The sequence below is a fragment of the Pogona vitticeps genome, chromosome 1, assembly GCF_051106095.1.
Source record: "Pogona vitticeps strain Pit_001003342236 chromosome 1, PviZW2.1, whole genome shotgun sequence".
In the NCBI taxonomy this organism is placed as follows: Eukaryota; Metazoa; Chordata; class Lepidosauria; order Squamata; family Agamidae; genus Pogona; species Pogona vitticeps.
Genome location: NC_135783.1, coordinates 297,174,244 through 297,318,422, shown reverse-complemented (window position 1 = coordinate 297,318,422; position 144,179 = coordinate 297,174,244). Strand labels below are relative to the sequence as shown.

General features: G+C 42.3%; 2 protein-coding genes across 4 annotated transcripts in view; both read left to right on the top strand.

The window, feature by feature from the left end:
• LOC110076385 (deubiquitinase DESI2) overlaps positions 1 to 41,644 on the top strand; it is a 71,230-nt gene extending 29,586 nt beyond the window's left edge. Inside the window, exons 2-5 of the mRNA XM_078390757.1 lie at positions 22,506 to 22,578; positions 26,115 to 26,208; positions 27,743 to 27,884; positions 40,682 to 41,644. Coding sequence (XP_078246883.1) covers positions 22,506 to 22,578; positions 26,115 to 26,208; positions 27,743 to 27,884; positions 40,682 to 40,924 — 552 coding nt within the window. The 3' untranslated portion in view covers positions 40,925 to 41,644. The remainder of the gene's footprint in view (positions 1 to 22,505; positions 22,579 to 26,114; positions 26,209 to 27,742; positions 27,885 to 40,681) is intronic.
• Positions 41,645 to 53,977: 12,333 nt separating this feature from the next.
• On the top strand, positions 53,978 to 138,954 carry COX16 (cytochrome c oxidase assembly factor COX16). Of its 3 annotated transcripts, none has more exons than XM_078390762.1 (5): positions 53,978 to 54,190; positions 92,165 to 92,242; positions 106,370 to 106,536; positions 118,902 to 118,964; positions 138,717 to 138,954. In XM_078390762.1, exons 1-4 carry the CDS (start codon positions 54,119 to 54,121, stop codon positions 118,939 to 118,941), a joined length of 357 nt encoding a protein of 118 aa, XP_078246888.1. In that variant the 5' UTR covers positions 53,978 to 54,118; the 3' UTR covers positions 118,942 to 118,964; positions 138,717 to 138,954. The 3 variants fall into 3 exon arrangements, with proteins under 3 accessions (XP_078246888.1, XP_078246897.1, XP_020644122.1); XM_078390771.1 differs by having other exon boundaries at positions 53,984 to 54,190; positions 106,472 to 106,536; XM_020788463.3 differs by lacking the exon at positions 106,370 to 106,536 and having other exon boundaries at positions 53,987 to 54,190.
• Positions 138,955 to 144,179: the final 5,225 nt, after the last annotated feature.

Sequence of the window (144,179 nt, the reverse complement as noted above, 5' to 3'; positions counted from 1 at the left end):
AGCTGTGCGGTTCTGTGCCAGTTGCAGTCGCTGGACCGTCTTCAAAGGCTGCCCCACGTATAGTGCATTGCAGTAGTGCAGCCTGGTTGTTACCAGTGCATGTATGATTGTTGCCAGGCTCTGCTCATCCAGGTAAGGGCAAAGTTGATATATTCTCTGCAGCTGCAAGAAGGCACCCCTGGACACCGAGTCCACCTGGGCTTCCAAGGTCAGACCCGGGTCAAGGAGCACCCCCAAGCTGCGGACCCTGTCCTTTAGGGGGAGTGTAATAAATTATGACATAAGTCCGGAGCACTAGACACAACCATAGGCTCTGTGTCAACAGTGGAGTCCAACTCTTTGTGAATCTGAGCAATTTTTCCCTCAAAGTGTGTAACAAATTTGTTACAGTGAGCCACTGAGCAGGCCAGGACCGCCACTGAACCATTAGGCTGAAGAAGGTCCCGGGCCACTTGAAATATCTCTGCTGGACGACACGCCAAAGAAAAAATATGACTGGAAAAATTCTGGAGTTTCGCCAGCCGTATCGTCACAGAGTAGGCCCGAGAATGGGCTCTAAGCTGTGTTTGGTCATAGCCGCAACAATATTTCCTCCATTTGTGCTCAAGCCATCTCCCCAACTGCTTCATAGCCAGAAGCTCCTCTGTGAACCATGGAGCCATATAGGCTCTGTGGGCAGGGAGAAGGTGCCTAGGTGTGATCGTGTCAATCGCCTGGGCCATCTACTTGTACCATAAAGTGACCTGGCCTTCAACAGGAGCCCCAACCATATCAGCTGGAAACTCCCCTAGACCATTCTTCCAAGGCTGGTAAATTGAGTACCCAGCTCGGGGGGCGGGGGGCGCTGCATGTGTAGCCTGCACAATTAAATTGTAAACTGCCCAGAGAGAGCTATAAACACTATGGAGCAGTATATAAGTGCACATTATGGTTTTTTGGCTTATTCTCACTTCTTTACTATTGGTACAACTGCACAAATGGAAGAAAGGAAGAGAGAGAGAGAGAGAGATCTGCACTTTTGTTTGAATAGATTATTTAACAGATAGTGGTCATCATTTCATATTGCTTTACAAATTGATATGACAATTCAGAACAATCATTCTAATCTACTAGGCAGCATGCAGGACTTGGAGCGGAATGATGAAATTCAGATCTCACTATGAATGTGGATGGGATTCATATTCATCTAATTTTTTCTTTATGAGGGCAGGGAACTTGCAGTTCTCCAGATGTTATTTACTTCAGCTTCCGGAAGTGCTTAATAACATCAAATGATAAGGACGTATGAGAATTGTAGTTCAAGACATGGAGGACCAAAGATATGTCCCATTCTTATTCTACATGTGGATGATCTAGGCAAGTATGTAAAGCCAAAATGGAACAAAAACGGCCGGTTACAGATTAATCGGTTTTCAATGCATTATAGGTCAATGGAGCCTCGACCTACAGACTTTTCGACCGGCAGCCACCGTTCCAATATGGATTAATTCCGTAAGTCGAGGGTCCACTGTACTTTTTATTTAGAAACTTGCCATAAATTGGAACTCAAGGATCAAAGCCTAAAAACTAGGTATCAAACCCTAAATATTTACAAATGAAGTTATCATCATCATGATCTTGAGCAGCCGGTGTGAATCAGGGACTGATTAAGCCTGAGTCTAATGAGCAAAACCTGGCATCAATGGTACTCTTTGATCTACATTTTAACTCTTCACCACTTTTTTATCCAAATACTTTATAGCGGTGAGTGATTTATAACTCAGAATTGTTTAGGGGTTTGGCGTTTGCAGATGAAGATTAAGGAGTTGCTGAGTTAGTAGGGTTTTCCTCCAAGTTAGCTTGTGTAGTATTAGAAACTAGAAAGGTTACTTTTTTGAACTGGAGCCCCTCCGAATTCCCCAGCACCATGGAGCAGCTTTGCTAGCTGAGAGATTCTGCATTTATAGTCCAAATCGATATGTTTTTCAAAGCTCTGTTTAGGACTAGGTTCTTAGAAAGATAACAAAGAGTGCAAATGTAGGTCATAAATGATATTTCAGATATGTCCCTTGAAAGCTCTGTATGGATTTAAATGCTTGTTCTACACTTGTAAAAGGCTTGCAGGTATTAATGTTTCCGCCTTGGGTTTCTCAAGGAAATTAAACTTCCTTGAAACAATGAATGGGAAGTGAACGAAAGTTAGAAAATGGTCTGTGTGTGGTTAAGCTAGAGTGGGTGGGAGGGGAGCTTTCTCTCCTGCCACCCCATTGGACAGGTCACAAAGCCAGCATTCCTGCCCCAGGGAACCTCAGGGCTAATAAAAGAGAAAGATGGGGAAGCTTCCACACTGCAATAGGCCACATGTGGTGAGAGGGCAGCAGAAACAAAGGCTAGAGACCGGTGCGTGGGCCAGTTTCTAGGGCAAGCTGTTTTTTCCGTAGGAACAAAAGGAGCCCCCTTTCGAGAGAGAGCTTTGCTGCAAAAGGGAATTCAGCAGAAGCACCACAGAGAAGCGAGAAAGGCATACGCTGTTCAGGTTCAGCAGAGTCAAACAGCAAGACGTGGGTGCAAGTATATACTTGCAGCATTGCCCCAGTCAGAAGCCTGAGGCTGACTTGGAGGGTTTGAAAATGACAGGCTGAGTGACAGCCTCCAATTACCTCTGAAGGAGATTTTAGAGGACAGGTCCTTTGCACACACACTCATCTCAAAGAGTCAGGAATCCCGTGGGAATCCAGGAATGCTAGGTCTGAATTAACATTAAGGTTGACAAGCTTGCTGCAGTATAGTGTGCCTGGGGGAACCCCGATCTGCCCCAGCTGCTGAAAAAACTGGAGCTAAGCAAGAGGGAACAAGGAAGCTGGTGATGGGGAGGATGGCAAATGTTGTCATAGTCCCTAAAGTGTCAGTCCCAGGGTTTTGACCCTACAAGGCCTCCCTCCGCGCCCCCCCCACCCCCAGGCCACTGCAAATGTGGCCCTTATATGCATGGAGCAATCTGGAAAACCAGCACGGGGCAGGAGCAGGACAGAAATGTATGTATGCATGAGAATCGCCGATGGATTTCCCCCCTTAGGGAAATATATGTAAATTATCCAGCTATTTTTACATAACAGGAAATGATTCTGTCCTTCGGTAGGAAGGGTTATTATGCAATAACATTATGTTTTCTGTCCTCCAGTGGAGAGGGGGAGTGTGCTGTCTTTGTTTTATCCAGATAATACATAATTAATGTATGAAATTGCTGCCTCCGGATGTGATGATGAGCAGTGGACAGCCTAAAGCTCTTTAAAAGGGTGAATGAAATGGGGTGGGCTTTGCTGGCGAAGGCTGTGTAAACACCTTAAAAACTGGTGAACAAAATAAGCAACATTTCATGGAGGGTGTACAGTGGCTGTTTGCATTCCATCTGCCCATTCCATTGGGCAGATGGAATGGCCTTCCTTAGGCATCAGTGCTTAGATCACATTAAAGGACAACAAATTGTTGGTTAACATATTTTACTGTTACTGTCACTGATGAAGAGATCAGAAATGGGAAAACTGCTTATTTGGACTGTTATTCCAAGTCTGTCACAGCTTCTTGGTCGCTGCGATGCTGGATGTGTGGTGTTGGGAGTTCTGGTCAAAAAAAAAAAGAGCAATGTTCCCCCCCCCCTTGTCTGGAAGAGATCCTTGTGATATTTTTCTGTCACATGTGCCAGAATAACTTGACTGGTTCTAAGTACTATGCAGATAGTGCATTAGGTCAATCAAGAGCGGTTTTCTTATAGTCAGCAAAATGACCTGGGTGGTTCTTGATTGTTTTGTCATTATAGATATATTTAATCTCCTGGCCACTGAAAAACAGCAGCAGGCAAACTCGTTGTTGCCTTCATTGTGTTTTGCTTTGGGACTTCCAGCTGGTATCATTGCAACTGTGCGAGACACAGTGATGACTAGATGGAGCTTTGGTTTCATCCAGCACAGCTGTTTTTAAGCTCTTTGGAACACTGGTTTTACAGGGCTTAGCAAAGGAAATGAGAGTGTGCCAGAATTTCAGGTGCAATATTTTGCTTGCCAACTTAGTAGATGACAGAGAAACAGACAGTATTTTTTTCCTTAAGAGTATCTGTGTAATGTAGTGCAAGGTGATGCAATGCAGTTTATTAAAATCACATAATATATTTGGAAACTATTGTACATTCCAAGTACCTGTATTTTTCCAGCATACATCTTTAATTCAAAATTAGGGATGTGCAGTTGCACCAAAATTCAGATTTGGAATTTGGATTCCGAATTAAATCCCTTTGCATTCGGTATTCATGATTTTTGTAAAAAATGGCATTTGTGGGTATCTGGAACTCCATGACAGTCAATATGAGTACTATATAATCATTATTTTTCCCTTAAAAAAAGAAAGAAGCAAAATGTTTTTTCAAGGATTCCTAGAGACTGAGTAACCTCTGTAACCTTTCTAGTGATTGTGCCAAACAAAAAAGAGTACACACCAATACCCAGCAGTGCCTTAGGAAATGAATGTAATGGGCATAGCAGCTGATTGAACCCTGAACAGTGAGAATGCCGGGAGGAAATGCCAGGAACATCAGGGAAGCAGAGGACAAATCGCAGTAGGGAGTGGGCAAAGACCCCGGGCAGGTTGGTCGGGCAAACTGGAGCACCAGATCGCTTCTGGTGGGTGGGACATGTGCCAGGAGCATGGGGCACAGCACGAGTGAGTGAGTGAGTGAGTGAGTGAGTGAGTGAGTGAGTGAGTGAGTGAGTGAGTGAGTGAGTGAGTGAGTGAGCACAATCTTCTAGCAGCAGTTGGAAGAATGAGAGAGTCAGAAGGAGGGGGCAGCAGAGTGAAGCATGGCATATCTAGTACTGTGAGCAGAATGTGCTCTCTTAAAGGGGACTCTTCAGGGAAGTCCAGTAATGGTAGGTTGACCTTAAGGAAAATATTTTTTCCCACAGAGCCAGGTTCCAAATGTGAGACATCTGGACTGACAATGTCCCCTGCCTGAGAGAGCACTTTGTCACTAGGCGCACTATCCCATGTTGGGCATCTGCTGGAACAGTGGTCTCCAACCTTGCGCCTCCAGATGTTCTTGGACTTCAACTCCCAGAAATCCTGGCCACCAGAGGTGGTGGTGAAGGCTTCTGGGAGCTGTAGTCCAAGAACATCTGGAGGCCCGAGGTTGGGGACCACTGTGCTGGAAGACTTAGAGGATTGGTGTACTGCATAACCAGAGCCTCCCCAGATCCTCTCATATCATCACCTCCGTTCAACCACTTCTTCCCCTACCCACAAAATCTGAACCTTGAAATCAAGGAGGAAAGAGCTGTGGATGTTTCCATGGGGAGAAGGATCGGGTTCCAAGACCAGATCTCTCCCTCTGAGGCTGGAGATCTACCTCCAACTGTTAAAAAGAGAGAGAGAGAGAGAGAGAGAGAGAGAGAGAGAGAGAGAGAGAGATCCAACCAATCAAAAGCTTCCCAGGACACCATCTCTGACCAAAAGGCAAAAGGTTGTACTGCTAGGATGGCTTTTTTGATTTTGTCAGGTAACTGATAACAATGAAGCTTCAGTGGGGGAGGGTATCTTAGTGAAAAAAGTATTCATCTTGAAGGAAGCTAGCTGTGAAATGCACAGATGAAAAGGACATTGAGAGAGCATGACATCTCTCTGGATGTGATTTTTTTCTATCCAGTTTGACCATCAGTCTGAATATATGTATAGTCTTCTACCGCACATGGACAATTTTAAGAAATAAAAACTTTTTATTAGCATGCTCTAAAACATTTCTCTCAATCGTACGACCATAGAACTCAATGTAGTGTTTGCAATCATACATTAATTCTTAATTTTGCTGTTTCTGACTAGGGGTTTGGCAGTCATTCTGGCAAGATCTGAAATATGCTTTGAAGGGCAAACCAAAGAGTTTTGTGATACTTTTGAGATCTAATGAACTGTGGCATGAACGTACTATACAGATGTCTGTTTCTCCACCTGCAGTGAACAGAATCAACTTTCCAGGCAACACTGCCTTTGATGGAGAAAGCTCTGATCTACAAAAAAGTTCATGTCACAGTACATTTGCTAAGTTGTCAAGGGGGTACTGGGCTCTGGGAAATATTTTGGACCAGATTAACATAGTTATTTGTCTCTCAAAGCAAGTGAACTTCATTTTATGTGGATGTCAACACAAAACCTTGAGTATCAAAGGCACAGTGATGTCTGGAAAGCTGATCAAATTCTATATTCATTGAGTCCATCCTTATGGTCAATGCAGGAATCCAAATCAAAATATAAGACAAAAGAGAAATATATAATAGTCTTTTCTCATGTTTGATCTCTGATTATTTAATTACACCTGACAGCTTATTTAGCCAGTCTTCACAATCATCAAGTGATGAGCTGGAAGGTGTGTTTATATGCATGTATACACAGAGAGGGCCTATCCTCACCCTAGCGCCCTGTTTGACCCCTTCTCCCCTTCCTTCCCTCCCTCCCTCCCTCCCTCTTCATCCTGGTACTCATATTGTTTAATCCAAGAAGCACAAATCCTCAAATCCCCCATCCAGCATTTAACAATAATAGTTACATGCCATCACATCAATTCTGACTTACTGTGAGGCTTTGCAGAGTTTTGCAGGTATAGATTACTCAGAATTGGCTTATCAGTCTTTTCTTCTTGGGGCACCCTGGAACTGTGTAAGTTGGCCAAGGCTACACAGGCTGTCTCTTATCCTGGAAGACGGTGAGAAACTGAATTCCCGATCTTCAGTCTCTGCAGCCAGATACAAGTCACTGAGCTGTCCACCTAGCTTAAAAAGGTAAAGGTTCCCCTTGATATTTTTAGTCCAGTCGTGTCTGACTCTAGGGGGCAGTGCTCATCCCGTTTTTCAAGCCATAGAGCCAGCGCTTGTCCGAAGACAGTTTCTGCTGTCACGTGGCCAGCGTGACTAGGGAACGCCGTTTTACCTTCCCACCGAGATGGTACCTATTTATCTACTCGCATTTACATGCTTTCGAACTGCTAGGTTGGCGAGGAGCTGGGACAAAGCGATGGCAGCTCACTCCGCATGTGGATTCAATCTTACGACTGCTGGTCTTCTGACCCTGCAGCACAGGCTTCTGTGGTTTAGCCTGCAGCGCCACCATGTCCCTGTCCACCTAGCTTAGGTCCCAGTTAATGAAGATTTGAAATCACCCCATCTATAAAACTACTGCATAATTCAAAACATGTAATTTCTAAATCCAGTCTTTAAAATGATGTGCCAAATGATTCGCTATACAATATAAAATAATTGGCCTACCTCTCAGGGCCTTCACAGTGATTTGTATTGTGTTGATTAGGTTTTTTTTTAAAAAAAGTCAGACCATCCCAAACCTAATTGGCCATCCAAATTTGGCAAAAAAAACCAAAAACAAAAACAATTCAGCTGTTTTCATGATGTACAGTAGCAAACAGACAAGACAGAAACTTATATAATTTGTATGGATAGATTTACCTATGTCATGGAGATAGAGCCATAATACTTAACTATGTGAAGAGGCTTTTCTGTATACTTTCACATACCAAATTTAATTCCAGTTCCACATGAAGTTTGCTCAACCTCATAGTCCACATGAAACATTATAGACCATTTGTTTAAATCTGAAGCCATGCTTCAGATACAGATACAATTCTATGCAATTCTAGTCATTATTTCTATTTTAGTGAGAGAACTCTATGGGTCTTCAAGAGAAACAATGGACACCACTAAAATTCTTATATGAAAGGCACAGAAGCAGGAGAAAGCACTTAATGTGTCTAAAGGAGTGCAATTGGTCATTAGATTCACTGTTAACATTTCCATATGCATTTTCTCCCAGCTGGTAATGGGTTTAAATACTCTATAAATGTATACTTAAACTAAAGTATTAGTGGCATGTGCTGCAAAGTAATTGCAAGTCACAAGAGAACACCTTGAAGGGGTTTATTTATATATTGTACAAGAGTAGCAGGAGTGTGTAATTTACATCATTTGCTTCTACCTTTTATTGTATTATAGGGAAAGGGATTGCCTCTCCCTTGTTTTACCTCTTCTTTCCATTAGCACCTGCCTCCAACTTTCCTTATTTGATCTAAGAAAGCATGTCTGTAAACGGAATGAACTTTCCTTGCAGATATAGTTTCCTGGATCAGGAACTGGTAATTTCAACCAGGTGCTGAATGTGGATCTTCTCTTACCTCACTGCATTGCTTTCAAAGGCATGAACAACTCGAGGTTCAAACTATGCAAAATAGAAAGCATGTCATTAGGATCAAGAACTCTGTAAATGCTAAAAGTTTTCTGATTGTCATAACATGAGCTTGTTTACATCCAATGACTTGCAAATTCACTTCCTTTCTTTTGTGCTTGGTCATTGGCATCAGAATGGCTGATGGTCGGATTCCAAAATATCTCCTGTATGGAGAATTAGTGCAGGGAAATTGCCCCAGAGGGAGACCACAGCTGAGATACAAGGATATCTGCAAGTGGGATCTGAAGGCCTTAGGAATGGACCTCAACAGATGGGAAACCCCCGACATCTGAGTGTTCAGCCTGGAGGCAGGCAGTGCATCATGGTCTCTCCCAACTTGAAGAGACCCTTGTCCAGCAGGCTGAGGCAAAGAGGCAGTCCCGAAATCAGCAAAATCAGGGAGCTGGACAGGGGACAGATTGGATTTGTCTTCAGCATGGAAGGGATTGTCACTCTCGAATTGGCCTTCTCAGCCACACTAGACGCGGTTCCAAGTCCTCCATACAGACCATGTTACCATAGTCTCTTGAGACTGAAGGATGCCTAATCTAAAATTGGCATAGACTTCATTTGCAAGGCAGATTGCTCAGACATGAATTTCACTGGAACTGCTATCACCTTCTAATGATATGCTATATGTAATGTATGTGGCTCAAACTTAGTTGGTACATTTGTCATGTCATTAAAAGTGGAGCTCCTCTAACAAGATAAAAGATACCTGATTGCTTTAGCTAGAGTTAGAACACATTGCAAATTAAATTGCTTTTGTTTTGTGATTCATTACAAGTTTCATTTGTAAATCTGATTGTGCTTTGAAGGAATTGCATGCCTAGAAGGGAAACACTGTAAACAGGAAATGTGGATTTTCCTTAACATAAAATTTGACCCTTCTCAGATGAATGGATGAATTTGGATCTCAAAAGATCCAAACAACTGTATAATTTATTTATTTATTTATTTATTTAATTTATATCCCGCCTATCTAGTCAGCTCAGGACCACTCTAGGCGGCTAACAATACACAAGTGATAAAAATAAACATATATAAACAGCATAAATAAAACCTTACACAGATAGGAAAGTAATTAAGAAAGAAAGAAAGGGACATCAAGGATTGTCTGGTGGGAAGGCCTGCCGAAACATCCATGTCTTCAGTAGGTTCTTAAAGATACCCAGCGAGGGAGCTCTGCGGATCCCAGGAGGTAGATTATTCCAGAGGCGAGGAGCCACCGCCGAGAAGGCCCGATTTCTTGTCTTCTCTTTCCGGGCCTCCCTCGGCGTTAGGCTCCTCAGCCTCACCTCCTGGCTTGCACGAGTGACACGGGTAGATCTTGGTGGGAGTAGGCGTTCCGCCAGATATCGAGGCCCTAAACCGTTTAGGGCTTTATACGTAAGCATTAACACTTTGAAGTCAATGCGGAATCGGATGGGCAGCCAATGCAATGCGGCCAGAGTGGGCGAAATATGTTGGAATTTTTTCACTCCACTAAGTAATCTGGCCGCCGCATTCTGCACCACCTGCAGTTTCCGCAGCAGCCTCAAAGGAAGCCCCACGTAGAGCGCATTACAGTGGTCTAATCTTGAGATTACGAGTGCATGCACCAAGGTAGTGAGCGCCCCAACATTGAGATACGACCGCAGCTGGGCTATCCACCTAAGATGAAAGAAGGCGGTGTGGACCACCGACGCCACCTGTGAATCCATGGTGAGCGCCGGGTCCAGATGGATCCCCAAGCTGCGGACCCCATCCCTGACAGGCAGAGTCACCCCCCAAATGAGAGGGAGTTTCCCAAATCGCCAACTGTGGGAGGACCCACCCTCAGTACCTCCGTCTTGTGCGGGTTCAGCCTCAGCCCGTTCTCCTGCATCCATTTCAGTACGGTCTCCAGGCAACGCTGAAGGGACAGAACGGCATCTCCTGCAGTTGGCAAAAAGGAGATGTAGAGCTGAGTGTCATCCGCATACTGATGGCACAAGGCTCCACACCCCCTGATGACCCCACCCAGCGGCCTCATATAGATGTTAAATAGCATTGGGGAGATGATCGACCCCTGTGGAACCCCACAATTGAGGCTCCACGGGGCCGAGACTCTCTCCCCAAGCTGCACTCTCTGGGGATGGTCCTCCAAGAAGGAACAGAGCCAGGCCAGTGCCAGACCACCTGTTCCCAACTCGGAGAGCCTCCCCAGGAGGATACAGTGGGCAATGGTATCAAAGGCCACTGAGATATCGAGGAGGACCAGCAGAGACACTTTGCCCCTGTCGGCCTCCCTCAGTAGGTCATCACACAGGGTGACCAATGCTGTTTCAGTACCATGGCGCGGCCTGAAGCCCGACTGAAATGGATCCAAGGCATCTGTTTCATCCAGGAGCGCCTGAAGCTGGTCGGCCACCACCCTCTCAACCACCTTGAGAGGTGCATACATTTTATGTATGCAGTATATTTTAAAATATTTTAAAAGCTGTATGTTCACAGAATTGCATATTCTTTATTAAAGGGGAGGGGGAAGGCAAGTGAAAAAAATCCTGCAAGTAAGTAGTTACTAATATTTATGTCCTTTTCCTGCTATATCCAAAGCTATAACTACATTATATTGTAATTGTAACTGAATGGAAGCTGGATTGCCATCTTGAGTTTGATGAGTGAAGATCAAAAAGTGGATTTGTTTGGAAGAGCTGGCTGGTAATAAGCTGGACTATATAATGAACTGGGGACGTGGTGGCGCTGTGGGTTAAACCGCAGAAGCCTCTGTGCTGCAAGGTCAGAAGACCAACAGTCATAAGATCGAATCCACGCAATGGAATGAGCGCCGGTTGCTTGTCCCAGCCCCTACCAACTTAGCAGTTCGAAAGCATGTAAATGCGAGTAGATAAACAGGTACCACCTCGGTGGGAAGGTAGCGATGTTCCATGTCCAGTCGCGCTGGCCACGTGACCACAGAAACTGTCTACACACAAATGCTGGCTCTATGGTTGGAAACAGGGATGAGCACCGCCCCCTAGAGTTGGACACAACTGAACTAAATGTCGAAGGGAACCTTTACCTTTACCTTTACCTTATATAATGAACTGACAATGGAAGTCACTTCTGATCTGATGCAAACTTGAACAACAAAGCTACATATGCAACCGAAACAGGAAAAAGTGCAGGATTTTGTGGAACCTTAAAAACCCAGCACGTTTTATTTGGTGTAAGCTCTTGCGGACTGTCACTCAGTTTTTCAGATTTATTGGGCAGTGTTTTGCTGTTTTTATGATCCTCTAATCAGCCATTCTCAGCAGAGGCTGTAAGGTCCTCTGGGAGGCTTTGGTGCATTTAAAGGGGGCCACAGACTGGAAACAATTCTTCACGCACCATCTTATAAGGATTGTTATGCAAACTTACACAATCCTGATCCGGCCTATATTTCTCTTATAATGTATTTATTGCTGTGGCCAAAAAGAAGGTTGAGAATGGGTGGCCTAAAACATGTCAGTGTTTCCAAATCTACTTCCCTCCTGACTGTTCACCTGGAGTTCTCACCATCCTCAGTCAATAGGTTTCTAGCTGGGATGATGTGAGCAATACTCTAAACAGATCTGAGAAGCACCAGGCTGGAGATGGCGGCTCTTTACAATAAATAGTTCTTCAACTGTTGCTTCCTCTCCCTGGCCATCTCATTGTTGTGATAATCCCTTATATGTACAACATTTGGCCAGTAATATGATGATTTCTGATCACTGACTGCTGTTTTCAACAAATACTTCTCATGGTGAGAAGTAAATCACTGGATTTTGTCAATAACTTCCCACCGTTGCTTAGTGAACCACACAAATTCCATATTGTTTTCTCAGAGCAAGTGTGGCTGTCTGGAGGGTGTCAGTTTAACTGCTTTGAAGTTCTTGGATAATGGCAAGATTTGCCAATGAGCTATTCAGATAATCTGAAATTTATTTTTTCCCCCATTTTGCGATTTTACCTTGACTTCTGCTAGATTTAAAACTTATGCGCACATGCACACAGAAGCCCAAGAGATGTAAATAAATTAATTTGTAAGCTCTAAACCAATTCTATCTGGATTAAGTGTAGGTTTGTTCCCTGTTATATTCCTAATGTAAACTGGTGCTAGTGAAAGATAAAAGGCTAAATCGATGTTACTGGAGACACTAAAGTGGTAGAAGAAAGGGAACAATTGAGAAGCCTCTCATTCAATTTAGCTCATAGCTGAGGAAGCAGGGAGCTTCATTTCTTTGACTGTGGGAAATAACTGGGATGCCCAGGTGGTAGCTTTGCATCATGCCTGTAAAATCAATACGTGAAGAGTGGAAGTATGTTGGCCCAGAGAGGACATTAGACTCCCACTTCGTTGCACACAGGAGCTCTCCACATGACATTTTGTTGCTGATCCCACGTCCCTGTAATCATCCTTACCTCTTGTTTAGAAAATAAAATGTTATTGCCAGGTTGGTGGGTTTCCCTTTCTTTACCTTTTTAGAATCACAAGTAAGATTTTAAAAAAAGATTAGAAAAATGCACTTTTTTCAAATCATCTTCTTCCTTTCCCCTGTCCTGTGATTTCATTTTCCACAACAGGATTAATGCAATCCTAGATGCTAATGGTGGAACTATGCCCCCCCAACCCCACTTCCCCACCCTGAGGTGGCTCATTGAATTGGTGTGGTACAAACTCTCCTAATGATTTCAGCTGCTTTCCAGCCTTGATGTCTTGAATGGATTTTCCTATTCTTGCATGGATTACCTATCTGTCTGCAGCTACATTTGCATTCTTAAACATGTCCTGATGAATAAACACATGAATCTTTTCAAAGTGACAGATGGCATTTTAAACAAATTAAACCAACATTTCCATCTGTAAATACATCCATAAATCCTGGCTATAGGAAAATTTTTTCCTTCAGGCTCCAAACCCTGCTCAAGTGGACTCCAGAAGAGAGGTAGCCCAAGGAATTTTGCTGCCTGAGACAGAGCAGCAACAGGTGCTCTGCCTTCTTCAACCCCTCTTCCAATTTAATATGCTTAAGTACCCAGGGATGGCTAAGTAATTTTCATAACTGAAGCAGAAAAGTCCCTCAAGCGCCTCTCCCTGGGAGTAAAACAAATTGCAATAATAAAAATGTACCTATGCTGCCCCTTTGTGATCCTCAAATCACAGCTGCTTGCCTGTTTTACTTAAAAGTAAAGCCAGTCAAGCAGTGGGTCATGTGTTTCTGAACTATATCACTTCAACCTTGGCTGAACTCTTACCAGGACACAGTCAAGAGAAATAGCTCATCAATGTGTAACTAAAGGAATACATTTATCAATATCTTTGGCCTCAAAATGGGAAGGGGGCTTATGTAGGAGATGACAAAACATTTCCCCAAACTACCACCCACTCACTCATATACACACCTACCTTGCTTATCCACTGCCCTCATCTATTTCAAAGGCCTTGCGTTAATGGTGCTTCTTAAAAATACTGCAGCGGGTGGACACCTTTTGTTCCCGCCAGCACTCCTTGCAGGCAGGGCAGGAAGTGTTGCTGTCACTCTAGTCAGCTTTGTGTCACTGTCCGTTCCTTCCCATTAAGAGAAACGTATGATGATGAGGGAGACAGTTCTGTTCAGTTGTCCAAGGCTGCGGGTGGCTTTAATGTGCTCTCACATTACAAACAAGCATGTCTTTTAGTTGAAATGCCTTACTTTCACCTTTCCCACAACATATGAAAACAAGGTGATACATAAACAAATTACAACAAACATGTTACAGGAGAAAAATAAATATATCAAATATATCAAAATATTTTGAAACATACAGATATTTCTTGCATAGTACAGAAAAGGTAATTGTGAGGAAGGAATTCCATGAGCAGAACCGGTGGAAGCTAGAACTATTTCCCCTGGTGGCTCCAGTGTCAGTGGGGCAAAGCATCTGTTCTGGGATCTAGTCAAAACTACACAAGACCTATCCAAAGTGCAGAATCCTATCCTCCAAACATGTTTATCACCTTGGATAGTTCCTTTTAAAGTACAAGCTGGAACAGATTCACTGGCCCACTAATAAGAGAGCCACCAAACTCCACTAAATGGGGAGCCACCACCAAGAAGACCTTCTCTCACACACACTGCCACTTACCTTCCCTGATGACACAACACTACATGTCAATAGAAAGGGCTCCAGTTATACTTCCTCCGTGATGCGATAGCTTTCTTGTATATGTCAGTACATGAAACCCATCTACCTTGAGTAGTACACAGTCTACAAGTAATTTTAATCTCTCAGAAATCTGGACTGTAGAGATCACATTTCAGGAACATAATATAGAATCTTCCTACAAACCTGTCTACAGCTTGACATGCTTGAAATGATAATTGCTAGTCAGAGTGTCACATATTCCCTATTTCTAGCTGGCAAGTGACATGTCCCCTGTAACAATGGCTGACAGCAGCTCTTGCATTTACCTTTCATGTCACTACGTGCCTGTAAATATGAATAAACCTGGCGATATAGATGCAGTTGTAGAGAGAAAGCTGAAGGAGGGCAAACACTAGGGAGGAAAGGATGGTTTAAGGTCAAAGGCAGACACTCTTCAGCTGTATATTTTTTAAAAATAAGAAACACTTCAGTGAAAAAAATTATAGTGGGGGAGAATGGGGGAAAGACTGGGCTGAACACAGTTTTCCCACACACAGTTTCGCCCCATTCAGAATTGCCTCCCAGTCTGCTTTTCCTGCATGGACCCCCAGATGCATGCTTTCACTCCTCTTATCTGCTTCTGTTTCTTTCCCAAATCTGCTTTTCATTATAAAAATCTACCAGGGTTTTATGACAGGGTTTTTTGCACATGATCTGTTGCTTTCCCCACAAGAATTGTGCACTGGGACAAAGCAGCTCTCTCTGTCTTGGGAAGAGACATGTGTGCCCATAGCAGACAGCTTGTGCGTCTCCCTAGGGGCATGCATGAATTCTCCTTTGTACAAGCCCCTCATGCACTGCCATGAATCTGGTTCTAATTACCATCACAGAGAGTACACCCAGAAGCACTATGATTATTCACAGGGTGATTAATTCAGACCAGTTATATTTCTTTGGATGACAAGGAGCATGCCGACTGTTAGCACTCAAGCTTAGCCTTGGCTTCTAGCCTGCTGAAGTGTAATGCCATTGGGAGGTGTTGATGAGCATGCTAGGTCCAAAGCTGTAATATGAGCAATCACACTGGGCCCAGAATCTTTGCTACTGGTTAAGATACAGTTATTGTGTAGTGAATCTAAAACTATTGGAAGCATTGGGGGGAGGGGGAAACATTCCAGTCCATATTTTATTTTAAGTCTTCATGACATCCACTGACCACTAAAATGACATGGATCAAACTAGAAGATATAGATAGTCCATCATTAGCAGCAGAAAAATCTTTAAAGTTATCAGTTTCTTACAGTATGAGTTTTACACATCTGCTTTCGCTGCAAATTAGCTTGCTTTCATTTTTGTGAAGTAAAGCTTCTGGGATTCATATCAGTTTGATCAGCCCAGCAACAAAGATCTGGGGGAACTGCATCACTGGAAGGTGCTATTGTCTAGCTTGACCCCCGAATGCAAAACCATTTTGTTGTGCTCCAGATCCACACTTGTTTTGCAAAATCTTCAATATGAAACGCAGCTATGTTTTTGGAAGGTTTCAGACAACGTGGTTGAATAGTTCCCACATCCCCTGCTCAATTTCAAGCTATCCTGCATAGCTTCATTGAAGGCAGAGCGGAGACTCAGACTACCAGGAGGTTCTGCCACATGAATTGTTCCCTTTGTCTCAGAGTGACTGAATGAGATCGGAAGATAGCTTAAAGTGGGTCATTTTTCTTTCAAAATCTCTCCACCCTGCTTTTCCACTTGGTTTAGGGTGGGAGGTGAATTTATCTTCCTGGAGGCAAGAAAGCAGCAGAATACACTTGGGAGAGAAAGGGTTACGGAGGTTTGGAAGGTGGTAAAAAAAAATCAAATATTCTCTGTGCTTCTTCCAGTTCACTTGATCACTCTCTGTAGTAGTAATCAGCTCCCCCAGAGATGTACTGAGGAGTGTTCCAAAGAACTGAGAGGTGTTTGTACCATTTAGTCATGCATACTCCTGCATTGTTCCTCCAGTTCTCTGGGGACTGGGTAAAGGGAGGATAAAGTGGCATGTCTGGATTCTTCTGTTCTGTTTTCAGCTTCCCTGCTGAACTTCAAAAGAATGTCTTGCAACTGGGACAGAGAACAGCCAGACTCGCTTCTCCCCCTACTCACGCTGCATGACCTTGCTATGTGACCAGTGTGAGAAATGCTGCTGCCTATCTCCATTCAGGCTACTGTTGGCAGTTCTCCCACTTGTCCTTGGATTATCCTTTAGCCAGACAACACTGAGTAATACAGCATCCTAGACACTAACATTCTTTCACTGTGATAAGAGGTGGATTTGTGAGGGTGTGAGGGACATGGTGGCGCTGCGGGTTAAACCGCAGAAGCCTGTGCTGCAGGGTCAGAAGACCAGTAGTCATAATATCGAATCCACGCGACGGAGTGAGCGCCCGTCGCTTGTCCCAGCTCCTCGCCAACCTAGCAGTTCGAAAGCATGCAAATGCAAGTAGATAAATAGGGACCACCTCGGTGGGAAGGCAACAGCGTTCTGTGTCTAAGTCACACTGGCCATGTGACCACGGAAGATTGTCTTTGGACAAAACGCTGGCTCTATGGCTTGTAAACGGGGATGAGCACCGCCCCCTAGAGTCGAACACGACTGGACAAAAATTGTCAAGGGGAACTTTTACCTTTAGCTTTACCAAGCTCTGTTTTACTTCACTCCTGGCACTCAGTTTGTTCATGGCAAGCAGGGCCTTCCCACTAAAGTTTTTGAGTTCACAGAAAGTATTTATTGGCAGAAATCCTGTTTTGCACCTATGCCTGTGTAAGTCAAAATTATACAAGCGATAGGGAAAATTGTGCCAAAGGTGGAAGTGATATTCATGGAGGGGTTCCACTGACGTGTTTGAAACAGTTGTGCTGAAAATGACACCATCACTTGTGCAATCATTTATTTATTTATTTATTTATTTATTTATTTATTTATTTATTTATTTATTTATTTATTTATTTACTTATTTACTTATTTACTTATTTACTTATTTATTTATTTATTTACTTATTTACTTATTTACTTATTTATTTATTTATTTATTTATATCCCACCTATCTAGTCAATTACGACCACTCTAGGCGGCTGTATGATATAGTTCTGCAGGGCATCATAACATACTGTGACACAATAGCCCTCACCTGTTTTTGAACTGTGCTGCAAAGTTGCTTCTGACTGATGGTAATCCTAATGCCGGTTTTCCAAGTACAGGAATACTCAACAAGTAGTTTACCACTGTGACCCTCCAGCAGCAAAGCAGGGGTTTGAATTCAAATCTTTTGAATCCGTCTGACACTATACCCAATGTACTACACTGGCTCTCTAGTTCTTATCTTTTTTTTTTTTTTAAAGTCCTCACAGGTTTTCTTATTCTTTCATGGGAACTGTAGCAGAATAGGCCTGTTCCAAGATGGGGAAACAACATGTCAATTAGCATCTTCTTCACAAGGGGATAGTACCACTTTGGGTTAGTCAGAAGTTTGTTTCATTTAGATCCTTACTGAAATTAATGTGACTTCCCACGGTAGGAAGGTAATGGTGTTCCTTGTCTAGTCACGCTGGCCATGTGACCATGGAAACTGTCTAAGTCAAACGCTGGCTCTATGGCTTGGAAACGGGGATGAGCATCGCGCCCTAGAGTCGGACGCGACTGGACTAAATGTCAAGGGGAATCTTTACCTTTACCTTAAGTTAGTCATAAGTAACTTCTCACCAGAACTCTGGAATTTTTTTAAGCAATTGGTTAGAGCTATCGGCCTAAGACACCCTCCCAAAGTCATTGGCCAAACTCCTGTTGGATAGCTATGCAAACAGTATACTTAAGGGGTGGGGGAATTGCATCAGAGATCACTGCAGACATTATTAGCTGTATGCTGAGTTGCATGACTCCATATGCAAAGTAGCCATGTCTATGGTGACTTCTTAATTTGGGGCATTTTGCCTCCAAAAGCAGTGTCATTTGTGTTAATGCTGGCATAACCAGGCAAGAGGATTTTGGCCATTATGTTCCCTTTCCTTAATAAGCAATGGCAGCACTGGCAGGCGGGGGGTGGAGGGGGAATCTATCACCTGGTTGCTTGGCAATCTGAAGTCTGGAGCAAGTTCTCATCAGCTCCATGAGTCAGCAGAGGATTTAAAATCAGAGTCTTTCTGGCACTTGTTGCCGCCGCTGCTGCCAATGAACATGATGTCACAGCAGCTATAAAATATGTCCCATTAAACTTTCTCTTGTGTTGCCTTGAGGGTTGAATGGTCCATTCCAGTGCTATAGTTCAGTGACTCTATGGCTGGAATCTCATGTATGGCTGTGTAAAGTTTGAGAGTCCCCTGGACTGGAAAGAGAACAAACCTATCCATTTTGAAGGAAATCAGCCCTGAGTGCTCACTGGAAGGACAGATCCTGAAGCTGAGGCTCCAGTACTTTGGCCATCTCATGAGAAGAAAAGACTCCTTGGAAAAAAACTTGATGTTAGTAAAGTGTGAGGGCAAGAGGGGAAGGGGACGACCAAGGATGAGATGGCTGGACAGTGTCACCGAAGCAACCAACATGAATTTGGCCCAGCTCTGGGAGGCAGTGGAAGATAGGAGGGCCTGGCGTGCTCTGGTCCATGAGGTCACGAAGAGTCGGGCACGACTAAACGACTAAACAACAACAACAAAGTTTTATAGGTGTAACTTTGCTGGGTATTATGCCCAGGCAATGCAGATTACACAATCTGCACAACCAAGTGCATTATTCCATTTGAACTGACTGTCCTAAATGCTAGCAGACATGCTTGATGTATAACCCTTCCAATTAGGCACTATTACAGCTATCATGGATATTATGTGGAGTTATGCCCATGAAGCTATGCAGCAAGATTCCAGCCTACAGTTTTGATTCAAGAAGAAGCAGAAAAAGCTCTTTAAGGCTAAAGCCCTAAGCATTTCCAGACCGAAATCCCAGTGAAATCAATGGGAAATTATTTATAGATAAGGACTGTTTTGGGATTTCCTCCCCCAATTTAAAATTTCTTTTCCTTTCCTTTGGGACATCTTCAAATCCTGAGCTTTATCCAGGTCCTGCAGCTACCTTCCTCTTGTGCATAGGTGTTGTCAGTTTGTCTGCATAGGTCATGGATGGCTCTTGGAGTTTACACCTCAGTGAGAGAGACACTGATGTTCCCTGTAGCTTATCAAGATATGAGGCAAGTCAGCCAGTCCACTAATGGTAGCATCTCCTTCTGTGTGTATGTTTACAAGTTTGTGTTTGCATATGCAATATAATTGATTTTATATACTGGACCTGTATGCAGTGACGTGCTGTGTGCCTGGTGATAAGTAAAAATGATATCTTGTGCCAGAGGTTATGCCCAATGCCTTTCTTTTGCTGAACTGCAGCCTGAAGTGTGCAAAGTTCAGATCACAAAAAGCCTGCCTAATGAGGGACATATTGGGATTAGTAGGAAAGAGGTGACAGATGGACTAGAGACCAAAGTGGCTCAGGTCATATGCCAGCCTTTCCCCTAAAATGGAAGCATTAATTTCCCAGCCAGACCAAGGACATTAAGGGAGCTTTCTGGCAAGGGAGCAGATGTGTAAAGCAGAGGAAAATTGCTGGCGAGGCATTTTGGACGTAGGGGCTTATGCTGTTCGGGCTGAGACGTCCTCCTTCTAGTCACCTCTGGGATTCCTAGGTTGAATAAGAAGGCAACTCTGCTTTATTTTATATGGCACTGTAGTGTTCATTCAAAATGTGTCTCCAGCTACTTAGAGAGCTAATAGGCTTGGCAGAATCATCAATAATGCAAGTCAAAAAGCAAGGCAAGTGGATTAAGTATATCCATTAGAACACATTGGTTGATACTAGAAAATATCAGGACCACCCAGAGGCAGGTGGGTATATAAAATCCATATGGAAGAAAACTCCTACAGATGGTGACAATAACGCAGAGGGATTTATTAAGAAAAAATACAGCGACAACAACAACAACAACAAAACAACCTTTGCTGATTAGCTGAGAGAAGCAAAAGATATATATGGACGAACGCATTTGTATCGAAGCAATATTAATTCCCTTAATGCAGGCACTTAAACGCAGAAAATGAATTCAATATCTTGATAATTGTTTTTAAAAGCAAGTTTCTACACCTTTTTAAGGCTGCAAAGAGAGGCTTTGAGAGTGTGACGGAAATACCTCAGGACTCTTATAAGCCATTTGAAGGACAGAACAGCCTCTCAAGGGCTCCGGTGCTTGTCTGGATCCCCTTCACATCTACTACATGCTATAAACAACCTTAGAGGAAAGCCCTTCAACCCCCTTCACTGTGTTCTTTGTGGTTCTAACACTGGGTCTGAAGAAGGAAGGAATCCTGCTCTCATGTAGGTTCTAGGCACCAGCAAGAATTTAGATTTGTTTTTCATGTGGGCAGGAACCTGTCTTTTCCCATTATAGTGCTGTAACTGTGAAAAACATGGCAATGCAGGTAGGCAGGACTAGGAGCTTCTCTCTCAGTGTGTCCACAGTGCTGGGCCGAATAACTCCTCAGTGGCACGATCGACAATTGAAAGTAGGAACCAGTCTGGAAGCTAGATAAGAACTTTATTATTTTTGTGAAGTATGTTCTGCCTTTGCCCCACCCAAAACTGTGATTCAAAACATCTAATTTAAAAGCGGTACAAATAAAAACATAAAAGATTACAATAAAACCATAACTAAACATATTATAATTTTAAAAAATAATTTCAAAATGAATTGGCAAAAAGGGACAATAATGACTCATTAAAATCCCATTCTCAGCTAGCGGTGAAATACTCCAATAAAAATGTCTGTGCTATCACAATGAAAACAGGGAAGAGGCCAGCCTAGCTTCTCCATGGGAGGCCATTCCTCATCTTCGGACCTGCCATCAAGAAAGCTGTCTCCCACACATCTCAATGTGTCTCTAAAGCTGAGTTAGCTGAGAAAAGCGCTTGCCCTGATAATCTTAGAAGTCAGCCAGGCTCCTGTGGGAGAATTTATGGAACACTGGAGTCTTATCAGGAATAACTAAGTCCAGTGCCACCTAGTGACTAAAGTATATAATGACAGAACCCACAAAGTGTCACCTCAATGTTTTTCATCAATTCTCTTACCTAGCAAACATCTGCAAATTTGCAAGTGCACAGCACAGATTTCCTTCCTTCCTTCCTTCCTTCCTTCCTTCCTTCCTTCCTTCCTTCCTTCCTTCCTTCCTTCCTTCCTTCCATGCATGACCTATGTAGACAAACTGACAACACCCATGCACAAGAGGAAGGTAGCTGCATGGGGAAAATATCATTTACTCTATACTGATATAATGACGTGCTGTGCAAGAGCATCCAAATACAATGAATGCAAATTAAATAGTTCAGTTCTGCATAATGAGAACTGTAGCCTTAATATCAAACAGAATCTTTTGCTACTTGTTCAAGAGACAGCAGTTGACACTTTTTCTTATGAGTTTTCTCATCTATAAATCTTGAAAAGCATATTTTAAAAAGTTTAACAATGATTTAGCAAACCATTAACTCCCCCACCCTCTCCTCTGCCAGCCACCTTCCATACTTAGATGAATGAATTATAGAAAAAAAAAGGATTGCATTAGCAGTCTATATTGACATCTACAGACTTTTAAATGAGGGGGAAATTTTCAGTTGGATAAAAATTTTAGTATCAATAAAGATAATTTTGGGGAGGTTTCAAACTTCGTTCACACATCATTTCCACACTACTTGGATATTTCATGGGGCAGTTACAATTTGCACTCACTCCACAATCCACTGATTAATGGATGGCTATGACTGGGGAGGAAATGCATTGCACACATTTGAAAAATGTGGATGGAAAAATGTATACATTTCAAAGGCTGAGACTAAGCTGAATTATTCGTGTTGAATTTTGTGCAATTTTATTCTGAGCATTTCATAGGATATCTTTTACATTATGTAACTTTTAAATGCTTTTATACTTTAAATGTTTAAAGCCCACTCAAAGCCTTCAGTAGAAAGTGAGATACAATAACTACATAAACTGATAAACAAATATATAACTTTCCAAACATTGTTTGTTCTGTTGATGTTTTTAAATCTGTTTTCCCCTTATTTCCCTAGTATTGGATAAATGAATACACCTCCACATTGGGTATTGGAGTCTTCCATTCTGGAATAGAGATTTATGGCAGAGGTAAGAAGTTTCTCATAGCTATATGGGGAAATGAGTGGAATCTTTTGTTACATTTTTAAAAAATTGGGGGTGGTGGTGATTCTTTGTGTAGCTACTTATCAACAGGCAGAAGTTTGCTTTTAAGGTAAGGGTAGACAGCTCTGGAGACACAGGGGAGCACATTTTTGTCAAAAATATCCCTTTGATAACTTAGAAATGGCCAAAAGAAAAGAGGGATCAAACAAGGAAGTAAATATCTACATACTTCCAATTTATTGTTCTTGTTGTTTTTAAAAAACACAATGCACAGTCAACATTACAAAAACATTGACTGGCATTATATAACAAATACAAATTTTAACTAAAAACCTAAATATCTGTTAAATACCGGTGCAGTATGTATGCTGTTCCTAATATTGCTGTTTTTGTAGCTCTGATGTGTGATTTCTGAGATCTGCAATTTTTTATAGTACTGTGTGAAATGTCTTAATATTGTTCCCAAAGCTCCATTGACTATGGAGACCACTGAAGTGTGTTTCTTCCAGAGGTGAGATGTTTCAATTGCCAGGTCTCTGTACTTTTTAGTTTTTCGAATTCTTTATTTTCTACTCTGGCATCCCCTAGAATTGCAACGTCAATGATCCAGACATTTCTTTGTTCTATTACTACTATGTCTGGTGTGTTATGTTCAAGGTGTCTATCGGTTTGGATCCAGAAATCCCACAAGGTCTTGTCTTCGACATTTTCTGACACCTTCTCTACCTGATGTTCCTGTAGGTTTTTGGAGGGTGGCAAGTTATATTTTTTACATAATGACCAGTGCACTAATTTTGCCACTCTCTCATGTCTAATCATGTAATCTGTTTATGTAATCTTTGAACATTCACAGATGAGATGTGACACAGTTTCATCTTCTTCTTGGCAGAATCAACATTTGCTGTTAGCCCTAATTCCTTGGATCTTAGCTTTCACCACATGGGTTTGCAGTGCTTATTCTTGTGCAGCAAAAATAAAGCCTTCGGTTTCTGTCTTAAGGGTCCCCAGTTTTAGCCATGCCCCTGTTGAATTATAGCCATGCTTCTCATCAATATTTCTCAGGTGTTGTCTATGTAGCGGTTTATTTTTCCATGGGCCCAGGCCTTGTTGAGGCGGAGGGGCTTGTGTGCTTCTGTGAGGTTGAGAGCTATGCTGAAGGGTGTCCCAAACCAGACAGGTCTCAGATGAGAAGCCAGACCGACTGTGTCCAACAACCATCAATTATGATGAGAGGAAATAAACAGAAATCTATACTGAATCGGTATAGGTTTGAGCTCTGGATAGCCATGAGGAGGAAAAGTGAGAGGGCTGCCAGCTATGGATATTATGTGGGGGTTGCTTTAGCTGGGTTGGTAGCAATGGGAAGAGAAGGTCAGCAAAAGAGAAAGAGAGTGAATTAAAAAGAGAATTCTCTCATCCACAGTGAGTCTTTTCCAGCTTGGATCTACTGACAGCAGGAAAAGAGCACTCAAAGCCACCGACCAAGGATTAATTAGGCTGGGATTATTCCTGGGATCACTTGCAGTTCAAGAGTTTGAAGGAGCAAGACTGTGTGTTGAATTAATCAGAGAGAGGACTTCTGGCAGGGAGGGTTGTTTGATAGTGGAATGGACTGTCTTGGAAGGTGGTGGGTTTTCCTTCATTAGAAGTTTTTCAGACTTTTAGATGGCCAGTTGTGAGAGATGGGCATCCCAATTTTGCATTCCCTCCTTTGGCAGGAGGTTGGATACAATGACTCCCGGTTTGCCTCCCAGGCGCTACAATTCCATATGAACTACTTGTATATTAGGACTTCTCATCAATCAAAACATGCTTCAGTCTCAAATAACTATGTTAAGAAGGAACTAAATGTCAACAACTGGCTCCTATACCTATACATAGCTAGTCTACTACATCCTTTGTTAGCCCAATTAAGGGCAAAATTGGATAGATCTGGATTATATATCTAGAAGTAATGCTCCTTCAAGGAATAAAAGCCATCTGATTGGAACAGCAGGGTAAAAGCAGAAGTATGGTTAATAATGAGTATATAAACTGGCTTTGCAGATCTGATTGTCAAGATGGGGGGCGAATGTCGTAAGAGCAGGAGATACATATTTCTCGTGTGTATGTTTAATCTCCAGGAGAGGTCCCACCAAACATATGTGCTATTATAGTACTTCATTAATATCAAGCATTAATATCAAGCATTCCCTGTTATTCTGGCTTGTCCAAAGTTCAGGGCAGAAGGAAAGGACTTGCTTCCACTAGCACCATGAGGAGTAAAGCTGGTTTAAGATGTTTTGCTCCCTGAGGTAACAAACAAGATGGCTACCCACTTCATTTCACACACAAAAACTAACTGAATCTTTCTTCAACACTGATGATGGGACAGCATCTTCTACTGTGGCCGAAGCCACCAGGCTAGCTTGGGGAGTACAGGGCAGGCCACAAGGCACTCAGCTCTACCCTCCTCCAACAAGATCTAGCCATTGCCCACTGTACCCAGTGGTAGGTTTGGCTCTGATGAAGGAAACGGGAACAAGACCAAGTAAAGGTAGAGCTGGATAGCCTGCCTTCGTTTGAATTTTGAAAAATGTTGGCATAGACAAATTGGGGGTTGCCTTTAGCGAAGCAGCAAAATGTCTTGGTTTAACCCTGTCCAAAGCACCTTGGACCTGCCCAGAAATTATCTGAGGTTGATAGCAGTGGAAGTTCTGACTGCTTAGGGGACTTAGGAAGCAGGGTAAGCTCCACAGAAGCTTGTGCTGTTAATCACACATTTATTAGTCACTAAGGTAGCACAAGACTTTTTTGTTGTTGCTCCCACATACTAAAATGGTTATTTCTCTGGAATTAGTTTGTGTCTACCTACTAATGTTAAAGGAGAGGAAGGCAATCCTTGGCCCTCCAAATTCTGTCAGACTACAACTCCTTTCATTCCTAGTCATTGATAGGGAATTATGGAAGTTGCAGTCCAACCTCTGGAAGGTCATAAGTTGCCCATCCCTGTTTTAAACTATGATCCCAGCCTATCTAACTACTATGGTCTTGTGGTCAAGGTATTTAACATGTCGCCTTGGTTATTAAAAGAAAGCAGAAGAAATAATTAGAAAATTAAAATGTAAAAAATACATCAGGTTTTTAATCAGAAAATGTACACATCATTTAACAGACTAAAGCAGGCTCCAAAATGTGTCTGATTTATTTTTTATTTTTACCGTACATTTACTGGTTCATCTCAGGACTCGGTGATGAGCAATGGACAGCACAGTGCGTCTGTTTGATATGAGGTCTTGGGCTATGTTTCTGAAGTATCAGCCTGATCACTTTTATGAAAAGAGCAAGTAGGCAAGCTTGTCATTTCCTCGTGGTGAGGCCATGAGGGTATATCTCATTGCTGCTATGTGTATGTGCATTTTTTTTTCTTGCTCCCCTGGCTCTTTTGGTCTTTCCTAGATACAGTATCCACCCTGGCTCCATTTCATTATTTAATCTCTCTCTCTCTCTCTCTCTCTTTCTCTCTCTCTGTTCCTTGTCAGAGTTTGCCTATGGAGGGCATCCCTACCCCTTCAGTGGGATTTTCGAAATCACACCAGGCAGTGCCGTTGAACTTGGAGAGACTTTTAAATTCAAGTAAGGGCCCTTTTTTCTTGTTTCCACATTTGTAATCCAGCAGGCCACAAGCTGGCAACGAGAGTGAAGATGGGATATGAAATGTCTAAAAATTAAGGAGGCGCATGTCTAAATGTATAGTCCGTTAGTTCCAGGATAAATGTGTCTTGCTTCTTTCTGCGCCATCTTTGTTTTGATGCTGTATTTTTATACAGATGTTTGTTTTTAAAATTTTCTCAGCTATGAGAAGTTCTGAACCTATAAATCTTAGAGACATATGAAGTTTTTTTTTAGAATCACTTTTTCAGCTGATGTTTTATGAAGGCTGAAAAGGTGATGTAATTCTCACAGTAGTTACTCAGGGTAAGTCCCCGTGGATACAACAGGAATTACACACCTAAACAAATGTGTATTGGATTGCAGTGTAAGGCAATGAAAGTGCTGCACTTTAGGGCCACAACCCTTCCTCACAGAGCTATAGTATGTCTTATGAAGCAGTGATATCTTTTTATTCTCCAGGAAAATAATACTAAATATTTAAACCATGGACATTAAACATTTTTAAGTTTAAAATGCCAAATTGTAGTAATAGTGCAAGGTGAGACTAAAAGCTGGTTTAAAACCAGCCTTCTCTAACCTGTGCCTTCTAGATGTCTTGGCCTTTATATATTGCATTGCAGCTCCCAACATGAGATGGCAGTAGGTGTAAATTAAGAATATTCAGAGGGCAAATGTATTAAATTATTTATTTAATAGCCTTAAATTATTTATTTATTTGGTTATTTATTATTTTGTCTCGTTTATAGGCTGCTTTTCTCCTGAAGAGGAGATACAAGGCAACTCACACTGTTAAAAGAAGGAAAGCAATGAACTACACATTAAAAAGCAATTAAGCTACAATAATAATTGAAAAGACACTAAGTGATTTAGAATATTTAAAGCAAAATAAAAACCAGCATCAAGGGGCTCAGTTATTAAAAGGCTGCCTGAAGGGGTGTGTCTTCAACTTTTGGCAGGGAGATAAAACAGAGAGGGGCCAACCTAATCTCCCAAGGGAGTGCATTCCACAACCTGAGAGAAGCCACAGAGAAGGCCGTCTCCTGTGTCCCTATCAAATGTGCCTCCTCTGAAGATCTTAATCTTAATATTACATTAATAAAACGTAACTAGCTTTACTTCTTGAATCAGTCTATTGCATTCGCTAGGACTACTTCCATGGCTCAATGTGCCACACAAAGAATCACAGACAGTTTATGAGTTGAGCTGGAGGCAAGATATCCTGGCCATTCTATTGAATTTCTCCAAGGAGCCACCTTGGGTGCTTCCGAGGACAAATGCAAGGTAAAAATATTTTAAACAAACAAATAAACTAATTAATTAATTAATTTAGGGGTATGCCTATTGCCATTCCTGATGTGATCCACAAGTTACTTCTGTGAAGAACATATACGTATTTTTCTCCTTTGTGGCATTTTTGTTGCCACAGCTTGTTTCCTTTTATCCTATTGTATGTCTCCTGGTTCTTGACTGTTACTTCTTTTCTTAACAAAAACAGAGAATCCATTGCCTTGGGCACCACGGACTTCACAGAAGAAGATGTGGACAAAATCATGGAGGAACTGGGCAAGGAGTATAAAGGCAATGCCTACCACCTCATGCACAAGAACTGCAACCACTTCTCAGATGCTCTGGCTGAGGTTGGTTCATCTCCGTTCTTTTTGTTTGTTTTTTTGCATGCTTAAGACTGCATGCTTCAGGATTGTCCGGCAATGCTCATGTAACATTTTGGACCAAAACAACTCCGGCTATTCACAAGTATCTGATCAGAGCATGGCCACAATCTATATATTTACAAATAACACAAGTAACTTTTTTGACTACAGTTCCCACAACCTCAGACCACATGGTCAGTGGCTATGCTGGCTAAGGCACTAAAGAACCAACTTCCCCAAGTTCTGATACACACTCATGCATCAGCTAATGTACAGCTTGCCTGGAACCAGATGTAGCTTGTACTAAGCCATTGTTAACTATCCCTTGTTAACTATCCCTTGTTAACTATCCCTTTTCCATCTTTTCAGAGTTCAAACTGCTGGTGCACCTTTATGAATAGTCCAGATACTGTGAAATAGCTTCACAGCCTACATTTTCCCAGTAACTGATATAGCATGAACAAAATATGTGATTTGATCCCTAGGATTCTGATTTTAGATGCCAATTTATTGTAGATTCTCATGGTTTCATTTGCAGAATTCTACATGGGGTCCAGCTCAAACAATACCATCTTTAATCTGTAGTCTTCCCGTGTTTCCCTGCCACCTTTTCCATCTTTTCTTCATTTCCTGTAAGAATCTGTTAGGACGAGAAAGACAGAATAGCTATGTAGAAGGTCTCTTGATGTGTGGCCCTCTGGCTGAAAGCCTCAGTCTGGCAAGTCTTAAGGATACCCACTTTGGCCTAAGAGCAAAAACCAGTTAGCACAAAAACCTTTGACCAGAAGGGAACTTGGCATTTTCTTTATGTCTGCTGCTCTCCTTGTTGATGCTGTTCTCAAGATTGGGGTCAGGACTGTTTCAGTCCTGAAGGCTGGATTGTATAATGGATCAATCCGGGAGAAAGATTATTCCCCAAGGCCAATGCAGTAGGACTAGTGACGGGGGGGGGGGGGGAATGTCCTGCCTCTAAATTGCAGCCTTTCCCCCAACATTGTTAGGCTCTGACCCATCTTACGTTTCTCCAGACCAAAGAGAAGAAAAAAGTTCCATGCCCAGATAAAAGGATTCACCCAGCACTTGGCCAATTGGGACAATACAAGGAGGCCCTCTGTTCGGTTGCCTTTGACCACAAATAGGAAATAATGAAGAAGTCTTCCTTATCTGCTGCTCACCCTCCAAGTAGCACTAGACCCTCACAGGTCTGACCAGAATAGTGAACAGCAAGAACAGCCGCCCCCGCCCGCCCAAACTGGGAAGACCAGTAATATGCAAAGGAATCACTCCTTTCCAAAGGATAGGAGTTGTCAGAAGGGGACAAGCTTTTCCAAGACTCTACATAGGCTGGATTGGGAACCTCCATAGGCTGGATGAGGCCCAAGTGGGATGGAGGTATTCCTCCCCTTCTCAAGATGAAATCTCCACAATGAAATGGAGACACAAATTTCCTTTTTTGAAAGGCATCCTTGGTGAAAATAGAGATCAGGGCGAAAGAGTTGATATATCCCTTTAACCTCCTCCTCACACACACACACCACATGGCTCTTGCCTTTCAACTGTGATATATTTAAGATTTGTATGTGCAATCTATATGAAGTGTCATAGAAAAGGTCATAAACCGTTATTCCCTCAAAGCAGCCTTCCATTCCCTGAGTTATTTATGTGTCTCAGGACAGCCATGAAATTGTTACCATTTTTAAAAACATAATGAGAGTAGGAAAAATGTAAAGGCCAAATCAGTTCTGACATGCCTGGCAATCTCTAGGGCCATAGGTGGACATACGACAGAACGTTTGACAGCCAGGCATACATATGACACATGACACTGTAACTGTACCACATGAAACCTTAATAGCCCCAACTGCTTGATGGGTCGCCTGTTATTCACTTTTCTGGTGATATCCCACCACCTTGCTCCTTGTAGTTTCAGCCTTATGTTTGTGAAGGTAAAGACAATTTGGAATACTGGTATGTACAAAAACAGCCACGGAGGGTGTGGAGGAGGAAAGCAAGTGGAAAGGGAACAGATTTAGGATACTTCTATGGACTCTCCTTCCCTGCCAGATGCATATACTCCCCTCCCAAGGGGACTTTGCAAGGGAAAGGGGACTTTCATTGCACACGGCTGAAAATGTGGCTGTACTTTAAGAGACTGTATTACTCAGGTACCATTGAGATAGACCTCCTCCAAAATCCTTCAGAGGAGAAATGGGCTGTGTAGGCGTGTGATGTGTTCCTTTCTTATAGAACTCTGTGGGAAGTTGAGAGACATTTACGCATCTCAAGACATATTCTAAATTGCCACATCTTCTCTCCCATTCTTTTTGAAAAGAGCCAAATAGAGATATTTTAATTTGGGAGTTATTAGATTTCAGTACAGCATTCAAGAGCAGTCATCACATTGAAGGCTTCCTTACTCATCTGTATGTTGTCTTGGACTGAAGTGATCTGTGGCAAGTGTTAGCATCTTAGCAAAAATACCAGAAACTTCTCATGGCACTCTTACAATGATGCTCATTTGGGGCATTGTATTACACAGTGGTTTTCCATTTGTCATCCAAGCTGGCAGGCAGTGGACCTGGACAGTTATGAAATAAATACTCAAACACACAAGCACTGGAAGTAAAACAGGCCGTACCTTTATTGGTAACAGCTCCCACTAGTGCTGGTGCTAGCATGGAGGATGAGTCAACATCAGCTGACTGAGTGCCAACGGATGTTATAGCAAAGGTAACTTGAAAAAGGAGTTAACCACTTGGGTATCTGCCACTGTATGGTCCCTTCCAGCACCCCTAGAGTGGAAGAGTTTCATGGTCTCTCCACCTCACCCCCTTAAAAGGAATCTGCTAGGGAGTACAGCTACATTTCAAGCACCTGCCCAACTCTACCCCGCATCTGACCTGATCTGTCCTCATGCTTCCAACCACTTCCAACAAAGCTATAACAAAATACACCAAATGCACAAGGGGGGGGGAGTGGGTGGGTGGGAGAAACTCCCAAACCAAATAAAGGCCCCCAGGCTGATGTGTCCCCTTTTAAAACTCCAGAGACGGTCCAGATTCAAATAATCCAATCTGTACCACTTGTGGGAGAATCTGGTTCACCTGATTGGCTGGGGCTGTTGTCCCAGGATCCTCCATGCTGCTGTGCTGCCTCCTGGAAATGAGACAGCCAACAGCCTCCAAAATGGTTGCTGCTACAACACCCTCATCTGCACTTCTGCCTGGATGATAAATACAGCCCCTTCAGTGAGTCAGGGAGCTGTTACAGGTAAAAAGCTAAGGCACTGAATTTTCACCGAGCCCACTTGTAACTGTCTCTTTAAAACAAAAGCTAGACAGCCTAACAAAAGGAAGACCTTCTTTAGAAAACCCACAGATTGACTTTTGCACCTGTCTGCCTGCATGAGGGTCAAGTTAGATGATACAGTTTGAACATCATCAGGAGCAGGTGTTCATTAAATGCTGAAAGATACCTGTTTGTTCTCTGCTCCCTCTCTTGCATTTGAGCAACCTTTGTTTTGTGATTAGCCCTAGTAAGGTAAACATGGACATAGTTTGGCAGTTTGATCGTCCAGGCTCATATTTCTGAAGAAGTCACACTGTTGAAAGAAAAACAAATGAATAGTTTCCAATATGAGCTTATCACCTCATCCAGTTTGACCCGGAATGATCCTGGGCATAGATCAGGAGCAATTATTGTTCTTTAAATATTTTTGTTTTTCACCTCCCATAATCCCTCATCGTTGGCTAGGACTGATGGGACTTGCCCCTTGCCCAGCCAGAGGGACCTGTAACCACCAGAAATAATATTCTGATAAGTTCCACTTCTCACCCCGCCTCCACCTCTATGCTCTGAATTTTCTCCAGTGAGTAACAGCAACAAAATGGTTTGGGAGAGTTCAACGCTAAAGCACGAGTTTTGCAAGCTAAACGTTTCAGTGTTCAACTGTCAACAAGAATGTTGTCTGAGAAACCCTTGAGAACCATTGCCAGTCATAAGGGACAATCTTGAGCTCTATGGACCAATGGTCTAGTTCAATATAAGGCAGTTTGATATTGTTATGTTGTTATCCCCTTTTGTATCAACCCCTACATTGAATTCATGTAATGGTTATGTCCATCTGAAAAAGCAAAAATTATATTTAACAGGTAATAATTCCAGAGATATATCAGTATGATTTGCTGTTCTTTGTTTTGTTTTAAAAACAGAATGACCCCATCATAAGCGTAGGCCAGCTTTCCTTAGCCCGGTTCCATCCAAGTACAGTGGTGCCTCGCATAGCGACGATAATCGGTGCAGCAAAAATCGCTGCAAAGCAATTTTGTCGCTATGCAATTTTTAAAAGCCCATAGGAATGCATTGAAACCCCTTTAATGCATTCCTATGGGCTTCAGACTCACCTTTAAACAAAAATCCTCCACACGGTGGATTACTCCATTTTCGCTGCCCGGTAAGCGAGGAATCCGTCCCAAAAAACAGCAGGCGGCCATTTTTTTTACCCGGTGGCCATTTTGGAACCGCTGATCAGCTGTTAAAAAATCATCACTTTGCAATGATCGGTAAGCGAAACAGGGATTGCAAAACAATTTTTGCCCATTTAAAACATTGCGATGTGATTGCTATGCGATTTCGTCATTAAATGGGGCGCCCGTTAAGCAAGGCATCACTGTATGTTAGACCACTGGTTCTTAACCTTGGGTTACTCGGGAGTTTTGGACTGCAACTCCCAGAAGCCTTCACCACCAGCTATGCTGACTGGGGTTTCTGGGAGTTGCAGTTCAAAAGCATCTGAGTAACAAAGGTTAAGAACCACTGTGTTAGACTATACAACACACTGATTGTTGTAACAAGAACAGTAAACAATAAGAGAAATGAAAGAGGAGTCTTACATCTAAAATTGAAGTAAAAGCAAAAGTTCTGCCTACCACATAAATTTCTGGTGTTAATTTGAAGACTTTGGTCAAAACAGTGTTGCTTGGTACCGAGCACAGCAGCAAAATCACAGAAATCATGTGATAAGACAGAGGTCGCATGACCAGGCGTGCAACTGATGCCCTGTCAAGTAACCATGATGGCTCTTGCAATGTCCCTTCTGTGCATGACAAAAGGCAATGAGATTCTAGCCTCGAATTCTGAATAGCTGTAGCTGCTGGTTCAGCAATCAACTGGAATAATTAAAAAAAAACTTGATTAGGAATCTGTGGCAGCAGTTTGATGAATCAGCAACAGAAATAAGTTATTGGCTCAAAACTGAAGGCTGGATGACCCAATCTTTTAAGGGTCAGTTCAGACTCTGTGTGGATGGATGGATAGATGGATGGATCAGTTGATGGGTAGAGATGCATATGAACACAAACATGTGTTATAGAAAGATGGTGCTGAGAGATATATCTGTAGACATTTAACAGGTTTGTTTTATGGCAACACCCCCAAATTAGCAATTTCCATAAACTGAAGAGTTTGCTACATTAATCTTCTTTGTCACATAAATTATGAACTGCCTTTGAGATATTCATTTAAAACCTTTTCAGATGGGAGACACTTGCAAGACAAAAGAATATTCATCCAGTTCCTAAGATACCTCTGCCCCATTCCTGGGGTTCAAAAGCTCAGTTTCCCCTGGAGATTTTAGTCCAGGTGTGCTATATGTGTGGCTGTCTAGAGCCACCATTCTCAATGGGGGCCATATGGCCACCTGGAGTGGGGTGGGGCTGGCCCATTGGCAGGTGGCCACAGACTGGAAACAATTCTCCGCACACCACCTTATAAGGTTCATTATGCAACGTATGCAATCCTGATTTAACCTATATTTATTTCATATTATATTAATGGCCAAAGCAAAAAAAAAAAAAAAAAAAAAAAGTTGAGAATGCCTGCTCAGAAGACAAAAATGTACCACCCTTGCATAGCACACTACTCTGACATCTGCCCGCAAAAGTTAACCTTAAAAATGTGTTTGCTCAAAAAATTTCCCTTGTGCCCTTTAGGTGCTATGGGTAACAATTTTGCTGTGCTTGAGACATGCCTGAACCTTTGCCCGACCCCATTTTTAATTTTTTTTTAAAAAAAATATTGGTCACTAGGCAACATGAAGAGGCTTTCCAATTTAAAACATTTAAGAATGTTTTTGGTATGGGCAGGGAGTAATGTCTGGGGTAGGCAGGTGTGGCCCTTAGAAACTGCCCACCCTACTGTAGATATTGCTGATCTTTAATTCCTAGCATCACTTGCTGACACATCCTTATGGTGAAGGATAATGGGAAATGCAATCTGATGGGTTGAGGCTACTAAATATGTTCTGAGCATATTGTCTAGTTTGATCCCTAATGTGGGCTCAGAAAATAATAATTCCCAGGGATTTTGTCACCCTCTCTCGTGCTAAGCATGTTGACAGAAGAATCTTGACACAAAGGTCTGTGAAGATGGTAGCTTCCAAAGGGTTAGCTCAAAGGATTCAGAACCTCTGAGAAATGCTTGGCACCTGTAATGGTCATGTAGTGTAACAAAAACTCTTGTTTCCATTGGTATTACTATTACCTTTCGGGGTGGGGGGCAAGAAAAGGAAAGAGGCAACTGCAAAACTAAAAACGGCTGATACTGAGCCAAATTTAATATTTGATGGGATTTAGGCTCAGAATTATCTGGAAATGTCACCCCAGAGCATGGGAAATTTCCTTTTCTAGATGACACATCCCTGAATCTTCCGTTGGGTTAGCTAAGTGATTCTGGGTGTTGTGGTCCAAAAACTGAATGCACTCTCATGTACAATGATGAACCTTTGCTCCCAATTGTCCAATGCCAAACTTGTACAAGAATCAAAGACAGCCTTGGGTTGTGTTTCTGGAATTATGTGACAACAATGGGCCAGGTCAGCTTTCTCATCTTGTTGTGTTTTTGTTTAGGGACAATATGAAGCTATAGTATGGATCATCTTATACTGAGCACAAATTACTGCAATCATAATATCCCTTTGACAATTCACTGCAGGTTTAAAACCATCGCTTTGTGGTAACTTCTACTGGAATAGAAATTTTTTTGTCAGTGTAGCAGCTTGGATGACTTACAGTCTGTGGCGATCCCCCTTGTGGTCCCTTATTTCTCTGGGCTCCACAAAGGTAAATAAGCCCTTTTTGCTGCCACCAGGAATTCTCTTAATACCAATTCAAATCCCACACACATAGGAGCTGATCATATAATTTAGGAATCAAAGGGTTTGATCAAACAGTCTTTTATTAATGAACAAAATCATAAGGAGAATTAAATGTATAACTGTTTCATGTGTTCATTCACTGGTGTTTCTCATATTATGTTTATAGATTCATTCCTGCTTGTTCCACATGTTTCAATCTTTCAATTCCCTTTCTTAACCCCTTCTTATCTATTCCTAAACCCTAGCACTCTCTCCACATCTTCTTGTCCCTACTTCTCTCTATCCCTATCTCATTCCAACTCCCTTCTAACTGTCTCTTCCAGCTGTCTTAACTGCCACCCTGACTCCGCCCCCTCCTGCTCTATCCCTTGATTGACATGCAGGAATGACATCATCTTTTGGGTTCCGCTACACAGTCCTTCATCCTTTCAGAGTGAAATCCATTATTCTGAAGTGTCACCAGCAATCTTAGTCTTAATTATACCCAAGCTTTCCCCAGAGGGCCACTTGTTACCTTTCCTGTCATCCTGCAGCTGCTCCTTGTACTTAAAAATCTTCGTCTCAAGGACTTTTCATGCATAAAAAAGCATAGCTGTGTTTCCAATCTGGCTTACATTTGAACCTAACAATGGAACTATCAAAGCAAAGAGGTCATTGGGCTGGTGTGTGTTTATTCACCAGGAAGAAAGCAAATCAGATTTGATTATTTGTGGCCTTTGTATTGGAGCCCTGATCAGCCAGCTTGATGTTAATAACTGAGGACTAACATTGAAGGACTCCACTGTTCAAGTTAGAGGAAAATAAATATTTTTGAGATCATATATTTGAAAAATGTTGGCTAAAATCCTGTTAGTGTAGGTATGCCTGTGGAATTGTGATGGCATCACCAGCAGGAGGAGATTCTCAGTAATGAGCAATTTCTTCCTCTTCTCTCACGGCTCTTCTGATTTGCATTTTGCTATGTGGAAGCCATGGGAGGCATGGGACAGGAAGAGGAAGTTTTTTGTTACTGAACATCATTGCTGCTGGATTACACTACCAGCAGAGGGAGAGTTTCAATAATGAAAGATTTCCTTCTCTCATCCCATGGCCTCCATAAAGAGTTTATAGAGGCAGCCTCCATTGGGACTCACCCTCCCATGAACCTTTGAGAGTCACAGGGAATCCTTGCGACTCACACACTCCAGGAGAATGCTTTTCTTCTCATCCAACAGGAATAGCAGGGAGGTAAGAGGGCTACGTTACCATCTGTCAGTTTAAGGGCTTTTACTCCCATAATTCAGCCAGGGGTAGGAGGAGCATAAGTTATTTTTTAAGTTAATACATTAGCCCTAATGGATTATTTCCTAGCTCACCAACTAATGGCATTGCAGGGGGTTTATAATCCAAAACAGTCATTCTTAATCCTTTTTTGATCACAGCCCTTTTAGGAGCTCTTCTCAGGTTTCAGGGCCTCTATCAAATGAGGAAAGCCTTTGGCTGTGTGCAAACAAGGGTGCAACATGAACAGATGAATCTATGTTCCTCTTCAAATGTGCCAAGCCCCCCCCCCCCCCCCGGAGCCATATGTCACCCATTGAGAATGGCTGATCTAAAATATCTGGAGAGCTCCAGGTTGTGGAAATTTGTCTTAATATGAATAGCACAACAGTTGAAGGAACACTTCTTTTAGGGTGAGCAGATGGGGAAAAAAGGGCAAGGTTCCTGGACCTTTAATAACGGGTTAGAAGAAGAAATTTCAAAAAGTACAGCTTTTAATGAATGCTACACCTGATGAAATATTCTCCCCACATTAGTGTTAATGATATAGAAACACTGTTCTTTATTTTTTTGTTATCATTCTTGAATTAAGGTCTATTTCTACAGCGGTGTTGTGCATGGTAGGGCAGTCTTTCGCAACCTGGAAGCTGGGGAAGGTAATCTGCGAAATGTAAAACAATCCACATTACAGCTTCATATTGTCCTTAAACAAAAATGCAATGAGGCAGAAAAACTGATCTGGCCAGTTTTGCTTTTTTTTAACTGTGCACAGCTTGGAGCGTGGCCACTTCAATCTTGCTAAAAAGAGAGGATAAAAGATAGTAATTTACATCGAATGCACATAGGTTAATCTATAAGTATGAATGCAGATATAGATAGAATACCTATAATTTAAATAGAAATGCATCTCAATATTTTGGGGAGGCACAGTGAGGAAGGTGATTGGGGCATCTCATCAGTCTACGACCTAGAGTGACCACATGTCCTCTTTTATGGAAGACAGTCTTTTATTAGGAAGGCTGTGAGGGGATAACCCTCAGTTTTAAAGGTGCCCTCTGTTTGTAGGGCTGTTAAATTGAAGTCTGATCTAAAGATCAAAAGCCATAATGAGAGAAAGCAGAGGCCTTAAATCTGTCCAGCGGCGGTGAGCATCTGGCCAAAAAGCCTGGCAGGCACACTGAATCACCTAGTTACTGTCCTCTTCCAGTGAGATGACAAGTGCAATGATTCTGTTTAAATTATTACAATATTTCCTAATTTTGTATATGAAAATTCAATATGCAGTTTTATGCAATTCAATAACCTCATTTGTCCTCTTTTTTGGGGTGTGTGCATGCCCCCTTACTGGTGATGTGTAACTGACTACCTTATTGGTTTCCACCTGCAAATCATGGATGGGCAACTTCAGGACTCAGCTTTTCCTCCTTATGGCACTTATATTTTTAGAGATGACCACACCTGGTGAGCAGCTTTTGGAACAAAAGACATCTTCAAAGAGAAGACTGCCTTCTACAAAATAAGACATATGACCACCTACCTAGCCACTGAAAACACTCCATGCTCTGTATATCACTCTCCATGGAATCTATAAACCTCCTGTTTTCACTATCTCCATGCCTGGATCCAGAATTAAAATTAGAGGAGATGACAAAATATGATTGGTGGGTTGTATTTAGCCTGATGAGTCATAAATCATGCTGGCCTGGACATATATTTGTTTTGCAGAAAATATTTTTTTAACACTATGAGATGCTCTAATGGCAAGAACCTAAGAAAGGAAATGCCATAAGCAGACAGAAAGCAAACTTGCTTACCTTGTCTTTTCAGCCACCCGCCAGGAAATACAGATATACTTCCCAATGTTGCAATGATGTCATATGGGCTCCTGATATTCTGGATCTTTCTTTCTTATATATGCACATTTTTATTTTGGTAACTGTATTTTCTGGTGCATTCAGGGGAAAGGTAAAGGTAAAGGTTCCCCTTGACATTTTTTGTCCAGTCGTGTTCAACTCTAGGGAGTGATGCTCATCCCCGTTACCAAGCCATAGAGCCAGCGTTTGTCCGAAGACAATCTTCCGTGGTCACATGGCCAGTGCGACTTAGACACGGAACACTGTTACCTTCCCACCGAGATGGTCCCTATTGATCTACTTGCATTTGCATGCTTTCGAACCGCTAAGATGGCGGAAGCTGGGACAAGCGATGGGAGCTCACTCTGTCGCGTGGATTCGATCTTACGACTGCTTGGTCTTTTGACCCTGCAGCACAGGGGAAAAGCAGGTAGCAAATATCACAGTGTGACCAAACACTCTGATATGATGCTGGGACCCTGGACAAAGTCACTGGTCTTTTTGTTCTCTTTCTGTCTGTGGAATCCAGCATTTTTAGGCCTGTGAGACCAGCAGTATCCCCTTCCTGAGATGACAGTGCCACATCCTGATATGGAAGAGTGTGTTTTGATGTCATAAAGAATCTTGTGCTTCATAGAGGTAGGGAAGGCAAGTGGTGGGAGGAGAGCCAAATGATTCTAAAAATGGAGAAGAGTCCAGGTAAACAGGTCCAGAATTTGCGTAAAACATAGCTGATCAGATAACATAGCAATCCAGAGCTAGACGGATCCCTTTTTTGGTATCCAGCCAGGCAGAAAAATGCACTTGGCACCTGTAGTGGTGTCATCATTCTTGCTAGAGCTCTCATCACATATGGCCTTAATTCTACCACATGAGACACATAGGAAGTTTTTAAAAAGAGCTACAGAAACCTCCCCTCCAGCCTCAGGAGAAATGTTTTCCTGAAGTCTTGGCACTTGTGCTGCTTCCAGGACATGTGCAATAAGACTCATGAGTCATGATGACAGTAAAACCCCACTTCCTTCCTCATTTCAAAATAGCACAATGCATTCAAGCTCATGCACCCCCAGCCCACCCAAGTCCTCCCCTCACAATTGGCATGCCAACTTTGCAAGCACAACACACATGCAGAAACCTTTGTACCGAGCCGGTCTGCCCTGATGCCACCTGGGAAATGGGCTGTAAAACTAACTCATACTCATAAAGCAAATGTTATCTTCCTCCAGCACTGCTCATCTTATCTGGAAAGGCTGAGAAATCTTCCTGAGACTTCAGCCTGTGGCCTGAGGCCCAGCTACCCTAGCTATCTCATTATTTGTGGGACTTTAGGGCAGAAGAAGGCAAGCAAATTGCTTCTGAGCTACACCTCATTCCTGGCCACTTGATACCTCAGTTTGTTCCTATTCAAAATTACAAACAGGAACTGGCAATGAAGTAGCTGGTCTTTCTCCCTCCACTGTTTTTCCAGAAGGGACTGAGATGGATCCCAAGTGTTGCAAGGCAATCTACAGAACTGAGGGGAAACTGTTACCCAAGGAATGAAGGAGAAGGAGAGTCTAGACCTGGTCTCCATTAATTGCGTGACCCACCAAATGCACACCAGGGAGAAAGGCCCTAATTCCATGCTTTGCATGGAAAAGGTTTCAAGTCTAGTCAGTAGCATCTCCATAGGGAACTGAGGAAGAACCCTCTTTGAAATGCCAAAAAGCCACTGTTGGTTCCTATAGTGAATACTAAATCAGATTGACCAATGATTAGGATGGGCATAATGCACTCTCTTATGCTCTGTGCAAAACCAACCACATCGCGTAGCTATAGCTTTTTTTTACAGATTTGAAAAGAAGATTTTCAGGTCTTTTGTAGAGAAACTGAAGCCCTATCTGGCAGCCCTGCACCAATTCCACATAAGAGACATTGCGTAGGCAGAGATATTAATCTTCTTTGATCATGTTTGTTGCAAAGCAGAAAGCAATACAACTGCAGAGGGCTTTAGCCAAACTGCTGTCGGATTGTTTTCAAAAGCATTCTGGCTTGCTGTAGGATATCATTTCACAGTATTCAATGCAGGGATTGGGTTCCTGCATGCTCATTTGCCATTCCCAGCTCTGCTCTCCCAGCACTGCAGGATGAAGGCCATTTCATCCCTAGAGCTTGCATGTGGAACAAACAGCAAAGCATGTTGCCATCTGTCTGGCTATGTTTTTTTTAAAATACCCTGGAGGCTTTTCCTCTACCCTTTCTTTCTCACTGATCCCACTGCACAGGGACAGTTGTGTTTGCATAAAATAGTTAAGATAAAAATGTGGTGACCTTGAGTGCATTTTATTTCTTGGTTACAGAGACCTGGGAGACAGCATACATTAGGGCTGAAGTCACCAAAACTGCTAAGTTACCATCTGACCCTGCTTTATTTTTAGAATGCATTTGCTGTTCATGTGCTTCACTGCCAGTACTTTGCCTCTTGAAATGCACAGATAATATAATTGTTTTACACTGTTTTTCTGTCTGTTCCCCAGATCTTGTGTGGGAAGGAGATCCCACGTTGGGTGAATCGCCTGGCCTACTTTAGCTCCTGTATTCCCTTCCTGCAGAGCTGTCTCCCCAAGGAATGGCTGACCCCAGCTGCCCTCCAGAGCCACATCAGCCTCGGCCTCCATAAGGAAGAGCAGGGTGACACAACGGACAAGGAATCCCCATCCACTTCTGCAGCTGCTTCTGCTTCAGGCCCTTCGCGAACCTGCAGACATACAAGGGTCTGAACTGTGCCCGTCTGAGCTGCTCTGAAACCTCGCTTCCCCTCTTACCCCATTTGTGGCTCACCAGCCCTTTCTCATAGACTTTATTTTGGTCCCAAGGACACTCAGAGAGCAATTCTCCGAAGAACACTGGCCTTTGTCCTTTCAAGAGGGAGATGAAAACCTTGCCTATTTTTCTGAGTCATTCTACCACTATTCAGAAAACTGATTCATTCCTCTTGACTTACTCCAAAGAGTCCTGGAGTATATTCTTGAGGCCGCCGTGTCCTCCTTGGTCCAAAACAAAATAAAGACATTGGAATCTCTGGGACCTGAAGGGAAGCCATACTGAGAGAAGTTCCACCTTGTTGGGGACTCTTTTAATCCTCCGCTGCTGCCATCGCCTCCTGCTGTGCACACACACAACAAATGCCTTCTCTCCAGCCCCTCCTTGGTGGCATCTTACCCCACAGGGCACCTCCTTTGAGTACCAAAATAACGGGACTGGAATCAGAGCTCAGTTTCCTCATCCCTAAGACCAGCAACAAGCTCCAGTTCACACTATTCCCCCCCCCCCTCATTTCTGTTGCTTTTTGTAATCACTGGTTTCTTAAGTAACCTGAAGGATAAATGAAAGGTGCTGCCCTTCTACTTTCACAGATTTTTTTTTGTGAACTAGTATATTGTATAAGAGACTGAATGACTCTTTGTCCTTGAGATACAATAGCAGAAACAATCTAGAAATGAATGTGTGGGTCTGTTTTTTATTGACATACAGGGAGCAAAAGCATGAGAGATCTAACCAGGGTTCTTACATCTTGTCTGGACCTTTAATGCAGGGATGGGAAATATGAAGACTCCCAGATGTTGTTGAATTGCAGTTCCCATCAGCACTAGGCAGCAAAACTAATGGCGAAGGTTGATGTGAATTGTACCAATTGAACAATGCCTTGTAGGGGAACACATATTTGTCACTGCTGCATCAGTCACAGTATGGATCAAAGGAAAAGATGCAAAGTTTCCCATCACTGTTGGTGGGTAAAACTGTGCTTCTTGAATTTCTCCATGTTGTATGAAAGATATGAGGAGGGACTGCCCAGCTAGGCAATTCAGGTGACATGACCAGTTTCAGGCAGCACAGGGATGGGGCAGGGCTGGAGAAGGGCTATACAGTACAAGGTGAGAAATCAGTGCCTGAAAAGTGTAACAAACTTTTTTTCAAAGTCATGTCCCTCACAAAGGATGCTCAGACAACAAACCCAGTAGTCTGGACCATGGCAAAGGGAAACCCATGAGTGATCAACTCCTTGCTATTTTTAAAGCTCAGTGGATAATTTGTTCTATGTACAGTGGGGTCTCGACTTACGAACTTAATCCGTATTGGAAGGCAGTTCTCAGGTTGAAAAGTTCTTAAGTTGAATCTGCATTTCCCATAGGAATGCATTGAAAACCATTTAATCCGTATCTGCTCTTTTCGTCCATAGAAACTAATGGGAAGCTGCTATTCCGCCTTCTGCCACTAGAGGGGGATTTTTTTTCTTTTTTCCTTTTAACCTAAGATGACTTAGCTTTTAAAAAAAAAGGAAAAAAAGAGTTCGTAACTCGAATCTAAGTTCGTAAGTCGAGTCCATATATTCCTATGAGAGCGGTTCGTAAGTCGAAACGTTCGTATGTCGAGCCGTTCGTAAGTCGAGACCCCACTGTACAAGAAATGTTAACAGAGAACATTGCTATCACACATTCAGTCTTATCTGAGCTGCAGCGTAGTGTCCTTTCTGTCCCAGGCATACCCCAACGTTAACAATGGCCTTTCTAGATCAGACCATGATTTTGTTTATGCCAGAGCAGGCAACAGTATCCCACAGGCACTGGATTACAGCTCCCATCAGCCCAACCAACATAATCAATGGTGAGTCACAATAAGCATTGCTATCGAGCAACATCTGGAAGCCCACATGTTGCTTCACCCAGACTCTAGACCAACATTCTGGTTCTTGTAGCCAGCCAGATGTCACAAGGAAGCTCACAAGAAGGGGCTAACGGTCACATTTTGCTTTGGTCTCACAGTAACGAGTCTGACAACAAAAGATTTACACAAAACATCACAGGAGGGAAATGTTTGGAATACCAGGTGTAAATACAGCTAGAATGCTTCAAATCTTGTTCCTGCCATGTTGATTCATTTTATTTGCTTTATTTATATCTCTCCTTTTTCCACATAGAGGGACCAAAACAGACTTACAAAATATTATATTCAAACAATTAAAAATAAAATACGGTAAATTACAATATTGCAAAACTATACACGTTTCATATTTAAAATGTAAAATAAAAACAGTTTAAATGTAAAGGCAGATCTATGGTGCAGTCCAAATTAGCTGTAGTGGGTCTGGAATGGGCAAAGGCCTCTTGTGCAGCCCCCTTTTGCTGGCTGACCTCAGATCAGTCGGCCCAACTGGATCAGTCAGTGCAACTATTGTAGTAGGCATACCATGCTACCCCCAAAATAAGACAGGGTGTTATATTAATTTTTCCTCAAAAAAAAAAAAAAAAAAAAAAAAAAAAAAACACCACTGCCTCAGCTGGCTTAGTGTTCACTCAGCCAACCCACCACCATCTTGGGACATGAGGACTGCACTCTCAAAAATATAACAGATATAAAATCCACACAGCCACTAGAAAACCTTCTCCTTGACTGCCCCTCACTTACTAAACCCTTTCAATTCCCATCAGCCCCGTCCATCATGGTCAATGATGACAGATGGTGTGAAGCTGCCACTGCAGCCAGAGTCCGGCAGCCCTAAGGCTACTTTTAAAAGAGGATTTTTTCCCCCCTTGTTCTTCCCCTCAGGCCAGTCCTACTTACACAGAAGTGCCATTCCCACTGGGAACTGTACCTTTTTATTTCATTTGGGTTTGAAGAGTAATGTGCTTGGCTACTAGAAGTGTCTATACTTTGTCCAAGTCTTTTGATTTTCAGCTATCGACTGAAAATCTAAGAGCCAAACTGGTCAACTGCCAAGTCATCATCTAGCCAGGACAGGGAGGAATCATTTTAGCAAGTGCCTAAACAAAAACTAGTGATTATTATTTCTTTGCTTGACCCAACACAAAAGCACTCCTCCTGCAGCTCCATTTATATGCAAACTTTCTTTTGCTCAGCAGCATCTCCATTTCAGGTTTGCCATTCTGTGGCCTGTTGTGCCATTTGTTTTCTCTTCTCTGCTATTGTGTTCATATTTCAAGACATTTCAGTTACATATTACACTGACATCAGACTCTGGAATAATTGCATGACTTCTAGACCAAAGTCACATTTCATTTTTTAGTTCCTTGTATTGTGTATGCCTAGTTTCGGTCTCTTTAGCAAACTGAAGCAATGCCCTCAATCTCACTAGCCAACAGAAGTATAAATTAGGTGAATAGGTGTTAACACACGATACTGAACTTTTGTCAGTGTGCAATATCTGTTCTTTAAGTGAACAAGCTTCAATTTCAGTCCTTTGAACAGGAACATAGCAGAGGGTTTTCGGTAAACAACAGGTTGAGAAACAACTACCAAGATTTTTAGAAAGGAGTGAAAGAGACAGCTAAGAACTCATTCCTGATTGCCTCCACCATCTTGATATGTTGCCGTTCACACTAATAGGACAAATAGCCCTATTTTAAGAACCCGCAATGCACTTCAATTTTCTGCAGAATAATGGCCCTACTCTTTGTGTCTTCTTCTTTTCAACACTCCCCCTTCTCCCATCTGTTTGTCAGCAGTCATTTTGGGAGCAATTAATTATGTCTGCAGAAAAATAATGCACATCAAAGGTTTGTACATGCAATGCAATTTATCTTGCAAAACCAGGCACAGCAACTGCATTAAGAAATGACATGAACTGACAATTGGAATCAAGCAACCAATGTAGTGACAACTTTCACACAATCAGCAGTTAAGTCCTATTCTAGCAGTGGGTTGTCTGTAATTTGGGCCCTTAGGCAGCAGTTCTATTGCATACTTAACTTCAAAATAACATTCAGTGAAAGGATTGCAAGTTACTACCACATCAGTGCAAATAAAGGTGTAATGTATTCTTTACTTGTGGTTCTGCAGCAGGATTGGGCTCTGCCATTCCAGCTAGAAACAGACTGGATACTTCCAGACATGAAGGCTTGTTCCAGAAAGTACTTCCAGATAGAGCTGCACATAGATTTAGGCAGTTGGCTCCAGAGGTTGGCAAAAAATGAATTTATTGGATCATAGCTCCCAGAGTTCTCCATAAGCCATGCCAGCTAGGGGATTCTGGAAGCTGTTTTTCAAAAAAGCCACTTCTCCAAACTCTGAGAGGATGCCTTTTCTCTTCCTGTGTGGCTTCACCAATACTGGTTCCACTAACCTTTCATTCATTTAGGGCTGCATTGCATAAGGAATTTGTGTGGCACTGGCTATGTGCATGTGTCGGTACTATTTAATTATTATCACTTTTATTTTTAGCCCAGTCTCCCTCTACTCCAACTGATACAAAATTCCTCCCTTCTATTCTCACAAGCACCTTGTAAGGTAAGTTATTAGAATAGAATACACATCCTTCAGTCTTGAGAGACTATGATATCGTGCCCTGCATGGAGGACTTGGAACAGCATCTAGTGTGGCTGAGAAGGCCAATTTGAGAATGACAATCCCTTCCACACTGAGGACAAATACAATCTGTACCCCATCTAGTTCCCTGATTTTGTTGCTTTCGGGACTGCCTCTTTGCCTTGGCCTGCTGGACAAGGGTCTCTTCAAATTGGGAGAGGCCGTGATGCGCCGCCTGCCTCCAGGCTGAACGCTCAGATGTCAGGGTGAAACTGATCTAATGACACCAAATAAGTCCTACAGCCAAGCAGGGATAGAGATTTGATCTCATGTCTCCTAGGTCCTCTAACAATTGTTCTGCCACACCAAAGAGTTCAAAAAGCCTGTTATATGGCTGACAGTTAAAATACTGGCCAACACTGAGTAATAAATGCCTGAAGTTGACATATGATGCCAAATCTCCCTTGGCCTGTGTATTGACATTGATTTAGAAGAAACCCATTAAAGTACACTGGGATACTTTTGGTTCCACATTCCATGATATATCTCCCTTACTTCCCCCCAGAATCATGATATTACATTATTACTTATCAACTGTACGGGTTGGACTGCTACATCTATGTGTAGCACAGTGCAGTGGTAGCTTCAAGTTCTGCTTTTCTTGTATTGGTGACTAAATTTAGAATTAAAATTAAAATTAAAAATTTGAAATTTATTGGTGCACAAGAAAAATAAGATACTCCTTGGAGAGATCACATTGTGAGAATTCAGCACAATGATCAGAAGCTACCCAAACAAAAATGAAGGAAGTTTGAAAAGGACAATACTTCGCATGTCTATATCCTGCTTCCCCTTGCAAAAAAATAATCTAAATAAATGTTTGCTCTATGAGCCTCGTGGCACAGTGGTTAAAACGCTGTACTGCAGTGAAAACTGTGCTCACGACCTGGGGTTCAAATCCCAGGTAGCCGGCTCAAGGTTGACTCAGCCTTCCATCCTTCCGAGGTCGGTAAAATGAGTACCCAGCTTGCTGGGGGGGGGGGGCAATGTTTAGCCTGTATAATTAAATTGTAAACCGCCCGGAGAGTGCTTGTAGCGCTATGGGGCGATATATAAGTCCAATAAATAATAATAATAACAATAGTGGAATAAGCCACTGAAGATTTCCCCTTAACATTTCTGGCTGACAGTGTGGAATCAACTAAGAAAACATTCTTCTTTCTTTTTTAGGCAAAAGGAAATTTGGGGAAGGTTTTCCATTTAAACTATCTTCGTAATAAACAGTATCCTGGCTATCAGTGTCACCAGGATCACTAAGCAGTGCCAGGAAGGATTATGTTTTAAAGTATTGGTGTCAGACTAGGTAGCACTAGACATAGCAGAGTTTTTTTCAGAAAAGGTATTTCTTTAAATGGTGAAAGATGACTGTTGTATCATATGATTTTCTTGTTTTTAGTGTGCTTTATTTTGTGATTGGACCTTAAATGGTACATAGTTCTTGGGATTTAAATGTTGGAGAAGCAACATTCCTAGGATTTAGGAGATCTGGGTTCAGATCTCTGGCAGTAGTAAATCACCCCTTAAGCATCTCACATAACTCAGAAATTCTATTGGAGTCACTGTAAAGTGGAAGTGACTTGATGGCACATAACAATGTTTGATACATAATATCAGAAACCAAATCTTGTTGTACTTCTTCACTTTCAACCTTTCACTCTTCTGGCTCTACTCACATCTTCCTTAATTAAAGCAACAAGCAGTTGTTATTCTGGGTTTAAAAATACCCTTCAGGACAGCTAGATATTGGTTCTGATCCAGACATCTACTGAATATAGAACAAGGGAAGGGGCAATGGCTACAGAACTTGAATAGGGGAGCACACGTCCACTTTTAAAGAGGGCAGTCCCTCATGTGAAGGGATCTTCGAGATCTTATACAGTGGGGTCTTGACTTGAGAACTTAATCCGTATTGGAAGGCGGTTCTCAAGTCAAAAAGTCTGTAAGTCAAGTCTCCATTGACCTACAGTACATTGAAAACCAATTAATCCCGTAACAGGCCGTTTTTGTTCCATTTTGGTTTTTTTCTGGTCTGTAAGTCAAATCTCGGTCTGCAAGTCAAACCTAAATTTTGCGGCCAGAGAAGTCTGTAATTCAAAAAGTCTGTAAGTCAAGCCGTCTGTAAGTCAAGGGTCCACTGTAAGCACATTCAGCTGAATGTGCTTTACAAATGCCCAAAGCAATACAATACCAGTAAAAGACATTCATAGGCACATGAACATCCTATTTAAACCTGCCTATGTGTACAGACGTGGTGGCGCTGCGGGTTAAACCGCAGAAGCCTCTGTGCTACAGGGTCAGAAGACCAGCAGTCGTAAGATCGAATCCACACAACGGAGAGAGCTCCTGTCACTTGTCCCAGCTCCTGCTAACCTAGCAGTTCGAAAGCATGTAAATGCGAGTAGATAAATAGATACACCTTGGTGGGAAGGTAACAGTGTTCTGTGTCTAGTCGTGCTGGCCACATGACCACGGAAACTGTCTTCGGACAAACGCTGGCTCTATGGCTTGGAAATGGGGATGAGCACCACGCTCTGGAGTCAGCACAGCTGGACTAAATGTCAAGGGGAACCTTTACCATTACCTATGTAACAAGAATCTGAAAACTGCAAAGCTGGAAGGGGCACCATGGATCATAGAGTCCAGCCCCCGTTAAGAAGGCCTAGTGGGGAAACGAATTCCCAACCTCTCACTCCACAGCCACATACTTAAACCACTGAGCTTTCCATAGCCGGGTACAGGTGTTTTTGAAAAATATATGTTATTTTACTGTTACCACCCACAAAGATACTGAAGTTTTTGTGCCTGTTTTTTAATCTCCAAAATACAAACAGTAATATAAACAGTTACAAAATACAATCAGTTGTAAAATGCAAACAGTTCTAAAATGTGTTTTCATAAGTGATAATGCATTGCAGTTTTCATTTTGGAGAAGAGATAATAAATAATAAGTGCAAAGATTTTCAATATAGTCTCATATTTTAGTGGTCGCCAACTATCAAAAGTACTGTAATTGAGCAAATATCTCCAAGCCATTATTACCCACTAAAGAAAAATATTTAGTATTTAAAGGTCTAAAAGAAAGGTCAGCTCTACAATAGCCATAGCAATATTTATTGGTTAGCCTTAATAACCTCAAGAGCAGTAAATTTCATTTTAGTTTAGCCTTAGGAAGTAATGATGTGGGGTCCACTGGTAGCATAATGGTTACCTAACTAAATAGGAAAAACAGAAGTAGTTCTAAGCAAACATGGTTGACACATGCTTAACTGAGAAAAATAATTGATATATTTACTACATAATACATTTTAATGTAAGATCAACTATAGAATTGTTTGTTTACTATATTTGGAATGACTGTCTTTTAGAGGCATGTTGCAGTTTGTGCATTACTCTACCAAAGAAATATTACACTGTAAAAATTAAATTGTTTTTTCCTCTATCTCCATCCTTTCAAGGCAGATCACAGATCTGAAGAAACACCTCATTGGATTAAACTAAAATCTACTCATTATCATCCTTCTTTGGATTAGGGTAAAGTCTACTGATTATCATCCTCCTTTTGTTTTGTCCAGCATCCAGTGTTGGGGTTCAGGCAATGAGCAGGCTGATGGGCTTTGTGGTGATCACCAGATAATGGATAGCAAAGAGTCTCTTAGCAATAGATAGAAGAAGTCAGCCATACACACAGATAGATGTCTGCCAGCAATACTCCTGGTGGGCGACTCAGCAAGGAAGCAGAATGAGAAGTCTTCTCCATCTGTGATGTTCTGCTGTTCTGCTGTTCTGCTGTTCTGCTGTTCTGCTTCTCTGACACCAGGAGACTGTCCTTTTATTAACATTACAAGGTCACAGGTAGTGACAGCATTACAGATAGTAGACAGGGTCCAGATAGGGCAATGGTCAAATTAGGGTTGGTCTGGAGAAAGACAATTAATCAAGCGCTCTGATTGGCCTAAGGCAAGGCTTCTATGCCAAGCTCTCTATGATAATGAGAAGGAGGGAGAATGATGGCAGCTCCTTCTCTCAGAAGCAGCCACAGGATGCTAGGAGAGTTTCCCCTCACTAGAACACCCATGTGGCTTAGCAACCTTAGGAATGGTACCCCCACAATCCAGTACTTGAAAATATTCAATTAAAGACTACATCAAATAATTAAAAAATGTTACAAAGCAGTCTATCAGTATTTTTAAAAGCAGGACCAGCCCTTCATTAGGATGAGTCAAGCAGTGGCCTCAGGCATCAAACACTGGTGTGTAGGAATGGCAATTTACTATGCCATTGTTCCTGATTCCCCTGGCTATTCCATTCTCTCGGAGGACAATGGTGGGTACCACAAAGCCCTTCTGCATCCCAAAGCAGCCCGATAACCTCAGATGTTGTGGGAGATGTTGCTGATTTGCCAGTGGAACAAAATTAAGTTCACATTTCAGTTGACAAAACTAAATAAGGTGAAAGGGGGGGTGGTGGAGGCAAAATATTACAGTACTTTATTTTGTCAGAGTCTGAAAAACCCACAACAACCATTTCACTACTTTATTTTGTCAACATGCTAAGATATACTAACACAGCATCTTCTTTGGATCTGCCATTCCAGTGCCAAAAGAAAATGAAAGCCATTTCAGAGGCTCATTTCTGCTTACCTTCTTTTCTTAGTGCTTTTTTGCAGGACTGGCACCATCTTATTGACATACATGGTGGCCAATCATTCCCGAGCCACATTCTAACCCTGACAATTCCCCAGGCCAATTCCTAATCTAATACAATTGAAATAAGATCAGTGGAGTAGAGGAAGGGGATTGCATTATTTTTGCTTTGCTCTAGGCTTGCAGTTAAAATAACATTGAAAAAACAGAGTGGAATCTGGCAGCACCTTTTCCTCCTAAAGCTTTGTGGTGCTGTAGCTCAAGTTGATGGGAAAGCCACAGACATAGTCACTGTTCCTAAAACAAATGAAACACAAAACTCAAACAATTCAGCTGCAACCCTACAGACACAGAAATGGGTTGCTGGTACAGTAAAAGAATGGAAAGACACTTTGTCTGTTCAGAAGATAACATCTTCATATGTTCCATGGTTTGGCCAAAGTCTTGAAAAATGGGCTTTAGGGCTGAATCCTGGTGAATTCTGACCCAAATAAAACTCTGTAGTTGCTGTAGTTCTACAGGCAGCCCAAGTTGCACTTTAATGTAAAAGGCTGCCAGTGTGGATTATTTTCCTATGCAGATTATACTATCTTTATCCCCATATAAGAAAGAAATGTATCAAACTGCTCTCTGTGTAAAGTTCATTCTACTCAGCTAATATACAATACTGCAATAATCTTGTATTTTTACAATGTCCTATAACCAACTTTCATATTCTAAAAAGCAGCTATGTACTTATTATAAACAAAAACTGTGCATTTCTTTGAACTTTCTGTATAAACTCCACAGTAGTTCAAAAACAGTGGAATGTAATGCTCTCTTGCTTCTGTTTGTGGAAGAGCTCTCTATAATGCAGAAGCCTAGTAGGGTGATACCACTCATTCTATTTATTTTATTGCTTTTAATTCTGTGCAAGCAAACCAGTAACACCAAAAGACATGGCATTGACATTGGATATGGAGAATGTGCCATCTAGTGGAAAAACACCAGTATAATAATGTAAGAGTGGGTGATACCTTTTTATTGGACCACCCAAAAAATCAAGTAAATTGCAAGCTTTTGTGGAGGAAACCCCACTTCATCAGGCTTAGCACAAACCCTTCATGGATAGTGCAGAAACACTGTAGACAAGAGTCCAAAAACTGATTGTGCATGTCTGTGAGAGGTGACATCAGTCCTCTTGAGGCTGTGATCTCAAGCATTCTTGAAGCATTGTTGGAATTTTTACAAGCTCACATTGTCTGCTTCAGAATGTAAAGCTTCTTTTTGGCTGTGGGGGTACAGAAAAACAACTCAAAGACATAGCCTCTAGTGCAAGTTAGGGAATATAATTTAGTTTATTCACCAATCAAAAATAGCCACTTGTGCCAAATTAATGTCAATATTTCTACTTGGTGGACATAAGATGTTTCTTCCATTTTTGGTCACCTCTGGCTGATGTGAAGAATCTACGTAGCTGGTGTTGAGAGTCCATGTTGTCTTCTGGGTGGTATTGTTTGCTGCCATTAATGGTATCTTATCTTGTCCAGAAAGAACAAGGAAAAGGCTGTGTGGTCCTCCAGATTATACAAATGGAAGAGTGGGTGACTGGACCACTAAAAAAATCAAACAAATTTAAATAGTGATATTTATTTTGCTGGAGCTAAATATCCCCTTCTTGGATGTACAGTACACCTTAACATGGAGAAGGGGTTTCAGTGTATCAGTGAAGCTGAGAACTATGCTGTCGGGAGGCCAGACTCTATTACAAGTTTGGATTCCTAGCAGGGTCACCTAAGGCAGAATGGTTACAGCTGAGACATCAGACTAAGATGAATCTAGCCTCCTCAAAGGAAACTGTCACATCAACAGAGATAATGGATTGTTCCAATGGTGATGGAGGATTTTGGCAGTTATTGGGTAGGAGCAGTAGCTGAAGATGGCACTGGTGAAGGAGGCATGGTGACACTCAAGCTAACTTGTTAGTACTGCACAGAAGGTGACAATGGCAAACCATTGCTGAAAACCTCTTGCTTTGAAAACCCTATGATGGGAGAGTCCAAAATGAAACAAGGAATAATGCAAGAAGGTGAGAATCCCAGGTCAAAAAGCACTAAATCAGCTACTGGAGAAGAGCAAAGGGCAAGTACAAATAGCACTGTTGCTGATGACACATCTAAAGCTGAAAAGATGTCCAGTAGTTGGCATGCACAGAAGTAAAAGAAAGTCTGATGCTGCACAACACATATAACTGGAACATGGAATATGAGAAGTAGGAATCAAAGTAAACTGGAAGTCATAAAGCAAGAAATGGAATGTATGAACATTGCTGTACTTGGGTACTGCAATATTTATACATTCCACTTCTTGATTTATAACTTCCAGAGAACTAAAGTGGACTAGAACGCAATATTTTCAGCAAGACAACTACAAGGTGCTCTACCCTGGAAATGACAAATTCAGAAGAAACTGAGAGGCACTAATACTGCAGCAAGATATAGCACAGGCAGTTACAGGCTATAACACAAGGTCTGACTGGATAATATTAATCAGACTCCGTGGAAAACCTGTCAACAGAACCATCATTCAGGTATATGACTCAACTACACATGCTGAAGAAGATGAAAATTAAAGCTTTTATGCAAGCATCCAGGAGGAAAATGATTGCAAACTATGGCAGCCAGAAGCCTTCATAGTTCCACACTATTCAAAACACAAGGAAAAATATGATACAGTAACTCCTTCCACAGGCTTTTTCCAATCATGAAAGTTGGGCAGCCCAGGAAGCTGAAGATTTCTGAAGAAGCATGTAACAAAAAGATAAAACAAACACACCCTCTTTGGCTACTTTGTAATGATATAGCAAGCTCATAAACACAACCAAAGATTCATTCTAAATATTCTAAAATAGCCCCGAGTGTAAGAATGGAAGCCTTTTTCACTGGGAGAAAAATCTTTGGTGAAATTAGAGGAATTTCAGAGAAATTATGACACAATTGTACTTCCATTTTGTTCATGGAACTAGGCACAAAGTGTATCTGCTAAGAGGCCCTCCCTCATATCTTCTACAAGGCTTGCAGTGAAAAAGCTAAAACAAAATATTTGGAAGGAAATTGACGAACCCTTAAGAACAACAAGAAATGCCAAGCCAGTTTCTCAGGAGTAGCCATCTTGGAGGTCCTTGAGGAGAAGGTTGGAGTATAAAGATTTTGGATAATAAATGTTCTTACTCTACAGTTTTATGTGTATACAGTACAACCGCAACGATGCAGGACTTTCTGAGGGAGACACGGAACTACCCAGATTCTGTAGAACCAACGACACAAGGCGGCGCTCCTGAGGCTTTGTTTCATTATCACCCAAAGTCAGAGGGAACAAAAATCTTGACTGAGGGCAATAAATTGGTGAGTTGCCTTTCAGGAAGATAAATGGCAGTGAAAAAGGCCAGATAGCGCTCACAGCAGCACCTCCCAGCACGATTTACTTTTCCTTTCCTTTTTTATTTTATTTATTTATTTATTTATTTATTTATTTATTTATTTATTTTGAGGGAATAGCAAATTCTCCTCCTTTTCCTCATGGGCTTCACGCACATCCCTCAGGGCAGAGCCAGGGGGCGACAGTGCCACTTGACCCAGGCGTCAACATCAGGCGTTAGGGCTCTGACGCCAAGCACCGAAGTAGCCATCGGAGCATATTTTTATGGCCTTTTAATTTTCCCTGCCTCGCTTGACTTTCCGCCCTTGACGCTGTCCTTAAAAGGCACGAAAGGGCGTCCCATCCGGCCTTGGGACCCCGTTACCATTCGCGGGTCTGCGGCGCTCGCTTGGCGGGCTCACCACCTGCGCGCTTCCGCGGGGCGGAACCTTAGTGTTTCCGACCTCGGGATCCGGTGGTGCCTTGTTTTCTGTAGAACTACGGAAGCGAGGAAGGACGAGTCCCTGGCAAGTCCCTGCAGAAGCCCAGGCGATGCCTCTTGCCATAGACCGGTTACGAGCGCTGAAGAAGAACAAGACGTTTAAATATGGACTCCCGATGCTGGTGAGGAAGAGGAGGATTAGTTGTGGTTGCGGGACCGCGATGCTTGGCCGGAGGGGGGGCGGGCCACGCGCGGGTTGGAATAACGTGCGAGCAACCGCTCTTTTCTTCTCAAGCCCGCCTGCAGTCTGACCGGTGTGTGTGTGTGGGGGGGGAGGCAGGAAAGAAACACGATATAAAGCAGAACTTGGAAAAACTGCATTTCTGGGAACACATCTCCCGAATTCTTCTCAGCAAGCGTGACCACTGGCCGTCCTGGTCGCGAGATTCTGGAAGCTGTAGTGCGAGAAGTAACTTTTCTAAGTTTTGGTAACGCAGGCGTAAGGGAACGTCGCTTTGTCTCCCTAGTGATATCCTTCCTTTGTAGTATGGGTCAAATGGTCAAAAACGGTAACACTTTTAAATGGCCAAAAAAAAAAAAAAAGAGAGAGAGAGAGAGAGAGACAAAAATGTGGCGCCGTAAAGATTATTATATTTTAATATAAGCTTTCCTGGAACTTCACCCACTTCTTCAGACATATGAAGTAGAACACAGAAATTAGCAAAGTAAAACATTCATGCTAGACTCCAAGAGAGACAGGGGTGTGTGGTTGCATTTCACACCTACAACAATTAATGACCCCTGTTTGGTATTGAGTTCTTTTGAAGTCTGGTTCTGTAAATATTACAGCAAGAGAGACAAAGCAAGGCAAAAGCAAAGGGGGAAAAAAAAGAAAAAAGGGAGGGGTACTTTAAAAGACTAACTCTAAGCAGTAGCATGATTAAAGGAAATAACACATGAATAATGATAGACTGCCTTTGAGCCTTGTTGATAAAGATGGATTTGGTAGGTACTAATAAGTGAAAATAACAGTAGATAACAGCATAATTATTACAGTTGGAAATGACTTGAGAAACCTTGACTGATATTCAGCCTGTTTTTATGGGTGTCCATAATGGGTATACATTTTATATCAGCTGTTTTCCTTTGCTTTGCTTGTTCTCTAGTTTTTATTTTTAAGAACAGCAACTGTCCTATCTGGCAAAGAGTGTCCTGATTTTCCAAGGTTTCTGTGAACTGCAATTTCTGATGTTTGATTTATCTCTATTAATTCTTTTTGCATAGAGATTGTTCTGCTTCTCCTATATAGAGTGCAGAGAGGTACTGCTGGCAAAAGATGGCATAGATCACATTGGCGCAGACCTGGGCAAAGTGCGGTCCGAGGGCCACATACAGCTCACAAGCCGCTCCTGTCTGGCCTGTGGACAGTTTTGAACATCAAAACCATTTATAGCTTTTTGTCTAAAGTTGATCAGTTGCTTATCTTTAACATACCACAAAAAACCTCTTTAGTATTTGTGATTATTAACAAGTTTGAAATAAAAACAATCATAACATACTATTTCATTTTATTTTCAAGTAAAGTTGGTTCGGCCCCCGAACACAGTTCAGATTTTTCATGTGGTCCCCCCTATAGAAATTAATTGCATTGGCAGAAGAACAAGTAAAGGTGCCCTTGATGTTGTGTGTGACACTATTACATCCTGTAATCATAGGCATCCTTCAGTCTCATGAGACTATGGTAACATGCTCTAATCATGTTGCCAGAATAAATGTGGGGGCATAGTTGGCATCGAGATCTGTAGCAGCGTTTAGTCCCCATTTCTGTGCCAGAGTTGTGTAGTCTGTTGTATTAGTAGTTGCTTGAGATTGAGGAATCTGCCACCAATGGCTTCGGAGAGTGAAGTATTCTTGTAAAAAATGCACCAGAGATAACTTAAAATGCATGTGAGTGGTCTCAGTTGTGGACTGAAAGTGACCACTAGTGGTGTTCTGTCATTTTCTCTTCTAGGTTTATCCTGCAATAGGTTGTTTCTTGGTATCCATTTTTGTTAATTTGTTCCTGAACAAATGGTGAGAATTGTAGTCTGAAGAATGTGTTTTGTAGATCCTTGGAGTCTCTATTTTGTGAGTCTGAATAGGTGCGATTGTGTCTGAGGACTTGATTGTAAACAATGGATTTTGTTGTGTGTTCAGGATGGAAGCTGATTGGTGGGTTTTCAGTACAGCATGGTGCTAAGGTGTCCATGGTGTAATTTCATGGTCCTCTAGAGTGGTAGAATATACCAGATGGGTGGGATATAAATCGAACAAATAAATAAATAAATAAATAAATAGAAAATGCACTTGTTATGTAGTTTGTTCCAGGATGAGGTTGATGTTTGGATGAAAGTTATTGAAACCTGGTGGAATTTCTCCAAGGATTCCTTTCTGTGGTCTATTTCAGAAAAAGTGTAATCAGTGTACCTCAAATAGAGAAGCGATTTTTGGATGTAACACTGAATAAGATGCTGTTCTAGGTTGGCCATGAATATGTTTGCATTTTGTGGGGGCATGAGAGTGCCCACCGCAGTTCCATTGACCTGGAGGTAGGTGTCAAAGGTGAAATAGTTGTATGTGAGTACCAAGTCATAGAGGATGGTTCTAAGCATCTTCTGTGTTTCAAATAGTATTCATGATAGCCTGTAGGATGGTGTTGTCAGGGAGGTAGTGAGTGGATTGAAGTTTCCTTAGAAAATCTGTAGGATCTCTTACATAGCCACCTAGAGTGGTTGTTTCAATGGATGCAAATCAAATCAAATCAAATCAAATCAAATCAATAGCTAGCTAGCTAGCTAAGTGAATTGGCAGGATATACTGTAGTTTGAGGATGGAGTCCAAATATCCAACTGTGTTGTTGTTGATACAATAGGTCTACTGAGGTTTCCTGGTTTGTGTAGTTTTGGTAGCAGCTAGAAAGTGACTGGTTGAAGTTCTTGTGGTGTGTTGGCCAGGATTTGTTCACATACATTTTGAGGGATGTTTTTCATAAGGTTTTGTAATTTGTTTTTGATATTTGGTGGTTGGGTCTGTGGTTAGATGCTGGCAAAATTTAATGTTGGACAATTGTCTCTCAGCTGCTTGTGTGTAGCTTGATTTGTCCATGACAGTCACACCTCTGCCCTTATTTGCCTTCTTGCTGACTATGTTGGGATTGGTTTTGAGGATATGTATAGCACTGCACTCTGTTCAGGGGAGTTTCTGTGGTAGATTCTACCCTTTCCTGATGTTCTCAACTCAGACACAGTGATGAAAGCACTCCATAGAAAAATCCAGTTCTTTGTTTCAACCTTCTGGGTGAGTCCACATAGAGTTCTCTCTCTTTTTTTTTTTTGGTGCCAGGAAAAAGGTAGATATGGGTCAGTGTATAGTTCCTCCTGCTATTTTTGGGACACTTCCTCTTCCTGTTTTGGAGAGTAGGGCACAACTTGTGTGTTGTCATTCTGGTTGTTGTCAAAGTTATAGAAAAATTATTAGAATCTTAGTCGGCAGGAAAAGTGTTCCAGGTTGACAGAACTGTATTTTCAGTGTGGGTTTAGTGGGGCAGAATGACTGACTCTGTGTTTGTTTTTTAATGATGTGCCATGTAATCAGTTTTAGAAGAGGTAGCAATGTTAGTCTGTGCTAGCATATAAGACAAAAACAAAAGAAAAATTAGGACTTTGTGCCTATCTCTAGTAGACAATATAGAATTCTCTCAGTTGTTGTTTTACTAGGTTGATGCATGGTTATTTCTTTCCCCAGCAGACAAGCATAGTACAAGAGGAATGTCTTTAAGATGTTAGTTTTCAGAGGGCTTGCTGTGCTATTCTGGTTTTCCTTTGGAAATTGTTGAAAGGCATTAGATCTTGCCTTCTAATTCAAATGGCCAGAGTGATTTGGTGCACAATACAATACAAGCAGCAAGTTATACTAGTGGAAGTTTACCGCTGTGATTTATGCCATTGTTACAATGTTAATAATCATTGTGATTGTTGTGACCAATAGGGTTCTTTGTTTTTAGGTATTCTATTTTTTTTTCCTATACTGTATATAGCCTTTCTCTTCTTGTCAGACTCTTTTTCTTAAAAGCATGTATAGAAAATTGTCATAGTACCATATAACTCTCTTTTAATAGAGATAAATAAAATTTTACCGTTTTAGGTGACTTTTATTGATTCATACTGTTTATTTATATTTTAATGTACCATAATTATTCCTTGTATCTGAAGAGGCTAGAATGGTGAGTAAATAAGCTTATATGTTTTTTGGTTAGAGAATGTAATGACTTATGATGAATGCGAATTATTAGAAGATGGGCATAACTATCCCAGTTAAATGAACTTGAAAGAGTCATTCATCAGTTGCACTTACCAGCCTGGCTTTCTCTAACTGGCAATATGTGAGATCATATCAGTGCTTAGCATAGGCCAGTACAAACCTAAAAGGGTGATATAAGCTGGCATTGAATGCTGCTTAACAGCTTGTATGCTCCAGGGTATAAAGTTCTGCAACTTTGGAATGCTAACATCTGTCCAATGTTGGGATGAACTCTTGGGACCTCATGGATATGTCTTGCATGTCTCAGAAGAGATTTTTCTGCTTGCATGGATTTTTATGTTTCCTTACCTTGTCTGTGCTTTGTTTCTGAACTCATTCCAAAACACAAAACATTCTGTTTTTTTTTCTTTTTGCAGCTGCTATTAGTATAGTGTCTGCTTTTAAATATTTTGGTTGTTGCTCAAATTTCTTGAATATAGACGCTGAAATTCCAGTCTTGCTAGCATGCTTCTAATAATGGTTACACCTTTCTGATCTTTTTTTAGATGGTCATTCTTAATTATATTTAAGAGGGCAATAATTGGTGATATCTGAAAATCGTTTCCAATAATTTTTCCAATTTCCTTAAAAACCAGTGCCCATTCTTTCTTATTTTATACATCTACCATATATGTATATACAATCATGGCCAAAAATATTGGCACCCTTGCAATTCTGTCAGAAAATGCAACCCTTCTCTCAGAAAATTGTTGCAGTTGCAAGTGTTTTGGTACTCACATGTTCATTTCTTTGGTTTGAGTTGGAATAACACACACACACACACACACACACACACACACACACACACACACACACACACACACACACACACACACACACACACACACACACACACAGAAAAGTCAAATTTGATACAATTCCACACAGAAACCCAGAAATGTACTGGCCAAAATTCTTGGCTCCCTTCTTAATATTTGGTAGCACCCCGTTTGGCAAAAATTACTGAAATCAGTCGCTTCCTGTAACCATGAATGAGTTTCTTACATCTCTTTACTGGAATTTTAGACCACTCTTCTTTTGCAAACTGCTTCAGGGCCTTCAGATTTGAAGGATGCCTTCTCCCAACTGCTGTTTTGAGATCTCTCGACAGGTGTTCTATGGGATTCAGATCTGGACTCATTGCTGGCCATTTCAGAACTCTCCAGAGGTTTGTTTGTAACCATTTCTGAGTGCTTTTTGAAGTGTGTTTCGGGTCATTGTCCTGCTGGAAGACCCATGACCACTGGTGGAGACACAACTTTCTGACACTGGCCACTACGTTGTGCCCCCAAATTCTTAACATCTTTGAACCTCCACCATGTTTGACTGTAGGGACTGTGTTATTTACTTTGAATGCCTCATTTATTCTTCTTTAAACAGTGCCATGATGTCCTTGACCAAAAAGCTCTACTTTTGTCTCATCTGTCCACAGTATGTTCTCCCAGAAGGATTGTGGTTTTGTCACATAAGTATTGGCATACTCCAGTCTTGCTTTTTTATGCCTTTGTGTCAGCAGTGGTGTGCTCCTGGGTCTCCTACCTTTTCATTCAGATGGCGATGGATACTGCGAGCTGAGACTGTTGTACCCTGTGTCTGCAGAGCAGCTTGAATTTGTTTGGAAGTTAATCTGGGTTCTGTATCCACCATTCGAACATTTTTCAGAATTTTGCTCTTCTGTCCACATCCAGGGAGGTTAGCTACAGTGCCATGGGCTGTAAACCTCTTGATGATATTCCGCACAGTGGACACAGGAACATTAAGCTCTCTGGAGATGGACTTGTAGCCTTGATATTGTCTATGTTTTTCCACATTTTATGCTTTCAAATCTATAGGCAACTCTTTACACTTCATTCTTTTCTCCATTCTCAGTGTCACACACAACACAAAGGTTGAGTCAACTTTTCTCCATCTTAACTGGTTGCAAGTGTGATTAATATATTGCCCACACCTCTTACTTGTGACAGGTGTGTCTCAATACAATAAAGGAGCATCACATACTTGAAAAGCAATTATTTCTTACAATTTAGACAGGGTGCCATTAATTTTGTCCAGTGTATTTTTGGGTTTCTGGGATTGTATCAAATTTGACTTTTCTTCTCTGTTTGTGTGTGTGTTTTCAACGCAAACCAAAGAAATGAACATGTGAGTACCAAAATATTTGCAACTGCAATACTTTTCTGAGAGTTGCATTTTCTGACAGAATTGCAAGGCTGCCAATATTTTTGGCTATGAGTGTAGGTCCCTTTTTGCATCTCTAGCATTGAAATGGTTTATTTGTATTTATTATATTCAGTCTTATTGGAGTAAAGTACCATCTCCATGCTATTTTATAACAATTTTCTTTTACCCTTATAGACATATTCTTCATCATTCTTTGTAATCATATCTTGTTACAGTCCTCCCTTTTAAATCTGTTCCTCAAAGCCATCCTTGCCACTGGTTTTTCATCATCACTTATTTGAATCCAGAATGTACTAAACTCTTATAAATTACTCTAACTATTCCCTTTGTTTTGTTTCCTTCTTCGTGATCTTCTCTTTGTTCCATAATCACCTCGAATTTTATCAATTTTCTAATCTACTTTTCTAGTCCACTCTCTTTTCCAACTTTCCATTTGGAGTATATTTAATCAGGATATTTCCTCTTCTTCCCCCAAAATTTCTTTTATAGTACTGTATTTTTTTATCTTTTTCATCTTTTTCATCGAACTCTTTATGTATTTAACCCTTTCTCTATTAATACTTTAAGTTTAGATTTTGGGGAAACCAAACCTCCTTTATTTGTATATATCTATAATTATTCTGGCACTCTACCATATTCATCAGAAAGGGATTATTTATTCTCTTAATTTCTTCTGGAATGTTTTCCTTTTTTAAGCCCTCCATTCTGTCATGGTATTCTGACATTTCCATTTCCCTCCATATTAGTTTTCTATTGTGTACTGTAATATCTGGTATAAGTCTAAGCTGATTTATGATGTAATATAATTTAATTTTACGGTGGCCATGCTCTCCTTCTTTTTGTAGAATATACCATAGCCTCTTATTGATCCTTGCTTGCTTATTTCCATTACAATAATTATTTATCAATTTCTGCCAATCTTTCAAATATATTTCTCCAATCTTTATTGGGAGCATCCAAAACACAGTTAAGTTTAGAGATAATCTTCATTTTACATAATACTGTTCTACCAAACCATGCAAATTTAAATATTTGATACTGATTTATGTGTTCATTGATTTCTTTCTTCAATTTATCCATATTTAATTTAGTTATTGCTTGTAAAGTTCCTGTAATATAAATTCCTAAGTATTTAATTACACTCTATTTATCCTTTAAATTCCTTTTTTTATTCCTACTTATCTACTTCTGAATGATTTAATAAAATACATTCAGATTTCTCCCAATTAACTTTCAAACCAGTTATTTCTTCAAACAAATTTAAATTTAAATTCTGATTTTCTGTAATGTATCTTTTGGGTTTTTAATTATTAATAATCATCTGCAAAGAGATTTATGTACCTAATCTATGTATTTTCGAGGCCTTCTCGCTCTTTAAGAGAGGAGCCCAGCTGTCTGTTTTGCATACTTTATTTTTTCAATACAATCATGTTGTATCACAGCTGGCTCGTCTGTGTCCGATCCTCTGCTGAATATTAGCTTAAAATGTTCTAAGACCTCAAAAAAGGAGGCTAACAATAGTAGCTAGAAAATGGGCTTTACATCTTGCCTTGCAAAATATTTTAGGGTAGCTTGTCCTTGAATTGGCATTTAAGAGCCATTAGTTTAATGGGGGAGAGATACTAGAATTACAGTACTTGTTAGCTTTGAGGTAACTTATTTTTCTCTAAGGCTAGGAAAATGAACAGTTGGAAAATATTGAAGAGGTATCTTCTGTCATGTATAGCATGTCTCTTTCCATCACCTTCTCATTCCAGGAATCACAAGCCATATTCTTTTTTGCCAGGGCACTATTCCATGGAACCTGATCCTAATAGTGTTTGGACTCTTGTGATGAGTTCAAAATGTACCACTACAGGCAGCACTTCTGATGTACATGTTTTCCATCCTTGCCACTTCCTACACTTATTTGACCATTCTCTCTGATGGCTTTTAAGAGTCAGTAAGGTCATGGGCCCAAGCTTTCACCTCCCCAAAAATCCTGTCTGTATTCTCCAGCTGCAGCAACTGGGATTTATCCATCTCTGGACAAATAGGGCCCAAGTTACAATCACGAGACCTATATCAATGACAGTATCCAGGTCAGCTCATCTAGCTGTTTTGTCTATAAAGTATCACAGCAGGTTGTGAAATGGTCTGCATGCTCTTCTTGTAGGTTGGAACATAATACTGTAGACTCCTTAATTCTTGAGACAGCGACACTGAACTGCTCTGTACAGGCACAGTGATCACCATCACAGCCATTGAGTAGGCCTTTCAATGGCCAAATCCGCTTTGAATTTTCTGCCAGTACCACTTGAGTTTCTTGTCTCAATTATTCATTACTACCAGCTCCCTTGTAAAATGAAGGGTCCAGTTTGGCTCCACTCCGCAGGAAGGGACATTTAGAAAAAAAATGATGTATCCCATTCTGGTCATTTCTCATCCCACATATCAGACAGAGCTTCAACAGGATCATCTCCAAGGTGACAGGCAACTCTCCAAGAAACATTAGGAAACTGATGCATTTAATCTCCTTTCATAACACTGTAAAGGATTTGGGTCAGTACACTTGTCCTCTTATTTAATGCAGAATTAACAATTTTAATACAGTGGTGCCTCGCATAGCGAGGTTAATTGGTTCCAAAAAAAACATCGCTATGGGAAAACATCGTTAAGTGAAACGTGTTTTCCCATAGAGATGCATTGAAAACCGGATAATCCGTTCCAATAGGAACGGATTATCCGGTTTTCTCCCCCACTATCGGGCGCAGCCCTTTGGGAGAAGCCTCGGGGGAGGGGGGGAAGACGGCATCGGCTCCTGCCTTCTCCCCCACCACCTGGCTTCTCCCAAAGGGCTGCCCTGACTGTGCTTGCAGCAGCGGAAGAGGTGCCCGGTGCTGCAAGCACAGTCGGCCATGCCTCCCACCCTTCTCAAGCCGCAGGAGGTGGGTGGTGGGTGGGAGGCATAGCCGGACTCCTCGGCAGGCACCGCGGCTCCGATCCGATCTGAGCCGCGGTGCCTGCCGAGGAGTCCGGCTATGCCTCCCACCCCCCCACCTCCTTTGGCTTGAGAAGGGTGGGAGGCATGGCCGGACTCCTCGCCAGGCACCGCGGCTCCGATCCGATCTGAGCCGCGGTGCCTGCTAAGGAGTCCGGCTATGCCTCCCACCCCCACCCCCACCTCCTTCGGCTTGAGAAGGGTGGGAGGCATGGCCGGACTCCTCACCAGGCACCGCAGCTCCGATCCGATCTGAGCCGCGGTGCCTGCCGAGGAGTCCGGCCATGCCTCCCACCCCCCACCTCCTGCGGCTTGAGAAGGGGGAGGCATGGCCGGACTCCTCGCCAGGCACCGCGGCTCCGATCCGATCTGAGCCGCGGTGCCTGCCGAGGAGTCCGGCCATGCCTCCCACCCCCACCCCCACCTCCTTTGGCTTGAGAAGGGTGGGAGGCATGGCCGGACTCCTCGGCAGGCACCGCGGCTCCGATCCGATCTGAGCCGCGGTGCCTGCCGAGGAGTCCGGCCATGCCTCCCACCACCACCCCCACCTCCTTTGGCTTGAGAAGGGTGGGAGGCATGGCCGGACTCCTCGCCAGGCACTGCGGCTCCGATCCGATCTGAGCCGCGGTGCCTGGCGAGGAGTCCGGCCATGCCTCCCACCCCCACCCCCACCTCCTTCGGCTTGAGAAGGGTGGGAGGCATGGCCGGACTCCTCGGCAGGCACCGCGGCTCCGATCCGATCTGAGCCGCGGTGCCTGCCGAGGAGTCCGGCCATGCCTCCCACCACCACCCCCACCTCCTTTGGCTTGAGAAGGGTGGGAGGCATGGCCGGACTCCTCGCCAGGCACTGCGGCTCCGATCCGATCTGAGCCGCGGTGCCTGGCGAGGAGTCCGGCCATGCCTCCCACCCCCACCCCCACCTCCTTCGGCTTGAGAAGGGTGGGAGGCATGGCCGGACTCCGCGGCTCAGATCGGATCGGAGCCGCGGTGCCTGGCGAGGAGTCCGGCCATGCCTCCCACCCTTCTCAAGCCGAAGGAGGTGGGGGTGGGGGTGGGAGGCATGGCCGGACTCCTTGGCAGGCACCGCGGCTCAGATCGGATCGGAGCCGCGGTGCCTGGCGAGGAGTCCGGCCATGCCTCCCACCCTCTTCAGGCCGCGGGGGGAGGGTGGTGGGATCCATCCGGATCCCCCCACCCTCTCCCCGCGGCTTGGATCCGGCCCCCGGCCGGTTCCCCTTGCTTGGTCTGATCTGACCAAGCAAGGGGAACCGGCCGGGGGGGGCGAATCCAAGCGGCGGCGGCGGTAGGGGCTTTGATCCGGCCCCCGGCCGGTTCCCCTTGCTTGGTCTGATCTGACCATGCAAGGGAAACTGGCGGGGGGCCGGATACATGCTCCTACCGCCGCCGCCGCTGCTTGGATCCGGCCCCCGGCCGGTTCCCCTTGCACGGTCGGATCAGACCATGCAAGGTGAACCGGCCGGGGGCCGTATCCAAGCAGCGGCGGCGGCGGTAGGAGCTTAGATCCGGCCCCCAGCCGGATCCAAGCTCCTACCGCCGCCGCCGCTGCTTGGATTCTCCCCCCGGTTGGCTTTCCCTTCCATGGTCGGACTCTCTGGAGTCCAGCCATGGATGGGGTAACCGGCCGGGGGGAGAATCCAAGCTCCTACCGCTGCCGCCGCCGCTTGGATCCGCCTCCCGGCCGGTTACCCCATTCATGGCCGGACTCCTGAGAGTCCGACCATGGAAGGGGAACCGGCCGGGGGGCAGATCCTAGCCCCGGATGCCTGATAGGCATCCGGACCCCTGCCTCCGCGGCTTGGATCCGCGTTGCGGCCGGCTACCCAATCCATGGTAGGACTCCTGAGAGTCCGACCATGGCGGGGGTAGCCGGCCGCGGGGCGGATACAAGCAGCGGCGGCGGCGGGGGTCCGGATGCCTTTTAGGCATCCGAAGGGGAATTCCGGCGGTGGCCTCGGAAGGACCCTTCGGAAGGGTCCTTCCGAGGCTACCGCCGGCATTTTCCCCCAGCTGAGCAGCGAGGCTCCCGCTCAGCTAGGGGAAAATGCCCCCTCCGAAGGGGAATCCCGGCGGTGGCCTTGGAACGACCCTTCGGAAGGGTCCTTCCCAGGCTACCACCGGCATTTTCCCCCAGCTGAGCAGCGGGAGCGGTCCTTTGGAGGCTCCCGCCACTCAGCTGGGGGAAAATGGGGCCCATGGGGAAAACATCGCAAAGCGATTTTTCCCCATAGGCAACATCGCAAAGCGATGGCAAAAGAGATTGCTTTTTTGCCATCGCTATGCGAATTCATCGTTAACCGGGGCACTCGTTAAACGAGGCACCACTGTATTAATATGTTAAATCAATGCATTATTTCTAAGTTTTACTATTTAATTCCAAATAATGTTCAAATAGTTACAGCTTTTAGTAGGATTTGAAATTGAAATGAAGAAGAGAGATAAGTTTTCAGTTTTTAAAATGAAATAAAGCTTGCTATGGATTGGAGGGACAGACAAGAAGCTGTTCATGACCCACCATAAGAGACTTGTTCTCCAAACAGCTGCAGCTGTGTTAATTCCCTTGTTGTCTGACTTGGCCAAGCACTGTGTGTAATCCAAAATGACAACAGTCTGGTTGAAGGAGCCATTTTTGCTCATGCTTGCATTCTGAAACATATGGGCTGTCTTCTTGCTGAGACTGGTATTGCAACCTGCAAAACTTTCTTCCCATTAAGAAATAATGCAATCTGCCTAAGGAGCATATTTTTACTGTTCACCTGCCAAGGAGGTTTACGTCCATATGGTGAAAATTGGTTGTTGTAACTGTCTTGAGAAGTTGAGGAACATGTCCTCTGGATGTTGCCAAGACTGCAACTCTCAGGAGCTCTAATTAATGGTAAGGGATCATGGGAGTAGTGATCCAACACCTGAAGTCCATAGGTTCACCACCATGATTTAACCTCACAGTAGAGTACTGTACACTCTGTGAGATAACCTGGTTGAGACTAGCTAGGACAAAATTGGGGGACATTTAGCTATTCAGATTGTAGGACAACCCTAGACAGCATCAGCACAAGCTGGTAGAGTTAGTAGTGAGGAATGATTGGAGTTACAGTTCATATGCTCATGTTGTTGTTATCCCCCATCAAGTCACCTCCAACTCGTGGCAACCGTATGAATGAGTGACCTTCAAAATATCCTGTCCTCAACAGCGCTGCTCAGCTGTTGTAATCTTAAAGCGGTGGTTCCTTGATGGAGTTAATCCATCTTATATTTGGTTTTCCTCTTTTCCTGCTGCTCTCAACTTTTCCTAGCATTATTGCCTTTTTCAGGGAGCTTTTCTTCTCATGATGTGCCCAAAGTATGGTAGCCCTCAATTATAGAGAAGATTTGATCTAGAATCCATTCTTTTTTCTTTCTGATGAGCCATGATATCCACAAAACTCTCCTCTAGCAACATGTTTTGAACAAATTTATTTTGTTTTCATTTGGTTTGTTTCACTGTCCTGTTTTCACATCCATACATAGTAACTAAGGATGATCTTGGTCTTGATCTACAGTACCTTTTCTAATTTCTTCATAGCTGCCCTTTTGAGTCTCATTCTTCTGATATCTCAGCTGCAGCCTCCATTTGTGTCAACATTAAAGTTATGTAGTTCTTCCATAATCTTGTTTTTTCTTCTTCTGAATATTCCATTGCATGCTCTTAGCTGTCATAAACTAAGTAAAGCTGTCTACTTTTCTTGCAACCAGTGAATAAGAGTTCTTGAGAGAAAAAATAAGTCTATCAATTTTTTTCTTATTGATGCCTTTCAAGCAGAGCAAATTGTTTTGTTGCCTACGAAAGAATAGGAAAGGTGCCTGCCTGCTCCACATTAAAGTAGTGAATAATACCCAAAGCCAGTTAAGTTATTTTGCCCCAGGAGGATGAAAATGCCAGAATTACCTCTCATCACATATAGACAGGGATTGAAAAATTTTATAATGTCTCACCAGTAAGTCAAAAATTCTGCCAGTCAGCATGACTGGACTATAGCCTTGCAATTTATTGGGACTGGGAATCACTGATTTATACCCTCAGACTTGGGTTGCTTTATTACCTGCGTGCCTGTGGAGCCTTGAAGCTTGTATTTTGAATGCTTTTCTTTTCAGTGTCTCCAGCAAAAATAAAACTGAAAGCAAAAATACCCAGCCTCTTAAGGAGCCATGGTTCCCTCCCACCCCAGGATGTGTCCTCATTCTGTTGAAATTGGGAGCAGGGAATCTCCATATTCTCCAGCATGGGACTACTCTACATTTTCCTGAACAGCTGTATCTCTATGTGCCGCTTAAACTCTCTTCTCACGAGAAGAGGGGAGTTTTCCTTTTGCAATGGGAGGAGGAGGGGAGGGTTGCAGGATTAGAGAGGGAGGGGAGAAGGCAGGGAGGGAGGGAGCTGTGATTCATCCAACAGCATTTTTCACTCATTACAGACAAGTGGATGAGTGCATTTTTCAAGCCCTGCATATAGAAATATAAAGTTAATATATTGGATAAGAATTAAGCTAAACAGAGCATAGGTAAAGGTTCCCTTTGACAATTAAGTCCAGTTGTGTCCAACTCCAGGGGCTGGTGCTCATTCCTGTTTGTAAGCCGAAGAGCTGGTGTTTGTCCATAGACACATGCCATGGCCATGTGGCTGGCATGACTAGACAAGGAACACCATTACCTATTTATCTACTAACATTTGCTTGTTTTCAAACTGCTAGGTTGGCAGAATCTGGGACAAGCAACGGGAGCTCACCCCGTCGCACAAATTCAAGCTGCCGACCTTTCAATCGACAGCCCATTGGCTCTGTGGTTTAACCTGCAGTGCCACCCATGTCCCTATCAACAGCACATAGGGGTGCTGAAACTTTCATCTTTAGTTAAGGTGATTGGTTTGGTGGTCATACCAACCTCTGGAAAAGTTACTTTTTAGACCACAATACCTAGAATCCCTCAGCTAGTATGGCCACAGGTTTTACTGGCAAGAGGATTCTTATAAATCTAATCCAAAAAGTAAAGTTTCTGTAGCAACCCCAGACCTACTGGAATATCCCACCCTGTAGTTATGCTGCCACCAACCATTCGCTCTACCAAGTCACCCAGACCAGGAATGGATTTTAATAAACAAAAGAACAAGGTTTATTGAAAAAACAAACAGGGTAAATAAAAGGATCAGGTAAATAGGATACTGGAACTTGGTATAGTCCCAATCATACACATACAACAGATTGGTTCTCACGGAACACTTTAAGGTAACGCACAGACCCTGAACCTATCAGTTCTGGCTACCTAGATAGAAACCTGAACCTATCAGGTATGTACTATCTGACGAACAGTTGTACCCAGTCTGACCCACAGACTCTAACTCCACTTCTCCACGTCAGCTCTCCTACGATGGACTTCCCCCCAAAAAATATACAGTACAGCTCCTCCCCCCTGATGTCCCGCCTTCCACTCCCCATAGGATGGAACTTTCCCTCCAAACCCATGACAGACAGGTACCATCAGTGCTGTATGTGACACCTCCCCCCTTTATAAGTTGTTTTGCGGGGGAAAAGCTAAAGTGCTTTTCTCCAAAAAAACAACCAGGATCAAAACACATAAACAGTTATACATTATAATACAATCCCATAACCCATACTTACTCACTCTAGGTCAAACATATCACTTATGCATTTAAACATTAATATTTGCAATACATTAAGTTACCTTTATTAATACAAACCAAGCCTGTTCAATAAACAGGTACATTTAACTTTTGGTCACCAAAATATACACAGTCCATGGTTTCTTCGCCGTCTTCACTCGTCGGGTCTTCTTGACAAGGCGTCAGCAACACAGTTCATTGCCCCTCTGACCACCTTCACTTCAAAGTCAAAATCTTGCAGGTTTAAAGCCCACCTCATAAGTTTACTATTATGGGTTTTCATTGTCTTTAACCACTGCAGTGGTGAGTGGTCAGTGCACAGAACAAAATGTCTTCCCCAGATGTAAGGTTTGGCCTTCTGAATCGCGTATACTATGGCCAGGCACTCCTTTTCCATGGTTGCCAAATGTCTCTCACCTTTCTGGAGTTTCCTACTCAGGTAGGACACTGGATGCTGGTCACCATTTTCATCCTCCTGGCAAAGAACTGCTCCTACCCCGCTGTTAGACGCATCGGTGTAGATGATGAACTCCCGGTCGAAGTCGGGAGCACGCAGCACTGGATAATGGATGAGCGCCTCCTTCAACCTCTGGAACGCCTCCTCACAGTCGCTGGTCCACGGGATGCGGTCATCAGTCTTCTTCCGCGACAGATCGGTCAGCGGAGTCGCCATCTCGCTAAACCTCGGGATGAACTTTCTGTAGTAGCCCACCAACCCAAGAAATGATTTGACTTTTTTCTTGGTGTTGGGTCTGGGCCAATCACGAACGGCTTCTATTTTGGCCTCTAGGGGTTTGATCACTCCTCCCCCTACTATGTGACCCAAGTATTTTATTTCTGGGCTACCCAGCTGACACTTGCTTGCCTTTACTGTTAGCCCTGCTGCACTTAACCTCTGCAGCACTATCTCCAGGTGTTTCAGGTGATCTTCCCAGGTATTGCTGAAGATCCCTATATCGTCAATGTAGGCCACAGTAAAGTCACTGAGCCCTGCTAAGGTCTGGTCCATCAGCCTTTGGAATGTGGCTGGTGCATTTCTGAGACCAAAACTCAGGACTCTAAACTCATATAGACCGAAAGGGCTGCAAAATGCGGTCATTTCTTGATCCCTGGGATCAATCCTTAATTGCCAGTAACCCTTTACTAGGTCCAACGATGAAATGAACCGACAACCCCCTATGGTTTCAATCAGGTTGTCTAGCCTGGGCATTGGGTAGGCATCAGGAGTGGTTACGCGGTTTAATTTCCGGTAATCTACACAAAATCTAATGCTCCCATCAGGCTTGTCCACCAGGACTATTGGAGAGGACCATGGACTAGAAGAGGGGACGATTATGTTCTCCCTAAGCATCTCGTCCAGCTCCTTCCGCACCTTGTCCCTATAGGGTCCCGTCACTCGGTATGGGGATACTGCTTGCGGGGGTGCATCCCCTGTGTGGATCCGATGCATCACTCCCTTCACTATCCCCGGCTTATTTGAAAAAACCTTATGATATTTGGTGAGCAGCACTTTTAGTTCTTGCTGCTGGTCTTGGGTGAGTACAGGACTGATCTTCACCTCATCTGGGTTGTATTTCACTTCCCCTCTACCCTCCCAGAAGGGCAATTAAGCTTCCTCACTCTCAGCTGCTTTTATGGCAAATAAAACCCTCTGTTCCCCTCTGTAGTAGGGTTTCAGGGCATTCACATGTACCACCCTCCGTGCTTGGTGTTCCTCCTGTTCTATAAGGTAGTTCAGGTCCGACATCTTGGAAATGACCCTGTATGGTCCTGCCCATTTGAGCTGCAGTTTGTTCTCTTTGCAGGGCCTAAGCCAAAGCACTTCCTCCCCTGGGTTAAAGTGCCTCTCCCTGGCTTTCTGGTCATACCAGGTTTTCTGTCTGACCTTCTGAGCTTGCAGGTTTTCTGCTGCTAGCTCTAGGTTTCTCTTCAGGTCATTCATTAAAGTGTCTATATACGTCACAACATCTTGTGGGTCATCCTGGGTGATCTGCTCCCAATTCTGTTTGATTAAATCAAGTGGACCTTTTACTTTTCTCCCAAACAAAAGTTCAAACGGACTGAACCCGGTACTGGCTTGGGGCACTGATCGGTAAGCAAACAAAAGGGATTGCAGCTTCTGGTCCCAATTGTTTGGATTCTCCGCCAAGTAAGCCCTAATCATGCGCATCAGAGTCCCATTGAACTTCTCCGTTAACCCATTACTTTCGGGGTGATAGGCAGTGGTTTCCTTGTGTTTAATTCCACAGATTTGCCATAACCGTTTCATGAGCTTTGATGTAAACGATGTGCCCAAATCTGTGATTATTTCTGAGGCAAATCCCATCCTGGACATATACCCCACCAAGGCATCTGCCATTGTGTTAGTTTCGATGTTAGTCAAGGGAATGGCTTCGGGGTACCTCGTGGCATGGTCCACAATGGTGAGAATGAACCGGTTCCCCCTCTTTGTGGCCTTGGGCAAAGGTCCCACAATATCCACTCCTATACATTTGAACGGGGTGTCAGTCACAGGCAAAGGGCACAACTTCGCTTTGGTCCTGTCACGGTTATTCCCCTGCCTCTGACACACATTACATTGTTTACAGAACTCCTTGATCTGCTTCCCTATTTCAGGCCAGTAAAAATTTTGTGTGATTCTCTGCTGTGTTTTGTTCACCCCCAAGTGCGCAGCAAACATGTCAGAGTGCCCCCTTTGTAAGATCATGGGGCGATACTTTTCAGGTACCACTAGCTGACTTCTGATCCCATCTCCCCCTTTTGAGATATTCATCAGGGTCTCTCTATATAAAATTCCCTTTTTCCCGTGAAATCTCGCTGGGGTTTCAGGTGTTAGCTGGGTGTCTGTCACCTTTTCAAAACACTTTCGGAGAGTGGCATCGGCCTTTTGCTCTTGGCCAAATTTGCTGTCTGTGGTTAAGGTTTCTGCCACAGCTTCGGGGCTACCCCCATCTGCTTCAGCCTTGGGCTCTTCAGTACCCCCCTGAACTGTCCCCGTGGTAGCTTGTGAGCGTGTAATCACTAGCACCCGTTTCACATGTTCAGCCAGGTCATTTCCCACGAGCATGGCTGCTGGCAGAGTCGATGAAATCGCTAGACGCCAAACTCCCCTCCAGCCTTGAAAGCTCACAGGTACCTCAGCTACTGGCAGTGAGATCACCTGCCCCTCAATCCCTGCCACCTTCAGGCTCTCATTTGGGATTATATGCTTCCTAGGAATAATGTCTGGATGGCACAGGGTCACCTGGGAACAAGTATCCCTTAGCCCCCTATACTGATGGTCAAGTATTCCTACATCCACCCCAGCGGTCTCAAACAATTGCGAATCTGTCCTAACTAGCAAGCAGCGCTTGACCTCCACAAGAGGACCATTTTCCCCAGCCTGATCAGCAGATGTAACTGGTCCAGAGTGAGTCACCATGGCAACAGGCTCCCTCAGTGGCAAGGAGCTTTGCTCTGTCTGGACACAGAACACAGCTTTTGGCTTGGTTCCACTCAAATCATGAGGCAAATTTCCCTTTAGCTGCTTTAATTTCTCACACTCTGAGATTAGATGGCCCTTTCCTTGACAGAAATAACATTTTCTGCTGTACTTGGAGTCTTTCTCATCTGTTTTTGGTTTTCCCTCCAAAATCTGAGGTCTTGGTGGTTTCATGTCAGAGGGCTTCCCTTCAACATGGGCCCCTCCCCCTTGCTGGTTTTTCCCTGGTCCCTGAGAGTACCTGCTGTAGGTTTCTTTGGGCTTACCCACAGTTTTCCCCTCAGCACCTAAGGGCTTCCTTATTTGGGAAATAAAATCTGCGATCTCTGCCGCTTCTGTCACAGTTTTAGGTTTCCTCTCTCTCACATGGAACTTTAGTTCCCCATGCAGGACTGAATAAAATTGTTCCAGCGCTATCAGGTCTTTGAGCTGCTGGAAGGTCTCTGTCCCCTCCTGAGACAGCCATTTCTCTAGCAACCTCACCAGTTGGGCCCCCACTTGGGTAAAAGTCTGCTCTGGTTTTTTTGTGAGTGACCTGAATTTTTGCCTCAGCTGTTCAGCATTTATCCCATGCCGGGCAAACACCATTTTTTTAAACTCAGCGAAGTCTTTCAGCAGTTCCACTGGCATCTCTGCATAGACTTCTGCCAGGCTGCCACTGATTAAAGATTGCATAATGGTCATCTTCTCAGTTTCCCTTACTGAGAAGTCCACAAACGCTCTTTCCACGAGGGAAAAGAACACCTCAGGGCAATCTCCCTTGTTGTACACAGGGAATTTCTTCAAGTCAGTTTTAGACAGGCTGCCTTCCCCATTCCCTGGGTTCCCCTCATTATTATTGTTATTCCTATTTCTACTCATTATTTCCAGCTTCTTCAGCTCAAACCCCATTTTTTCTAACTCCAACTGTCTCTGTTTCTCTTCCCTTTCCATTTCAAATTGTCTTTGTTTCTCTTCCCTTTCTATTTCAAATTGTCTTTGTTTCTCCCTTTCCCTTTCCTCCATTTCCCTCACCCTCAGTTCATGCTGTTGGGCTAGGAGCATTTTTCTGAGTTCTGAGGTCAGTTCTCCCGTGCTCTCATCCTGCACTGAGCCAAATTCCTCCTCAGAACCTTGGTCTCCCTGTGGTTCTCTCACTTCCCCCATTTCTGCCATTTGGCTTCGAGTCAAGGGCATAATCCCCCCAGAACAGGCTGCCTTCAAAAGTCACGCCTCAAAATAAAACGACGACTTTTTTCCTTTTGCCTCAGAAACAGCCTTCTATAGACTGCTGCTGTCCCTCCAGCACCAACTTGCAACTGTTGCCAGGCAGAATCCACCCCCTCTGCTAGGCCTCTCAGCAGACAGGCTAGATCACTGTTACTTCACGCAGCTTTGCCTCAGCCCTTTCCCGCCAAAACGGGTTGCCTCAGAGCTCCCTAATCTAGTCCCCCAATCCGAGTTTGCACGTTCTTCCACTAGCCTACCTCCCCATGAGGTAAGCCTAGAAGATTACCTACGCGCCCTCAGATTTTCCCTGACTAGACCCCCCTTGCTCTGGGCACACTAGCCAAGGCTTTGCTGGACCACTGGGCAACTGGACCAGTCGTATCCCACCCGCTGGACACCAATAAATGTAGCAACCCCAGACCTACTGGAGTATCCCACCCTGTAGTTATGCTGCCACCAACCATTCGCTCTACCAAGTCACCCAGACCAGGAATGGATTTTAATAAACAAAAGAACAAGGTTTATTGAAAAAACAAACAGGGTAAATAAAAGGATCAGGTAAATAGGATACTGGAACTTGGTATAGTCCCAATCATACACATACAACAGATTGGTTCTCACGGAACACTTTAAGGTAACGCACAGACCCTGTACTATCTGACGAACAGTTGTACCCAGTCTGACCCACAGACTCCAACTCCACTTCTCCACGTCAGCTCTCCTACGATGGACTTCCCCCCCAAAAATATACAGTACAGCTCCTCCCCCCTGATGTCCCTCCTTCCACTCCCCATAGGATGGAACTTTCCCTCCAAACCCATGACAGACAGGTACCATCAGTGCTGTATGTGACATTTCCAAGCTCTAGAACAGATTGGGTGGGGGAACCATCTATTTCCTTCTGCTATCCTGGGGAAACAGTGATGCCTTGTCCTAGGTGCTACTTTCATTCTCCTGTCCATAGGAGTTAAGTGTGCTATAACAGGGCTGCTGTAGCCTGATGGATGTAAGCTCTCTCTGCTTACATCCCCAAGGAACAGCTGAGCCGCAGGGGCATAAGCAGGTAGGGAACTAAGGGATGAATATAAAAGGGTTATATTTGTTGCTTCATATTTGTTGGGGTCTCTGGGCCCCAAGAATATAAAGCAACAAATATCTGGCAGATCAGGGATATTAAATGAATGTCCCGATTTGTTTTTATATTCATCCCCATGTCTAATACAAGCACATGATACACCTCTGGCTGGGCAGTTTTCTTTGTAACTTAAATAAGTGCATGCTTTTCTCTATTGCTAGTTGATTTATATTAAATACAGAGTAATTCATCTGGCAGTTACAATGAGTGATGGGAAGGTCAAGGAAGAGCAAGCTTGAGTATTGAGTAATATACTCTCTGTGCTGCCAGAAACAGGTTCTCTCTTTTAAAGAGTTTATGAGAACAAAAAAGAATACCTTTTCCGAAAACCGTTTAGGTTCAAGAAAGTGACCCCTTTAGATTTTGAGGTGGGCACATGTACATTCATGTATGTGTATAATATAATCTGTGTTTCCTTCTCTGAGTAGTCATTTGCTTCCAAAATATTTTGATCCTTTTCATGCTTCATCACAGATATGTACTATAAAATGCTTCTCTAAAGATGGAAAAAATTGATACAGAAAAAGTAGACTAAACTAAAACCATGTTGGCAGGATTTCTCTATATACCTCCTCCTTTTATTTCCTTCAGCTCATTAGTTTAGGTGTCTAGCTGTGGTGTTTGATTTGCCAGTGTGCCCCCAGCAAATAGAGCCAGCCTGTGTGAAAAGCTGCAGAGTCCCAAGATGCCCCAGAAGAAAGGAATGGTAAACCACCTCTGAATATTCTCTATCTGGAAAACCCTGAAAAGGAGCACCATAAGTCAGAACTGACTTGACAGCACATGATTATATTATTTTATTGCTTTCAATTATGAAATAAGGACTGATTGAAATAGAGATGTGCAATATGTGGACCAGAAATGTGGTTCCCAACCTTGGAAAATATTTGTGTGTAAATTCACTAATATAATGCATTAATTTTATTATTATTATTTTTTTGCTATTGTCTCTGGATTAAACAATAAAGACTCTGTCAAATTTATAACTTGGGCAACCCAGGTGTTCTTGGGCTGAAGTTCCCAGAAGGCTTTACCACCAGCTGTGCTGGCTGGCTGTTCTGAGAACTGCAGTTCAAAAAAATATCTGGGTTACTCAAAGTTGAGAATCACTGATCTGCAAACTGGAGTCAGCATGATGTCAGACAAGGCCTTCACCTTGTTTCTTGTAACAACCAATTTTGACAGTCTACCAATGGCAGTTACAATTTGTAAACTGGTCGTGCCACATGATAATATATATTTTATTTTACTGCTTCTTCTCTGTGGAACTTCTGTTGTGAACTTGTAGTTGAAGAACCCCAAATACCTTTCAGATCTGTATGATTTATACCCAAAGAATCCCCTTAAATTGTATTTCTTCTCTGAGTAATGAATTGTATTGTTTAAATAAATGCAGTTATTTTCGTTATTCCTAAAACAGTTGTAGATAAGGCTACCAAAGATTAAGCACTATAAAACAGAAAACAATGTTTAAAACATCACACGTGGTGTGTGTGCTACAAAATTATGTTTACTGTATGTCTCACCCTTGCTTGCCCCCAAATCTCATTGGAGGACTTTAATGTGGAGAAGTTTAAACTCCCTGAGCATTAACATGGGGAAGAGCTGGCTGCCCAGTGGACCGAACACTCCTGAAAGGAGATAGCATGGCCTTAGATTATGAGGAAGTTAACCTCAAGTCCATTAGAGTGATGCTGAGCAAAAGTGACTGTCTCAGAGGGAGTGCTTTGTTCAAGGAGGCCTCCTTGCATCTCCTGGAGAATAAGGAGTATCCTCAAGGCAATATGCTTTTCCTGGGGAGATCTAATTCAGGAGTGGTTGCAGCTGAAGGCTGGATATGGCTAAAGCAATGCAGTCTTAAATGCCTCAGAGCTGATTTAGGCAAGTTGCTGAGTTGATTGTCAAGCCTTGCTTTTACTGTAACTCTGCCAAATCTGGAATTCCTGATTCAGGTTACAATGGTTATTTATGACCTATGGGATTCTCCATAGCTTGTTACTGTTCTGCTCTGCTGGGTTATTGACTCTGGACTCTTTATTCCTTGGCTTGCTCTGTATTGTACTGACTGATTTCACTTTATCACGCTGCTTTCCATTACTTTGCCTCTTCCTGGACTAGAACAAAATTGTTTGTAAACCCTTTGATTTTGACCGGAACAGACTATGCCACAGGGTCATCCTGCCTGTGAATAGAGCACACACCATTTAGAAGTAGCCTCTTATGATCCAACACAATGATAGTTGACACAATGACAGCACTATGAAGAAGGAATTGCTGCCTGCTTCTCAGATTAGCCACTGTAATGTGTTTGACAGATTACTGTTAACTAAGTGGGCAATAATCTGGGTTTTAACCAGAAATATGGACTGACTCTCCTTCTGCAGTTGGTTACATGCTCAATAAATGCATACCACATTAAGTGCTAAATATGATATGTATCCAGTTGAATTACTCAGAAGTAAGGCTGTTGAATTATTAGGCCCAGATTTCTGATTAGAGATGGGGGAGAAAGATGAATCCCATTGGCACAGATGGCCAGCCCAGTTTACAACTGTCCCAAGAACCTGCTGGTCCACTTACCACATGGCATGTGGCTGATGTCATTCAGCAGGTGAGTGGGGAGATGCATCATCCTGCCACCTTGCCAGAGTAGCCAGCCAAGTAATGAGGGCAGGGCTGCGCCAGCCGGGCTACTGCCAGAATTGGCATGCTGACAATAATGCTGGCCATGTGCACTGCGTGTTGCGCAGTGAGTGGACCAACAGGTTCTGGGAGTGGATGTAAATTGGGCCGGCAGGATTCATCTTTGTCTACAAAGACAAATCCCCCGCCTCTATTTCTGATTGTTATAAAAAGGATCTGCTTAACAGTTGGAAGTTAGGTAAAGGTAAAGGTTCCCCTTGACAATTTGTCCAGTTGTGTCTGACTGTAGGGGGCAGTGCTCATCTGTTTCCAACCCATAGAGCTAGCGTTTGTCCGAAGGCAATCTTCCCTAGTCATGTGATCAGCGCGACTAGACACAGAATACCATTACCTTCCCACTGTGGTGGTACCTACTTATCTACTCGCATTTTGCATGCTTTCGAACCACTAGGTTGGCGGGAGCTGGGACAAGCGACTGGGGCTCACTCCGACATGTGGATTCGATCTTACGACTGCAGGTCTTCTGACCTTGCAGCACAGAGGCTTCTGCTGTTTAACCCGTAGTGCCACCATGTCCCTAAATGGAAATTAGCTGACTTCAATTTAGTAAAGAACAACTGGAAAAGAACATATTTACATTTCTAAAATCTCATCCTACTACGTTCGGGTTAAAAGTTTGCACTTGAAAGCAACGTATCTTGAATAAAAATATTGTCTTGAAATGTTCTTCCTGGAACAGGAGAATGGGTCATAGGAAAGCAAATGTTCTGATACACAGGAGAAAATTGAGAAAGATTCCTTTAATCAAAAAATGATTTTAATTCGCATTAGAAAAATACTGGAGATAGTCTGGAATGCTTCTTTCTTAGGCTGGGCCTGAGTTGTGTTAATAGGAACTTTTAAAAGTTACTTCTCCATTGTACTTGAATAGCAGATACATGAAGGACTGTAGTTTCCAGAACTGTCAGACTGGGACCTTTCAGCAGCTTTAAACTGCACACACAGCAGTTTTTCTTTAAAATCGGAACACCCTGAAAGCTCTTTAATTCTCATCACTGTGAAGTAAAAACAGAATATTTCATTTGGCTGTTCCAGTTCTGCAGCTTCATAATGTATTGCTTGAGGCTTCAACAACAGCCGTCTTAAAGAAGAGGCTTGAAAATTATCATATTCCCTTGTGGAGTAAAATATTTCATAATATTTTCCCTTCATTCTTTTCACCAGGGGCTGATCTGTGTTGCCAGCAGTGAATATTGTGATGTGATTAATTTAGGGATTTGTAACAAAGAGAACATAATTTAAAAATCTGGCTTTCAAAATCGGTGCTCCAGCTAGAATGAATTTCTTAGCAGCAGAGGTGATCTGGCATAGCAATGTCTCCTGTGCTGCCTAGCAAATTGCTATTTGTTTTTGCAAATTAAGGAGATAGATGCTTTTGATGAATAATTTGATGAGGTCAGAATCAGTACTAAACTTCAGAGTACCGGTTGTATCTGGGTCTTACTTAATGTATTGTGTCTGTGTGTTGATGAACATTAATATTGTCCATCTGCAGTATAGTTTCTATAGTGTGATGCCATCTCTAGCTGTTTCTTTAACCTATTCTTGAGTAAAAGAACTGAAAGTAGCTTTTCAAAATGATGTTAAGGAGAAAATAATGTCAAATTTCCGCATGATACACTGTGAGGTGGCTGAGCGTATGCGACAGATGGTGTTTCTGTGTCACATTCTATGTTCCATTCTACCTTGCATCCTGTGCATATATAATTTCATTAAAATTGTGCTTTTGGTGTGTGTGAACTCACTGAAACATCAGTGAAATTCCTTTTTGAATGTCAAATCTCTTCATAGTGATGCTGCTTCCCCTTTTTCAGTAAATTTTATAATTCACCCTCTAAATGAGGGGCACTGAATGTGTTGTTAAAGGTGCCCTTGGGAGGTAAAATGCAGAAACTATCATTAGGACTGTATTTTCATGGCATTATAAAAGGCCAGTATCAAAGTAAGACTATTCTCCACATACATTCCAACTCCAATATTCTTGTTTTTAGCTGTTCCATGGGATATTGATAGATCACTTCTGTTGTTAATCACAAACATGAAAAATTCTGACTGAACATGCAAATGCTTAGAGGGCAGAATTGTATAATTAATCTAACACAATGTTGCAAAACATGTTACAGATGAAGTAAATTACATTTTTTATAAAGACAGTTTTATCAGTTGTCTGTTCATTGGGAAGGCAAGATTATGGATGACAGATTTATCTTTATTTAGAAATACCTTACCTTTCCATTATTCAGTGCTCAGGGATCTGATATAAAACCATTAAAATATCTATTATAGTAATGATGAGGATAAGAGGATGGCAGAGAAGACCAGGACCCTGTCAGCAGGCTTGTCATGACTCTCCTTAGGGACACTGGAGTTCATAACTGAGTTCACCTGTTGATTCAGGGGAGACTATGGTTGCTTTTGAAGAGGTTACAGTGGCAAAAGAGACAGAAGTTGTTGAACACACGGTGAGGAAGGAAACGTGCGAAGGGTAGGACAACCCTAGAAGAGGAAAGGGGAAAAGAGAAAGAACATATAGAAGAGTAGGAAAAGGAGGGAGCAGAAGGACAGGAGGTTGGAAGAAGAAGAGGAGAGTTGGAAGGATGTGTTGGAGAAACTGATAGTGGAAGCTTAGTTGGTAGACAAATAAAGATGGGCACGAACCTTGGTTTGGAGGTTCATGCCAGTTCATGCATGCAGCAGCGCAGGTGCCACACGTTCCCTTCCCGTACCTACATCCCCACTCCTCCTCTTCAGTTGTTTGACCACCCACTCAGACAAGGAGGCAGGATAGACAAACCTACAAACCTATCCTCCTGCTGGAGACTGATCAAACAGCCAAAGGAGAGTAAAGGAGTGTATGCCAACTGGTGAGTGGGTCATTAGCTGGGGAGGCAAGGGAAGGAAACACACGGCAGTTGTGGTGCCTCATGTACAGACTGGCACAAACCTCCAGAACAAGGGTCATGCCCATCTCTAACATCAAGTAATGAAGAGGATAAGTTTATCAAAGAATGGGAGGAGATAGTGAAGTAGGACCCTGGATAGGGGAGTTAGTGATCTTTAGGGTGCCTAAGGTAGAGACTTCACACAGTGCAACCCCTCCCTCCGAAGCCTTCTTATTTGAGGGGGGGGCAGGAAAAATGGGAAAAATATCATCAGACCCATACATTGGCTCAATCAGGGAAGTTAGATAAGGCAGTGGCAGCCTGGCCAAAGACTAGGGAAGGGGCTGTCAAATGCCCCCACCTCAAGAAAGTAAAGTGTAGAGGAGGGGTGAGCTGCTCACATATTCCCAGTGTGGTTGTATAGGCCACTCCTGCTGCAGCCGACATCTCCAGCAGAGGGGGGGGCACTACAGTTGGCTTGGAAGAAGAGGAGGACTGAAGGTGTAAGAGCTAAAGTGTCTGAAGTTCATTCAGAGTTTAAAGATGTTAAATTTGTTAAGACTTTAGATAGTGAATTAATAAAACTATTGTTTTACAAATTCCTGGTCCAACCATCATGGAGATAAACATGGGTGAAGGTGACTTGGTGGTAATGGCAATAGGTGAAGGGAATCACAATGAGAAACAAAACATCACAGTGAAATAACAGGAGCACCTGTTTTAGCACTCACAAGTTTTTGATTATGTGTGCTAAAAATGTCCTGAGTATTAAAGCAGGCTCACTTGTTCAAAGCAAAGATTTCTAGGCCTCCCAAAAGGACAGAAAGTTGTTTTGCTCTGTGTAGTCTCTGGACTGAATATGATAGGAATTGATCTCATCTTAAAAGAATGAGCAAGACAGTGGCGTGTGTGTCAGAGAAAAGATTAAACAGTGCAGGTGACACTGATGGGTTCAGATTGCAAAAGTTCATTGATATACAGCATGGGTCGGGGAACAGGGGTAAATTACCCCATTTGGGGTAAAAGTGAAAATCCTGGGGGTAATGAGCAGGCTGCTACCCCCCTCCCTCCCACCCACCCCCACCCTCTGGAGCCAAAGCTTTAATTGTAAACCACCTCGCTCTGTTACTTCCTTCGTTGCAGCAGGGAGCTCCTAAATGCTCCATTCTGTTAGAGAGATCGGAGAGATAAGCCTAATTGGATGCAGCTGGGGATTAGCCCCGGGCAATTAGCCAATCCGGGGCTTCTGAATGACTGCTTCCTGCGGAAGTGACTGCAAACAAGCAGCAGGAGCGAAAGGAGCAAGCAAGGGAAGGAGGGAAGAAAGAAAGGTGTGAGAGACCTAGGACTTCGTCAAGCTTATTTAAATGTACAAAATGGAGGGTGTGTGTGTGTGTGTGTGTGTGTGAGTGAGAGAGAGAGAGAGAGAGAGAGAGAGAGAGACTACTCAGAACTGAAAATGAACAGGCAGGCAAGCAAAAGTGAAACTGAAACTGAATTAAGGGGGGGAGGGTGGCTTTTTAAGGTGCTGTCTAGGTTTATCATCGCTTTCCTCCCAAGAGGCAGGCATCTTTGAATTTTGTGGCTGCTGTCTCCATCTGCAGTGATCATGGAGCCCAAGAAAGTGAAATCTGTCACTGCTTCCATCTCTTCCCCTTCTATTTGCCAGGAGGTAATGGGACCAGTGGCCATGCTCTTCCTTTTTTTGATGTTGAGTTTCAGACCATTTTTTGCACTCTCCTCTTTCACCCTCATTAAGAGGTTCTTTAATTCCTCCTCACTTTCTGCCATGCTTTTGCATAGTCAATGAAGCAGAAGTAGATGTTTTTCTGGAACTCTCTGGCTTTCTCCATAATCCAGCGCATGTTAGCAATTTGGTCTCTAGTTCCTCTGCCCCTTCAAAATCCAGCTTGTACTTGTGGGAGTTCTCGGTCCATGTACTGCTGAAGCCTGCCTTGGAGGATTTTGAGCATAACCTTCCTAGTGTGTGAAATGAGTGCAATTGTATGGTAGTTACAGCATTCTTTGGCACTGCCCTTCTTTGGGACTGGGATGTAGACTGATCTTTTCCAATCTTCTGACCACTGCTGAGTTTTCCATTGATTATGATTAAAAAAGCACACTGGTCCTTTGATATTGGGCTGTGGCACCAGGGTGGGTGACATGACCTTTAGCCTGGTTTGTTCTTTTTGCACACCACACATAGAATGATTAAAGTGGGAGGGAAACACACACACCCCCAATTCTGTGTTGGCTGTTTCTAGAAAGCATGTCATTGCTAGCACCACTCTGGCAGCCATTAATGATCCTCTGCAAGCTAGCAAAAATTTAATGCAACTTGCTAGGCACATTGGACACCTTACTACTCCCTATACCACACCATGGCTGGAATGCAATGTGTTCCAGCAAAAATAGTGCACATCTTTATCAAATTTGGTGCATCCTGCTAGTTCGGTACACAGCCTGTGTAGATTCAATAATATTTTTAATTCAAATAATGTATGATTTCCTTCCTTTCAAATCAAGGGGGTAATGTCGGCGTATATAAATTTTTCGCGGGGTAAAAGGTAAAAAAGTTCCCTGACCCCTGATATACAGCCTAGTCTTGTTGCAGACTGTGGTGTACATAGGGTGTCAGAGGATTAGCTAGGCATGATCCATAATTGGTCTAGGTGAGTCTTGCTCCTGTGGGAATGGGAGGCAAGAATATCTTGCTGCTTGGCATTAGAGAAATGTTGACTATCCCACCAGCTTTTATTCTGCAACTTTTATTCTGGAGTGGCATGTGTAACTGATAAATGGGTATTGATGTGTGGAGCATATATGCCACAGAACTGCCCCAAGGACACTGGCTTTTATGTGATTTCAGAATCTAAGCAAGGTCATGCCTGTCTTATCACTTGGTGAGAACCACCAGAAAACACCTGAGATTCCCAGGCAAGACAAGGAAAATCTCTTCCTGAAACCCCACAGTTCTTCCATTCAGAGTTGACAATGCTGGCAAGATGGACCAGTGGTCTGACTCAGTATTACTTTGCTTTCTCTTGCCAAAGTATAGTTCATAGCTGCACTTTAAAGAACTGAGTTTGGTGTCTGTCCTTAGTGCACAAAACTTTTTATTTTGTTTTTGTCTTTTGTCTTTTCCTTTTTCTTCTTTGTCATAAAATAAGACCCCATTTGGTATAGGATTCACCTGTCAGTTTCCCTAGTTTTCTGTCTCACTTAACTCAGTCTCTGTTCAGTCAGTGAACCCCTGTAAGTGCTCACATGTGTGCGCACACACATAGACATATAAATATGAGGAAATGAAACAAATGAACAAGCAATCAATTCCCTTCATTTTGTTGCAGCAATACTGGTCACAGAGCATGTGGAAATATACTCACAGTTTGACCTCTTTTTAAAAAGTGCAAGAGAACCCAATGTTTACTGTGGAAACAGATGAGCCTTGGAATGTTGGCGGGGTCTCATACATTGGTTTTGATCAAGTGGGCAAGTACAATAACAGAAGAAAGGGTGTGTGTATGTGTTTTTCTTAGCCATAACTCAAGAGTGTGAAACTAGGCATGAATCCTGAGGGCATCCTCTGCACAGCTCATTATTATTTGACTTTTAAAGTAGTTAATTAAAATTACTATGCATCTATCTGTAGCCTACAGTAAAATCTTTCAGTTACTAGGTGCAGGCTTCTCTAAACTGCTACACAGTTGTTCAGAGCTGTCTTTTCCTTTTTCCTCTCCTAGTTGGATGCTATTGTGGCCATACTGGCCATAATAGTGTCTATATCTGTTTTCGATGCAGCAACTCTAATCAATGATGTCCAAGAAATTTTTAGCATTTTGTGTTAAATTTACTTTTCGGATGGTTTTCTCTCTTTTGCTAAATCACAACCTGTATCTTTTTTTTAAATAATACCTTTAAAGTCCACAATTCCATGCTGTAAAGGAGAATCAGTAATAGATGGTATACTACAATGTGTATCCACAAAACCAAATTTAAGTCTTTTGTTTTTCATATTAAATTCTTTACAGTAAGGAAGCTTCTTCTGGCTGGTCTGTGTTTTGACTTCTGTTGTGTGGCTATGTTTCGATTTTCATTCAACAAAACTCTGAGAGTTGCAGACTATCTAAACTGTACCAGCATAAGGCAGAAACACAAGGAACTGTTACATCCAATAGTAACATAAATCAAAATGAGAGACTGGTTTCAAGATATAGAAAGATGTAAATAATCTTTATTCTGATTTTAAAATACTCAACGCATTTCAGCACATGGCCTTCCTCAGGCTCTCTCTATAAAAACAGAAATAAATTGCTTATAAACAACAAACTCAGGACAACTGTAACTGCAAGTATCGCTCATTTTCTGCAACCTGGCGGAGAGGCTCATCATCCCGCCTTCTACCAGGACTGGCTAATCTATTGCGGACAACGGAGCGATAGGAAGGCTCCATCGAGCTTGCATCAGCGGTGGAATTGTGAGTGGACAGACCCTGATTATCTCCACCTGTGGGGGGATATTCGTATTCGTACAGTATATGAATACCCCCATCTCTATTCATGATACATACCAAGATTTTAGAATTGAAACTACTCATTTGGTCTGTACCAGCTCCAGCTACTGATTAAAAGCGCAATTTCAGGAGGAGAGATAAACACTTATTTGCAACTACCATAGCAACCGGGTCAAGGACACTTTGATAACAGCAAACCTCTTCATCTGTGAGACAATTGAGGGCAGTGTTACAGCAAGGGCAGATAATGTATTTCTTCATTAAACCCCTTGGGTGTTAAACTACTGAGTTTCCATATCCAATCTCTTTCCTTTCTAAGTAAGGACTTCTCATACTTCACAGAGACGACATCCACAGCCCAGAACTTTAAATCTTTTTCTGAATGGTCAGATTCCATAAAGTGACAAGAAGACTACCCACTTTTTTATTCCTTAAGTTGCTCTGATGTTCTCCTAGCCATATCTTTTCTGGGGGTCTTTCCTACGTATATACAATTTATTGCAGGAGCACCTTGTAGCATAAATCACTCTCTTTGTATTACAGATGGTGAATTTCTTTGAAATATATTTAAAATATATTTCATGCCATTCTTTTGATTGCTAAATTCTGTCATGTGACATGCATTTTTGCAGTAAACACAGTGGCCACAGGGATGATGTCCTATGGGAGCAGAAGAAACAGGCACGGTGTTAGGAATTTGTTGTGGTAATCTGTCCCTAAACTCACTCCTAACTAAAATATCTCCAAAGCTTTTAGTTCTTTTGAAGGAAATTGGTAATCCCTCTTGAAAATCTTCATAAAATATAAAATATAGTGGTGCCTTGCATAGCGATGTTAATCCGTTCTTAAAAAAAGTCGCTATCCGGATTCCTCGCTATGCGGGGCAAAAAACCCCATAGGAACGCATTAAACCCCATTTAATGCGTTCCTATGAGGGAAAAACTCACCATTCAGCAGAGATCCTCCATAGTGCGGCCATTTGGGCTGCCTGTTAAGCAAGGAATCCCTCCCAGAAAACAGCGGGCGGCCATTTTGAAACCACCGATCTGCTGTTTAAAAAAGCATTCCCTGCTTGGGGAACCGATCATCGCAAAGCACAGCCAGCCAGCCCCGGATGCCCCCTCTCCATGGCTGGGCGAGAGCGAGGGGGAGGGAGCGCGTCTGTCTCCAGCCAGCGAGGGCTCGGAGGCAGTCAGCCGGGAAGGGGCGCGCCAGTGACCGCCAGCTGGCCAGGCAACCCTGGACGCCAGGTCTCCTTGGGGGGGTGCAGATAGGGCAAGGAGGAGGTCTCTGGCGCGCCACCCCCCTGTCCAGCTGCTGCCGCTCTGATCCCGGTCCCCGGCGGGCGCCTCCTCCTTTGCGGCGCTCTGGCTTGGTGCCCGCCCCAGCAGTGCGACGGGAATCGGGGCCAGGCCCTTTGCCCCTCCTTCCCTCCCTCCTTCCCGCCTTCCTCCTGAGGCGTCAGTCTGGAGCGTGGCCAGTCCTCCCCAAAGGCCCGCCGGTCAGCTGTTCCAAAAGGAAGATCGCTCTTTTGATGGCAAAAAGTCCATCGCAAAGCAATTTCATCGCTAAACGGAGCGATCGTTATGCGAGGCACCACTGTATGCTAATGTCATCTTATGCAATTCTATAATTTGTTAGTAAGATGATCCTATGTTAAAACACAGTTGATACACTGTGTAGATTCTTTTGCTTTTCTTTTAAGATCACTGTGTTTGGTATTGATGGCTTTAGCAAGGCTGTTATTTATAACCTGATGTGCATATCCTCTGTCTCTTAGCTGATTTTTCAGTATTAGAGATTTCTGCTCAGAGTCCTCCCTCTTGGTGTAACTCCTTTTCATTCATAAAAATTGCCCATAAGGTAAATTTATATTTAATTTATATGCCACCTCGTTCGTGCAGAGCGGGCAGCTAACATGCAAACATCAGGAATGAGTTAAATAATAAAATGAAATAAAGTGGATTTCACAAATTGTGGACTGGGGGCGGGGTCCGTGCGCGGGGGGACAGCCCCTGCACTCGCGGGTGGGTGCGGTGCACTCACGGGTGGGCAGGGCACTTGTGCATATGGGTGGGCAGGCCATGCATGTGTGCGGGGAGTGTGGGGGGGGGCGGGAGATCTGTCTCCACAGCCTGGTCCTGCCAAGGCCACAGCCCGGTACTGGGCCGCGGCCAAGGAGTTAGGGACCCCTGATCTAGGAGAAAGATGTTCCACCAAGAATACTTCGTTCTGACAGTTCCACCTGCCAGCCCCACACCTGAATTGTGCTCACCTGAAAAAAGATAGGCCTATATCTATTCATAGTCTAGGATGGGCCAAACTCAGGCCTAACTTCTTTTCAGTTTTTGTTTGGTAAGAATTTTGGTTATGGGATATAATCTTATCTATGTTTGAAAGAAATGTAATTTATGCATAAGCACTACAGTGCACAGGCTTGAAGAAAAACTACATCTTAATATTCTAATGTTACTTTCTGCTTGTTTTATGTTCATGAAGTAAGGGCATTTACTAAAACAAAAACACAGACCTGTCTGTCAGTTTTGACTTCTCTCTCTCTTTCTCTATATTTAAATCGTGTTCATCCTGTTTCAACACCAGACGTTTTTTTAAAAAAATGTTTGCATGGAATTTATAGCATTTCCCCCCAATATATGTGTTTTTGAGCACAATATTGCCTAATATGCAATTTTGCAAGCTAATTTATGCAATTTACATAATTGTGTATGTTATTTTCTGTATGAGTTATAATGTTTATTTATTTAATTTATATCTCATGTTTCTCCCAAATCTGGGACTTAGAGTAGTTCACAAAATAATTTTAAAAATAGATAAAACTAGAAACATAAGAGACATTAAAGTTAAATAAAACATATTAAAATATCTAACTGATTTCACACAGTAAAAAAGACACATACTTTTTTTAAAGGTACTGTACAGATTTATGTCCAAATTCTCTGACTAGAACACAACATTTGGAGAGATAGGATAACAGTGTTTCCATTCAAATATTAGTTCAACAGAACAATTCCCCCACCACCACCTCTCTTTCATTGGATAGTTCAGGAAGTTAGGTATCTGGCTTAATTCCCGCACTGTGCATCCCTGAAGAACCAGCCTGTGAGGCCTTGGACAAGCTGCACAGTCCCAGGGTGACCCCAGAAAAAGGGAATGGTAAACCACTTTTGTACCAAGAAACCCTTTAGAAAATATGTAATCTATTCTTGAATAATTTTTTTTACACAATCAGGTTTTCTCCATACATCTGTTAGGTCTATTTTGCTCATTTCATTTAATATTACAATATTACTTATATGTTTTTTAGATTTATCCATTTCATTGTCCATCAATGTATTAAAATCTCCTGCCATTATAACATTCCCCTTCCTTATTTTCTTAATATATTTTTATAAAATTCCCTCTGATTCTCATTAGGTGCATAAAGATTATCATTAGTGGCCAAACTGTAACGACGACTGGACATTAATCATGTTCCCCAGGTGCCTCAACAATTCTTTGTTTAAAATTTATCTGAATTGAAAGGAATGGATTATACATTAGTTAATATTTATGTACCTAATGAGAATCAGAGGGAATTTTATAAAATGGTATTAAGAAAATTAGCACATGTGAAATTTTTGAATAGTATGCTTGATCATTAGCTTTGTCTCAGTAGAGCTGATGTAATCAGTTACTTTCTGTAAAAGTATTTGCTTTGCATGACATTGAGAAATCAGCTCACTTCTCTTCGTACAGATATGCCAATTTATTTTGGTTTTTATTGCTTATTTTTCTTGGTGGTTTAGAACTAGTGGCAACAGAACTAATGAAGCTTCAGTGGCAATTGATTTCTCTAGCCACTTTATAATGTACAGGAGTATTCTGGTTTCACTCTTTTGGCTTGTTCTGGAAGCTTAGTTGGGTCTTCTTCACTTTTGGCTCTAGCATGAGCTTGTTAAGTTTTGTTATTTCACTTGTTAAAAGTTTGAGAATGATAGGAATGAGTCCCAAGGCCATGATGACAAGATTGCTAAATGAACGAGGGATACAGAATCATGCAAACTCCAGAAGACTAAGCAAATCTGAGTCTTCCTAAAGTTTTGTGTACAAAAGCGAGAAATTTTGATATGGTTGTGAATGAAGGCTGTAGCAGTTCCATCCATTTCTGGCACATACAGGCAAGTCACATTAGATTCCAAGAAGACAGAGCAAATCTCTTTGGTGGAATAGGTTCTAGAGCTCTCATATGTCTGCACGTACTTACACCAGTTAACCAATTAAGCTCTGACTATACCCAGTGATGGAGTATATGTTTGGAGTAAGTGACCCATTTATAACATATTTATTAGTTCTGTAGTTCTCTTTGATTATTGGAAGCTGAGTCCGTAATGCAGTGACCTCAGAGAAGGCACAGTGGTTTTCATGGAAGCCTGTTTTGGTACTTGCCAGAAGTTCTTGCCCCTCCTGATATTTTTCTTAATCATAGCTTTAACTGGGAGTAGTGTGCTGCAACATAAAGCTCCAGTCTCCAGTACTGTCTTCACTGGTCAAAATTATGGATGTGCACTGTCTTCAGACGGATGTGCAGAAATGAATTAAATCGGATATTCATGCAGTTGTGGCAACTACAGAGTACAGCAAAGAGCCTCTGGTCATCTGTGGGGTGAAGCACTGAACCTATGGATACTTCCTTCTCCATCTGACTCTTGCACAGTTCTAAAGTTTTAAAAGACACTTAGCTGTTTGAACTGAGGAAAAAGGAGATCAAAAGTATACATAGGCTGAAATCCTGTTGCTTTGCTATGCATATGTACTGCAAATGGCATAATGTTCAGTCACTTCTGGTTGGCAGTTGAAAAGTCTCTGCCAGCATTCCCCTGGAGTGCATGTGTCAACTGGCTGGGTAGTACATGCTGAAAAAAACCTAGTGGGGAGTCATTAATTGCCAGCTAAATGTGACTGAATACAGTATTGTGCAATTTGCATGATTAACAAAGCAGCAGGAGTTCAGCCATAGTATTAGTAGACTGAGGTGCCACAGGAGGAAAGTGATAACCACTGAGGCATCAGGGAGGGTTTAAACAGAGGCCATCATGGGGTGTAGATATTCCCTTGCAGATATTCAGTCCGCCATGTTGTGGAGCTGCAGCACAGAGTGAGGGAATTCCACTGTTGTGTAGATTAGCTTTTGCTTTCTGAAATATTATTTTTCTCCCCTTTGTTCCTCAATGTAATTTCTCACACTGTTAGGCTTGAATATATGTGTTACTGTAACAGGATGCTTGTTATATGGGCATTTTTTTTCTTGTTTTCTACATGTTCTTAGAAGGATGCACATATCTTTGCTTACTGATATTTGTGCCTTAGAGTGCTTAGGAAGCCATCCATCCGCTACAAAGCAGTTTCCTTATCTATCAGGCTTTCCTCCAACTTTATTTGCATGAGATCCGTGGAATTATGGGAGCCGGGGGAGAGAACATCCAGGGATAAGGGGAATTGAGTGATTTTGGAATCAAGGGCTTTATCTATGCAGCAGCCAGGGACTGGAGGAATCCTGGCAGAAAAGGCATAGCTCATTCTTCCCAACCTGATCCAAGCATAGATGTAATTTGGGAAGAAACTGGACCTCAAACCTGAGAAGGTGCATGTTCTAGTGGAGCACACTCTGCTCAATATTTAGAATCTACCATGTTCCTGAAATTAATTTCGCTGTGTAGGCCCACCCAACTCCATGTCATTCCTCTTTATGTCTACTCATTTGTGAGATTTTTACAAATGGAGATATGGAAACATACAAATGGTGTAATGGATTGAGATTAGGAGTGGGTCCAAATGTCTCCTAAAGGGTATGGCGCAGTCAGCCTGATCTGTGTGCGGTTTCTTTTGGCATGGTTTAGATTGGGGATGGTTCCTGTACATTCCTAGTAAGAATGTCTTTCCAAGAGACAAACTTAGAAAATTAAAATGAAGCACGGCTACAAAGCAACATTTTACTTTGCAGCATGTCTAGTAGCCCAGGAATTTGGGGGGTGGGGAATGTTTGGGGCTGTGGGAAACAGGGATGAGCAACAGAGTGTTGAGACTGTTTGAGAAGTGTGGGAAAAGTCCAGTAGCTGTGTGTAGTGTTTTTGCAGATTGACAACCCAGGAGGGCGTGCAATTGCTATCAGGTCTCTAGCATGCCACCATCTGATCTGCATCCAGAAGAGAGCACTCATACCTGCAATTTCTGGTGCAATAAATGTCTTCTTCAACTCAGTTGAGCATTCTCTTCCATTGCAGATTGGGGCCCCGGTGCCTCAGTCTAGATTAATACTGCAATGAGGACAAAGGCAAAGGGTTGTCCTTCTGTCCTTCTTCACACTGGAGTCCTTCATTTTGATTGGGCATCTACTGGTAATTTGTGGAGGAAGAACACTATACTGGTAAACAAAAGAGAGAAGGATAGAAGCCAGTGGAGCCATCAGGAAAGATGGAAAGGACAGCGTGGTAATTTAGTGAGGTAGAGGTACTTGGATGGAGCAAATGGGTTGATGTGTGTGTGCGTGCACACATTTTCTGCATTGGATGGGTGCTTGTGTTTTTGTTTTCCATGTGGGTAGGATGTGTTCAAATTAGTTGTCTTTTAGTTGCCCTGATTTGCCTTTCTGTGAAATTATAATTTTAACAGAAACTGCTCATTTCCAAAGAGATAGGTTTATGTTTGGGGCTTCGAGCTCAGTTCTGCAAATAACTCAGGTTCTTGGCCAAGTGACTTGTTATTTAGCCTAGAAGCATGCCCTTCTGTAAGATGGATATCCATCCTGTAAGGGGCTGTAGCTATAACAGGAGCCTTGTTGTGAAAATGCTCACAACATTTTGTCAAGATTCCAAATGAGGCTGCTAGCTCAGAAAGCTTGGACACTTAAGTATTTCATCTGCATTATCCAGGGAATCCTTATACTACCTCTGCAGAATGTCATTATGCTGCACTGGCAGCTTCTTAGGAGAATGAATGAAGGTTTGGATTCTAATCTTACTTCCATTGTGATTGTTTCTTCCCCCTTTGGTTTTCTGTATTTTAGGTGCTTGCAGTTGCTGGGTCTCTGGCGATTCGTGAGCTCACCCAGGTTCGAATAGATGTTAAAAAGTATCACACTCAGGTAAACTGAATTTTCTTTCTCTTTTGCCCTGTTTCTTGAGAAGATAGGCTTCACAGTACTGTATAAATGCCATATTCTGGATCAGGTCAACTTTCATGGGTGTATAATGTTGAAATTTATACACTGTCCTTGTGCAGCTGGAAACATCTCTAGACTGTTGATTGTGATGGCCCAGAACACTGATGTCATCGCCAGGTGCATGGCCAATTGCCTGGTAACACAACAGTGTCAGGGTAGAGGGTCAGTGAAGCATGGACAGGTAGACCCATAAAAGGGTATTAAGAACAGTGGAGAAAAGAGGGGGAAGAGTAATATGCATCAGTGATACATCTAGCCCCAAGAAGTGAGCAAAGAAAGACAAGGGGGAAGTGGGATACTGATGTCTCAACTGTTCTGCTCCAACCACTGAGCAGCAGCTGCCTTGACATTGAGGAGGTGAGGTCACCCAGGCAAATGGGATACAGCAGCGATTCCAGGAAAGCTCAGGGCACAGCAATATCAGGGGAGTTAGTTTCTTAATGAGGTCTTACTGGAGAGCCAACACTTTCTCTCTACATAGACCTTCAACAGCTAAATTCCATTCAACAGTTTGTGGATCATGAACTAGCACTGCTTTGTGTCCCCTTTCTGCCACTACTTGGTCCACTATCTGCAGCGGTCCTGGATCCAGATTATGCAGCTGTATACCATTCTAGTCCACGACCCACCACTGTTTGTGGTCCAGCTTCCATAGCTGTACATGCTGTCTCTTTCAGACAACTGTGGTGGAATGCCCAAGTCCTCTTGAAATAGCTGAGCAAGATGCCCAAGCCCTCTTGAAATAGCTGAGCAAAATGAAGCTCAGGAGGAGGATGCGTCAAGAGGAGAAACTGGGTTAACCTCCCTAGAGTTGAAAAAGTGGAAATTGGAAAAGGAATTTCACTTGAAGGAATTAGAAATTAAAGCTAGGGCGGAAGCAGAAGCCAGACATCTGGAAATGAGAGCAAAAGAGATGGAGTATCAATTACAAATGAAATAATTAGAATTAACAGCCCAGAACAGTAACAATAATAATTCAAATCCTGAGGGGAATTTATCAAAAGTGGACCTAAAGAAACTCCCTCAGTTTAGAAAGGGTGATTGCCCAGAAGCATCCTTGATCGTGTTTGAGAGAGCGTGCTGGGATTTTCATGTGAGGGGGGAAGACAGAATGGTTATGCTGAGGTCCCAGATACAGTGGGGTCTCGACTTACGAACGACCCTACTTGCGAACAATTCAACTTACAAACCCGCCCTATAGGGGAAATAAGGACTCGACAGACGAACTTCCCTCGAGTTATGTACAGGAAAAAAGTGTCCCGTCCCTCCCCTTAGAGGCTTCTGGAGAGGAAAAAAGGGCCAGAAACTTAAAAATAAATAAAAGAAAGTCACTTACCAGGCCTTGGTAGCCCCCAAACAGCAGGAAAAAGAGCAGGAAACAGCTAAAAGCCGACACCCAGAAGGGAGTCTGGCAGCCATTTTGTGCTTTCCCCCCCGCTCCTGCACCCTCCTCTCCCTGCCTATCAGCTGATGGGCTGGCTCTGAAGAGGCTTGGGGAGGCTTGCTCAGCACCTAAAAAGCCTGCCTGTGTGTCTTTGTGCTGAAAAAATCAGCACAACATGCTTTAAAACATGACGTAAAATTGGCTTCATTGAAAAAAAGATTTCTAAAGTGCTTTGCAAAGTGTTCCCTGCCTTCCTCCTTGTTTCCAGAACCTAAGGGGAAAAAAATGAAAAAAAAAATCCCCCTCTAGTGGCAGAAGGCGGAATAGCAGCTTCCCATTAGTTTCTATGGATGGAAAAGAGCAGATACAGATTAAATGGTTTTCAGTGCAGTCCTATGGGAAATGCAGATTCAACCTATGAACTTTTCGACCTTAGAACCACCTTCCAATACGGATTAAGTTCGTAAGTCGAGACCCCACTGTAAGTGGAGAGTTAGCTGAGATTTATTCTCAAATGCCACTGGACCAAGCAAGAGACTCTGAGGAATTCAGAAAATTGGTTTTCTTGAGGTTTGGATCAATGCTGAGCACCTCAGATGGAAATTTAGAGCATTGACTAAAAAGCCTGAGGAATCATATTCTCATTTGGGAGCAAATCTGGTCAGATACTTGGAGAAGTGGCTAGAACAGGCAAATGTAGAATCATTAGAAGATATGAAAAATATTATTGGGCTAGAACAATTCTATTCAATTCTACCTGGAGAACTGCGGTATTTGGTCAGGGACAAAAAGCCGAAAATTGTACAACAGGCAAGTGAAGCTGCTGATTATATATTATTATATATCAGAAATAAGAGCCTAAAGTTTCTGAGATAAAACGTGGCGGTAAAAGCTAGGACAAAAGAAAGAGCCCACAGAAACAATCAGGCTACTGGAGGCCCCTTAACTTGGTCAGCCTGTGTGTACACAAGGAAGCATGTAATGCTCAATTCTTCTTAAACAGCAAGGACATGTCAGAGTCTCCTTCCTGCTGATGTTTATAGAATAATTAAGTTGTCTAGCCACACTACCTACATTTAATTGGCTTTCAATAAGCTAACCACAGTAACTGCATGTGTCAGGGAACTGATGATGATGATCCCTGCTTATTTACCCACTCCCTTTTTGTTTGAGCCGGTCAGGTGTCCTGAACTTTGAGTTTAGTGAAGACAAACATTTGCTATTTTCTCTGTGCAAGTTAATTGTTAAAGAATAAATTCATTTGTATGTAGACCAGAAAAGGATTGCCTATATAAAAAAAATCTGTATGACACTTAAATCTTGTTTAGTACAGTGGTGCCCCGCATAGCGAGGTTAACCTTCGCTATGGGAAAACATCGTTAAGCGGAACAGAGAAACCCATTAAACTTTGTTTAATGCGTTCCAAATGGGCCCAAAACTCACCGTTCTCTGATGTTTTCCCATGTTCCAGCGGGCATTTTGGGTGTCCCAGCGGCCATTTTTGGTCTTCGGTGGCCATTTTGGGTGTTCCGGTGGCCATTTTGGGTGTCCCGGCGGCCATTTTGGGTGTAACGGTGGCCATTTTTGGTGTCCGGCAGCCATTTTGGAACCGCCGAACAGCTGTTCCCCCATCGTAATGCGAGCATGCCCTCACATTAGTGATGGGGAAATCCGCATCGCAATGCGGATTTATCGTTCAACGGTGCGCTCGTTATGCGAGGCACCACTGTATGTTCAGGGTGTATGAATTATTAAGTCTTATTCATAAGACAATCCACAAATAATTTGCTTAATTTGAACTAGTTTTGTTTTCAAATTGCGTCATTGCTGCAGCTTCCAATTGGTGGATGTTTTGATGCAGTTGATGTTTTTGACAGTCATTTAAAGCACTGATTCCCGAATAAGAGGTGGGCCCCTTAGGGGACCATGATTAAATTTCAAGCTGGTGTGATACAATTAGATGCAACAGCATCCTTCAAATTAAATTTGCCATGCTTCTACTATTTCTTAAGGTAAATTTCGTTTTAATGATTTTTTGTGACAAAAACATTTGCATGTATTTTTGATTTAGTGCAATTTTTGCCAAGTTTTTGAGCTTTTTCGTTCAGAATTTTTATCATATTTTTGTTGAAAAGAATGGGTTGATGGCAGAGAAGATGTGGGAGGTTTAAGTTTGGAAACTGCTGGTAAGTCATATGTGGAGAAACTTTATATAGTTCTACAAAATCTGTAACAATTAACATACAGTGGTGCCTCACTTAACGGGCGCCCCGTTTAACGAATCCACATAGTGATTAAGTTTTTGCGATTGCAAAAGTGATCGCATTGCGATGTTTTAGATAGAAAAAATTGCTTTGCGATGATCGGTATGCTGTTTCGCTTACCGATTATCGCATAGCAATGATTTTCCAACAGCTGATCGGCGGTTCCAAAATGGCCGCCGGGAAAAAAAATGGCCACCCGCTGTGTTTTCACACTTATTCCTCGCTTACCGGGCAGCAAAAATGGCTGCCGTATGGAGGATTTTCGCTTAAAGGTGAGTTTTTTGCCCATAGGAACACATTAAACGGGTTTTAATGCATTCCTATGGGCTTTTTATTTTCACATAGTGATTAAATCGCTTTGCCGTGATTTTTGCTACACCGATTATCATCGCTATGCGGGGCACCACTGTACAAGTTAATTGATCATTTTGTCAATTAAATGTTTATTCCATCTGTATTCTACCTCCCCCTCCCCCGATTCCCAGGTGCTTGGATTTTCTTTCACTAATTAGACGCAGATCTGCTTAACTTCAGCAATTTAGTTGTGCTGTGGGCTTGCAGGTCTCTCTGTCTCTTGCTCACGCACTCTCTCCAAATCAGCATCAGTGGCAAAGCAGAACATTGCAGTACTAGATATTGAACAGGTGTAGAGTTAAAAAGGCAGGATGAAGAGAGATTGGGAAAGGCAAGAGACAAGATTTTGTAATCTTTATTTTCCTACTCCTGTCGTACTTGTAGTGCAGAGAGGAAAAACAGCAATGAAGGAGAAAGGGACACATAAATTACGTTTCCTATAGAAGAAAACCAGTTTCTCAAAATTATTTTAAAACTACCACCAAGGACTTTCTTAGCTACAAATGAACTCCCAAATTTGATTTTAGAATTTACCACCTAGTAAGCTCATAGAAACCTTGGAAGCAGAACATGTGTGTTTCATGCTGTTCTTCTCTTTATTTCCAACATTTTAAATCGTGGGATAAAGCATAGGATGTCATCATCATATTCCTGATAGAGGAATTCTGCTCAGAATATGAACTTGAGCCTCCCGAGTCAGAGGACACTGAGAAGTGGCCTCTCTAGCTGACCCTGATTTCTCAAGAGAAAGAGCTGAGGGAGCCTCAGTCAAGGAGTAGGGGATCTCTGCCTTCCCTGCTAGAAGGCTAGTCCCAGTCCAAGATGATGCTCATAGATAGTAACTTCGCACAAGTAAGGGCCTTCTTGTTAACATGACCCTCCTATTCAGAAGGACTTTTGACAGCATGTGTGTACCTTAGTCTAGGGAGGAGCACTCAGACTGGAGCTCCTCTCTCCCTCTCTCTCTCTCTCTCTCACTCCCTCCCTCCCTCCCTCTCTACCCCTCCCCGGCCCTCCTTGAAAAAGACCCAAGGCAGCTTACAGCAATGAAAGATAATATTTAAAGTTGAAAAAATAGTATATAAATGGTTCTCCTTTGTGGCCTCTGTGAATACACTAATGGGTTAATCTGCGCTGGAGCAGAGCAGTTTCAGAAGCTTTAAGCACTTAGTGCTGGGACCTCCCCTACACCGGTTATATAACTCAGCCCCCCAGTGCCTCAGTTCTTTTTTTGACCGCCGCTGTAGCAGCAGCTTCGTTTGGAACTTCGCAAGTAAAAAAAATTCTGTTCATTTCATTAACAAGCTGCTGCTTCTGCCTGGGGGGAAAAGCACTAGCCGGCATTAGGTATTCTTTGTAAAAGCTTTACAAAGCCTTTATAAAGCCAGCTTTGGAGCCCTCAGGGCTTTTCCTTAAAGAAATAAGATCTCTTTTACCTTCTTAGCAAGGTTACCTCCAGGCTCAAGAGCAACAGCTATCCACCTGTTTGCAATCTTCCTCTTTGTGTCAGAAAAGAAGAGGACAGCATCTGAGCTAACTCTGCAGAGCGCTGGGCGCCAGCAGCCCTAGCTTGCCCTTGGAAAAAGAAAGGCCCCCCTGTGTAGCATTCCCCTTTATTAGGTCAATGGTTCATGTTTTGTTATGTAATTGTTCATGCATATTCATGTTGCTAAGAGGCGGAGCCGAGAGTGATGCTATAAGAGGCGGAGTCAGAAAGTCAGAAGAAGTCAGAGGAGTTGGAGGAGAGTGAGTCACAGAGAAAAGAAGAAAGTGTGGAGTTTGGGAAGTTCTGAGGCATGATTAGGGTTAGGAGTGTACAGTATTATTAAATACAAGGTTGTTAATAATAAATTTACCTAAAGAAGATATTAATGAATCAATAACAATTTCTGTAATCAATAATCAAAAGTTCTGTTTAAAAGACCTTGAAGTGTGGACCTGAATCTTTATCTTCCAGAAGTAATGGTGTGAGTTAGTGATCACCTGGTGACAGCAGTGTAATAGAGGGGATTGTTTGCCTTCGTGTGCCCTGAGTCTTGACAGTCAAGAAAGGGGCACAAGGGTGAATGCCACAATTGGTGTCCAGCAGTGGGATACAAAGGAATCCAGTCAAGCCTGAGTTTTAAAAAGAATTTTTCCTGAGTCAAGGGTACCTTTTAGACAGAGGTCTGTGGCAAACAAGTTTGGTTCCTCACTAGCGCTTTTGGGAAAAGCTTAGTGGTGGGGGCTTCTGAACCCAGATCTGGGGGAGGTCTAAGTTAGGAAATGACTCTGAAAGAAAATTCTTGTATTCTTACCTCTTGATTTGAAGACCCTGTGGGCTAGCTTAAGGCTCTAAGAGTTTAGAGAGCGCTTGAGAGAAAAAGCCGAAGCCAGGGGCAGAGCAGATCTGAGGGAAGAAAGGAGAACACCTTTGCTTGAAATAGGATTATTTTAGTGACTGGAAGTAATAGAAGAAAGACGGGTCCTTTTAAAATCAGTAAACACTCTGTACTAATCACCCCAGAAGTGAATATGCCATCCAAATGTACCAAAAGAGGGAGTCCTGAGGCTGAGGTTTTACCTGACGAATTGGATGGAAATTGGGACCCCTTAATTCAGATGGAACAGGCGGAAACTGATCCTCAAGGGGCACAAAGTTTACCTCACGAAAAGAGGAGTCCTTTTGAAATACAGTGGTGCCTCGCTTAACGGGCATCCCGTTTAACGACGAATCCACATAGCAACAATTTTTTTGCAATCGCTTTTGCGATCGCATTGCGATGAATTAAATAGGAAAAATTGCTTTACGATGATCGGTACCCTGTTTCGCATACCGATCAACGCATAGCGATGATTTTCCAACAGCTAATCGGCGGTTCCAAAATGGCCACCAGGTAAAAAAAATGGCCACCTGCTGTGTTTTCGCCCGGATTCCTCGCTTACCGGGCAGCGAAAATGGCCGCCGTATGGAGGATTTTTGCTTAAAGGTGAATTTTAAGCCCATAGGAATGCATTGAAGGGGTTTCAATGCATTCCCATGGGCTTTTTAAAACCGCATAGCGACGAAATTGCTTTGCAGCGATTTTTGCTGTACGGATTATCGTCGCTAAGCGGGGCACCACTGTAGTTGAGCAATATGAAGCTCGGGGGAATGATGCCTCATGGAGGAAAGGTGTTATAAGTCTAGATTTTCAAAAAATGGAGATTACAAATGGAATTTAAAATAAATGAATTAGTGAACAAGGAGAGAATCAGTAGATTAGAAAGGAGAGGAAAAGCTGAGCAAGAGGCCATTCAAATGGCACTTGAGTAGGAAAGAAGACAAATAGATTTGGAAGTTAAATGGATGTTCTTTCAAATGGATGTACAGTCTGAATTTTGGGACAACAATAAGCAGCCCTTTGGTGAAGACTGCCTCAGCAAAACAACAGGAAGGGAGGGCCAGGGTAGTGCTTTGCCTAGGTTGGCCCGGCCTAGTCCTCAGAACCAAGTGAACTCTGAGGAAAAGTTTACCAGATCTCCTCAGGATGAGAGAAGGAATTACAAAACCGACAAGCCTGGTCATTTACAACAGCGTTCCCCAACCTTTTTCGGACCACGGACTGATTGAGGGGGATGGACTCCATGTGCAGACTGGTTCGGGGACGGGGACGAAGCCTGGGAAAAATTCAAAAGATCTCCCCCCCCTCCGGCTCCTGCCTTCTGTGGGGTCTCTCTGTGCTGCTGGCTTTTCAGCCAGGCTGGAAAGCCAGCAGCATGGACAGATCCCGCGGCTGGAGACAGAGCGGGGGGGGGGGGGGAAGGCTGGCTTGCAAGGGAGAGCGGGCGGGCAGCAGCAAGGAGAGACCCTGCAGGAGGCAGGAGCCCGGGCGATGGTGCAAGGTGAGGAGGGCTCCGCACAGCCCTGACAGCCCACCCGCTCTCCCTTGTGATCCTGCCTCCTCCCAGCTCTGTCTTCAGCCATGGGGTCTCTCTGTGCTTCTGGCTTTCCAGCACGGAGAGACCCCGCAGCTGGAGACACAGCGGGGGGGAGGGGAAGCCAGGCTTGCAAGGGAGAGCGGGCAGGCTGTCAGGGATATGCGGAGCCCTCCTCGCCTTTTCCCATCACCCGGGCTCCTGCCTCCTGCAGGCTCGCAAGCCTGCCTTCCCCCTGCTCTGTCTTCACCCATGGGGTCTCTCCATGCTTCTGGCTTTCCAGCCTGGCTGAAAAGCCAGCAGCACGGAGAGACCCCGCAGGAGGCAGGAGCGGGGGAGGGGAGGTCTTTTGAATTTTCCCCAGGCTCTGTCGGCTGGGAGAGCAGGGCGATGGGGCAAGGGGAGGAGGGCTCCACAGCCCTGACAGCCCGCCCACTCTCCCTTGCAAGCCTGCCTTTCCCCCCTGCTCTGTCTCTCGCCACGGGATCTCTCCATGCTGCTGGCTTTCCAGTCAGGCTGGAAAGCCAGCAGCATGGAGGGACCCTGCGGCGGGAGAAAGAGCCCTGTGGGGAAGCCATTTGAATTTCCCGGGCTCCTGTCTTCAGCCACTGGGTCCTTCCGCGCTGATAGCTTTCCAGCTGGGCTCTGGGAGACTGCGCCACCATTTGTGCAGGTGCACAAGCATGCGGCGCAGGTGCAAACAACCTTGGTGGGGGTAAGTGCGGGGGGGAGGTCTGTCTTGGCGGTCCGGTCAGGCTTTGGCCACGGACCGGCAATGGGCTGCGGACCGGGGGTTGATGACCTCTGATTTACAATACAATTGTACAAAAAATAAACCTAAAAATGTGGAGAATAATGGCCAGATCAAGAAATTATACTGCTTGGGAACAGTGGAGGCCTCTGAGGGCCAAGGTTATGTCTCCATGGCAACCACAGCAACTGAACAAGAAGGCATTCCTGTAGCCCCTATAGTCCAGTGTTTTTATCTCAAAAATGACAATACTCTTCTCAAAAATGCTGGTGAAGAGATATTAGTGGGTAAAAAGAAATACATTGCTATAAGGGACAAGGATCTCAAATTTCCATAGTACATTCTGATCTGATAACCCAGGATGTCATAATTCCAGACAGAACAATGACCCTAAAAGGGATTTGGAAAGAAACTGTGGTTTTAAAAGTGGCTGGGATTCAAATAGGCTATAGGAATTGGTCTGGAAAGTGGCAGGTAGCCATTTCAGAAGAAATACCAGCAGCTTTTCTACTTGGTTGGGACTTAATAGAGCATGTGCAGAGTGTTTTTGAAGTAACATGTTCCACAAGGGAGCGGTTAATAATCCCTGAGGGAAAAATTGATTCCATAACTTTTGATTTTATTCAGGGATGCCCCAGTTTAGAAAAGGACCACGAGGTAACCAAAATGGCTGATGAGGGTATTTTAGAAAACCCTAATGATCCTTCCTGTATTAAGGAACAGAGGGAAGACAGTACTTTGAAAGATTGTACTACACTAACCCCTGAACAGCCTGAGGGCTCTATGACTGATAAAGACCTGATATATGGAGATGGGTTGCAGTTGATAGAGCATGTTAAGAGTGCTTTTGTACTTACACTCTCACCAGGGGGCCAGGAATCTCCTACTGCAGTAGAATTGGATACTGTAGCAGAAGGGAGCCTGGAGGGAGAGGTTTCCTTGGATACCCAGTTTAAGAGTGATGCTGAAGCTGATCTCTTGCTTTTGAAAACCTCAAACAAAAATAGTTTGGTTCAGGAGCAGGAGGAGGACACTATTTGGGTAGATTGCTTTGGAGCAGACACCAGTACACCCACTTTGTTGTCTGCCTGGATAAGGAGCTTTTATATTAAAAAGTCCTTAGAAATGGCAGAGCCAAACTTGGGAAGTGCTCCTGGAAAAGAGAAGAGCTTATATGAGGCCCAGGAAAGAGCAGTCTGTCCTGAGGACCTAGTAGTAAAACTGAGAACTATAGAGGGGAGAAATTTGCTTTTGGCAGAGGTAGAACAAGTAGACATTAAAACCTTGCAAAGCAAACCCTTATCTAGTACAGTGGTGCCTCGCTTAGCGAGGTTAATCCGTTCGGATTAACCCTCGCTCAGCAAATCCATTGTTAAGTGAAACAAAAAAGCCCATAGGAACATATTAAAACTGATTTAATACGTTCCTATGGACTTAAAACTCACTGTTCTGCGAGTTTCCTCCATTGCGGCGGCCATTTTGGATGCCTCGTTAGCGTCCGCGCGATCATCGCATAGCGAAAAAAGCCCATAGGGGCCATCGCTGAGCGAACGCTCCAGCGATGGCCCGGGACCCCTCGTGCGGTTTCATCGCATAGCGAAGCGTTCTGTATGCGAGGCACCACTGTATATCACTGAATGAAGGAGTAGAATCACATAACAGGTGCAGTGCATCTAAAACCAACCAATCATTTAAATTGCACTTAAAAGACCCTCGCTTGAGAAGCTTAAAGAGACCGATAGTGGTCTCCCACAGAGGGAAAACTTGGTGATAAAAGTACCTGTGGGCAAATCCTTTCCCTAGCTGAGAAAGTGAAGCCCCGAGCCAGGCTTAAAGCTGACGTCACTATAAAACGACCAGGAGATGACATCCTGTGGTCAACTGAGTGGCCGATGACCGCCAGTCGACAGGAAAGGTTGCAGAGGAAGGAGCCAGTGGTCGACAGAGGGACTCCTGAGTGCCAGCAGTCATGTGTCCAGCTGAAGGAGGCAGTAGCATCCGGACCAGTCGTCAGCGCACCTGGTTGCAACCGTGAGTCCACCCTCTTTACAGATGCTTCGAGCTATGGACTTGGAGAGGTGCAGTGCCGAGCAGATCACCTCAGGAGTATGTCAAACTTGGACATTTCTCAAAAGAGCCTCAGATCGTGCCTCGGAAGCCAAATGATTGATGGGTGGGGGGATAGACAATTGTAAATGCGATGAAAAATTGAATATCCATGGACAGAGACATGAAGAATGATACCAGGATTTTTATTATAAACTTAAATGGACTATGATTCACGGTTTAATTATTTATGTAAAAGTTTCCTAATTGCGATTTCTGTAAGGTTGGTAATATTAATGGAAAAAAATAATAAAGTGTAAATGATAAGGTAAAATATATTATTGAATGTTAGTAAAATGTTTAGAGTATAAGGAATGGTAATTGTTTAACATGTTTAGAGTAATAGGAATGGTAATTATTATATTAAATGTGATGTTATCTATAGAACTGTGAATCGTTACGTAGGTTATGCAATTATGCCTGTTTGTTTAGGAGGAAAAACATGTTTCCCCTCCCAAACAAACATATTTAAGGGGGGAGGTCTGTAGGATTCCCCTTTATTAGGTCAAAGGTTCATGTTTTGTTATGTAATTATTCATGCATATTCATGTTGCTAAGAGGCGGAGCTGAGAGAGATGCTATAAGAGGCGGAGTCAGAAAGTCAGAAGAAGTCAGAGGAGTTGGAGGAGAGTGAGTCACAGAGAGAAGAAGAGAGTGTGGAGTTTGGGAACTTCTGAAGTGTGATTAGGATTAGGAGAGTATTATCAAATAGAAGGTTGCTATTAATAATAAATTTACCTAAAGAAGATATTAATGAATCAATATCAATTTCTGTAATCAATAAACGAAAATTTTATTTAAAAGACCTTGAAGTGTGGACCTGAATCTTTATCTTCCAGAAGTAATGGTGATTTAGTGATCACCTGGTGACAGCAGTATAATAGACAGGATTGTTTGCCTTCTTGTGCTCTGAGTCTTGACAGTCAAGAAAGGGACATGAGGGTGAACGCCACACCCTGCAGCTCCTGCCACCATCCCCGCTTGTCAGTGATTCACCTGACTGGGGTAAAGCCTCTTTGGAGGTTGGCGTGGAACAGCCCTCTTGCATCATGTGCTCGTTCATACAGCTGTTAAACCTGCAGTGAGTAGACATCTGTAGCCCTTCCCTTGGAAGAAGAAAGGGCCTCCTGCAGGTCTGGTTGCCATCCCCGCTTGTCAGTGATTTTCCTGACTGGGGTAAAAGCCTCTTTGAGAGGTTGGCGTGGAACAGCCCTCTTGCATATTGGGCTCGTTCATACAGCTCCTAATTCTGGAGAGAGCTGAGTGCTGAGGCTGAAGATGTTTTGGCAACATACGGTAAGCCTTGGATTTGCCTTCGGGGAAAGAAAGGGCCCTCTGCAGCTCCCACTGCCTGCCCCACCTTTCAGTGATATTCCTGACTGGGGTAACACCTTTTTGGTGGTTTGGCATAAAATAGCCTCATTTATCAATGGGCTCGTTCACACAGCTGCTATTTCCAGAGATAGCTCTGTGCCAAAGCAAGAGCTTTCTAGCAACATTTGGCAGCCCTAGCTTTGCCTTTAAAAGGGGGGGGGAGGCCCTGCAGCTCCCACTGCTAGCCCTACTAGTCAGTGATATTCTTGTCTGGATAACACCTGTTTGGTGGCTGATAATTTGGCATGAAACAATCCTCTTTTATCAATGGGCTCGTTCACACAGCAGCCTGCGTTCCCACCTCAGCTGCCAGCACCAGCGTATGCTCATAGGAAAAGGACCCATAGGAGTCAACCCAAGAACCCTGCCCGTGTCAGGCAGACCTGAATAATTTTCCTCAGGTGGGTCCTGTCACACCGACAAGTTCATGCAGGACCAATCCCTTTCATTCGGTATGGGAGGTATGAGCCTTTTCCACCACCTTTTCTGCCACCACCACCACCACACTCCACCTGGCATTGTTCTGAGCCACAGGCTAAGGAGTGCTTTGTGCCTCCACCTATGCCTCAAAGGTTCAGTGCTCCTTCAAACTCCGCTCCAGCAGCAAAGTGTCCGCGGGCTTGACTGAACCAGCTGTTAACCCATTCAGCCTTCTCCGTCCTAGCAACTGTATTGAAACTGAGCTTGGTCAGGCTCATGCTAGGAAAGACTTCTCCCCTGATCCTCAGAAGGACTTACCTTATTCAGGATTGGGACTCACATGAGTCACAGGGGGAGGAAGATTTTCCAACCAGTCTTCCTACAGCCATATCAGTTGCCACAGATAGTCACCCTCCTTTACCATTAACAGATAAGGAGTTCTTTGGTCGGCGTTTTTATTTTCTGGTCGCCATGTAGCCAACTACTCCTCTGCCACGGGTGCTTATCATCACCATTTATGGAATTTGGCACTGCCCATTCTACAGGTAGCTCCTGTGCACCTTTACGGTTAGGGCCTCCGTTATCACTAGGAGGCAATGAGGTGGGTGCATCACAAGAGCATTGCTGCTCAACATGCCTTAAAACCAGCATCTAAACAGTTGGCAGGTTGAGGTCCTGCCATTTGGTGGCATAGGACCTTTTAGTCAGAAAGCTGTTATTCTTGACAACCTGCTCAAGCTCCGGAAGGTGGCACAGTTTTGCAACGTAACAACCACAAGTACCTGGAGATGTTCCTACCAGTCTTGAGCATCCCAGGAACGTCAAAGGCCTCAACCCCAAAGTTACCAGTCGCCACCCCCTAGACATGAGGGCAGGCAGCACCCTGACCAACAGAATTGCAGGCAGGACCGCAAAACTGAGCAGTCTCTTTACTGCACCTGGCTTCTCTGTCATTGACCAGTCAGTCCATTTGACCCCTTGTCTTTCCAATTGGTGTTCCTTCACATCTAATACTTCGGTACTCTCTATCATAGCTACTAGCTACGCTACTGAATTTGTTGTACCCCCTGTCACAGGCCACGTTATGGCCAACCCCACCCCACCGAAAAAGAATGAAGGCCTCTGGCCCATCCATGATTTTGGAGGCCTGAATTCTTTTATGACTCTCTGTAGTTTCCGTATGGTTTCCTTGGACTCTGTTATTCACATGTTATGTCCAGGGAGCTGGTTTACCGTAAGATGCTCATTTTCATGCTGGCATCCGGTCAAACGATCAACGCTTTCTCAGGGTTTCAGTTGGGGGAATCACTGTCTCTCTTGTCAGCGTTAGGACTAAAGTCAACACAGAGAAGTTGACTTTGCAATCTGCACAATGTGGAAATTGTAGTAATGCGACTTTGGATGCTTTCTTGAAGCAGGCTTTTTTCCCCCTGACAACAAGTCTGTGAAAATGCATGATTTGTTATGCTCCTTCAGGCACTTGGTTCCCTGTCCTACAGGTCCAGCGACTCCAAGGGCTGATGGCATCTACCACATCTGTAGAACAGTATGCTCGACTGAGGGTGCAGTCCCTTCAAGCCTGGTTTCTCTCACTCTTTCAGATGTCTTCCAACCACCCATCCACATTGCTCCAGGTGACTCCGGAACTCGCTGCACACCTGGACTGGTGGGTATCCCCCTCAACCTACACATAGGGAGACCCTTTGGTCTCTTGATCTCATTGGTTCAGTCAGTGGTGGATGCCAACCCGCCAGGCTGGGCGGGCTTGTCTACACCACCATGTTGCCCTTGGCCACTGGTCTACGATAGTAGCCAGCCTGCATATAATTCCGCTGGAGCTCCTGGCAATCACCAAGGCCTTTTAAGCCTCTGAGCCCCTACTCTGGGGTCGTGTGGTCCAGGTTGCATGAGACAATACCACTGCATTTTATTATATAAATAAGCAGGGCGACACTCATTTGTTATGCCTTCTCTTTCACACTGTCGACCTTTCGGAATGGTGTGATACTCGCCAAATTCATCTGGTGGTTGTACATTTGGCAGGCAAGAACAATTCTGTAGTAGGCCATCTCAGCAGACTACAGTCCTGCTCGCGCGAGCGGGCTCTTGACAACGGCGTCTTTTGTCTCCTCTGTCATTGATGGGGGATTCCAGACATAGACGTTTTTGCCTCTTGGACGAACAAGATGTGTGCCATGTTCTGCTCCCGAAACAGCATCAGCTGTGACTCCCTAGGGGACACTTTCCTGATGATGGGGCCTCCTTTACAGGTTTCCACCTTTCCCCTTCTTCAAAGGACTGTTGTTCAAGTCCAACATGAGTGTGCAAATGTCATGTTTGGTCGCCTCACTAGCCATGGTTCTCGATCCTGCTCCTGTGAGCCACAGAATACATCAGGCTGCAGCTGGTCCCTTACCTACTATCTCGGGACAAGGGCCAGATACTTTATCTGGACCTCGAGTCCCTCTACCTGTCAGCTTGGAGTCTTCCCCGACAGTAACAGACATGCTCAATAATGCTCGCAAACCTACCACCTTGACCTACTCCTTTAATGGGTAGGTGTTCTGTCACTTTGCATCAAGACAACATTTGCCTACTAGGCCAATGTCTCTGGATGCATTCTTTCAGTTTCTCCTTCACCTGTTTCACCTGGGGACTGGCCCGTTCTACCTGCAAGCTATTTCTCAGAGGCCTGGTGAATATGCACCCTGCCTATAGACCACTAACACCTCAGTGGTCTCTCCAGTTCTTTGGCAGATTATGAGGCCTCCCTTCAAGCCCCTGGCGTCAGCATTGCTCTGCTTGCCAATCCTCAAGACTGCCTTTCTTCTGGCAATTTCCTTAAGCTTGCAGGGCTGGAGGACTGGCTACACTAAGAGCCCGTCAGGTTGGAAGGCGTCCAGCATGCTACTGAGGAGGAGCGGAGGACAAGTACAAGTAGCTCCAGAGCTAATGAAGTGGTTGGATCAAGGCCGAAAGGATGCTCAGCTGTGGAAGTGAAAGGAAAATCCAATCTGCAAAGAAGAATACTGCATAGGACCCGGGAATGTAAGATCTATGAACCTTGATAATCTGGATGTGGTTAAACAGGAGATAACAAGAATAAACATTGACATACTGGACATCAGTGAACTAAAATGGACGGGAATGGGCGAATTCAATTCAAATGTAGCGCTATGGGGCGGTATATAAGTCCAAAAAAAAAAAAAAAGATTATCATATCTACCATTGTAGACAAGAATCCCATAGAAGAAATGGAGTAGCCCTCATAGTCAACCAAAGGGTGGGAAAAGCTGTACTGGGATACAATCTCAAAAATGATAGAATGATTTCAATACAAATCCAAGGCAAACCTTTCAACATCACAGTAATCCAAGTTTATGCACCAACCACCCATGCTGAAGAGGCTGAAATTGACCAATTCTATGAAGACTTACAACACCTTATAGAACTGACACCAAAGAAAGATTTTCTTCTCATTACAATGGTACCTCACTAGCCGACGACCTCATAAAATGACGAATCCGCATGACAATGAGGTTTTGTGATCACTATAGCGATTTGCAAAACAGTCATTCTTATGGGGGATTTTCACTGGATGGTGATTTGGTCCGTGCTTCGCAGACCGTTTGTTCGCAAGATGACGATTTTTGCAACTAATCAGTGACTCCACAAAATGGCTTCCCTGTGTTTCCAGGACCCATGCTTTGCAGGACAGCCATTTTAACAGCTGATCGGCACTTGCAAAATGGGGCTTCCCTATGGGTGATCTTCGCAGGATGACGAGGTATTTTCCCCATTGGAATGCATTAATCGGGTTTCAGTGCATTCCAATGGGGAATCGCATTTCACATGACAATGATTTTGCTAAACAGCGAGTTCAAAACGAAACAGGGTAAAGGCTAATAGAGTTTTGTCAAGAGAACAAGCTGGTCATCACAAACAATCTTTTCCAACAAGAGTGTGACTTCACACGTGGACATCACCAGATGGGCAATACCAAAATCAGATTGATTATATTCTCTGCAGCCAAAGATGGAGAAACTCTATACAGTCAGCAAAGACAAGACTTGGAGCTGACTATGACTCTAATCATCAGCTTCTCATAACAAAATTCAAGTTTAAACTGAAGAAAGTAGGAAAAACCACTGGGCTAGTCAGGTATAATCTAAACCAAATCCCTTATGAATACACAGTTGAAGTGAAGAAAAGATTTAATGAACTCGATTTGGTGGACAGAGTGCCGAAAGAACTATGGATGGAGGATCATAACATTGTACAGGAGGCAGTAACGAAAACCATCCCGAAGAAAAGGAAATGCAAGAAAGCAAAGTGGTTGTCCAATGAGGCCTTCCAAATAGCAAAGAGAAGGGAAACAAAATGCAAGGGAGATAGGGAAGGTTACAGAAAACTGAATGCAGACTTCCAAAAAATAGCAAGTAGAGACACGAGGGTCTTCTTAAATGAACAGTGCAAAGAAATAGAGGAAAATAATAGAAAGGGAAAAACCAAAGATCTGTTCAAAAATTGGAGATATTAAAGGAACATTTTGTGCAAAGATGGACATGATAAAAGGACAAAAATGGTAGGGACCTCACAGAAGCAGAAGACATCAAGAAGAGGTGGCAAGAATACACAGAGGAATTATACCAGAAGTATCTCGACATCCCGGACAACCCAGATAGTGCGGTTGCTAACCTTGAGCCAGACATCCTGGAGAGTGAAGTCAAGTGGGCCTTAGAAAGCATGGCTAATAACAAGGCCTGTGGAGGTGATGGCATTCCAGTGGAACTATTTAAAATCTTAAAAGATGACGCTGTGAAGGTGCTACACTCAATATGCCAGCAAGTTTGGAAGACTCAGCAGTGGCCAGAGGATTGGAAAAGATCAGTCTACTTCCCAATCCCAAAGAAGGGCAGTGCCAAAGAATGCTCCAACTACCGTACAATTGCACTCATTTCATACACTAGCAAGGTTATGCTCAAAATCCTACAAGGTAGGCTTCAACGGTATGTGGACCGAGAACTTACAGAAGTACAAGTTGGATTTTGAAGGGGCAGAGGAACTAGAGACAAAATTGCTAACATACGCTGGATTATGGAGAAAGCCAGATAGTTCCAGAAAAAAAAATCTACTTCTGCTTCATTGACTATGCAAAATCCTTTGACTGTGTGGACCACAGCAAACTATGGCAAGTTCTTAAAGAAATGGGAGTGCCTGACCAACTTCTCTATCTCCTGAGAAACCTATATGTGGGAGAGGAAGCAACAGTTAGAACGGGATATGGAACAACGGATTGGTTCAAAATTGGGAAAGGAGTACGACAAGGCTGTATACTGTCACCCTGCTTATTTAACTTATATGCAGAATACATCATGCGGAAGGCTGGACTGGAGGAATCCCAAACTGGAATTAAGATTGCAGGAAGAAGTATCAACAACCTCCGATATGCAGATGATACCACTCTGATGGCAGAAAGTGATGAGGACTTAAAGAACGTCTTAATGAGGGTGAAAGAGGAGAGCGCAAAAATGGTCTGAAGCTCAACATCAAAAAAAACTATGATCATGGCCACTGGTCCCATCACCTCCTGGAGAACAGAAGGGGAAGATATGGAAACAGTGACAGATTTTACCTTCTTGGGCTCCATGATCACTGCAGATGGTGACAGCAGCCGTGAAATTAAAAGATGCCTGCTTCTTGGGAGGAAAGCAATGACAAACCTAGACAGCATCTTAAAAAGCAGAGACATCACCTTGTCAACAGAGGTGCGCATTGTCAAAGCTATGGTTTTTCCAGTAGTGATGTATGGAAATGAGAGCTAGACCATAAAGAAGGCTGACCGCCAAAGAATTGATGCTTTTGAATTGATGTTATGGATGAAACTCTTGAGAGTTCCCTGGACTGCAAGGAGAACAAATCTATCCATTCTGAAGGATATCAACCCTGAGTGCTCACTGGAAGGACAGATGCTGAAGCTGAGGCTCCAATACTTTGGCCACCTCATGAGAAGAGAAGACTCCCTGAAAAAGACCCTGATGTTGGGAAAGTGTGAAGGCAAGAGGAGAAGGGGACGACAGAGGACGAGATGGTTGGACAGTGTCACTGAAGCTAACAACATGAATTTGACCCAGCTCCAGGAGGCAGTGGAAGACAGGAGGGCCTTGTGTGCTCTGGTCCATGGGGTCACGAAGAATTGGACACAACTTAACAACTAAACAACAACAACTAAACAGTGATGTTGGTACTCCTCCCGATGTGTATGGGAATTGAGCGGGGTATTTGGAGCATTTGTATTTATTGGATTTTCATATGCTTTCCATCCTTTACACACTTCACCTAATTTCCTGAGATAGTTCCAATTCCAACTTCAAATTAACTGAAATAGTGCCTCCAAAACCAAAATGGGTTTCAAACAACAATTCACTTGTTTCCAAAGAATAATACTTCTAAAACAAGAAATATGCATTTTCTCCATTTATAAGCTTCACCTGGGAATTAAAAGCATGTGGTTATCTGAAAAGCATGGTTTAAATACTTAAATTATTCACTTTTTTCCTATTGCTGTGCAAGCTCACTAGATGTCAGTATATAAACTACTTTTGTATTTGGAAGATCTTGAAATAAGTTTTGATTTTATTCTTTTTAAGCCCTGAGGAACAGTGGATTGGTTTGATTAAGATTCTGATGTATTTTTAATAAAGCAGGGGCAAATGTTTCTGCACACACATGAACTAAAGCATTGTTGTTAGATTCCATAATTTGTGTGAACATACATTGTTGTGTATATAACATCACAGTTTTTAAATGTATATCACATTATAATAGTTCATTGGGAGAAATGTGGGATATTAAATTAAACAGATAAGTCATAAATAATTACAGTGTTGCCTCGCATTACGACGTTAATTCGTTCCAGCAAAATTGCTGTAGAACGAAAATGTCGTAATGTGAAATAAAAAAGCCCATAGAAACGCATTAAAACTCGATTAATGCATTCCTATGGGCTTGAAACTCACCATCGAGCGAAGATCCTCCACAGCACGGCCATTTTCGCTGCCCGTGCGGCAAGGAATCCGTCCCAGAAAAGAGCAGGGAGCCATTTTTTTTACCCGGCGGCCATTTTGAAACCGCCGATCAGCTGGCCGAAAATCATCGTTTTGCGAGAATCGGTTCCCGAAGCAGGGAACCAATCTTCGCAAAGCAAAATTCCCCCATAGGAAACATCGTTTTGCGATCGCTTTTGTGATCGCAAAAAGTTCGTAATGCGATTTCGTCGTTAAACGGGACGTTCGTCTTGCGAGGCACCACTTTACATGAACAGGAATTACGAGTTGTTCCAGTTTAGGCACTGTTTTGAGACAATGGTTGTAGAGAAGTAGTGTTTGGAGAATACAGAGTTAGCACATACTATGGAGAGAACTACAATGACCCAAAATGTCTCTGTGAAGGCACTGCAGTAAATGAGCATCTATGTTGCATGTTTAATGTTTAAAGATGTTCAAATTCTAGCTGACAATATCAGTGCATTTTTCTTGTAATTGTACTTTTCTCAGAGAACACAAGGAAAGAAGAAATGTTTTGAAGCACTGCACTATGTAAAACTTCCTCTTTCTCAGCCTAAGCCTCGAGGGCATTTCGTTTAAAATCCTGCACTTCAGGCTATTTAAGTGGTTTGTAAAGGTACAGGTACAGCATATTAAAGAGGCTTTACAAAGGCACCTTGAGGAATTATCTTTTAATATTTTAATCATAGGAGTCTTACTTTCCTTACTTCCCTGCCCTATCTTCTGCTTCCATTACATTCAGGATGAGTCAGCCTGCTGCTCAACAGCAGTGTTCCGTTTTCTAAATGAAAGCCTATATTCCACCTTTGTTTTTCAATTGTAGTCCGGTGTTTTTGACACACAGTATAATACAGGGCACCGTGATCCATTTTAATTGGAAAGGTGGTAAGTAAATGCTCTAAATATAACTTCTAAGCAGATTTTCTCAACTGGAAATTGCTTTAACATTTAAAAAATAATAATTCAGCAGAGGCATATCCTTAAATATATCCCATAGTGAACTTTTTCTCTTCTTTGCATTCCCTCAGCTTTTACAAAAACTTTCTTAACCATTCCTTTATCAAAGGCACTGCCCTTTTATACAAGTCTGTTTGCTCCCGCATTACCCTCTAAACTGAAAAACTAGTGGAAAAGCAACCATTATTTCCTGACAAGGATGTATGCCTCAAAATCTGGTGTTTCAGTCTGGAGCATTTCAGTTTGGGTTGCTTTGCTAGAAATCCAGTATTGCTGTCAGTTTCAAACCCCTAAACCTAGTGTGCATTTAAAAGGACAACAACAGTAGTTATAATTGACACTGGCAGACAATGGCAGCGATACTCAACCTACCTTTTGTTAGCATTGTGCAGAAAGAGGCATTGTTAACCTATTCATTTAACATAGTTTACTGAAAATTCTGTGATGAGACCAAAATAAAACAAGAGATAGTGCTGAAAGATGAGACCTTCAGCTCGGAAAGCAATTGGGCAAGAGCTAAGCGTAAGTACAAGTAGTGCCAGTTTCAATCAAGCCATAGAATTATAGCTGCAAAATTATCTATTGCTGATGTACCCAACTGTGAAAAGAAAGTTTATTGCCGTTTTAACTAGATAACTGGAACATGGAATGTGATACATATAAATCAAGGAGTACTTAATTTTTTAATGAATTGATCAACATTACAGTATTTAATAGCCTAAAATAGGACATTTTGAATCAGATGTAAAGTGCTTTAATCTGAAAACAGCAAACTCAGAAGAAACAGTGTAGTTCTAATTGTGAGATTTAGCACAAGCAATTGGGGATTATGAAGTGTGACTGAATATTATAAATCAGATTTTCTGGAAAGCCTGTCAATATAACTATAATTCAGGTCTATGCTCCAACAACAGATGCTCAAGAAAAAAAATGAATTCTTTTATGCAGATGTCTGGGAGAAGATGGATATTTGATTATTCACCAAAACAAGGCCTGCTTCTAATAATAGGTGACTTGAATGCAAAAGAGAAAGAATCAAACATCTTTGCAGGATTCAACCTAGGAGTTAGAAATAAAGCAGAAGACTGGTTCATAGAATTTTGTGAAGTCAGCAACCTGTTTATTTCAGACAAATATATAGTCATTGCATTTCATCAGTGAAACTGATAGAATGATAAAATAACAGGTAATTATGTAAGAGCCACTTAGAGAGTTTGGGAAAACTACTGTATGCCTAACACCAAATGTAGGGATAGGTCTTAGTATGCCATGAAGAAAAAAGAGAGATGAAGTAAGCTTGATAAGTTTGTGAAATACCTACTAGATGATAATTGCTTTGTTTCCTATGCAACAACAAAATAATGCAAGGTTAGGGCATTGTCTTTTGCGTTGCACAGATCATAGGTAGATGGGATGGTATTTGTTCTTTTAACTCGATTGAGAACTTATTATTATTATTATTATTATTATTATTATTATTATTATTATTATTATTATTATTATTATTATTATTATTATTATTGATTTAATATGCTACAAAACGTACAGCTAAAACACCAACACAAAAGAGAAACATCCTCCCCCCTTTGGAGTCAGACACTCCAGCTTCGTTGATTCTCTGTTCTCTCCAGCTGGGTTCCCAGTGTGAACTGAATACATATACATATATAATCAAATTTTCCCTAAACTCCTGTCCTCCTCTGGGCCCAAAAATATATTAGTTTCCAGCTTTGTTTCACATAGTCTCTTGGTTGTTCCCGTAATGCTTCTGAGAGTGTGTCCAGTTCTACTATATCCCATAGCTTCTTTAACAGCTCTTCTATCGGTGGGGTTTCTTCGCTTTTCCATTTTTGGGCCCAGTGTAATCTGGCTGCTGTGACTATGTACATTAGACAATATTTCATTTTCTTACCATTGATTTCCGCCATGATATTCAATAATGCCATTTCAGGTTTTATATCTAATTTTTGCTGCGTAATTTCACTGTTTCCCACACCTGTGTCCAATATTTTTTTTACTTTTTCGCATGTCCACCACATATGATAAGTTCCTGCATTTTTTTACACTTCCAACACATATTGCTGTTACCCTCTGATATTTTTGCCAATCTTACAGGTGTATAATGCCATCTATAAAATATTTTGAGAATATTTTCCCTAAGGTTTACTGGTTTAATCATCTTATAACTTTCTTTCCACATCTTGGTCCAGTCATCAATACCGATATTATATCCAAAAAAATTTGCCCATTTTACCTTCCTCTCCTTCACCCTCTCATCCTCTAAATCATATTCCAATAAATATGTATACATTTTTGAGAACTAATTCTTTATCAGTCCACTTTACATTCTCCTGACTTCATTTTCTCATGCCATTTCAATGCAACACATAATACACTGCAAGAAGGCTCAAGCCTTCTTACCAAGTAATAACAACCACTGATAGACTTTGGGGTTCTTGTGTACAGTGGTACCTCGACTTACGAACTTAATTCGTATTGGAACAGCGTTCGTACATCGAAAAGTTTGTAAGTCAAGGCAAACTTTTCCATAGGGATGCATTGAAAACCATTTAATCTATACCTGCTGTTTTTCATTCTTATGTTGAGGCGCTGTTCATAAGCAGAGGCATTAGTTCCCATAGGAACTAATGCAAAGCCGGTTAATCCATACTCTACCACCAGGGGAGAAATGTTTGTGTTTTTTTCTTCTTCTTTTGACCTAAGATGAACTTAGGTCAAAAAAAGGGCAGGAAAGGTTTTTTGTTCATAAGTCGAGGCTCTGTTCGCAAGTCGAAGCAACATTTTGCGAATGGAGCCATTTGTAACTAAATGTTCATAAGTGGAGACGTTCGTAAGTCGAGGTACCACTGTATGCTTCTTTTCATGTTTTGCATTGGGATACAGAAAGAAAATAGCATTTTTTCCTTTGGGTGAAAGCTAAATTCACTTAATACATGTTTTAAAACAGGAAAGAGAACTTCAATTAATCAGCATCATCCATAAATATTTTTTTCTATGGTAAACAGCTGCTCTTAATGTTCTGGAAATGTCCAGCAATGTAAATTAGTTTTGTAGCCCGTGACATTCCTAAATACAAATATTTCAGTAATAATAGCCAAACTCTGTGTAGACTGTGACTGATTTACATGACCATAATCCAGTGTTCACCAAGTATATTTCTCTCGCCAACTCACATTTGTTTTTGTAATTTGTTGTAGGGGCATGGAAGTATGGGAGGGTTTTGTGTGGGCCATTCAGATCAGAGTTTGGAAAGTGCTTTTAAAAACAACAACAACAATGAATTCCCAGAATCCCTCATCCAGCATAGCACCTGCTTGTTGCAATACAGGAAAGTAATTATTCCAAGAGATTACCTAGATTGACCCCCTTGATCAGTGTAGGAAATTCAGAACTATATAAAGCTTAAACACAGCAGAGTTATTTCCACTATTAACCTCAGTCCTTCAGTCCAAAGTATATCTATAAATACACTGTGGTTGTGAAATACTTCTGCAACACAGGACTGAATTCAGTATAGTAGTAGATAGATACTGCAGTAGGGGCAAAAAGAAAAAGAAAATCTAGAAGACTTCTTACATCAAATCTCTCATCTTTCTAGTTTCTTTCTAAATGAAACTAGCAGTGCCCATCCCCTTGCAATTTCATCAATTTCATCAATATCAATTTCACTTGAGAGCAGAGTTACATTCATTCAATACAGACGTTGCTTCTAAACTATACCAGTCTCAGACCACAGAGTTTTAGGGCATTTTGTCATTTTTGTTGCTTTGTCCCATCAGATTGTTTCCAAATTAGGCCAACCCTGATACAGTTTTTGAGGTACATGAGAGGTTCAAGAAGTGGTTTACCATTCCCACTCCCTTTGTTTCTCTTTATCCGCATAATACCTTTGTGAGATAGGGCATGTTAAAAGATAGTAACTAGCTCAGGATGGCCCAGTGTGTCAGATGGTATGGTGGAGACCTTCTTGAATCACTTAAATACCAATCCAGCCAACACACCTCTCTCACCCCCCCTCCCTTTTTTCCCTAGAGGATTGAACTTTACACTTGTATCCTTAGCCACAAATCAGGGGAAAGTAATTTCCAGAGGTCAAGGGGATGCACACATTCATTCCTGGGTGTCAGAGGGCAGTCTTCATGTCCCACTTCCTCTTTGTTTTATTTTTAAATCATTTTATTTAAAAAACTAAAAAAGCATCTTTGTATCCTCGTGGTTAAACAGCTGTACTGCTGCCAAAACTGTGCTCACAACTGGGGGTTCTATCCCAGGTAGCCAGTTCAAAGTTGACTCAGACTTCTATCTTCCCAAGGTCCATAAAAAGAGTACCCATCTCACAGGGGGTGCAATGTGTAGCCTGCATAATTAACTTGTAAACCGCCCAAAGAGTGCTTTAAGTGCTATGGGGCGGTATAGAAGCAGCATGCTTTGCTTTTGCTTTTTACTGGTAATACTTTTAAAGTTGCTATAAGGAGTCTGGGGCAAAATTGTCCTCCAATCCCCTGTAGATGGTACAAGGGGACTTTCTGAATTACCATTTCCTGGCCATACTGTTTGCTGGACAGTAGACATGGTCATTTATAGAAGTGTTTAAATTGTGCATCTTCTACATATGCTGAACCCGCATGATGGTAAATAAACTCAGTCATTACAAGATGCAATATATCTGGAGTGACTTTCAAGCAAAGGAAAGCAAACCTCAGTGAGCACTGAACTCTCAGAACTCACCAACTGAAAACAGGAATGTATAAAAATATGCATGTAGTGTTGATTCATTGCTTCAAGTTGATATTTCAGTTTGTTAGAATAGTGTGGCTGATTGAACAATGGGAGCATAGCTATTCAACAGACATCAGAATACAGATGGTTCAGAACACCTTCCTAAAGAACAGTGAATATAAAAGGAAAACTTAAAATAGGCTTTTGGGAATGCACATTGTACAGTGCTAAGTATTCTTCATTGAATTGTAGAGTGTATCATCATAAAACCTAACACAGGCTACTGTAGAAAAGACAGAAGCATTTGAAAATATGGATTTACAGTATCACAAAAAGGTAGGGATTTCTTGAATCAAGAAGATGACCAGCAAAGAAGAACTAAAGATAATGACTGAAGTTTAAGAAATTGTCACACACATAACATGCAGAAAGCTAGAACACCTCAGTCAAGTAATACAAATTTTGAAAATATAGATTCTTATAGCTGATAATTTATGGTAAAACAGATGTGAGAAGGCGTGCAGGAAGAAGAATTTTCTGACTGAAGAGCCTTGGAGACCAGTTTGGATGCAACACAGCATCAGTTAAAGATGACACTTCCAAACTCAGAACTTTCATAATAATATCCAACCTCTGAAGAGAACTAGGAGGTGGAGGAGACAATTGTTGAATATATTTAGATTTCTGAAATCAGGTCAGCAGACAGGAAGTGTACAGAGGTTAGCTATATCCCTGGAGCGATCAGTTCTGAGATCTCAGACTTGAGCAAGGCTCCAGTAGCTTATGATCTAAATGAAAACAAACTAACATTTAATAAAAGTTACATCTTACAATGAAAATAAGCCAGCACTTCCTTCAAACAAAATACTATAATGTCACATTTTACAAACAGAGAAATGTTTAACACATATTTGATTAACCCGTTTATAAGAACTTCCTTCTATGATATTTTAGATTAGTTTCGATGGTCAGTGTGAAAAATTCAGTATTTCATGTTGAACATTCCCTGCAAAGTACATTTGCTAGAACAAAACACAGTTGGAATTGTGATGCCATCCAGTCATTGATGAATGATTGCATAAGCATTGCATAAGTTCACCTTGTTCCTCCTTCTTTCATTTTTCTTCTAAATACAGAATATGTACATTTTTAACAGGTTGGAAAGGAGAAATTCTTGATTTGAAAGTTTTGTGAATGTTGACAGTTTTGTTCCAGATTTTAATGCCTTTGAAATATATTTCCTGATATTCTACTTTTATCTTGGCAGGTTGATCCAGCTTTGCAAGAAGAACATAAAAAGAAGATAATGTCTTTAGAAGAAGAATATGAGGTTTGATACATTGCATTTTATGGCACTGTATACTTTTCTTTTGTACCCTGCCCTACTGTGATGATATGGTGTTTTCTACCCACAATTAACATTAAATAAGACCTAACTGATTCAAGGCCTTTCAGTAAGAACAGGCACTTTTTAATTGGTGGCAGAAACAGCCTTTGAAACTTCAATGCCTTCTGGACAGAACTCTTCTTTGATGTCCTGCAAAATCCAGCACTGCAAATGCAGTTTTACTGCTCATGTGTTTAGTCTATAAAAGAAATGCAGGTCAGACTGGAATGTGCATGTGTCTCCATTTATGTTGCTAACCTTATGGCGGGGTAGACATGGCTAATTGGTAAGCCATCTGTTTGTTTAGTGACAGTGTCTGTTAGTTTATCAATCTTCTGAATAACTTGTAATTTTCCTAGTTTTCTCCATTTGATAGTCACAAATAAAATACTGTATTTTTTGCACCATAAGACTCACTTTTTTCCCACAAAACAGGGGGGTGGAAAGTCTGTGCATCTTATGGAGCGAAGAAAACAGATTATATTTTCCTGTTTTCTTCTCCTAAAAAATCGGTGCGTCTTATGGAAAGGTGCGTCTTATAGAGCGAAAAATACGGTACATACACACCCTTGTAAAGAAATATTTTTATTTACCTAGGGAAGGGATATAATTTGGGAGGATAAACATTTCCCACTGATTACTATTCTCTAGGTCTAGAGTTGCATTTCATTTCCATCAGACAGTATCCATAGTTCCCTTCTTTTTCTTTCTAATTTTTTTTGTGTGTGCTTGAATAGTAATAACATAAGAAAAGCTGCAGTGGGTCATAGTAAAACCAAAAAGTATGTCGAAACTAAGATTCTGTTCTCACAGTGCTATCATATACACATGGGAAGCCTACAAGCTTGACACAAAGACAATAATGTTCTTCTGCTTGTATGACCCAGCAACTTGTACACAAAGCCATATGTTTCTATAGGTAATATTATAACAGTACAAGCATGCGGTGATTATTGTGCAGCAGAGCAAATGCAACATTCTGCGAGGCAATTCTAAAAATGGAGGCAGCCCAAACCAAAAATTATAACTTTGAAACTCAACTTTTGCCAGTAAATTTGGCATAGATATAGTAGACGTTCTGCTGTTGCCCATGCCAAATCTGAAGAGTTTGGGGGAAAGGCTTTTGAGTTTTCAAGTTTTTAAAAGCTGCCCCCATATAGGAACAAACAACCCTATAATGTCCCCAGTTTTAAACAGATCAAATAAATTGAAAAGACCAATTTTGCTTATTTTGAAAGAGGATAGTTGACCCCAGTCACTTTTTTAATTTGGAAAGAATCTAGGCTGGAGAGGCTGAAATACAGATCCTCAAAAAAAGGCCTTTCAAACAAGATAAATTGTGATTGTTACACAGGGATACCAAAAACAGTGTTCCAACGTAGATATATTGTTGCATCTCTCTCTCTCTCTCTCTCTCTCTCTCTCTCTCTATCTCTCTATCTCTCTCTCTCTCTCTCTCTCTCTCTATCTCTCTATCTATCTATCTATCTATATCCATCTGTCTGTCTGTCTGTCTGTCTCTCTGTGTGTGTGTGTGTTTGTGTGTGTAAGCTGTAGGGCACACACAAGACAAAGTCAAAAGATAGGTTTTCTTTAAAGAGGGTAAAAAAAGACTAGCTTTTCTCTCCACTATTATTTATCTTGACTCTAGAAATACTAAATGAACAAATCAGAGAAAGAAAGAAATTGAAAGGATTGAAAGTAAAAGGCCAAATCTATAAACTTCAGGCTTTTGCGAACGACTTAGTCATTATGCTAGAAGATCCAGTGCAGTCAATAGAAGACTTGATGGCAATGTTAAAAAACTTTGGTGACATGGCAGGAATGAGAATAAACCAAAAGAAAACAAAACTACTTATTAAAAATATAAGAGAACAAGAATGGCAAAAGCTAATAGAGAAGACAAACTTCCAAGAGGAAAAGAGAATTCGATATCTAGGGATACAAATTACAAAGAGGAAGAGCACATTATTTAAAGATAGTTATATGAAATTGATGAAGGAGATACAGAACAATTTGGAGAAATGGGATAAATTACAATTATTGTTGCTGGGAAGGATTGTGACGATCAAAATGAACGTCTTGCCAAAATCCTATTTTTATTTCAGTCAATCCCTATCATATTAAAACAGTCCTTTTTCCAAAAATTTAATAAGATAATCATGAGATTTATATGGCAAGGTAAAAAACCAAGAATTAAAATTAAGGCAATGCAAGATGCTAAGCAGAGGGATGGCTTTGGTCTTCCAGATTGGCTTCTGTATTATAGATCCTGTATTTTAGATTGGATAAAAGAATGGATAACTTTGGAAAATGACAGATTACTTAACTTGGAAGGGCATGATTTACAATTAGGTTGGCACGCTTACCTATGGTATAAAAAAGATAAGGAGCAAAAGCACTTTAATTTACATATGATAAGAAAAGCTCTATTGGGAACGTGGAGAAAGATTATACAACAAACCTACTGTAAAATACCGGTATGGGTGTCACCTATAGAGGCCATTACACAATCTAATCTTATGACAAAAGCAAAACTTTTAAGATACCAAGATTTATTTTAAAAAGATGATGAATTAAGGTCTAAAGAAGAGCTAGAGTCACAGAATATCTATAGACTGGTGGTCCAGAGCACAGTTGGAATCTAGATACACAAAAGACAAAAAAAGAAGGTTTCTACTCAGAACAAACGATGTTTGATAAGCATTTATTAGGTTCAAAAGATAAAATAGTTAAGAAAATGTATAACTATCTGTTAGAAATTAAAATGCAAGATGAAATGGTTAAAGAATGTATGATTAAGTGGGCACAAAACATAGGGCATAATATTGATATTGATCAATGGTTGAAAATATGGCAACATAATATAAAGCTTACAAGATCGGTTAATTTTAAGGAAAATATATACAAGATTTATTTATTTATTTATTTATTTATTTATTTATTTATTTATTTATTTAATTAATTAATTTCTGTCCCGCCTATCTGGTCATACTAGACCACTCTAGGCGGCTTACAATCGGAGCAACAATAAAATTATTAAAAACATTACAAATAAACAGAAATAGAAATCAAAGAATATAAAAGAAAAATCGTCATGTTTTACAGGTGGCATATGACCCCAGAGAAATTGTCAAAGATGTACACAGATGTATCAAATATGTGTTGGAAATGTGAAGCACATGTGGGAAGCTATTATCATATGTGGTGGTCATGTAGAGTAGTGAAACAGTATTGGAAAAGAGTACATGCTGTGTTGCAACAAATATTGCTTTGTAAGGTGCCATTAACCCCAGAGCTGTTCTTATTGAGTATGATACCTGATAACATAGATAAGTCAAAGGAATATATAGTTATATATATAGTTACTGCAGCAAGAATTCTCTATGCCAAAAACTGGAAAAGTCCGATGATACCGAAACAAGAAGATCTTATTGAGAAGATACGGGAAACAGCGGAAATGGACATTTTATCAGAAGTAATGAAAGACTGTCCTTTACAAAAGGCAACAGAAAGATGGGACTTATTCTACAAGTGGACTGAATCAACAGGCAACATATGAATAGCGTATATTGAAATGAGAACTTAAACCTAGAAGGCAGAAAGAGTAAATAGAGTAACTTGGAATTTTGATATGGCAATAGGTATAGAATGTATGTTAGTATGTGATTGTTTCTCCTTTTCCCCATTAACCTCAATTCCCCTTTTGCTTTTTGTCACCCCTCTTGTTAAAAAATAAAAAATTATTTAAAAAAAAAGACTAGCTTTAAAGAAAGTAATGGAGTGATAATTTTCCAGAAAGGGACATTTTGTCATGTATCTCCAGGGAACTGGCATACAATTTTGTAGCACATATTCAAAGTACTTCTGCATTTGAAAAGAACAGAGCAGTTGTGTTTGTCCAGGGCTGAGTAGTTTTAGTAAACATTTCTGAAACCATGCTTCTAAGACAAGTCTTCGCAGGAGAAATTAGCTCCAGATCTGGGACAATCTGAACTTTCCACCCTGTCAGTCAGGCCCCAGGTAGCTGATTCACATGAAGATAACTTTTTAAACTCCTTCCTGGCCAAACAAGCATCACAAAGGGATTCTGTATCTATTTGGAAAAATACTGAGAACATATTTTTAAAAGAATAGAGAAAAAAATATTCAGAAGCTCATTTGTTTAAACTGTGAAATCACTGTTTTTGCTTCATGGCTGGGGATGGTTATATACGATGTTAGTAGAGATTTGGTGCCTGTATTTTGTCATAATTTCAATCATTCCACATGTCGCTATGCAATTGTCTGATATTAAGGAATCACCTCCAAAGGTGTGCTGTGTTGATAACGTCCAGAATATCATATAATTAACAGCTCTGCTCAGAGCTTGCAAACCATCACCATCTCAGGTTATTCTCTCTTGTTACTGTCCTCTCTTCCTAGCAAAATTGTCTTTTGCAGTAACTTTTGTTCACATCTTGAAAACTAACAGCTGTGGCTTCCTTCATTGAGACATTCTGCCTTATGTTAAATCTTCTTGTCTTCCTACTGCCCCCCAACTCAATTTTCCCCAGCAATATTGTATCTTCTAGTCAGTTCTGCATTGTCATAATGTGTGCATGGTAATATGGTCTCAGTTTGCTCTAGTGGGAATTCAGGCGTGATTTAGTTGAGCACCCACTTTCTGCCTTTCTGGCTATCTGTGGTATCTGTAAGCCAGCCTCTCTACATTTCATTACATTTCAAATGACTTGATTTTTGTCCTTCACTCTCTTTCTTTCACATATTATGGATTATTATTATTATTTATTGTATTTATACCTCGCCTATCTAGTCGTTTCGACCGCTCTAGGTGGCTTAGAACATAAAACATAACAAGTTCAAGAAAAATTTATAACAATTAATTAATTAAATGATTTTGCAATAGGAAAAATACAAAATAAATCAAATAAAGAGAAAAAAAAGGAAAGAAGACAGGAATTAACTGGAAGGGAAGGCCTGCCGAAACATCCACGTTTTTAGTTGGTTCTTAAAAGTACCCAGCGAGGGTGCAGCGCGAATCTCCGGAGGTAGGTTATTCCAGAGGCGATGAGCCACCGCTGAGAAGGCCTGGTTTCTAGTTCTTTCCTTCCGGGCCTCCCTCAGCGTCAGGCTCCTCAGCCTCACCTCCTGGCTCGCGTGGGTGACACGGGTAGAGCTAGTTGGGAGTAAGTGTTCCGCCAAGTATCGAGGTCCTAAACCGTTTAGGGCTTTATATGTAAGCATTAACACTTTGAAGTCAATGCGGTAACGGATGGGCAGCCAGTGCAGCATGGCCAGAGTAGGAGAGATACGTTGATATTTTCTCATTCCAGTAAGGAGTCTGGCCGCCGCATTCTGCACCACTTGAAGTTTCTGCATCAGCTTCAAAGGAAGCCCCACGTAGAGCGTGTTACAGTAGTCTAATCTAGAAATTATGAGCGCATGTACTAAGGTAGTGAGCGCCCCCGTGTCTAGGTAAGGTCGCAGCCGGGCAATCCACCAAAGGTGGAAAAAAGCGGTGCGGACTACCGACGCCAGTTGCGTTTCCATGATGAGCATCGAGTCCAGGTGTACCCCCAGGCTGCGGACCCCACTCTTTGCGGCCAGGGCCACCCCCCCAAACATGAGGGAGTTTCTCAAGTCACCATCCACAGGGCCACCCACCCTCAGAACTTCCGTCTTGTCGGGTTCAGTTTCAGCCCGTTCTCCTGCATCCATTTCTGTACGGCCCCCAGGCAGTGATTTTGATGTTGGTTTCCAGTGACAATCTTTGCTAACTTCCAGCTGTTCCCCCATAATAATAATAATAATAATAATAATAATAATAATAATAATAATAATAATAATAATAATAATAATAATAATAATAATAATAATAATAAAGGCATGGGGAAACCTCTTGGAAAACATGCATATATCATTTTGTACAGCTTTGATTTGATATAGCTTTTTTCCCCTTAGGTTGCCTATCCCAAAGAAAGGATTTGGGAATTGGAACATAACTTTCTAATGTGAATTCTGTGCAGCAGGCAGGGCAATATAAATTTACCTCAAAGGTTAAAGGGTGTGTATGTTTCCTTATTGTACTCTAACTTTGCTTCACTATATCATTAACTCTACACACAGCCCTTTAAAATATTTTGGCATAGGGAAAGTCTAGCCATATCTGAACTTTTCTTGCTTCTGTTTTCTCCTAGCAACCATAGTATAGATCATGTGCTCATTTTCTAGGATCCTCTAACACTGGGCAATTCTACATTTATTTTATTAATATTTTGAAGCTAAAAACAGTAAGTATACAAATATTTAAAAATAATTAAACAAAATACTATATTAAAAACAGAAAATAAAATCAACACTAAAAACACATTTAAAAGCAACAGAGCACAACAATCCATTTAAATTTTCTCTTGCTTGGTGTCACTTTCTTAATAGTTGTGAGCACAAGAGGGTATCCTATAGACCAGGGGTCCCCAACCCCCAGGCCGCGGACTGGCCCCGAGCCTTGTCCTTGGAAGGACCGGGCCGCCAGAACAGATGAGCGGCAAGCAGGAGGTGAGCAACGAGCAAAGTTCCACCTCCTGTCATCATGCTCCTATTAGGTTCTAAGGCTGCTGATTTGACAGGAGGCAAACTCGTGGAAAACTCAACAGTGGCCAGAGGATTGGAAAAGATCAGTCTACATCCCAATACCAAAGAAGGGCAGTGCCAAAGAATGCTCCAACTACCGGACAATTGCACTCATCTCACACGCCAGCAAGGTTATGCTCAAAATCATACAAGGTAGGCTTCAGCAGTATGTGGACCGAGAAGTACAAGCGGGATTCCGAAGGGGCAGAGGAACTCGAGACCAAATTGCCAACATGCGCTGGATTATGGAGAAAGCCAGAGAATTCCAGAAAAACATCTACTTCTGCTTCATTGACTATGCAAAAGCCTTTGACTGTGTGGACCACAGCAAACTATGGCAAGTCCTAAAAGAAATGGGCGTGCCTGACCACCTTATCCATCTCCTGAGAAACCTATATGTGGGACAGGAAGCAACAGTTAGAATGGGATATGGAACAACGGATTGGTTCAAAATTGGGAAAGGAGTACGACAAGGCTGTATATTGTCACCCTGCTTATTTAACTTATATGCAGAATACATCATGCGGAAGGCTGGACTGGAGGAATCCCAAACTGGAATTAAGATTGCAGGAAGAAATATCAACAACCTCCGATATGCAGATGATACCACTCTGATGGCGGAAAGTGAGGAGGAACTAAAGAACCTTGTAATGAGGGCGAAAGACGGTCTGAAACTCAACATCAAAAAAACTAAGATCATGGCCACAGGTCCCATCACCTCCTGGGAAATAGAAGGGGAAGATATGGAGGCAGTGACAGATTTTACTTTCTTGGGCTCCATGATCACTGCAGATGGAGACAGCAGCCACAAAATTAAAAGACGCCTGCTTCTTGGGAGGAAAGCAATGACAAACCTTGACAGCATCTTAAAAAGCAGAGACATCACCTTGCCAACAAAAGTCCGAATAGTCAAAGCTGTGGTTTTTCCTGTAGTGTTGTATGGAAGTGAGAGCTGGACCATAAAGAAAGCTGACCGCCGAAGAATTGATGCCTTTGAATTGTGGTGCTGGAGGAGACTCTTGAGAGTTCCCTGGACTGCAAAGAGAACAAACCTATCAGTTCTAAAGGAAATCAACCCTGAGTGCTCATTGGAAGGACAGATCCTGAAGCTTAGGCTCCAGTACTTTGGCCATCTCATGAGAAGAGAAGACTCCTTGGAAAAGACTTTGATGTTGGGAAAGTGTGAAGGCAAGAGGAGAAGGGGACGACCGAGGATGGGGTGGTTGGACAGTGTCATCGAAGCAACCAACATGAATTTGACACAACTCCGGGAGGCAGTGGAAGATAGGAGGGCCTGGCGTGCTCTGGTCCATGGGGTCACGAAGAGTCGGACACGACTAAACAACTGAACACACACACACAGTGCTGCGCTCCCCACTCCCCTCCTGCTGCTGCTAGATCAGCGATGGAAACCTATGGCACGTGTGCCAAAGCTGACACATGGAGCCCTTTCTGCTGGCATGCGAGCCATAGGCTGCCAGATTGCCCCACACACACAGCCAAACCTCAAAAGGCAGCTGCAGCCGGTGCTGGCGCTTCAACAGGCGGATCTGGAGCATGTGCTTGCTGCTGGCTGCGACCGGGATTCCCCCCTCCGCTGCCACTTCCGGGTCTGGATCCACACTTCTGGTTCCAAGTCTAACGGGTCCACCGCTGCTGTTGTAGCAGTGGCAGCACACCACCCACTGTTTTTTTTCCAGTTTGGACACCCCAGCCCAAAAAGGTTCACCACCACTGTGCTAGATCAACTGTACCTGTGGCATCAGAATCTAATAGGAGCCTGCACTCCTTATTAGGCTCTAAGCGGCTGCTGATCTAACAGGAGGCAGAGGTTCAATTGCAGCTCGCCTCCTGCTCTTGGTCGCCCTTTTCTTTATGAGCTTGATTCAAAGCTGTCCTCCAGCGACTTACTTCATAACAAGTATCTCCCACCAGTCCTTGGGAGAACGGTCTTCAACTAAACTGGTCCCTGGTGCCAAAAGGGTTATGGACCACTGCTATAGACCATCTTGACTGCTGCCATTGGTGTTGTCACTGCCATTCACCAAGTGACACCATGCAAGGGAAAATCCCAGGGGAATAGTCAAAACTAGTGAAGTACACTTATGTAGACTTTTCTGACTGTTGCTGCCTTTTCAATAAAACAGTATTTTTATTTCAGTTTTTTCCCTTCCTTTGACTTGCTGAGTTCTTATTTCACCTCAACCATGCAATTATGACGAGAAGCAGTCGGGGCATTACTATTCTTCAAAATGTATTTTATTATGAATTAATCATTACTAAAAGCCTGTCGGCCCTAAATGGTAAGGTAAAACTCCATTAAAGCATTCGCTTTTTGGGATCCTTTCTGCCATGCTCTGTTTGTATTGCAATTTTGCTCTTATTTGTTTGTGTGAAGGCATTGTCATGTAATGAACAGAAGAGTGGCTTATTCTAATCCGCACACACAATGCATCTCAGTATTTTGTACATACCTGGATGTGTAGTGTTTTCTTCCAATTCAATTTCAGGTAGTTACTTTAAATTTATATTGCCAGAATTATCTTGACTCTTAACACAAAAATGTCATAGCAAAACATGTTTTTCAGATATTTTTGCAAGGATTGTACCTGAGGAACGAAGCTAGGCTTTGCCTTGACTTGCTGAAAGCGTATCCAGTCATCTCTCAAAGTAAATGGAAAGGCCGGCTGTCTTATTTTGAAAGGCTTCATAATCATTGGGGCTTAGCCAAATGTTTATAAATACAGGTGCTGGACACATTTAACTATGTCCCATTGGATATTACACATCTTCAGTTATGCGAATCTGAACAGAGAAAAAGTGAAGATAAACATAAGTTCATAGTGAATGTCATCACTTCGTGCTACTTTTGCTAATACCACTCTTAACGTATCTCAAATAGGAGCAGGATATGCTCTACCTTTTCCTGTATAACACCTCAGTCAAGCCAAAAGCTGTTGGCTGAGAAGTCTTCTCTTTTTTTTTGAAAAAAGAAAACATGGAAAATCTCTTTTTCCTAAAAGTTGTTTGTACCAAAAATAGCTGAGGTGCTTTTAAAAAAACCTGGATGGTGAAGATACCCGAGTACTACTAAACTATGAAAAGCGGTAGTGTTCAGAGATTGGAAGAGTTACCGTATTTTTTTGCTCCATAAGACGCACCGGATATTAAGACACACTTAATTTTTTGAGGAGGAACACAGGGAAAATATATTCTGAACCAAATAGTGTAATAAAATATTGAGTAAACTATAACAGAATAACATTTGAACCATGTAAAGTGAACAGCAGTCAACAGTGGCATCAATATAGACCATTATCAGCCAGTGATAAGACCTATACCACTCTACCTATATTTTACATTTCCTTTCATCCACCTCCTCCCCATGCTTATAGAAATGTTCCAATGACAGATGAGATTGTTGTGCAACTCTGCCCAGCTACAGCTCAAGCCTATATTAAGTTAGAAATGGTTTGTCTAATTTGGCACTGCATTGAGAGGTCCCTTTTAGTTGTGTGGAGGATAAATAGTGGAATGAAACTGTTTAACAGCCAGTTTTCCTTATTTACTTTAGGTTATGCAAAAGAACAGCAACACAAAGCTTAACCCATTCACCAGCAGTAGCACATGCTCAGCATAAGACCAAATCTCAGGTTTCTGACATAATTGAACATTTATATCATGCAAGGCACAACAGGTTAGGCCACACAAAGCTAAAAAAACTGAATACAAACTATAGTAGCTGAAATCAGGAAGCAGGTACTGTAATCCAGTTAGAAGTCAGGAGGCACAGTTAGTTTCCTTGCTGCAACACCTTTTGGAAATACATTCTGTATTAGATGCCCAGAACTAGTTGAAAAGTTTGCAAGTTCAATCCAAATTCCTCATAAAAATGCATTGATAATTAATTAATGCATTTTTATGGGGGGAGGTCAGAAACTTTAAAAAACTTAAAAGAAAGTCACTTACCAGGTACTGTAGACTGAGCCTTGCTCTTCACAGTGCCTTGGTAGACCCCAGAACAGCCAAAAAAGAGGCCTAAACAGCTAAAAGCCAGCAGGCAGCCGGCAGCCATTTTGTGCTCTTCTCCGTGCTCTTCTCAGCTCTTTCCCCCTCCCCTCTCCCCACCTAACAGCTGATCAGTGCTGGTCTGAAAGGCTTTGCAGAGAGCTTTTAAAGCAAGTACCCCTATGCATGTTTCTACATAAGCAGGTTTCAACTCAAACAGAGCACCTTTTCACCCAAGCACAGTTTAACCCAAAACAAACAGCGTTTAAAATAAAACTAGCAGCTTTTAAAGTAAAACAAGCATGTTTCTACACAAGCAGGTTTCAACTCAAACAGAGCACCTTTTCACCCAAGCACAGTTTAACCCAAAACAAACAGCTTTTAAAGTAAAACTAGCAGATTTTAAAGACAAGAATGCACGTTTCTACACAAGCAGGTTTCAACTCAAACGGAGCACCTTTTCACCCAAGGATTAACCCCAAACAAACAGCTTTTAAACTAAATTTTACATTTTAAAACGACAATACCAGGCAGTCCCAGGTCTCTCTCCCAGCTCTCTAACTGCTAGCAAGGAAGCAGACAAGCAGCCTCTTCACTAACTGAAAGTTTGAATTTCCCCGCTTTCCCTGCCTTCCCCGCATATTAGGTATGCTAATATCTGTGCACTGGAGGATTGTGGGAGGAACATCCAGCTCCTGATGGGGGTCCTGTGGGGCACCCCAAAACACTGAGTAGCTCTCTTGGCCTCTTTCGGGACTGGGGCTGTGCAGCCCTGTGCTGATCAGGAGGTGCAGCCAGAGGTCACCATGCCTTTGGGGGACAGACCACAGAAAGGGGCAGGTGGTTTAGGAGATGGCTCATTTATTGCATTCTGGATGTACTGACCCCTGTGATTTCCCCAAATATGGGGAAATCAACTGCCTAAGTGGGGGACTATGTTTGTGGTTTCCCCTGGTCTCTCTAGAATTACTCTTTCCTCTTTGGTCCTTGGCAGTTTTCATTGCCTGCTACCATAGGCCTGCTAGCCTTGCTGGTTTTCCAGGTGGGCTGCAGGAAGCAGATCCTGGAAAGCCAGCAGTGCAGAATGGTGGGGTCCAAATAGCAAACAGTCTCTGGTGCTAGTTCAGAGGCCTCCCAGCATGGCAGTAGGGGGTTTCTGGGTGGTGGTGGTGGTTGAACCCCTTTTTTCTGTATTCCTTCCATAAGACGCACATATTTTCTCCCCCACTATTTGGGAGGGGAAGTGCGTCTTATGGAGCAAAAAGTACGGTACTTTTTGAACGACCATCCCCAGATGACATGACCACAGGTAATTCTGGGAGTTGTGGCTCTTCCCAGTTTATTTAGCATGTAATGGACCAAACTCAGGGTCTCCCATGTAGCAGCTGAAGCACAATACCACTCACTAGCTGAGAGGAATCATGGCAGTACAAAGACCTGTTAGGCTGAAGCATAGGCTGAAACACTCATGACTATGCTGTTGCCAGCACATTTTAAAAAGCCACATGATGACATTGTTTGCTAACAACAGTGGCATTCAGGATCTATTATTGTGAGGGCAACATTGTCTGCTTTTAGCTGTTATTTTTGTTACTCTGATCACTTTGTAACCTGCAGTGGCAGAAAAGGGGTGTAACAACTATTGTAAAATGAAATAAGTATTTTTTTTGCAATATGTTTACTTGCAATGTGTCTGAAGAAGACACTTGGGAATTGCATGGGATAAGATGGATTGTTGATTGTGGGAATCTCATTGTCCCTTAACACTCTTGAATCAGATTTTGATGGAGTACCAGCGAAGATCTCTGCTTACAGAAAGTATACTATTTTAGAAATTTTCCACTTTCTTTCAGGGTTAAATGTCCCATCAAAAAAAAAAAAAATACATATTCCTTGTTACTAGCCTGTGCTCTCTCCCATGGCTGTACTCCTTGGGATGAGTACAGTACAGTGGTCACCCGCATAGCCCCCCCCAGAGCCCCCCTCGCACCGCTTTCGGAAGCCTCCTGGGGCTTTTTCAGCAGTGAAAATGCACCTCTGAAAGCCCTGCTTTGCCACTGGGGGCGGGGTGGTGGTGGGCCTGCCCCTGCCCACCCACACCCACCCCCACCTCGGCAAAGCACTGCTTTCAGAGGCTTCCCCAGTGCATTTCCACTGCCTATTTACCTGCTGGGGAAGCTTCTAAGAGCAGTGCGGATCAGCTGTAAGGCGGGGGGGGGGAAGGGGCTGGAGCGGAGAAGATGGCTCCCAGCTCTTTTCTGGGATGGTCGCTTCCCCCCCATATCGCAAACGCCCAGTTTTCGCACAGCTGATGGGGGGCCTTTGCTAAGATTGCTGGTCACACCGATTAGCTGTGCAAAAATGGGGTGTTTACGATGATTGGGGGGAAGCCATCATCGCAAAGTGATTTTCCCCTATAGGGAACATCGCAATGTGATCGCTTTTGCGATCGCAAAATCCACATCGCTATGCAGATTCATCGTTAAACGGGGCACCCGTTAAGCAAGGCACCACTGTATTTAGAACCAGTCAGACTGAATGTATTCTTATATGCTTGCTTCAGCCATCATGATATATCAACCAAAAATACGAATAAGCACAACTTTTAAAAAATTTAAATAAAATGGGAACGGGATCTCTACGCAACCCATATCTTTACTGAGAAATAACCCATCAAAATGCTTCTGGTTTAAGCAAGTATTTACATCCCATGACTAGTCAGGAAACAAAGCTCAGTGAAATAGAAAACAGGGAGGTCAGGAAGAAGCACTTATTTTGATGAACACATTTTTTATCACTTTAAGGAAGTACAGTAGATGTTATAATGACAAGCAAATGGTATTTGACCCTGAATATGAAGGTAGATGCTACCAGTACCCTTCAGGAGCTGTAAAATAGTTAACTCACTTCATTCAGATCTGTTTCTATTGAATCTGAACATGAATGGGCTTTGGAGGGAGAACATTTTATGGATATTTTTATTATTACTTTCAAGCAGCACAACAAACTCCAAATACTTTTATAATGGTCTGTACTGCTCAAAGAAGATTATAATTTGCAGTGAGAAAGGGTTGTGCAATTCTGGAACAAGTTGCACATTGTGAGTTTCTTACCAAATAAATGAAGTAGATCTCTACCGAGATACTTAAAAATGCACAGCATATATGCACATGGTGAGCCACTGATATTCATCATTGTCATTTCTGCAGTGCTGCTGACTGAGAGTGGTCACAGAGGTTCTCAGGACATCGCCATACAATAAAAATATGTTACTATCTTGAAATGACTAATGGACCTTTTATGTTTCCCAAGCTCCTTGACATGGAGGGCTTTCAATGGTAACATTTGCAACACAAATATAGGACAATGTAGTGGTAGTCCTCCTTCCTTCTATTCTAGCTGATAATATGCAGTCCATAAATTATGCGGTCGCATCTCCTACATTTGGGGAAATCTCACACAGATTTTCCCTTTATAGCTGCTGTATATACAAGCTGACAGCATAGACTTATTTACCTGTATCTATCCCCAATTCTTCTCATAATAATGTCCATCCTTTCTGAAATTGGAAATGAAATGTTATCTTTCAAATGACATTCAGGTTTATGTTAGAAATTTCAGTTAATTATTCATTGTGTACCATTGTCACATCTGACTTACTTGATCCTCATAGGGTTTTCAAAGAATATGAGATATTTAAGACTTGTTTTACCAGTGCTGCCCCTCCTCGGTTTCCATGTTGAAGTAGGGAGTTGAACCCAGGTCTCCTGTCAAACTGGGGTCCTCAGATGTTCTTGGACTGCGATTCCCAGAAGCCGCCAGCACAGAAAGTGGTGGAAGCTTCTAGGAATTGCAGTCCAAGAACATCTGAGGACCCCAGTTTGAGAACCACTGACCTAGTCCATCATTGTATCCATTATACCACACTGGCTCTCAATTTTATATTTCAAGAATTAGCTGAATAGTTGTGAAACAGTATATACGGTAGAGTGCAAGATATATGAAGTTCTGTTTATCTGTATAGCATTGTGTTGGATATTGATGTTCTTTCAAGTTGTCAAGTGAGATCTCCAGTTAGTTCATATATTTGTATACTAAATGACTGCACTTTCAGGTTGATCATATATTCTATCTATCTTATGTTCCAGTAGTAGACTAATTTTCCAAACACATACTGTTTAAGCATTCCACTCACATACATACACATTCTCTTATGAAGCCAGGTAAGCTTTTCTATTTAATTTGCCTAATTCCTCTCTGTAGAAGTGCTACCACTACTTCTGGCAGTGCGCTCTACTTCTGGAATGCATCTTGTAAACCACATGGTTGGGGTGGGATAAGACATAGGTTTTGCAAGGCAGTAGTTACTCGGTCTGAGTTATTTGAGGTGGTGGAGCACATGTGAACATCCAAAAGTAAAACAACTAAGTAAAGAAGCAGATTTATCCCCATCAGATAAGTTGCTGTAAATAAGAAACTTTCAGACATCTGTTAAATTTTTTTAAAAGAAAGCAGAACTGCAACTTACAACAAGCCCTAGCTAGTGTGGCCAAGGGTTGGAATTATGAGGGTTTTAGACCAATAGCATCAGTAGTTTTAAATGTACCTTACCCCTGTCTTTTACTCACTCAAGTGCTAAACCTGCACCTGAGTTCTGTTACTTCTGCCCAAGTAGGAAATGGGTACAGTTAGGTCATTTTAGTGTCTGCACTTAACTGTCTTATAAGAAGAGCTCTTCAAAATGAATGGGGAAGCTTTGGTCTTCTGAATATATGGGTCAGCTCTCATCAGCCCCATTCAGCCTGGCCAGTGGTAAAGAATGTTGAGAGTTGGAGCCCAAAATACCTGGAGAGTCAAGGGTTCTTCCTCTGTGCATTAGAATGTATTACTGGTTGCTTCAAGTAGACTTATAGCTGTTGCCCGCATGCTGGATTTACAGCATGATCATTAGTACAGTGCATACTAACATATAGTTTAAAATACAGTAAACCAGTTCTGTTGTCCCTTGTTCAATTTACTGTGTAGCAGCATTGGCATTTGCTCTAACAGAACTGGGTAAAGTGTCACATCATTCATTTTAAAAAATCCCTTCATCTAGAAAGCTCCCCTAATAAGTGTCCTTAGGCTAGACTTCTGACATACAACTTTCGCTGTGCAGGAGTATTGAATCATTTGAACCTCCAAATGCAGTAGTCCCCCCTCCCTATTTAAAAAAGGCAAGTAGCTGAAACTCATGCATACTGTTTAAAATTGTTCAGATGACTATGTCATGAAATGTCTACCTAATAGATTGCATTCTATGAAAATTCTGCAACAAAACATGTCTCTGGGAGAATAAAATGTCCTATCTCAATGGGTGATAACAAGTAGTACTGTAATCTAGAACAATGTACAGATGGTTTGAAAGAAATAAATGTGTTGCCCTCTCTTTCAAATTTTGTCATATTGATCTGTAGGTTGATTCTTGTTCTGAAAAAAAAATCTCCAAGTAGTTTACAGTAAGAGTTTTTAAAAAATCCAAACATGAAACAAAATAAAACACAGCAGACATTACAAACCATCATTTGTAATGGTCAGTGTTATATATATGAACTGGAAACATGGACTGTTAGCAAACAGGGTAAGATGCCCCCTTCAAATTCCAGATGTGTGAATCTACTCTTTTCAGAAGGAAACTTAACAGCCAAGTGTTGTCTCCTCTGGAGGAATGCTATCCAAAATTACCATCAATGTAGGAAGCAGACAACAAAACTCAGTGGTCCATTAATTCTTTACCCTAGCTTACTGCAAAGGATTTGCCTGTGATCTTTCCTACTTAAACTTAATTGCTAATGTGGAAACTTGATCCTTGTTTAGAGAACTAGAGTGGTATAGGATACCACTGAGACAACACAGCACCTGATTCAGCTTTTTGTTCACTAGCTGGATATATACTACTTCCACGCAACAATTCTTTACCCGTCTTAAATGTTTCAGCAAAATTTGTTTAAGATGAACTTGGGGGAACTAGCTGGATCTTAAGAGTGCTTAGTTCAAGAGCTTGACTTCTGGTAGATGCTCACCTGCCTCAGCAACTTGCACTGATTGCGAAGGCAAAAATGACAGTCCTGTAAAGTATTCTATCAAGTCATGCCTTATTTCTCTTTCAATTTGTGGTCCTTGCCAAAGGTTATATTGTGTCCTCACTGTAAAGAGGCAGATGGTTTGTTTGCTTTTTGATTTTCCCAGTCATGGGTGTGTAGTATCATTGATATTGCATGGCTCACTTTTCCACTCAGGCCTACAAGTTCTGCTAATACAGGGGTGAAAAACTTTAGTAGGTCTGTGGGCCAGTTTCATGCATGGAGTAGCAAGATTGCCCTAAAAATGTGAAAATTGAAACCAACATTGGCTAGCAGCCCACTTCCAGATTTGAAAATTTTGTATTTTGTTATGTTAAACAGTTTAGGATGTATGACTTATTTCAAAGGTGACTTCCTACTCTTTTTGATTCTCAAGAGCTGCAATTCTATTTCTTTGCCAGAAAAAGAATAGGCTATAGGGGAGCTGGAGACAGGAGGATCAACCTTGGAACCACACTTTGTCCATCAACTATCTCTGTCTTTGTTCTTAAGAATTATCTACTAGTTCAGGACTAGGTAAACTATTAGCTCAATTTCTGCAAAACTCAGTCAACTCACAGACAGTGTTCTGAGACTTCAGTAGTGAGTCTGTATTCACTGAGTTTGGAGCCAGTGTGGTGTAGTGGGTACATGTCAGACTAGGACTCATGAGACCTGGATTGAAATCCCAGCTTGGCCACAGACACACACTGCAGAGTAGCAGTAATAAATTACTTGTTGAACATTTCACATACTTTGAAAACCCTGCTAGGATCACCATATATCAGAAGTGATTTGAAAGCATATAACATGTGTTTGAGTTTATAGTGACCTTGACATCTCTCCAGAACTTTACTTCTGGTTTATCAACCATCTCTTTGGGCTGTGGTTGACTCATACTCAAACTTCTGCTGCTTCTGAAGCCACTATGGAAGTTCTCAATTTCTTTCATAAGCCTTCCTCAGCCTGGCCTTGAGTGATCTTAGCTTTTTACTACCCTTTAGTTACTTCAGTCTTCAGCCTTCTACATCTGGGTCATCTTCTCCAGACAGACTCTCCTCCCCTCTCTTTTGGCTTTATATATTCTCAGACATCCATCTTTTTAAAGATACAACCAGTCCTATTCAAAGTGTCAAAATCATCCATAACCATACTTCACCAGTCACCTTCTGTGAGATGTTTTAAAACCATCAGTCGTATTTGTCCAGTTTGTGTTGCTTCGACGCATCTGCAGCCAGTCTTCACAAAATAATCCTGTTGACAGTTAAACACTGTAGTTGCCAATCAATATATATGAATAAACAATGTATTCTTTAGTAGCCAAGCCTTCAATAAATATGCTCCCCTTACACATCAACTGCTACTTAACCCTTCCGCAGCACATAAATGTTACACATTAAATGTGTGAACATTTTTAAACAATTTCTCTTCCTAAAAGACTGTTTCTTTACAATATATGAAACAGAGGGCAGTGCGAATTTGTATAATAAGGAATGTATCATCTTAAAAGGTGCTTTCCCTTTCCCAGGAGAAAGAGACAGTAGAAAGCCTCTTTCAAGATTGTATCTTTTTCAAAGATTGCATTTCTCATTTTTGCTTTAAAAGTAGGATCTTCTAAAAATTCATTTGATCTGAATTGTCTTTTGATTATTTGGCTATACATTGTTATCAAGAAATCCCTTGGGTATTAATAGATGTTTAGAATCTAATAAAATCAGAATCTATTTTAGGTAGTTCCCTTTCATAAACTGGATTTAGTTAAGTAGGAACTGCAATAGGTGAACTTCTCTTTCTTGTGTGAGCATGAAGATACAGGAGCTCCGATCTGAACTTAAGAGTTCTAGCCCAGAGCTCAGATGGAGTAGAATCTGAAGTTTTATTTAATTTTTGTTATATTGCACTGTGTTGATTGTATATTGTGTAGTCTGCAAAGGCCTGTGTGCAGTTCACTCTATGAAACCGTTCTCGTTTTCTGAGGCTGGAGTTTGTCTCCCTTACGGCCAAGAATTGAATTCATTTTTATATTAGTAGTGATGTTTTTATTGCTTTGTGTCATGTTGTAGATGGGTGGTATATCAATCAATCAATCAATCAATCAATCAATCAATCTTCTACCTTCATCCATCCTGGCCTATAGCTGTGAAAGTTTTGTTTTTTATTAGGAATGGTTCAGAATTTCTCCTGCTTCCTCTAGGAATCCTGTGATCAGAAATTGTACCTTTCTATATTGCAACCTAACAATATTCTACAATCTGTCCCTTGCTTCAGGAAAGAAGGAATGAGTGGCATAATTTGACTATTATGGGATGGAGCTATGACCTAAATCTCAGAAAGCCTTGCATTCTCAGCAGTAGTACTGGTAAACTGATGAATATAAAGAACATGTTTAATAAACTACTCTGCAGTTCCCTGATTTTTCCTTTGTTAGGGATGAAATTCTCCAGGCTTGAAGTGAGAATCTTATTTTATAACTGGTCTGAGATCCAAAGAACCTGTTTTTATTTGGCCAATATGTCACACACATGCAACATTTACTTCTCCGTATGAATTTATTAAAAGACTTCTATATTTGTGTCAATCAGAGTCAATTTAGAGAATAGTTTTCTTTTTTGTTTCCCTCCAAAATTCCACATTCCTCACATGTTGGGATAGTGTGAAGCCAAAGATAAGATACTACAAAATGTCAACCTTTTAAAAAAAGAAAGGTGGAAATGAGAGGTTCCTATCAACCTTACTCCCTTGGTGAAAGAGCCCCTATTTCCTTCCATTGTATTGAATTTTCATTTGTATTAATGTCTGGGTATTTTCTTGATGGCTTCTTTTAGAAATCATTCCTGGTCATGAGTTGCAGAGGAGAAGGTTCAGATCATGTAAAGGAATTATTTTTAAATGTCTGGAAGAACCTAGTAGTTTTTGGAAGTTATTATAATTGCTTTTCTGTCCTCCTTTACAGAAAATAAAAGACAGTGCCTTTGAAGATTGGAAGAACATCAGAGGGCCTCGTCCATGGGAAGATTCAAAGTCTACCCAAGATCTGCAGCGCCAACAACAATAGGAGTAATCTTTTGGCTGAAAGCTTGGATTCATTCATTTGTGATTTTGCACTCTTCCCTCCCTCCTCCAGGAGGATTGTTGTTTTAACTGATATTGCAGCTAAACACAAGTCTTGTAAATAAAGAACTTGATCTGTGGTTCTCAGTGATAATCAATATACTACACACATTTGTGTAACAATCTGCCCCTTTCAACTGAAGACAGTAGAGCTTCTTCAGCTAAGTAAGGTGCCAGTCTTCACACTGAAGTGTTGATTACAGAGAAGAAAATCAGTCCACATTCTCAACTTATTAGGACATGTCAAATGATGACTCCAGCAAAAAGCATCTTTGCTTCATTTGTTCAGATTTTGGATGCTTTATTTTTGTGTTACACCTCAGAATTGTAACACATAATATTGCATTCATTATTTCATACAAGGCAATAAATTTTCACACATAAACCTTTCACACATAACCCCCCACAGTTGGGGGCCTGGGAAACTCCCTCTCTTTGGGGGGGGGTGACTCTTGCTGCCAAGGATGGGGTCTGCAGCTTGGGGATCCATCTGGACCCAGCGCTCACTATAGAGACCCAGGTGGCATTGGTGGTCCATACCGCCTTTTTTCACCTTCGGCGGATAGCCCAGCTGCGGTCCTATCTCGATGTTGGGGCGCTCACTACCTTGGTGCATGCGCTCGTAATCTCAAGATTAGACCACTGTAATGCGCTCTACATGGGGCTGCCTTTGAGGCTGTTGTGGAAACTCCAGGTGGTACAGAATGCAGTGGCCAGACTACTTAGTGGAGTGAAAAAATACCAACATCTCACCCACTCTGGCCGCATTGCATTCGCTGCCCATTCAGTTCCGCATCGACTTCAAAGTGTTGATGCTTACGTACAAAGCCCTAAACGGTTTAGGGCCTCGATACCTGGCGGAACGCCTACTCCCACCAAGAACTACCCATATCACTCAATCGAGTCAGGAGGTGAGGCTAAGGAGCCTGACACTGAGGGAGGCCTGGAAGGAAAAAAAACAAGAAACCGGGCCTTCTCGGCGGTGGCTCCTCGCCTCTGGAACAACCTTCCTCTGGAGATTCATGCGGCTCCCTCGCTGGGTGTCTTTAAAAATCAACTAAAAACATGGATGTTTCGGCAGGCCTTCCCCCCAGTTAATTCCTGATGATTTCCTTCCCTCTCCTTTTCTACTGCTTGTTTTCCGTCTTGTTGGATTTTGTTTATTGTTCACTATGTAATAATTTTATATCTGTGTATTTTATGTGTACTTTATTTATGTTGTAAGCCGCCTAGAGTGGTCATAACTGACCAGATAGGCGGGATATAAATAAAAAATAAAAAATATAAAAAAATATCAATAATTCACATATTCAAAATAGTAAATTTTACTCCTAGTTTTAAAAACTCAGAATGTCAACACAACGCTGGGTACACAGGCCAGTGTTATTAGTTTTACAAGTGAAAATGAAACAACCAGTTGTTTCTTTCAGCTGCCAGATGGATAGTTTGATATGTGAGTGGACAGCCCATGACTGGTACTTCCTAAAGTTGACACTCAGAAAATCACCCAGGTTCTCTGCTTCTAAATCTAGCTCAAGTTGTGCTGTGTGGCAGGAGCATGACTCTTTGTTTAAAAATATCATTGAAATTACTATGTTGATTGATTGCTGAATTGATCAGTCACCCCTCTGGGTGCATATCAAATAAAAACCCAGAACCCCACAAAACAATACAGCCAATTTGGCAATTCATCAATATAGATCAAAAATTCATGCGAAAGGAAAGAGAAAGAACAAGAAAAAAAACCTAATTTTTTAAATTTAAAACATTTTTACCCCTCCTTTTTCTTTAAAAGGGAACCAAGTCAGCTTACATCACTAAAACGCAATATTTAAACTGAAAAGAGTTAGTATACAAATACTTTTAAAAAATCAAACAAACCCAACACTAAAAACAGATTCAAGGCAGTAAGGCACAACAATCCATTAAAAAAAACCCTTCAGGCAGCCAGTCACTAAAGGGAAGGTTTCCTGAAGAGAAAGATCTTTGCTTGCAGAAGGACATCAAAGATGTGGCCAGCCTGGCCTCTTGTGGGAGGGAGTTCCAAATCCGAGAATAGCCCCAAAAAAGGCCCTCTCCTATTTCCCCACCAGATATTAACAGCATCCAGGGGATAGGTTATTGAAGTCAGCTGGGTATAATTCTGTTTTCACTCATTTCCTGAATGTCCAGAAAGAAAGAGCCTGTCATATCTCAATTGGAGGCATATTCCAAAGATAGGGGGCCACCGTTGAAAAGGCCCAATTCCTCTTTTGTAGAAATGTTTACAATTGTTTTATGAATCACCTTTTGATCCCATAGTACTGGGATGGGCAACTTGCAGTCCTCTATCTGTTGGTGGGTTGTAACTCCCATCAGCCCTACCTTAGCCAGTATAGTGAGAGATGATGAGTCACAGGCTTAGCGATATAAGGAGACCTATACATTGTTCAGTTCTGCAGTACAGTACATAAAGCAATGTTGCACTGAGTCAGGAATTCAGGCACATTCAGCCTAATATTGTATCCCTAGCAGTGTGGAGATAACATCCTGAGGCCAGAGCACAGTCCCTCAAGGACTCAGTTCCTGATCACTGGGCTTCTTTTTTTATATACAAACACCTCTGTTTTGTCATAAAATGCCCACAGGCACTACCAGTGAAATAATTGCCTTTTTAATCTCAGTTGTGGCCTGCAGTTATATACAGGCTCTTGAAATAAGTTACTGTGGCTAAGAGACTACTCTACTTCTCTCTGCCATGCTTAGGAGGTTGCCACCAGCACATCTGGCGGGCTGTCAGCCACCACCCCAGGCTCCTGATTAGAGTCCTCGGGCCAGACTACTGCTGGGTCTGAGAAAGGTGGAGGAGGAACCCATGATGTATGAAAGGCATGTGGAGAAGGAGGAAGGGGCAGGTTCAGTCTACCAGCTGGAGGCCTTGGAGGAAGCTAAGAGAGGATGGAGCAGGGAGATTAGAAATTCCCGACTCTATCAAGATGGCAGGAGTCAGACACCTGAGGAACTGAAGAGAAAGGTACTTGGAAAGATGCCTGAAAAGAGAAGAGCGCCTGGAAACAGGAGGTTTGTGGCTATTCCCACCTGGAGGACCCCTGCACAGAGGTGCTCATGTGGATCCAGCTTCTCCATGGATGAAGCAGGGGCATAGGATGTTTGACCACTTTCCTTATTCCATCCTTACACTCAGAGACAGTTACTGGCATCCATGACTCCCATGAGCCAGTCATGCCCCACACCCACCCAGTGGGTGACGTTGGAGCAACAGGAGCATCAGTGTTGTCTCCATCAGCAGCCACACCTAGAGCAGCAGCCACCACCAGGGAGGCATAGGCTGAAATCCAGACTGAGACTAGAAAGCCCTCCTTGCCCTGAGCAGCCACGTTTGATCCTCCTTGAAAGCCTCCCCTAAAGGCTAAAGATTGGTGGGCCTCAGTAGGGCTCAGATAAGACTGAGTCTCCTCAGGAGCAAGTGCCAACAATTTCTCCCTCTGGGTGACTCCTGGAAGTGTAGAGAACTCACAATCCAAAGCTGCAATAAACTCTCTTGACTTGCAAGACCATCTGGACTCTACGGACACAGGAATGGGTGAGGATTTACCTGCTGCCCCCACATATGCATTTTACTTTGCAGTAGTCTCTTACTCCATTTTCTACTGTAAGCTCTGCCTTGTGCAGTGTCTGTTAAGAGCCTTGGCATGTGGCCTGTCATCAAGCTGTGCAGTTACTTAACATGTGGAGGAGTAATTTTTCACCATGCTATGTGTGTACATGGATTGAAGGAGGGTCAGGTTATCTCAGACTTGGCCTTCTGTTGATTGATGGTGTTTCTGGGATTCTGTATCTCTATGTTTGCATCCTACCTCACATTAATAGAAATAGTGGCAAGCAAATTAAACTGCCAGGTGTATGGCACATGGAGTATTCCAGCCCAAGGGAAAATGTGACAGCTGTAACTGAGATGTTCAGCATTTCAGAATGCTGGAGGCTGGTATTAGTTTCACTTCAGCCAGAGCACAGGCAGTTATCTCAGGATCCATGCATTACCTCCTGCCTTACTTGACTCAAGCTTCTATTTTGTGTTCTGTATGTTATGTACTATTAACTATTTTCAGTTTGCTTTCTGTCAAGTAATTTTGATTTTTCCAAGGGATGAGGCTTCTTTTGCTTTCACACAGCTGTGTAAGAGATATTTCTCCATGCCCCTGTGCAGCTCAAATAACCGTGTGGATACTTCAACCAAAACAGCAGGACCAGCTGTGAATTGTTCTTTGCCAGTTGACTTCCTTCTCAAAAATGTTGAAAGACCCATAGAATGGGTTCTATCCATGTAATTGCAGTATCCATTCTCCCATTAATTTGTTCTCTCTCTCTCTCTCTCTCTCTCTCTCACACACACACACACACACACACACACACACACACACACACACACACACACACACACACGGGGGGGGGGAGAGTAGTTCCCAGCAACATGTTTTGATGTATGTGTTTAATTGCAGTTGGGTTTCAGATTGTATCTAGAATATGTGTGCTGGAGTGTACTCATGCCAGGTTTAATACATCTCAAAACCAAATTTGCTTTTAAATGGTAATTCGTGCTCAGCCACACATATCTTGCTTTGGTTTTGTTCCAAGCATCTTGCTCACTTAATTTGGCCTGCGCTTTGTAAAATGGTCCTCAGTATTTGTATGTTGATGTTTGTAAGATTAAGCCACCTGTTCTGCATACCACTCAACAAGACTTACATAGAGTGCACATTTATGTGCATCAGAACCTTACTGAACACAGTGGAGCTGACTTAAGTAAACATGGACAGGCTTGAGCTGCACGCTGAAATAATCTAGATGTGGAATTTTCTACCATTCACCTTAGCTGCTGTTCTCTTATGCGAAAAGAGAATTTGGCTCTACACACAGCATACAACTTCAGGCACAGAGGGGGCATTTCATCCAGTGTTTCATTAGAGATTCATATGGATCATTGCTTGAAAGCATATATGCCAATTTCTGTAAATTCATTCTATGCATGGCAGATTTGCTAAGAACAATGTTTTCATTACAAATGTAGTCTGAAATGTAAAGGTTTCAAGCCTTCTTGGCTGCTTTGCCTTGGGCCTTTGAGAACTTTAGCTTGACCATCTATTTCACAGAATCACTGTGTTCCTCAAGAGTGTACAGTAAACTCCATCTTAGTAGGAAAGGAATCTTGAAAGGTAAATAGAAAGTATTCATTTAAGATTTTTTCTGTTCTGAAGACTACTTCTGTCAATGTGGCTGTCTACTCACACAAAGCATTTATACAACA

Excerpts from the sequence above, each read along its gene's own strand:
- COX16 (XM_078390762.1), top strand. The coding sequence starts at position 54,119 with ATGCCTCTTGCCATAGACCGGTTACGAGCGCTGAAGAAGAACAAGACG. Across the intron at positions 54,191-92,164 it reads AATATGGACTCCCGATGCTG|GTGCTTGCAGTTGCTGGGTC; the intron begins GTGAGGAAGAGG and ends TCTGTATTTTAG. Across the intron at positions 106,537-118,901 it reads CTCGCTGCACACCTGGACTG|GTTGATCCAGCTTTGCAAGA; the intron begins GTGGGTATCCCC and ends TTATCTTGGCAG.